Here is a 144,179-nt window from a genome sequence, read left to right as displayed (position 1 = left end):
TACTTTCTCAAAATTATCTTAGTGCTTATTTTGAAACCAAGGCTTATCATGTCTGCTAACTCATCGGCAATGTTGTGACTGGACATCTAATTTTTAGCTCCTCAACAAGCTGTTATGAAATGTAAAGACAAGTGCTTAAGATGTCTTTATAATAAATGATAAGACATATTCCAAAATTTCTTTGTTTCAAGATCGCTTACACTTGGGTCATTGTTCCTGCAAAAAGCTATCACCCACTCTTAATGGTTTCCCTACAAGCAAAAAAAAAAAAAAAGCTTGAACACAATCATATTTCGTTTTGAATCAAATTAAACTGGCTTTTGATCGAAAAGTAATTTTCAATGATTCATTAAGAAATCCTGAGCACATACTTGAATCCTACACACTGGCTTAAGATAGTCCAAAAAATGGTATGTATAATTCTTTAAACAAAACAAGTCCAGCAGCTGCTCCTCCATTAACCACCTCAGGCTCCACTACCAGTAGCTATAAAACGCTGCTAAACTCAAAGACACGTGCTTCTAAGATGCTTTTTTAGCTTGCATTGTAGCAATTTTTAAGGTTCGTCTGTGAATTTTTCCATCACTCATTTTAAAAGGATTTGCTTGTAGAATTATTTGTAGAGCAAATATACAAAGCATCTTTGTTATATTTGACTCAATGACACAATCCAAAGAGTAGTCATTTAAGGCAGAACAGCAACCAGACCTGTCCTGCCATGACTAAAGATGAAGAGCAGGCTACAAGTGCTTAAAGGACTGGGATAATAACATGGTTGAAAAACAGAAAAAGATCAAAATTGGGCAGTTAATAAGCACTAGCAATGCAACCAAATTGAGAAACTGAAAACAAGGTCAAAATCAAGCCATAGAATCTGTTACAGAAACGTATCAAGTTTTTTTTTTAAGCAGAATCCACACATCTTTGCAAAGAATACAATACCAACATTTGAACCATTGCATGTGTGCTATGCTTTCACACAGTTTCCACAGACAATATTACTACAAAAAAGGTGACAACATAGAAAAAAACAGAATTCGGTCCCACACAACACAATCCTTTAAGTTCAACAAAACTAACTTTATTGTAAACAAATTCTAAATAGGAGATATACATGTAGATAAACTCAGAGGTTCCAAAACCCCAATAATACTTTAAGAAGCCAAGGACAAAAATTTACTTCAGGTGAAACACTTCTTTACATTCCAACACATCATAACAAAACCTAAAGGACTGACGAATATGTGAGTGCAAGAAGATGCTGAAGATTAGAAAATGACTAACCCTAAAGGTTATTACCTTGCTCTTGTTGTCTGCTCCTATTGTTGACAAGTCTTGTCTTTATTTCAGACAAATTGCAGATATTAAACTGATTGTGGCTAGGCCTTAAATAGCCTAGTTTCTGCAATGTCACAACCCACAACCCACAGGTAGGGAGACTGACCTTGGGTAAAAATATTGCAGCAATAGCATTCCAAATGGCACCAGTAATCACTGGTGAAAGCCTATTCAAATAACAGAAATAAACAGAAATAAAAATAAATGATGAAAAATCACTTAAACCCCGAGAACATCCTGTTCAAGGCTGTTTTATGCTCAATGCCACTAGCATTCAGCTTGTCATAGCCTTGCAATTGAATAAGGGAAATGTTCTGTAAATACATATTTACATAGCATTTTTAGCTTTGGTTGGTTACTCGAATCAAGAGACTTTTAGGGAGGCAAGGGGATATGGAGATGTCAGTGTTTTAGCTACCATTCTCCTCTATGGAGAGTTATTAATCTATCAGATACCATTCTCCTCTATGGATAAATAATTGCAATAACTCTGATCTTTGAACACTTCTGGGAATGTATTCAAGTACATACACACTACAGCAAACAACTGTGTTTACTGTCATATTTTTACATCGGCACTTGCTTACATTAAATACTTTTTCTGGCAAACTTAATCTTCATTTTATGTATAGTGGATTTAGAAAGTATTCAGACCCTTTTACTTTCTGCACAATTTATTGTACTGTACATTTAATTTTATATAGAAAAAGTTTCCATTTTGCCTATCAGTCTATACTCATGAGTTTTGAAAATTTTTACCTAAGTATTTGCTTTGGCATTCCAAATTGTGGTAATTTGCATCATTTTGATTTATTATCCTTGAGATGTGTCTAGACGTGATGGAGTCCACTAAATTTATTGGAGAGCCCTGTATATAAGGTCACACAATTCACATTGTATGTCAGGAAAAGAACCTATCCACAATGTCCGACAAACTCTTTGTATACCTCCACGATTAAAAATGTGGTGAGGCATAGATCAGGGCAAGTGTGTAAAATCATTCCTAAATTATTCCTAAAATTTTCCAAAGAGTACAGTGGTCACAAATATTGCATAATGGAAGAAGTTTAGAACCACCAAAGCTCTTCCTAGAGTTGGCTGTGAGGCCAAACCACATAGCTGGGCAAGAAGGGCCTTGGTCAGGGATGTGCCCAACAACCTAATGGTCAGTCTAACAGAGATTCAATGAGGCATTTATGGTACAGTGGTTAGATGAAAGCCACTTTTAAGTAAAAGGCATATGACAGTTTAAAGGACTCTGAGAGCATGAGGAAAAAGATAACTGTGGTTTAATGAGACAAAAATTGAACTCTTTGGGTAGAATTCGAAGCTCAGTGTCTGGCAAAGGCCAGGTGCTGTTCATCACCTTCCTAATTCCATCCCTATGGTGAAGAATGGTAGTGGCAGCATCGTGTCTTCATGGTGCTTGTCAGCCGCAGAAACGGAGACTGATCAGAATTGAAGCAAGTATAATTGCAGCCAAATACAGAGATGTCCTTGAAGAAAACCTGCTCCAGAGAGCACATGACCTCATAATAGGCAATGGTTCACCTGTCAGCAAGACAATGACCCAAACCATAAAGTTAAGACAATGTTGGAGTGACTTTAGTACATGTCTCTAAATGTCCCCGAGTGGCCCAGCCAAAGCCCATATTTAAATCCCATATGTGGAGAGACCTGAAGATGGCAGTTTACAGATGCCTCTCATCCAATACAATGGACCTTGAGACAATCTACCAGGAAGAATAGAATAAACTGCCCAAACCCAGGTGCACAAAGATTGTAGAGATTTACCCAAGAAGACTCAATGCTGAAATTGCTGCCAGAGGGGCTGCTACCAAGTACTGAATTAAAGATCTGAATGTGTATATGAACTGGATATTCCAGTTTTTGATTTTCAATAAATTTGCATATCTTTCTGAAAACATAATTTCATTTTGCCATTATGGGTAATTTAGAGTGGATTGAAGGGCAAAAATGGTAAATGTATCCACTTAAAATTAAAACTACAAACAAATTATGCAGAAAGTGAAGAGGGCTGAATACTTTCTGAATCCACTGTACTGTAAGAAAGAAAGGGTAACCTTTAAAACAAGAACTTTTCAAGTGGCAGTAACTGCTGTGGCCATCAAACAACATGAAGAAACCAGCATTCATGACAACTAAAAAGTGTCAGGCAGGCCAAAGGTGATCTCAGAATCAGGTGATGATGATTTCAGTCAACATGTCACCACTTGGACTATGAGTACAGTGTTACTGTAGAGGCAAGAGAATAACAAGCTGACTCCCAAGCTTGCATGTACAAAGCACCTAGCAACTGAGAGCAAATTGAAAATGAGATTTTAGCAATGACATATGATTGTGAATGCTTTTCAGACTTCCCTGCAGGTGTGCCTTTCAAGTAATGACACAACATTTCATTTCTATGGATTAACCTGCTAACAAGAATTTGAATGAGTCATAACATTTGCATACATTATTTCATCTTTCCAACAAAAAAAGTACTTTCCAATGATGCAGTGAATGACAGCAAGCATTCAGAGGAGATCAATCATAGGCAGTATACCTAGATGTTTCTCAATAGATCTTCTGATTGAGGACCAATGTGGTGGTTCCCATGTCATATCAAAAAGCCACCCAAAAAATATATATATGTCCAACATAACAAATTATAGAGCAAAATCTACATGATGAATACTGCAAAATGCCTCAAGAAAACAAAGCAGTTAATATAGCAAGCAGGTATTAATATACAACTCTAGAAATTGAAAATTGTGATGTGCATGTGAGTGCTTCAAAGGGACACTGCTAACAAATGAGCTCCAGACTGACCATGGGGCCAAGCAGAACAATATATTAAAAATCAGGAGATATCATGCGTGCTTTGAACCTCATTCAGATTAATGGTGAGGCAGAATGTGCAAAGAGGACAATTAATAGACACCATTAAAAAGCTCAAGTTGTCTAACTTAGTATTTTAGGCTTACCAGGCAGTGAATTTGTCAGTTTGGTCATGGGGAGAAGGATATTAATGACTATTCCAGTGATCCCATTCAAGTTGTGTGGATGTTGTCTCCTTGAAAGAGAAACACAAATAGAAAATTAACAAAAGACAAGGAACACACACTTAAAAGGCACACAGGTAATCCTCTGAGGTAATTGAAGGACTTTGTGATTAGAATTCCATCATTTTCAAATGACTAAGAGATATAAAAAAGATACTATAGTGTTTGGGCATTCCTCTTATTGCTTGAATAGACTGTACTATAAACTCAGAAAAAGGAATGTAATGCTAGCTGATTACCTGGTGATAGCAGAAAACTGAACGGACAGCCATTAGCTAAATAAAGTAAACTGAGAGCGGCTATCATCAGTATAGGGCAATGTTTTAATATTTTCTTTTAATACAATTAATAATCTTAATAAATTAACTGTTGTGGACACCAGGGGGCATACAGCTCCGGAAACCCTGGACACAAGAGACGCACAGCCCACTAGTTCAGCACAGCACACATTTAATTCAGTGGGGAAGCACTTTTCACTCGCTCCCCACAGCACAGTACAGTACAAAGCACCACGCAGAATAAATACACAGTCCCTTCTGCTCTTCAATTTTCTTTTCCACCACCACTCCTCCCTCAGGCTTCATCCATTTCTTTTCTACTTTGGTTCTCTGAATGGAGTGAGGCGGCTTCTTTAATAGAGAACCCAGAAATGCCCCAGGTGTCCCATGATCTCCTTCCGGGCATACTTCCAGGTGTGATGGCAGTCCTGCTGAGGAAGGCTCAGCCGTTCCCCTTGCACCCCTTAGTGGTGGCCACGGGCCCAACACCATGGCACTGTATTAAGCCAGGGGGGCTGTCCTCTGTCGTCCTGGGGGAAGTATTGCCCGTGCAAGCTCCTTCCCTTGCTCCTTCCCTTAAAAAGGAGTTCTGGCTGTCTGTCACACTCTATATTCATAAAATCTCTCACATTATGTAATTGACTTATTAATTCACATATCATAGGTGAGCCCCTATGGGTAAAAAGGGCAGAACCAACTTGTTATAAGCCAGTGCAGAGCATCCTCACTATCATAATAAGTAGTAGACCAGACAACAAGTCACTGTACTGTGTGATGAACACGGTGCCCTCAAAGGACGACTTAACTCAAAAGTACCCAGATGGGGAATTAACTGTTATCAAGCAGAAGCACGACTCACTGACTTATTGCTTTGCTCTCACAAATTAAAAAAAGTATGGTATTTTTTAACATCTCCAAACAAGTAAAGAACTAGACAGAGAAATTTGTCAATGTCTGGAAATGAAAAATTGGCATCACAAGTCAAATTTGCATCAAACATATTTTGAGTGTTAAATATATTGGTATTACTTGCTCAGCTTTATCATACACAGCAGAGAATACATAATGGCTGTCTTCCAAAGCATCTTGTCCAGACAGGTGTTCAAGACAAATTTTCATGCAATATGTTGTGGGGTAGTGCGATAGTTAAGAAAGACAGATATCATAAGTTGCTAGAACAAAAGGCCTAATGTTAAGAGGCAGGACTTAATTAACTCCAAATTGGCCCAGTGTGGGCAGAGCTGTCAGTGAGAGTGTGCCTTGCACTGCAAAAATGAGTTGGACAATAAATTTATTAATGGAATGTGCTGAACCCACTGCTAACAGTGTGGACAGTACATCTTTCTCTGTGTTATTACTTCAAATATGATACTGTGCCTTTAAAAAATGAAGTATTCACCCCTTGGATGCTTTCACATTGATTTAGGATGTTGAATTTGTGATCAACAGAAAATATCTCTTTAATATTAAAATGAAAATAGATTTCTGCAAAGAGGTCTAAATTAATTACAAAATATAAAACACAAAATAACTGCATAAGTACTCAGCCCCTTTAATATGACACACCTAAATTATCGCTGGTGTAGCCAATTGGTTTTATGATTCACATAATTAGTTAATTGTAGATCACCTGTCTGTAGTCAAAGGGTTTCAATGGATTTGCACCTGATTTGGAAGGTCCAACTTCTGGTGAGTCAGTATCCAAGTCACTGAATATTCCCAAGAGTCCAGTTAAATCAATTAGACATGGAAATAGTATGGCATAGCTGTAAATCTGCCTAGAGCAGGCCGTGGTCATCGAAGGAGACCAGTGAGGGAGGTCACCAAGAGACCTGTGATAACCTGTGATAACTCTGAAGTAGTTACAAGCTACAGTTGCTTAGATTGGAGAGACTGAAAGCAGCACATATTTTCTGGGTACAGGAGCTAATCTACCATTGAGGCGTTAGAGGCTCATGGCAGTAGGGGCCCCACTTGATGAAAAGATTAAATGCCCACGAGTTAAAATGATCAAGGGGGACCAAGCGAGAGCCAATGTACAAAGGAATGGCTTTAAACAATAACGTAAATGTCTTGCAGTGGACAAGTCAGAGTTGAGATCTCAATCCAATTGAGAATTTGTGGCTGTATTTGAAAAAGGTTGTTCATTCACAATCCCCATGCATCCTAAAATGGATTGGAGCAGTTATGCAAAGAAGAATGGGCAAACTATAGTGTCTAGACATACAAAGTTTATAGTAAGCTACTTGTGCACAAAGACTCGAGGCTAGAACTGCTGCCAAAGGTGCATCTGCTAAAAATTACTTTGAAGTGGGTGAGGGTGTATACTTACGTGATTATTTTGCACAAATCTGTTTTTAATTTTACATTAAAGAATCTTTTCATGCAATCAGTGTCAAGGAAGCCAAAATAATTTCACTGTGATCAGGTTGTATAAAATGTAAAAACATCTGTTATATTTCAGCCAGTATTCCTCGCTCCAGGGTTTCAAATTCTTGCTTTATGTCTTTGTTGTACATTTTTGATTTATTTGTATATCTTACAGTTGCCTTTGTTTATGATTTACATTGCTGTTTTTGTTTTATGTATCTGTCATTTGTGGGTGGTTCCCCAAGAGGTGGGGCCACCTGCATATAAAGGCATGGGAAATCCACATCGCCTTAAGGTTTAATCAATTAGTCAATTTAATAAATTTTTGTGCTTATTGTGAATTTGCTGAACTTTTGACCTCTGTGTAATGTATTTTGATATTCTTTGGATTTGTAAATTGGACTTTTTTGCTTTGGGCTCCATCTGCTCTATCATGTAATTCATTTTGCTTTTTGTGCTCCATGGTGCTTGCTTTTGTTCAGAGCATTCTTGTAAGAATAAATCTTTTATTTTATAAAGATTCTGGGCCTCATGTATAACGCTATGTATAGAATTCAGACTAAATGATGGTGTATGGAATTAAAGATGGCTTATGGACAAAACTGGAAATGTGCGTATGTACAAAAAAATCCAAATGCATAAAACTGTGTGTACACCAAGTCCTACACACTTCCACTTAATAAATTTCAATGAATGTGAAATTTAACGTATGTGTACAAGACTACAGCTCCACCCCAAAAAGGAAAAAAAGAAATAAACAAAAAGTAACGAAATGCCATCTAAATGCCCGATTTTTGACCGTCTTTGCTGCTAACTATTTCACACATACATGTTTTTAGAATTTATCCATGGAGAGATACTGAACATCAGCAATGTGTCCACATTTAACCCGTTGGTAACTAGTCTTACCTGTAGTCATGAGAATTTTTAACTAATTGGGATGCAGACCGCCCTGAAGCATCACTGAAAACAATAGATAAAAAATGGATCACATGAGGGCGGCACTGTGGCGCAGTGGGTAGCGCTGCCGCCTCGAAGTTGGGAGACCTGGGGACCTGGGTTTGCTTCCCGGGTCCTCCCTGCGTGGAGTTTGCATGTTCTCCCCGTGTTTGCGTGGGTTTCCTCCGGGCACTCCAGTTTCCTCCCACAGTCCAAAGACATGCAGGTTAGGTGGATTGGCGATTCTAAATTGGCCCTAGTGTGTGCTTGGTGTGTGGGTGTGTTTGTGTGTGTCCTGCGGTGGGTTGGCACCCTGCCCAGGATTGGTTCCTGCCTTGTGCTCTGTGTTGGCTGGGATTGGCTCCAGCGGACCCCTGTGACCCTGTGTTCGGATTCAGCGGGTTGGAAAATGGATGGATGGATCACATGATAACCACAGTCACGTGCACTTCACAGTCACAGGACGTGTCAGCACAAAGAAAAGGTAAACAAAATCAGAAACTAACCAAAAAATACAAAAGCTTCATTTTACACACTTCATTTATAAATATGACTTTAAAATTATCCTTCACTTCTATATATTTTTGAATTTTTACTCATGTTCATATTCTTTTTTGGAAATATATATTATCATTCATCATCTTTACTGTTTATCTTAATTTTTGCTTGAATACAGTTGAGCAAAGAATATTTAGTTTTGCATAAATCAGAAACATTTTGCCATGATAAAGCAATGTAAATGTGCTTCCATGTTTAATAGTGAATCATCTTCCTACTTTAGCTTAGGCAAGCCCAAAAATTCAAACATATATATGCTACTAGATAGATAGATAGATAGATAGATAGATAGATAGATAGATAGATAGATAGATAGATAGATAGATAGATAGATACTTTTTCTATCTATTAATCCCAAGGGGAAATTCACATACTCCAGCAGCCGCATACTGATACAAAAAAAAAAAACAATATTAAAGATTAATAAAAATGTAGGTAAAAACAGACAATAACTTTGTATAATGTTAACGTTTACCCCCCGTGTGGAACTGAAGAGTCGCATAGTGTGGGGGAGGAATGATCTCCTCAGTCTGTCAGTGGAGCAGGACAGTGACAGCAGTCTGTCACTGAAGCTGCTCCTTTGTCTGGAGCAGACACTGTTTAGTGGATGCAGTGGATTCTCCATAATTGATAGGAGCCTGCTCAGCGCCTGTCGCTCTGCCACGGATGTCAAACTGTCCAGCTCCGTGCCTACAATAGAGCCTGCCTTCCTCACCAGTTTATCCAGGCGTGAAGCGTCCTTCTTCTTTATGCTGCCTCCCCAGCACTCCACTGCGTAGAAGAGGGAATTTGCCACAATCGTCTGATAGAACATCTGCAGCATCTTATTGCAGATGTTGAAGGATGCCAGTCTTCTAAGGAAGTATAGTCGGCTCTGTCCTCTCTTGCACAGAGAATCAGTATTGGCAGTCCAGTCCACTAGTCAACAATTTGAGTACACCTGCTAGAAATCAGGTGTTCCATGATTAACAGTACTTTACACTATATAAAAAATAGTCTATAAAGTTAAATAAATGTACTTCATTGAAAATGTTTTCACCTTCAATTAAATAAACATGTGAATTTCAGTCTGGAGCCCAGGTTAATTAAAAGTTAGAAATCTATACAATCTGGTGTTCAAATGCTGTAATATAAATATAGGGAGCATGGGAGAAAATCCTGAATGAACAAGTCAAAACCTGCTCAGTTGAGTAAGAAAAGAAGACAGTCTATAAATACAGTGGATTCAGAAAGTATTCAGTCTCTTCACTTTCTTCACACTTTGTCCAAAGAATTCAAATTTTGTCTTATCAGACCAATTCAGAGTTCACATGGACTATCATATGTCTGGCCACTTCACCATATACGCGTGATTAATAGAGTGCTGCTGAGATGTTTGTCTTTCTAACAGTGTCTCCCATCTGAGCAGAGGACTTCTGAGGTTCTGTTAGTGTGACCATTGGGTTTTTGGTCTCCTCCAATACCAAGGTCCATTTGCGTTATTACTCAGTTTGGCTGGGCAGCAAAGTTTAAGAAGAGTCCTGGTGGTTTCAAACTTTTTCCATTTCACAATTATTGAGGCCACTGTGCAAACTGGGAACACTCAAAAGCTTAGAAATGGTTTTATAACCTTGCCCTGATCTATGCCTTACCACAAGTTTGGACTTCAGAACTTCATGGGTTGGGTTTTATTTTGACATGCAGTATAAATTGTTGAGCCTTATGTACACAGGTGCCTGCCTTTATAAATGATGTCCAATCAATTAAATTTCCCACAGGAGACTCCAGTCAAGTTCTAGACACATCTCAGGAGGATAGGTTAGTCTCAAGGCCTCAATTCCAAAGATGGAATTGGACAGAAGAGCCAAAGAGAAACATCTGACAAGTGGCCCAAGTCTCTAGGATCTGTGTGCAGAAGAACTGGGAGGACTTGTGAAATGATTTTCAGGTGAAACTTTTTAAAAGAATTTCTTGTGTTATGGTTACTGTGTGCTGGTTATTTTGAGGAATCACACATTTAGATACAATCTTCCATTTTCTTTAATATTACTTTAACTAATACAGTACTCTATTTCATGTTTTGTGTATTACTGCATGTTGTTATTTACAAGTATTTACAGAAATATTTACATAGTAAAATATCAATTATTATTAATTAGCCCCAGTTTTCATCAGGTGTATTCAGATTTTAGATTGGTGGTATAAATGATAGTCTTTTTACATAATTAACATATTGCTTCAGTAAGACTAACAGCTGAAAGGTGAAAAATGCCCATCCTGAAGCAATAAAATATGTTAATTTATTTTAGATAGTGAAAATTCTGCAGATAGAAATACTGTACTGTTTTGTCAGCCCTAAAATCAAGGGAACTTAAAATTTGTTTTTTTCCAAATATAACAGGAATTTACTTGACTGTTTTTAACTTGAGACTTTAGTTCTCACCATATCTCTCATTCAAACATATGTTTTCAAGTTGTGAAATATTAAGTTCATGATCATTTTTGGAAATGATTCTCTTCTTCTCAATTTATGATTTTTGAATAGTTTAATTTACCCTTTTCTTTGTCAACAAATTAATAGTTAGAACTCAAAGGTTAGTTGGCATTCAAATGTTAGTACACAATCAAGAGATTCTATCAATCACAAACTTTTTAGGATGAATAACATTATTCTGTGTGATGAAGACTACAGTTACCTGGGCTGTAAACATTTTGCAGATTTTCCAGAAAATCTGAAGTATGCATCATTAACATTTACAGTATTTTAAGAGCTTATATTTTATCATGGCCTACTGCTGATAGAGCTACTGTGGTAGTTAGTGCCTTATGGTGCCCTAGTTTTTCTACAAAATCTGTAGGCCTATGTCTAGTCATTATAAGAGTTAAAATTTGTTTTCACTTTTGTTCTCGATTTTTTTAGTGATCCCTCAGGAAATGTCCAGCTGACTAATGTTTTCAAAACTAAACTGAAATATGGAGGGTGTTATCTTTGGTGATCTGTGGTGTATCTTGTTCCAGGCCTCTTTGATGCGCACTTCATGAGAAAATAAGTATTCTTGTCAATTGTTAAGCTAGCCTGGACAACAAACTCTGCTTCTAAGTTATCTTCCAACAACTTGCTTCTGAGTACTTCAAATGAATCATCCACAGTAAATTCAGTTTTTCATTAAGGCAAAGCATCATGCAGACCCTACAGAGTGTGTGAAGTCTTAAGAGTATATTGGTATGCAAATAATGTAGGCTTAAAGTAGAACCACATTTGCAGAGAGGATAAAATAAAGTATGAAATAAAAAAAAGCCTTTCTCTTGGCGACAGGGATTTTATTTGCGTTATATGACAGAGTGGCAGTCTCACAAAAATGATTTAATGCTTATTCACTGAAGGACCTATTTATGGGCTTAACACTTAATGTACCTTTGACAAAACTTTTCTAGTTTGTCAGTTACATTTATGTCGCCAATAAAAGAAAAAGAAAATGCAGGAAAAACATATACAATCAAAGTGGCAGCAAGTTGTGTTTGGGTGTTTTTTCTACCAAAAAAGCATAAATAATGCTTGTTAAAATCATTTTGGAACATTATTAGTTTGTTTTTTGTCTAATCCCCTCCAAACATACAGTAACAGCACCCGAAGTGGAATTATTCATACAGTCAGTGACTGCACTGCTATGTCACTCCCAACTTCTCATTATGAATTCAGTTGCCATCTTAAACAATATTCAACAAAGGTTGCACACGTCACTCCAAACTTCTCATTTATGAATTCAGTTGCCATCTTAAACAATATTCAACAAAGGTTGCATACATTAGCAGAACTGCAGTGTTCTGGATTGTCAACATCCTTAATACTTCTGTTCATGTGTCTGTGTCTTCACAGGAATAAAAGGTATTGTAGCTCTCTTTTGAGGTGAATTCAATTTACTATAGACTTTCACCCATAGTATTCCTCTATTTTATGTCCATGGTTTCATTAATTTAAATTTATATATTACATTGTGCTACTGGGTTACTTAATTTATCATTAGTGTTTCATGTCCAGTTTATAGGCCAGTAACATCAAACTCTGCATGGAAGATACTATAAGATAACCATCAGAATTACCACACATGCACACATCTTGCTGTCTTTAGGACTGCAGTTGGTGAAATTCCAAATCAGAGCACAATAGACCTGACTTTTCTTACAGTCTTAAAATTAAAGTTGATGGTTGCCTAACCTTTAATGACAAGGTTATTTTAATATTTATTCTATCTACATATCAGCTTTCATTATCACTTGTTTGAAATTCTGCGATTTTTGTTTCAATCAGCTTCTTTCAAAATATAGTTCCTAGACACTGGACTTACAGCAAACACTAAAACTCCATAACCCATTATCTATGATTTATAATTATCTGTAAACACTGCTAGAAACTTATAATGGTAGAACTTGTAAAAAGAACAGACGCCTGCATTTCTTCCTTCCGCAGTGAGAAACCTAACAGTTTCCATCATTAGTCCTCCTAAAGCATTACGAAACAGCCTTTGGTTAGAACTTGTTCAGCTCTGCTTATGCTCTTCACTAGAACATTGATCAAGCATAACATTCAAATTATGTTTTGCTTTGAAAATGTGGTATTTATGTAGTTAAAGTAACTGGTTTAGCAGTTTTAACCAACCCTCCCTATAACTTTCTTTGTGAGTACTGGTTATAGTGCCCCTCTGCTCTTGTTGGTAATATGCTAGGGTGTCAGGGACTTTACAAATTCCTTCCAGAGTCTGTCAGTATTCTCCCCTGATTTATCCTTTATTGTATTTTTAAGTCAGCTTACTGTACTCAGTAAAATGATGTTTTATTATTATTTTTACAAGCCATGGGAACCATGAATTGATTTCCTGATGACAGCCCTTTTACACTCAGTATGCAAGAGATGTCAGGAATTTGCAGCAAGTGAATGTTCCATTTTCAGTACAGAGGACTTGTGAATGTCATTAAAAGACCTCAGCTACATTTTCTCTATTAGGTGAATCCAACAACACCCCATAAACGACACTACCAAAAGAATATTAAACAAATAACATACCATACGATGATTAATAATGATCCAGTATAAAAAACATGTCTTGCAATTGACTGACACTCCATCCAGGTTTGGTAGCCGCCTTGTGCTTGCCAGGATAGGTACCAACTCACTGTCATCCTGGATTACACAGTTTCATTATAATGATGGATGGATTGATTTTTCATTCTCTGTGATCTGTTATCATGAACTTAAAATACAAAATTAGGTTGAATTTGGAGCAAAGAGAAAAAATGTTCAATATACACTAAAGATTTACACTGCAGAGAGCTGATTATATTATATTATATTATATTATATTATATTATATTATATTATATTATATTATATTATATTATATTATATTATATTATATCTTTCACTTTGGCAAACGGGATTTCTGCTCCACCTATGGGCTTTTCTGTACGCTCAGCTTTCTTCTGCCACAGCATGCTTGCTTGAATAGACCTGAGTTTAATATTTCAATATATTAAATATATCCATTTCAACATCTTCAGTTTTTTCTTTTCAATCAAGCAAGGTTTGCTTCGGTAGCTCATTTGCCTGTTGCACTATTTTTCTATTTCTTTCACACATATGAGTTTGTATTTTTCCACTTTATACATTCTGGTCACAAAGAAGGTCCTAAGGCAGCAAAGTAGGCTCAAATGGTTATACATAATACCTCTGGTACTTGACAGTTTTTGTAAAGACTTTGTTTAAAATTAATGTTTGATTTTTACCAGATGAAAAATATTGCATTACAACCAGAAACTACACCTTTGACATAACTCCTCAGTATGGATTTTGCTATCTTACACCATGCAGTATTTTTCTTTGTCAGCAAGGTCTTTTTAAAGACATCTTCTGTGGTACATTAAAAGGTAAACATTGGCCTAAATGTACAAATTTAAATAAAAAAATAAAGTCAATTTAATAATTACACAGTATCCTCAACAAATTGAAGCTGGCGCAATGCAGCACATTTGCAATGGCTTATGGGTAGTTCGAACATGCACAACGCAGTGCTCTGCCATTAGTCTACTGGAAGCCAAGGTCAAATGAACATGGATGGTCTGCTATGTGATTGCACTATTTCTGAACAGCATGCTGTCGTGAGATTTCTTTGAGCAGAGGGATTGAAATCTGCTGAAATTCACTGAATGATGAAAGGATTAAAAATATGACAAATATTATGTCAATTTTTAACTCAGATGGACTAAACATTAGTTATACTGAATCAGCACATAACTTAGGTATTACCTTTTGACACTGACATGTCTTAAAACTATCCAAAACTTGTTTTTTTCAGCTTAAAAATATTAAATTAAGATGGTTTCTAAATATGAGAGATACAGAGAAAATAATTCATGCATGCACTTCTAATAAGAATGTCACCATACCAGACTTTTTTTATTCAATACCAATACCAGTGAAATTTCACGATACAGGTAGTCCCCAGGTTACATATGAGATAGGGACTGTAGGTTTGTACTTAAGTTGAATTTGTATGTAATTCGGAACAGGTACATTATTTTAATAAATACTATTGTTGACCGACTGTAACCAAGTGCTCTGCCAATGAATGATGGAGTTTTACCTCTCTCTGACCTTTTTATTATTTCTACTTTACTTTCAATGGTGATGGTTTTTCTCTTATTTACTATATCACCAGCACTTGCATCAGATTTGTGTTTCAGAGACATTCTTGAAGGGTGAAGACAAAAGGTTAAGATGAGCTCTTCTGCACAGCACTGTACATGTTATCACAGCAGGAAGGCACCCATCAACACATCTGATGTACTGACAAGAGACAACTTCCTGCTATGTGCGTAACAGTACAAGCAGGCCTGCTATTGAGAATGAATGGGAGCGGCGAGGGACGGTTCATCACCAGCCCACCTCACAGTCACCTCCACTACAGTATGCTGTCTGCAGCATCCGACCACCGAGAACGAACACGGTGCGGCCAAAGGCGGGTAGTGAATCGCCCAACCTCAATTCAACAGGCAGCCATCTGAGGTAAACTACAATGCTACCCCCGCCGCCCCGGTCAGCCACAACTGGGTTACCGCTTGCAGCATGACCAGCCGTGTGTGCTGGGCGGGCAGTAAAACGCCTCCCTCCGCTCCATCCAGTCTGCATCCAGTCAGGAGCAGTAGCTGCGGTGGCATAGTGGGCGGGCAGCGAACCATTGTCCTGCACACGAGCAATAGCTGTGGCCCTGGTGACTATGGACCACGGGTCACCGCTTGCCGCCGGAGGGACACTACACTGTGCGAGCAGCGAAATCGCCCCCCTCCAGCCACTGCTTACAGCATCCCCAGGCCGAAGATGACGGAGCGGCAGTTACTGAGGCGCATGCGTCGCAGCTGCATCCTCGTTCGTAAGTCGTAGGTAAGATGTCCGTAACCTGGGGCCTCATGTATAAACGGTGCGTACGCACAGAAATGTTGCGTACGAACCTTTCCACGCTCAAATCGCGATGTATAAAACCTAAACTTGGTGTAAAGCCACGCACATTTCCACGGTAACTCATTCCTTGGCGTACGCAATTTCTCCGCTCGGTTTTGCAGACTGGCGGCACCCAGCGTCAAAGCAGTGCTACTGTTCCTGTGTGGTTACTCTTTCTTAGATCCACATCCACGGCGGCGGCTTTACCAAATACACTGAAATTAACCGCATATCGTTCATAAATTTAATGCATCTGATTGTAATTAACCTGTAACAATATAATGGTCCACAGAATGGTCAAACTACTGTTCCTGTGTGCTCATCCTTTCTTTCTTAGCTCCACATTCCTGACGCGGCTTTATAAATACACTGAAATTAATTGTTAAATTAATAAATAAACTGAAATTGTTTATTAGTGTAATGCATCTGATTGTAATTAACCTGTAGCAATATAATGGGCCAGGGAATAGCCATAGTATTCCAAATACCATAACTGCTTTAGCGTTGTTACGTTCATTGCATCTTGTTCTTCTTTTTGCTGTTCCCGTTAAGGGTTGCCACTGCGGATCATCTTTAGCCATATTACTCTCACTGCACCACTCGGAGTATTTATATCACTGTATCTGAGTGTGAATCACAGCAGCAGATGATCGGAAAGAGAATTATCGGTATACAGTTTCAAGCACACACTACCTCAACCACGGCAAAAAGCGTCAAAGCCTTTCCTGTACAGACCTCGCGTTTCAGAAACAGTTTCATCCCAATAACTATAAACGCACTCAATCAGTCCATCAAGTGCTCCTTGTAGAACTGTTTGTACTTATAAGTACAATCACCTCACTGTAAACTTACACTACAGTTATAATATTGCACAACCTGCGCTACTTTATAAAGCGCGTATGATGACAATATCATTTTTAAGATGAAATGCAGCAAAATATGTTGCTTATAGTATACAGATAAAACTTTAACTTCATTTAAATAATCTGTATTATTAATAATTAAACATGTGAGGACATGGTGCCGCAGCGTATAGCTAGTTCAAGGATAGCTCCTGCCTTGCGCTGTATTCTTGCTGGTGCTGACGCGACACTGGAAGGATAGACGAATAGAATAATTAAACATGTACTACGAAGATATTTCAATGTTCCTTAAAAGTTTTGAAGAATCAGCGTTCTAAGCTTACAAATGGCTTAACGTCTATTACAGAGCTGATTGTGTGGCAATTGGAGAAAGAAAAGTATGGACAGGAATTGGAGGTTAGTACGTTTGAAAGAGACAGTACTTCAGTAATAAATTATTTCATCGAAGGTCGCACATGGCACCGCAAGCCTCTTGCGTGAGATATGAACAATCACTGCGCCACCGTGTTCCCATGTTTAATAACATGCTTTCATTCCTATCATCATGAAAATGATATCACGTATACATCTCAGTATTTTAATTATTCAGAGAGCTGTAATATCTCGAATGTAATGCATTCTGTGTCCTGTCGGAGAAAGAGAAAGAATGGAAGCATGTAGTGATTCACACACATAGAACACATAGAAGATCAAATACAGAAAAAAGACTTTAACATGCCACTTGAGAAACTAGTAAAATAAACGATTTTAAGATGAAGTTTATGATGTTCTACTTTAATGGCAAAATAAACTACGTGATTAAAGTGGAAATTTCGAGATTAAAGTTGACATTTCGTGCTTTTTTCCCACTGTGTGCCTATGTTTTTTGTCTGTACCCTAATACGCTTTCATATGACACTCAGACGGTGGGCTACGACTCGCCTTTTCACAGCGACTTTGATAAGTGATTTCTTTTTTATTTCGGGCACTGTGCGACTTTGTGAATTTGATCTTTCGAGTTTTTCCGACACTCTGTCACTCGATCAACTTTCTTTTGTTGATTATACCACTGTTTACACCAACAAATAGTACGTTTTTCCTTTGCCTCCACTTGGTATTCACTGAAATTCTTATATTTTCCCCTGTGCTTTTCACATTGTCTTTTCACAGAAGGCTATTTATATTGATTTGCATATTCAAAGAGGCGTAATTCTGGGAGGAGTTGGGGCGGGACAGAAGGCGCGTGCACGTGCGTTACTTTTCACGCTAATCGGGATTTATGTAGTGGAAGAACGTGAAATTTTGCGTGCGCACAGATTCCTGCATCTGGATGTTTCTGTGCGTACGCACAATCCCGCTTTTGTGCTTACGCCATGTTATAGTGTGAGTTCTACGCACGGCGTTATACATGAGGCCCCTGGGGACTACCTGTACTCAATACCTCTTCGATGCAGAAATTCCATTTAACTTTTCTTTTCTATTAAAGTTCTTTCATTATTCCAGTTAACAATATTGTGTCTTTTTCTGTAATAGAATATAAAATATATACCTTGTAAAGACAGCTTTAAAATACTAGTATACCCATCAAGTAGTTACCCAACTTTAATTTAAGTAAACTAGCATTGGCATTCATAAATATCAAAATATAATTCACAGCTTGAAATTTAATGACTGATAAATAGGAGGATTGCCCCAAAGTAACAAGACGTGGGGGGGGGGATTTTATAATCTTAGAGGAGATTTCCACATAGGGTTTATAAAGAATTATATTATCTGAGTTAGTAAATTCCAAGATAATTTGAGATATTTTCTTTTGAAAAACTCTTTAAAGTTGTTTTTCTTGCCAGAAAATGACTCTGTTTGGTTTGCAATTGTAAGATTTCTACTTGCATTAGTTGATTAAGCTTACTAAAGAGTAAGATTTGACGGATAATTCAAATTAATCGAAATTTCTAATGTCACAATATTGCTGTCTTAAACTACACACAAATCTATTTCTGAACTAACTTCATTATGGAATAAAAGTGGAAATAACATAAGCCTTTGTTGGTGCGTGATTTATTTTTTCAAACACAAACACAGACATGAAATCAAAGCAGTTCTAGACATAACTTCAACTGTTATTCTTTTTGACATGTGTTGATGCAGTGCTGTATTATCACCACTGTGAGCCATTTTTCTATGTAGTTTTTTACTCACGGTTTTCTCACATATTATTGTCTGCTTGGTACTGCCAATACTGTAAATAAAGCTATTACCACTACTTTTACAGAAATTTGGTATCAACTTGGTACTGAAGTATCGGTTCTTAACTACTGCAACGCATTACTCACTGTTGTTTAAACCATTTTAATGTATATGCAGCTTTCAGTTAATTGAAAATGCTATTACAAGGATCAATACAAGAACTAGGAAGTATGACCACCTAACTCCTGTTCTTAAGTCCTTATACTGGATTCCAGTTAAGCTTAGGGTTGATTTCAAAATACTGTTTCTTACATAACAAGCCTTAAATGGCCAGGCCCTGCTTTCTTATTTGATGTTATCATAACTTACAAATCAGAGCATGTATTAGGAGCTCAAAGATGACATCTCACTAAAAAAAAAGTAATAATAATAATTAAAAAAAATAACAGTGGGAGGTTGATCTTTTAGGGCGGCACGGTGGCGCAGTGGGTAGCGCTACTGCCTCGCAGTTGGGGGACCTGGGGACCTGGGTTCGCTTCCCGGGTCCTCCCTGCGTGGAGTTTGCATGTTCTCCCCGTGTCTGCGTGGGTTTCCTCTGGGCGCTCAGGTTTCCTCCCACAGTCCAAAGACATGCTGGTTAGGTGGATTGGCGATTCTAAATTGGCCCTAGTGTGTGCTTGGTGTGTGGGTGTGTTTGTGTGTGTCCTGTGGTGGGTTGGCACCCTGCCTGGGATTGGTTCCTGCCTTGTGCGCTGGGATTGGCTCCAGCAGACCCCCGTGACCCTGTGTTCGGATTCAGCGGGTTGGAAAATGGATGGATGGATGGGTTGATCTTTTAGCTACAGAGCCCCAAAGTTGTGAAACTATCTGCCACCTTATATTAGAGAAGCTCCTTTGGTTTCAGCGTTTAAATCAAGTCTGAAGTCTCACCTCTTAAGCATAGATGATACTGAATGGAACTGCAGATTGGTTGCTAGTTATTTGTATAAAATATAGAGAATACAATAATTAAGAACCATTACTAACTTTGTTCTTGGTGTCCTGTTGTGGTACTTGGTGCCAATCCTCTACTTCCAAGCTGTTTTCCTACCCACATGAGGACACCTAAGGTAACCCTGGAATTAAAGAAAATATTAGACTGTCTAGCACAGACTCCACTCTAGGACGGGATGACAGGCCATTTGGCCTACGTCTTTAGGACTGTGTCTGAGTCTGATTTTACCTTTGACTTTGTCTGTTATAACTGGCTGTGGACACCCTAGAGGTTTCTCTGTGGATGCTGCTGAGTGGAATTCTTGTTTTCTTCTCCTGTATTGTCAACTGGCCATAGCTCAACAATAACGTTATAGGACAGATAGAGTATTATGAAGTTCCACACCATTCCTAAAGCCAGTTTAATCCTGAGCAGGGTCACGAGGAAGCTGGAGACTAACCCAGAATGCAGAGGCACAAGGCTGGAACAACTGCTGGACATAGTACCACCCACTGTGACCAGGGTGACCGCATACACACACAATGACCGATTTAGTGTCGCCAGTCCACCTAACCTGCATGTCTTTGGAATGTGGGAGGAAACTGGACCACCCAAAAGAAACCCATGCAGACATAGAGAGAACACACAATCTCCATGCTTGGAGGACCTGGAACATGGACCTTGGTCATCTTACTGTGAGGCAGCATCGCAACCACTGCACCACCCTTGTTGTGAGATTCAATTTGTGTTAATCAATTTGGAACTGATTTGTTTTACAAATCTGTATCTTTAAATTGTTACAGTGTTCTGAGCCTGCACTCAGAGAAGAACACTGTAAAAAATTAACTGGATGGAACTGAATAAACATATAGAACTCATCTAGCCAATGCTTAAAATTTTTAGACTGCTCAACAGATGAATGAGCCAGGAGCAAACCTGACTGTCAGTCTATTACAAATTACAGTCATACACAGACAGATGTGTCACATACACTGGGGGAAGTTAAGAACCTGCAATCAGCATAGTAACACGTATTTGCATGCATATCTAAGAGGAAAAGAGGATGAAGAAACTACAGGAAGGCCATGTAAATTCTACACAGAAAGTACTGAATACAACAAAAGGAATAGGGTCAGCCACAATGAGGTGGCATATGCAAGCAAGTATACAAAAATGTAATAGGACTCGTTGAAAAGTTTAGCTATAGTTACATATTCAGATCAGCCCAGCTCAGTGTGCTTTTTTTTGTTTATTTTTTACTAAATAAAAAAAGGAATTTAACTGAGAAAGATTTCTTCCTTTATACTTTATGTACTGTGTGTTTTATTTTGACATTACATTACTTTCTTTTACTTCTGGTACCTTTAATTAGTAAACACTTAACTGCTGTTATGAAAAGAAATGTTATATAAACTTTCAAAAAACAAAGTAATCAATTTTGAAGACGCTCAATACAGTTTACTATCCACTTGATAGTATTAAGAAATAGTGGCTAAGATTTGCACTGTACAACATCTTACAGCTATCAACTTCAGATTACTTCACGGAAAAGCAAATGTTCTTGTTGTTGTGTCAGCTAATCAGATACAAATTATTCAGTGCCCCTCAGTACAAGAATAACTGAGTAAGTGTCATTTCAGCATGCACTGGTATATCATATGGACATGTTTATAAGGTTATACTGCAAGTGAAAGGAACTTTAATTAAAGGAAGTACAAAAATCAAAATTACAATGTATCTATAATGTTACAACACACTACACTATGAACAACAGTATAATTAAAAGAGTTTAAATAAATTAGGAACATAGTTAAACAGGAACTTTTTATAAATGCCTGTTATCTTATTGAAATAACCTTTGTTGCCTAATATGCCTATAGGAACATCATTTCACATTGTTCCATCTACAGTGGTGTGAAAAACTATTTGCCCCCTTCCTGATTTCTTATTCTTTTGCATGTTTGTCACACAAAATGTTTCTGATCATCAAACACATTTAACCATTAGTCAAATATAACACAAGTAAACACAAAATGCAGTTTGTAAATGGTGGTTTTTATTATTTAGGGAGAAAAAAAAATCCAAACCTACATAGCCCTGTGTGAAAAAGTAATTGCCCCCTGAACCTAATAACTGGTTGGGCCACCCTTAGCAGCAATAACTGCAATCAAGCATTTGCGATAACTTGCAATGAGTCTTTTACAGCGCTCTGGAGGAATTTTGGCCCACTCATCTTTGCAAAATTGTTGTAATTCAGCTTTATTTGAGGGTTTTCTAGCATGAACCGCCTTTTTAAGGTCATGCCATAGCATCTCAATTGGATTCAGGTCAGGACTTTGACTAGGCCACTCCAATGTCTTCATTTTGTTTTTCTTCAGCCATTCAGAGGTGGATTTGCTGGTGTTTTGGGTCATTGTCCTGTTGCAGCACCCAAGATCGCTTCAGCTTGAGTTGACGAACAGATGGCCGGACATTCTCCTTCAGGATTTTTTGGTAGACAGTAGAATTCATGGTTCCATCTATCACAGCAAGCCTTCCAGGTCCTGAAGCAGCAAAACAACCTCAGACCATCACACTACCACCACCATATTTTACTGTTGGTATGATGTTCTTTTTCTGAAATGCTGTGTTCCTTTTACGCCAGATGTAACGGGACATTTACCTTCCAAAAAGTTCAACTTTTGTCTCATCAGTCCACAAGGTATTTTCCCAAAAGTCTTGGCAATCATTGAGATGTTTCTTATCAAAATTGAGACGAGCCCTAATGTTCTTTTTGCTTAACAGTGGTTTGCGTCTTGGACATCTGCCATGCAGGCCGTTTTTGCCCAGTCTCTTTCTTATGGTGGAGTCGTGAACACTGACCTTAATTGAGGCAAGTGAGGCCTGCAGTTCTTTAGACGTTGTCCTGGGGTCTTTTGTGACCTCTCGGATGAGTCGTCTCTGCGCTCTTGGGGTAATTTTGGTCGGCCGGCCACTCCTGGGAAGGTTCACCACTGTTCCATGTTTTTGCCATTTGTGGATAATGGCTCTCACTGTGGTTCGCTGGAGTCCCAAAGCTTTAGAAATGGCTTTATAACCTTTACCAGACTGATAGATCTCAATTACTTCTGTTCTCATTTGTTCCTGAATTTCTTTGGATCTTGGCATGATGTCTAGCTTTTGAGGTGCTTTTGGTCTACTTCTCTGTGTCAGGCAGCTCCTATTTAAGTGATTTCTTGATTGAAACAGGTGTGGCAGTAATCAGGCCTGGGGGTGGCTACGGAAATTGAACTCAGGTGTGATACACCACAGTTAGGTTATTTTTTAACAAGGGGGCAATTACTTTTTCACACAGGGCCATGTAGGTTTGGATTTTTTTTCTCCCTAAATAATAAAAACCATCATTTAAAAACTGCATTTTGTGTTTACTTGTGTTATATTTGACTAATGGTTGAATGTGTTTGATGATCAGAAACATTTTGTGTGACAAACATGCAAAAGAATAAGAAATCAGGAAGGGGGCAAATAGTTTTTCACACCACTGTATATTCTGAAGGGATTTATTTTCCAGTGTGGGAGTGACAAAATCTATCTTAGCAGAAAAGACAGAATTTTGGTTGAGGAAAACTCATGCAGACTCTCATACTCTCCCCCAATCTATTTAAAATTTTAGTACTTTTAATATACAGTGCATACGGAAAGTATTCACAGCGCATCACTTTTTCCACATTTTGTTATGTTACAGCCTTATTCCAAAATGGATTAAATTCATTTTTTTCCTCAGAATTCTACACACAACACCCCATAATGACACCGTGAAAAAAGTTTACTTGATGTTTTTGCAAATTTATTAAAAATAAAAAAACTGAGAAATCACATGTACATAAGTATTCACAGCCTTTGCTCAATACTTTGTCGATGCACCTTTGGCAGCAATTACAGCCTCAAGTCTTTTTGAATATGATGCCACAAGCTTGGCACACCTATCCTCGACCAGTTCCTCTTTGCAGCACCTCTCAAGCTCCAGCAGGGTGGATGGGAAGCGTCGGTGCACAGCCATTTTAAGATCTCTCCAGAGATGTTCAATCGGATTCAAGTCTGGGCTCTGGCTGGGCCACTCAAGGACATTCACAGAGTTGTCCTGAAGCCACTCCTTTGATATCTTGGCTGTGTGCTTAGGGTCGTTGTCCTGCTGAAAGATGAACCGTCGCCCCAGTCTGAGGTCAAGAGCGCTCTGGAGCAAGTTTTCATCCAGGATGTCTCTGTACATTGCTGCTGTCATCTTTCCCTTTATCCTGACTAGTCTCCCAGATCCTGCCGTTGAAAAACATCCCCACAGAATGATGCTGCCACCACCATGCTTCACTGTAGGGATGGTATTGGCCTGGTGATGATCGGTGCCTGGTTTCCTCCAAACGTGACACCTGGCATTCACACCAAAGAGTTCAATCTTTGTCTCATCAGACCAGAGAATTTTCTTTTTAATGGTCTGAGAGTCCTTCAGGTGCCTTTTGGCAAACTCCAGGTGGGCTGCCATGTGCCTTTTACTAAGGAGTGGCTTCCATCTGGTCACTCTACCATACAGGCCTGATTGGTGGATTGCTGCAGAGATGGTTGTCCTTCTGGAAGGTTCTCCTCTCTCCACAGAGGACCTCTGGAACTCTGACAGAGTGACCATCGGGTTCTTGGTCACCTCCCTGACTAAGGCCCTTCTCCCCCGATCGCTCAGTTTAGATGGCCGGCCAGCTCTAGGAAGAGTCCTGGTGGTTTCGAACTTCTTCCACTTACAGATGATGGAGGCCACTGTGCTTATTGGGACCTTCAAAGCAGCAGAAATTTTTCTGTAACCTTCCCCAGATTTGTGCCTCCAGACAATCCTGTCTCAGAGGTCTACAGACAATTCCTTTGACTTCATGCTTGGTTTGTGCTCTGACATGAACTGTCAACTGTGGGACCTTATATAGACAGGTGTGTGCCTTTCCAAATCATGTCCAATCAACTGAATTTACCACAGGTGGACTCCAATTAAGCTGCAGAAACATCTCAAGGATGATCAGAGGAAACAGGATGCACCTAAGCTCAATTTTGAGCTTCATGGCAAAGGCTGTGAATACTTATGTACATGTGCTTTCTCAATTTTTTTATTTTTAATAAATTTACAAAAATCTCAAGTAAACTTTTTTCACATTATCATTATGGGGTGTTGTGTGTAGAATTCTGAGGAAAAAATGAATTTAATCCATTTTGGAATAAGGCTGTAACATAAAATGTGGAAAAAGTGATGCGCTGTGAATACTTTCCGGATGCACTGTATGCAGGATCCATTCAATGATTTTCTAAATCCACTTATTCATTAGAGTCACAGAAACAAAGCTCCTATCTCAGTAGCACTGAAAACAAATTCTAAGATTTATTAATGAAAATAACATAAAATGTTAAACCACTATTAACAATATTTACTAATTAAAGCAATACATGGAAATGTATACAAATTAACACTGCAAACGTATTTATTATGTAGCTACCTTGCTGAAATTATTAGTATTTACTGTACTAAATGATCATTATGGATATATGTGTGTTTGTGGTGTGTCTCCATATAATTATATATATATATACTAGTGGGCTCCGCCTCCTGCTCGCTTCGCTCACCAACCCTCGGTTGGGAACTACGCGATAGCCATTTCGTGGCACTGCCGCTCACGTATGGGGAAGCGGATGTACAATTTAAACAGATTGTTATTTTCATTGTTACACATGCATAATAGACCTAACTATTTTACATTACAGTGAGTAATTAACCATGATAAAAAATAGTAAAATGTAATAAATCAGAAGAAAATTAGGTTTCATGTTGAGTTAGAGGTATTCATTGCATTATATGTTTTTATTCTGTTTGGCTTTGAAATTAACATGCAAATACTTTGTAAACTTACACTTTTACTGTAAAACTTCAGTAAAAACAGTATTTGCAATTAACTTTTCGTCAGTATCGCATTGAATTTTGATTCCGTGTTTGGAGTTGCATTCTGGCAATGCAACATACAACTGCCTGTGAGTGAATAAGTTTCTTTCTCTCTAATAAATAAATCGAATTTTTCGAATGTTTGTCCTTGTGATTTGTTAATTGTCATAGCAAAAGCGATTCTAATGGGAAACTGTAAATGTTTTAATACGACTGGCATATCAAGATCTCCTTTCGTGTCTAATGTTTTTTACGTGTCAGAATTGTTCGACCAATTTTGAATACAACTAATCTTGTCCTATTGCATAGTCCCATCACTCATACATAAATTACACAATAACATTATGATACACGCTTCTTTCAACAGTAATTTGGCCGGACGGTGTTAACGGTTGTAGATATTCTAGGGGATATTGTAAGTTGATGTTTTCATCTTATGCACCATCATTACCAGCTGTTTCAGTATAGTCTAGTGATACGCATTTAACCAATTTGCCGTGTAATAGGTCATCAATTTTCACGTTAATTCGTTTGACTTCATCGTTTCTTGGTGCTAGGATTGCCCATGTACTCATTTCTTCTGTTGATATCACTTCGGGATGAAATTCTTCAATAAGATTTGGGCATACAGTATCTCACAAAAGTGAGTACACCCCTCACATTTTTGTAAATATTTGATTATATCTTTTCATGGGACAACACTGAAGATATGACACTTTGATACAATGTAAAGTAGTCAGTGTACAGCTTGTATAACAGTGTAAATTTGCTGTCCCCTCAAAATAACTCAACACATGGCCATTAATGTCTAAAACGCTGGCAACAAAAGTGAGTACACCCCTAAGTGAAAAATGTCCAAATTGTGCCCAATTAGCCATTTTCCCTCCCCAGTGTCATGTGACTCATTAGTGTTACAAGGTCTCAGGTGTGAATGTGGAGCAGGTGTGTTAAATCTGGTGTTCTTGCTCTCACACTCTCTCATACTGGTCACTGGAAGTTCATCATGGCACCTCATGGCAAAGAACTCTCTGAGGATCTGATAATAAGAATTGTTGCTCTACATAAAGATGGCCTAGGCTATAAGAAGATTGCCAACACCCTGAAACTGAGCTGCAGCATGGTGGCCAAGACCATACAGCGGTTTAACAGGACAGGTTCCACTCAGAACAGGCCTCGCCATGGTCAACCAAAGAAGCTGAGTGCACGTGCTCTGCGTCATATCCAGAGGTTGACATTTGAAAATAGACGTATGAGTGCTGCTGGCATTGCTGCAGAGGTTGAAGGGGTGGGGGGTCAGCCTGTCAGTACTCAGACCATATGCTGCACACTGCATCAAATTGGTCTGCATGGCTGTCGTCCCAGAAGGAAGCCTCTTCTAAAGATGATACACAAGAAAGCCCGCAAACAGTTTGCTAAAGACAAGCAGACTAAGGACATGGATTACTGGAATCCATGTCCTTAGTCTCTTAGTATCTTAGTCTTAGTATCTTAGTATCTTAATCTGATGAGACCAAGATTAACTCATTTGGTTCAGACGGTGTCAAGCGTGTGTGGTGGCAACCAGGTGAGGAGTACAAAGACAAGTGTGTCTTGCCTACAGTCAAGCATGGTGGTGGGAGTGTCATGGTTTGGGGCTGCATGAGTGCTGCCAGCACTGGGGAGCTATAGTTAACATGTACTGTGACATACTGAAACAGAGCATGATCCCCTCCCTTCGGAAACTGGGCCGCAGGGCAGTATTCCAACATGATAACGACCCCAAACACACCTCCAAGACGAACACTGCCTTGCTAAAGAAACTGAGAGTAAAGGTGCGGGACTGGCCAAGCATGTCTCCAGACCTAAACCCTATTGAGCATCTGTGGGGCATCCTCAAACGGAAGGTGGAGGAGTGCAAGGTCTCTAACATCCACCAGCTCCGTGATGTCGTCAATGAGGAGTGGAAGAGGATTTCCACTGGCGACCTGTGAAGCTCTAGTGAACTCCATGCCCAAGAGAGTTAAGGCAGTGCTGGAAAATAACGGTGGCCACACAAAATATTGACACTTTGGGCACATTTTGGAAATTTTTCACTTAGAGATGTACTCACTTTTGTTGCCAGTGGTTTAGACATTAATGGCTGTGTGCTGAGTTATTTTGAGGAGATATCAAATTTATGTATTTGTTATACAAGCTGTACACTGACTACTTTACATTGTATCAAAGTGTCATATCTTCAGTGTTGTCCCATAAAAAGATACAGTATAATAAAATATTTACAAAAATGTGAAGGGTGTACTCACTTTTGTGAGATACTGTAATAAGTCTTCTTTTATTTTTTGGAAGGAGTGGAGAAGAGACAGTGCACAGAGCATTATCTCTGGTAGACCGACTATGGGTGTTGGTAGTTTTGTGGCTTAGCCCTGTTGGATTCTAGGGGGTGCCACCAGGGGGTGCTACAAGGATTGCAAAACCCTACTTCGTTGTGCATCAAGCCTCACCAGAAAGTACTTTGGGACCATGCTAACAGGCCACCGGAAGTACTCCCAGGTGCAACATAAGAGGAGCCTGCTGCCTTCATTCGGACAGCCAGACTCGGGAGGTGAAAGACAAAGCTTACCAGGAGGAGCAGAGCAGGAGAGGCAGAGAAGTGATCAGGACAGACAGGCAGAGAGAAGAAAAAAAAAAAACAAAAACAAAGAACTGCTGCTTTAGACTTATGCTTGTTCTGTGGGAAACGCTTCATGGGGAAGGGTTTAACACAATAAATCCTGTTGTTTATTTTATAAACTTGTGTGAGCCTATGTGTCGGGTGTTTGGGGAGCTGGAGTGCCCCCTACAGAACACATTCCACTGAGTGTGTGTGTGTGTATATATATATATATATATATATATATATATATATATATATACACACACACACACGCATACATACAGTATATACAAACTTCCTCCATCCCAAAATAAAGCTTTTTAGTCTTACTCATTTATAGTTTACTGTTTCATAAATGATTGAGAAAATAATTTATTCTCGCAACGCCATCACTTCTTAATTTAATGTAGTACAATACAAGACCAAAGCAAACTTTGGAAAACATGCGTTTTCACTGCGGGTGGCAAATACAGCTATTGGAGTTGGTGTTAGTGTGTGTGTGGTGATATCTTGAAAAAGATATAAGGTATTCATGATATACTTCATATGTTTTGGTGAGTAAAGTTTTCCCCGAGTATTATCCATCTGAGGCACTTGCTGATTTTGGTCATGAGGTCCTGCAGAGTTTGAGTCTGGCATAATTTTGGCCTCAAGACCAAGTAACAGTTGTGATTCAGGGTCATTTAGCCTCTCAACGGTAGTCGGGTCCTCCTGAACAAATAAAAGCACAAGGGCTGGGCCAATGTTTACTTCAATGGGATGAATAGATGAAATGGATATCCTCATTTTTACCCTCCGATTTCGTTTCCTCTACTAAATACGTTTTTCTCGACCTCTCCATAATCCATGCATTTCTATTACGATTATTCTGTTAAGATTTAAAGTATCACTTTACGTGAATGCTATAGATTAAATGGTTGAAGAGATGTTTTTGATTGTTTCACTATGTGCACTTTCCAACAAAGTGAGTCATGCCTTTTTAAAAAGGCCTCAGGGAAAACAGCGTTATGTCGCACGTCATACCAGAAAGCAGTAAGGATTCCAACACGTGACCAATTTACGAGAATTGCCACTGCAAAATGATTAACATCTCTTGGACCTTTTGATATTCAAGTTGGACCTTTTGATATTCAAGTTGAATAATTGAATTGCCTCACCATAATGCATATTGCAAAATGTATTGTACCGTTATGCTACAGTATACACAAGATTAACAGTGACAAAAAATATTTTACCAAAAGAGCACAGTGTAAATTTTGATAAAGTTTTGCCGCTACTTCCCACAAAAAAATCAGTTTCAAGTTTAATGTCATATGTACATACTACAATAAGATTGTTACTTGTTGACAATAATATAATATCCTACAATATCTAAAAAAGAGACACAACATGCAAAACGGCATACAATTATAATTAACATCAATATATATTTGCACGTATTTATATAGATGGTACAGTTTTCATTTTTCACACAGTCCCATTGTAAATAACATGCAAGATAAACAACTTACATGTCTGACATGATATAATAGCAGCTTGCGCTTCATCGTTCATCTACGATGAATACAACTTTGTTCAATCCCTGCGTAGATAATCGTAGGTAATGCAAATTTACAGCCACTGAAATTGCTTACTTTTATTTTCTTCTTTAATATGGCAGGCGGCGGTCATCAAGTGTACCACAAACTAGGCAAGAACAAGTACGCTTATAATGCGTTACTCAAAAGTATTAGAGAGTCAGTATAAAAGGTGGTATATAAAGATTGCGTTCTTGTATGGTCTAAATCCTGGTGTGCAATACCCTTGGTCTCGTCTGCGAATCCTGAGGAGGTTAACCCTGAAAATCTCGTTATTGTGAAACTGAAGAGACAGTTAAAACTGGATTTTCTTTACATCATTTTCCATGAAAATGCATACAATCGTACGGGCGAAAGCAAACTTAAGATTCACTGATTTATTTTAACCGTTTGCTCAAAAGTGTAATTTTGAGTTTTAGTAGCAGCCGCAGGTTTGTCACCTGTACAGAATAGGAATTCTCGGTAATTTAATTCTGTTTTGTAACAATACGTAGGCGATTGTATTTTCTAATATACTTATTGGTGTTTGCAGTCAAGACATAAGTTACTTTTTACTTTAAAATCCGGTAACCGAGCTTGTAATGTGTATGAATTCCTTACCCGGTCCCTTTCTGCGTGGAGTTTTCAAGTTCTCCCTCCATACATCGCTTTTAAATTGACACAGTGCGGCACGAGTGAGGCTTTGGATAGCCTGCACCCAGTCCAGGTTTGGTTTCTGCCTTACACACAATGTAGCTGGAATATGTTATGATCCGATGTGACCCTTATTTCCTGCGTCGAATTTGTGCTTCGGATCCCAACGTCATGCTGAACAGGTGAATTGGAGTTACTAAATGGACCGTAATATATGTGTATGTTTTTTGCTATTCACTTTGTGAAGGATCGGTGGCCTGTCCAGGGATTGTTCCTGCCTTGTGTCCGATTCCCGCTGAGAGACTCTTGCGTCCTTATAACCCTGCGCTTGGATAAACGGTTAAAAACAGGAATGGATGGATGTCCATTTATATTAAACTGGACTGTGCCGATTTTAATCGAACATGAGTAATATTAGTCGTTTTATTTAAAGAACGAGAGATATGTTTGTTTTATTACTTATTTAACTTGACCCGAGTATTTTTTTTTTTTAATTCTTACTTTATCGTCACTGAATTGCGACTGTAAATCTGTTTATGCACTGCGAGTCTCTCGTCTGTTGAGAAGAATTCCTATTAACGAGCTGAACTGAGAATTAACCAATTATGAATTTCATGGGAACGTTCATTTATGGAGATCTGTGCCAGAGCAAACAAGTTCTGCGTCTCCTCTTCTTACTATTTTAGGCGCTGCCTGTCTCCGCTGTGTAAACCATGTCTTACAGTCGAAGACCGTATAAAGCATTGTAACGTTCTTTACAAGAGATTACCGAATGCGTCCATTATAAAGCGCCTGCCTTAGATGTTTTACACACCTTGATCGATCAATGGTGGCATAGCAGGCTCAGGAGGGACTGTTACCATCTGTAACTGCATCTCTCTGTTACATTAAGTGTAACATCCCTGTACGAGTTTGCTTCAGTCGATTTCTTAACGATGCGTCTTTGAGTGCATGGAATTTTTATCCCTTTCAGTATTGTCAAGCAAGCAATTCAGTATTCAGCCTTTTAAATCTCCACACCACATGCAAGTATAGTAATGGGGTGATCCGACCATAGAAACGCGCCATAGTAATCGTGTTAATGGTCCACTTACGTATACACTATAGTCAGGGCCGGATTTATATGAAAATAGGCCCTAGGCTATTCCACTTATGAGGCCCTTTTACCTTCCATTTTTAAGTTTGTAAATTACATGAGAGTTAATAAAATTTTGCTAACAATTTGAATGTAGGCCCCTCTTGATCTTGAGGCCCTAGGCTGAAGCCTAGTTAGCCTATAGGAAAATCCGGCCCTGACTATAGTGAGTGAAGCAACGGTGTGCCATTTTACCATAAAAACGTGAAGTGCAAAAATAAATCAGGCGACCAGTACAGTAAAGTAAACCGATGCTTGAATAACCAAACAGTTAAATTGCTCGGGGTAGCAACGCACTCATAGCTTTATAAGAAAACAAATGGCGCAAAACAGGTACAAAATAACAACCGAATACACTTTTATTAAGATTTCTGAAAATTTAGTCTCTTGTGAAATATTTCATTTATCATCATAAATAACATTTAAAAGTAGTGGAAAATGCAGACGATTGCACCATGACATTAAAACCTGAAATGCGAATCATTCACTTAGATAGCTTCTGTACCTTTAATTTAGAGTACAGTTGTTGCTCCAGCAGGTTTCTTTAGTCTTCTGTCAAATGCCCTGTCTTTCAAAACATTTAATAACTCGCAAAAAAAAAAAAAAAAAAAAAAAAGTTTTTAACTATTTTAGTGCCGAAAAAATATAGAAACATGGGTTTTCTTAAGTGTTTGCGTGCAACTATCGCGTATGTTTGACCATTATTTTGGATAATCTTTTATGAAACATTCGTACATATTAAATTAATTATGTACACGGGATTACACCGTAATAAAGAGGAGTCGTTTTCAGACTCGTAAAATTTGCTGACACAATTATTCCTCGCATCAGGGTCGGTCGCGATGCGTTTATGACATCAATCGAATGAGCTGCTCTGGTATTCGAAAATTCTATCGCTCTTAAGCAATATGTGAAAACTACAGCAGTGATTGGAGATACTGCCTCAAACGAGTTCATATCTCGGTCAGGAAATTTCCCAGGCATAGTTTGCACCTTTTGTTCATGTTTGCATGGCCCTTTTTCCACGTCTCGAACACTTAGGTTGACTTTAAATAGTCTTAATGTATAAGGAACTGTCCATTTGTGCTCGCGAGTGATCTGAAATGGGCTGACGCCCAGTTCTAGATTGATTCCTGCCTACTGTTATAGATTATGCCCACCGGCGTTCATAAATTAGAATTATTATGAAAATGTATGTGTGAAAATTCGTCGTCGCCCTGTAAATTTAAACAGAAAAATGTAAAACTTTCAAGCAATCTCACCAAGTTTATCTCTATAGAACCACAAGGTAGATGACTATTTGGAGCTTCAGAATTTCTAATACGAAGCAGTGCTTTCATTAAAAAAAATCGTGGATTTCGTGTTTGAACTTTTCTTTTCTCCACACCGATGTAAAAGTATATTTGATTTAGTGTAATGTGTGAGTTTTCTCCAGCTACCCTGGTTTCAGGCCCTTCCGCAAAACAAGGCACCTTACCCTGAGACTCTAAACTGGACCGGTGTCTTTGAGGGATACCTGTGATGGACTGGCGCCCAGTCTAGGATCTGTTCTTTTAGCCTAAATGCTGCTGGATAGATTCTGGCGCCTCGAGGCGTGAAATTATATTACCCGGGTACGGAAAAATGAACAGATATTGATTTTAAAAGCAGACAGACAGACACATATATAAACATACACTGCAAGATACAATCTTGTCACTTCCTCCGCGTGAAACTGAACCGAATAAGCGAGTTTCAGAATGACTGACTGAACTGTCAGTCATATCACTCATTCAGAAAGGTGCGTATTTTGTTTTTGTCCATTAACAGAGATCACCGAGGTGCCTTACAAAATACATATAAATGTAGTTGTAACCAACTAGGATTAGGAGGAATTAACGTTAACGGAGTGACTTTACACCATTAAGGACAGTCAGGTACAATTTAGGTTAATATATGATATGTTGTGTGGAATCAGAACAGAAGCACTAACTGTTCTAATCATAATTGCTGTAATATAATCTGAAGATACCTTCGTTTTTCACTGACAAATGTTATCGGTGAATCCTGCATCCTGAATTTCGAGATCTACCAGTCCAGCACTCACCTATCTCTATAATACGTTTTGTGTCCAAACCTCTCAGTTATGCAAAGCCAAAATGTAATTTTAATAAAGGCTGTCATTGTGGCTAGCGTCGCTAATGTACAAGTCTGAGATCGAAACGCTTCTCAGAATTGAATTCGATGGAGTTTGCAGGGTTTATCCGTGATTCTTCAAAGGTGTGTGTTTCACTAACTGACGAGTCTAAGGTGCGTTGGAGTGGGTATGCCCTATAATGAACAGTTTGTGCCTGTGCCCTTCTGTGCCACACCCACAAACAAAATTTATATACAGTATATATAATGACAAAGCGGCGCTGGTTGCTTAAGGATGTCATATACAAATTCTCACCTATTAGTTACCATAAAAGCTTTAAAAAGCTAATAAACGCTAAGTTAAAACATGTTTACAGGTGTATCATTGGGTTGGCAGGTGACCTTTTCGGCACTTATACTCCCGGGCACTTTCTGGACATAGGCGGTCTAGGCAAACGTAGAGGGTGCCCTCTAGTGGTCAGGGCGCATTATTGTAGTCCCATGTAGAGAGTCCTATCAATTTTGTTTTTGAATAACTTGTTGGGATCGGACCGAATCACAAAGAAATGTTTTACGTTGTGCGCCTCAGCAGCGCCTGCACTGTCTGCACTATTCACAGCGCAATGTTGCACCTGGGCGACGCGACATTTTTTTAAACAATACTGACCTACGAACACTCGGACTCAAAGCGAATGTTTGATTATATTGTCTTATGCTATTTTTGCGTACTAGCAATGTTCTGTCTTCACGTCTGACGACCAACACTGTCCAATTGTGACACGAACAACAACAATGATTATGATGATGCCAATAATAATAATCCTCAAACTATAGCATAGTCAGTCAAGCGAAATAAAATAAAACGATCAAAACGGCAGAAGAACTTTACCCAAACTATGATCGTCCATTTTCTCCCAAATGGACAGTGTTAAAACTTAGCAAGTACTGTATTGTCTTCTGTTGCTCGCCACCGTTTGTGAGTTTCGCTCTGGGCAAACTAAAGCAGTTGTGCGTTGTTTTTTTTTTGGATAGGTAGACTGCATTATTTGCATACCCGAGCATACTGCCCGATTCCTACATATTTTCTGAAATGGCAACCGTCAAGGGTCTTTTTTTCTGAGACGGTCTTGTAAACAGACGTCCTAGATACTTCGCTGTCCCCGGTAAAGCCTCTCCGGTCTGGCAGTGATGATACCTCTCAAAGCAAAGGTCGTGGCAGGGCGGCATTTGACAACTTCGCCTAGGGGCTGCAAAAATGCTTGAACTGACTCCACTCTTGTTACACCAGGTACATTCAGAAGTGGCGTCATAGTATACAGTTTATGCAAAGTCGTCACCTTCATATGCTTCACTATCACTAGAACTCGAATTTATAATTCCCTCACTGGTCATTGCTGGAGTAACTGTCACAATGTACAACAATGTACAACTTCACTAACGCGATTTACTCTCCGACAGTCCGTATTCAGCTCTCCCTGTTGTAAATGATGACTATGAGCCGCCCTTCGACACTCCCAGCGGCATGAAAACTGCGATTGGATGGTGTGCGGACGACTAGTTGCGCCCTCGGGGATAACGCTAAAGGGGTTAAAGGGGGCTCGATCCGCCAGTCTAGCAGCAGTATTATTTTTTAAACAAATAATAATTTTTTTTTTTAAAGAAATTGTCATTACTGTCGGGGCCCATGTAACTCGCGTGTCCCTAAGCTGCCGCCCACGTTAGCCGTGCATAAGTCCGACTTGGATAACAACGCAGAACACAATATGACAAGTTTTCTCCAGCGCACGTTGCAAAATCCATAAATGCATCAAGGGAGCCCAATAACGTGTATGATTAAAACAATATGGATTACACCAAACACAAGTGTAGGGTTTTATAAAGCATTTGCACCATGGGTCAGTATACCCACCCCGACTCACTTGTGACTTAGAGAAAATTACGTAGCCTAATTTGCTTATGTCCCGGGTGTTACTTCAAAACATCCTCACGTTGCTAAATCGCAAAAAATTGAAACGTCTTTCAAGTATGTAACTGTTGCCTTTTAAGAGTTGACTTAAAGTATTCAACATTTTAAAGGGTACTTTTTGTATCCTTTTCGTGAAACTCATTCAAGTCCATTTACGACCATTCCAGTTCTTAGAGATACATTTGCAAACATATTAATATTAATTTCCATAAAAAGTCAAGATATCTGTCTCCACAGCCAAGTCATGGTAACAGTCTACGGATTTAACGGATTACCTGCGTCATAATGTCCATCGTGATTTTTACATTTGCGTCTGAGCGTCAGCTCTTTTCCACATAGTTGTAAAATAGAACACATTGCATTCTTAGGAAGTCGTCATCTAAAAGCTGTTGCTGTTGATGGACAGATAGAACGTTGCAGTAACTTGTATTCCCAAGCGTCATGTGCAGTACTTGCTTGACAGATATTAGCCAATTCTCAACGGTATAAATTTTTTGAAAACTAAAAAATGAACAGATATGTGTGCATTACAGAACGTTAGCAATTAAACGTTATGGTGAAGGTGACTTGAGGTCGGTGTCGCATTGTTACCAGATCCTAACTTTTGGTTCGAATGACTGGGTGAGGCTCCACAATCACCCTCTTTGATTTTGATTTCCTTCACTTTTACCTGAGTCAATCGATACTGTAAATGGGTATTAAGGGTGATCAAACAAGGTCACAGTGGTTGCATTTTTTTTTATTTTTGCTTTAAATAATTTCTTATTTATAAGGCACTTCTTCCTCTAAAACATTTTAGTTATATGACTTTGTTAAAGTTCTAATGCTGTCATTCCAGACAAATCTCATGTTGTATATTTTTCTTTTTATCTAAATATTTAGAGGAACAGGCCAATTTGATATTTCTGAGATCATCACTCTTTGTCTTTGTACAGTGTCAGGTGCTGCCTTTCATCTATTGCTACCTGGGTTGGCTCCAAGCCAATAAACTAAGCAAATTTAATAAAAATTGATGGGTGGATAGATAATTATATCACTAGATAATCTATGATGAACACAAATAACTCAGCATTTTTCCAGTTGTTATTTGCTTTGGCAGTTAGTTAAGAGAGAATAAGGAATTAAAGAAGCAGAATACTGTCAATTAAGAGTTAAAAATCAAATCAATCATAAGATTTCTAAACCTTAAACAGTGAGTTCCATCCATCCATTATATCCAAACTACAGGGTCACGGGGGTCTGCTGGAGCCAATCCCAGCCAACATAGGGCACAAGGCAGGAAACAAACCCTGGGCAGGGTGCCAGCCCACCGCAGGGCACACACACCAAGCATGCACTAGGGACAATTTAGAAACGCCAATGCACCTAATCTGCATGTCTTTGGACTGTGGGAGGAAACCGGAGTACCCGGAGGAAACCAACGCAGACATGGGGAGAACATGCAAACTCCATGCAGGGAGGACCCGGGAAGCGAACCCAGGTCTCCTAACTGCGAGGCAGCAGCGCTATCCACTGAGCCACCATGCCGCCCTTAAACAGTGAGTTAACCAAATAATTAAAAAGTATATTCTGTCAGCAGCAGTAATTTGCTTCTTATGAAGAATTTAAAATGTACAATATCTGTATCCACTGTAGCCCTCCAGGAACTAAAGTGAAACACCATGGCTTATGGTTAAGCTAGCTTGTTAGTCAAAGATCTATTTATATATGAGAACATTTTTCCATGAAACATCATTTCCTATGTTTTCATTAGCTGAATAATGCAAAAAATATTGTACCAGCACAATGTTTATAAAACATATACATATCTGGAATGTGTTTATTCACAAATGCACAATACCTATGTTTCTTCACATGATCGCCATAATTTAGTGAAAGATATACCAGTGGTTTGAATTATTAATGAATGTTAATTACATCAATGAAAAAGCCAGAGATGGATTTATAGCAGAATTCAAGCATTAATCTTTTTTTTTGTCTTTTTCTGCTCTTGATTTTTCTTTATATGTTTTTATATTTTTATTTTTCCTTTGCTTTCATTGTCTATGATTTTAAGTAGATGGTTGTATCTGGTATGCTATTATAATATGTTTGATCTGTTGAATGCCACTGTAATGTTTTGGTTTTGGAATATATATATATATACCTGCTCAAAAAAATTAAATGAACACTTTGAAAACACATTAGATCTCAATGGGAAAAAATCATGCTGGATATCTATACTGATATGGACTGGGTAATGTGTTAGGAACAAAAGGATGCCACATTGTTTGATGGAAATGAAAATTATCAACCTACAGAGGGCAGAATTCAAAGACACCCCAAAAATCAAATTGAAAAAATGATGCAGCAGGCTAGTCCATTTTGCTGAAATTTCATTGCAGCAACTCCAAATTGTACTCAGTAGTTTGTACGGCCCCCATGTGCTTGTATGCATGCCTAACAATGTTGGGGCATGCTCCTAATGAAGCGACAGATGGTGTCCTGGAGGATCTCCTCCCAGATCTGGACCAGGGCATCACTGAGCTCCTGGGCAGTCTGAGGTGCAACCTGGTGGCGTCAGATGGACCGAAACATAATGTCCCAGAGGTGTTCTATTGGATTTAGGTAGCCAAGTGTGGGGGCCAGTCAATGGTATCAATTCCTTCATCCTCCAGGAACTGCCTGCATACTCTCACCACATGAGGCCAGGTATTGTCGTGCTCAAGGAGAAACCCAGGACCCACTGCACCAGCATAGGGTCTGACAATGGGTCCAAGGATTTCATCCAGATACCTAATGGCAGTCAAGGTGCTGTTGTCTAGCCTGTAGAGGTCTGTGCATCCCTCCATGGATATGCCTACCCATTACTGACCCACCACCAAACCAGTCATGCTGAATGATGTTACTGGCAGCATAACGTTCTCCACAGCTTCGCCAGACCCTTTCACATCTGTCACATGTGCTCAGGGTGAACCTGCTGTCATCTGTGAAAAGCACAGGGTACCAGTTGTGGACCTGCCAATTCTGGTTTTCTCTGGCAAATGCCAATCGAGATCCACAGTTCCGGGCAGTGAGCAAATGGCCCACTAGAGGACGTCGGGCCCTCAGGCCACCCTCATGAAGTCTGTTTCAGATTGTTTGGTCAGAGACATTCACACCAGTGGCCTGCTGGAGGTCATTTTGTAGGGCTCAGGTAGTACTCTTCCTGTTCCTCCTTGTCCAAAGAAGCACATACCGGTCCTGCTGATGGGTTAAGGGCCTTCTACGGCCCTGTCCATCTCTCCTAGAGTAACTGCCTGTCTCCTGGAATCTCCTCCATTCCCTTGAGACTGTGCTGGGAGACACAGCAAACCTTCTGGCAATGGCACATATTGATGTGCCATCCTGGAGAAAGTGGACTACCTGTGCAACCTCTGTAGGGTCCAGGTATTGCCTCATGCTACCAGCAGTGACACTGACCATAGCCAAATGCAAACCTAGTGAAAAAAACGGTCAGAAAAGATGAGGAGGGAAAAATGTCAGTGGCCTCCACCTGTTAAACCATTCCTGTGTTGGGGGTCATCGCATTGTTGCCCCTCTAGTGCACCTGTTGTTAATTTCATTAACACCAAAGCAGCTGAAACTGATTAACAACCCCCTCTGCTACCTAACTGACCAGATTAATACCCCAGAATTTTCATTGACTTGATGCTATACTCTAATTAAAAAGTGTTCCTTTAATATATATATATATATATATATATATATATATATATATATATATATATATATAATGTGTTAAATATAGTACCAGCACAATGTTTATAAAACATATGACATAGTGGTCCTTACACGTAAAGGGAATTCATGCAGTCTTCTCCCAGAATGCTACAAAGTTGGTCTAGAGTAATTATGGGTGGGATTTAAAGTAGTGGTGTCATTGAGGGTGGCTACAGGGGCTTCAGCCCCTGATCTCTGGTGTTCAGTTCCTGATCATCCTGAGATACTTTTCCACACTGACTGAAATGTATAATTTGTGTGACACCCCAAGGAGCTGCCCTTCCCCAGCTCTTCAATTGTATATGAAAGTATGGCATTCTGAGGGGGGCGAATACCTGAAACCCACAAATCTTAACAAAGTGCTTGGTTTAAAAGGCTACCTCTACCAGTAATCCACCATATCTGCAGTTTAGGGATAATATACACATTAAGGTATAGAAATCAAAAGTGGGAAGAAAGGGGTTTGAGACACTCCAAAAGATGGAAAAATAGCATTCTTCTTACTTTGTGTTCTACCAATTTTCTACACTGGATGTAAAGAGTAGTACCAGAGAAAACCCCATATAGATACTAGGAGAACATACAGATGGCCAGTGATCGGGCTGGGACTCAAATGTAATCTGGAAGTGTGAAATAATGGTGTTCACTGTAGTATTAATAAAGAATTTGAAGACTGTGACAAGTGACAATTACACTTCTTCACTTAGGTCACACTAACAGAATACTTCTTTAGTTTTAGTATGTTAAAATGAAGAAAACTGAAAATGTGAAGATCAATTTTAGTACTGAAATGTAATATTCTACTGTACTGTTTTTAACTGCATTAAAAGAATAACTACTAATTACAAAGTGCAGAGCAGATTTAATTTTTACTTGAAAGGAGATTAAGATACAAATATTTAAATAATACTTGGCATATTAGTTGTTTTTCAGCATAATGGTTAATATTCAAAGGCTTTCTTTGCATTTGACACATATGTGCTGATCAATGCTATAAGCTCTCATTTTACATGATCAAAAATACAGTTTTATTTCAAAAGGTTCTGAAGGTTTTTTTGTTCATTTCTTAAAAAAAAACATTCATATGTATGATCATACTTATCACTGAAGGGTATAGACTGAAGTGACTGTTATATTGAACTTGTTTTACTTTGTATTATTTAATTATATTTCATTCTTATTGTGGAACAATGCACTGCACATTCTATAATTAGTAAAAAGAACAAGTGGATTACAGGGAGAATGGTATTTTTTCAGATTTGCAATAGGTCATCTAATGCTTATGAATATAAAACTTGACATATAGTCTTAGCTACTACATTTGGAAATGTTGAAAATGAAAATTTAAATAACAGCAAACTATATACTGTGGTTTATTTCTTAATTTTCATCACATTTTCTAAAATAAATCATTTTTATTATTTATAATCATATTTTACATTGATATCACTCTTACAAATAATGCTTCTGTAATGGCACTATATAGTCCTTTACTGGGTTGTGTGCTTTTTCGCAGAACCATTGCTTTACAAGCACCATTTTATTCTGGGAAGAGTTCTTTGCATATGAAGTTGGTTCTTTGTGCTCTGAAAACTTCATAATATGTAGAAAAAAACCTGAATTTGTTAATGTAATGTAGGTTACATAGCAGGATACTAACAAATTAAGAAAACCTGTTATTGCATGCAGCTAGAATCCATTTCAAATCATGAGCCATTGGTATTTCACATACCTGTTATCATCTATTCATGATTATTTATGAACCCTATTACAGATCTATTTTGTTTTTTCTCCGGAACCTTCACAGTGGATGGGTCTTTTGGGAACCTAAAATAGTTCCTCTATGGCACTGCTCTGAAGAACCACTCTGGCACATTTATTTCTAAAAGTATATATCAGATTAAGGCTATATACATTGACAACAGTGATGCTGTAGTTATGCGCTAAATTTATTAAACTGTGTGAAGTGTGTGACTTTTTCCAACTGTAATCCAGCTAGTGTCTTTTAGTGACATTGTTTTATTTAAAATCTTCACAGGAGACAAATACAATCCCTCCAAAACTGGACTAAATAGCTTTTAAAATCTTGTAAGATTTCACACTAGTTGAAAAATATAGTTCATGAGCATTTTTTTTGGACTCTTGCCCTTACATTCACATCACTTGGATGAGTATATGGGTAGAGTTTTTTTGTTTTCTTTTCCTCTGTTACCAACTTTATCCCAATTGTTATGTTAAATTGAATTGTGGATGGCTAGGATTATAGTCATCCTTTATTACAGATTTCTGTTTTACTGATTACCTTAACATGTGTGGTTATGCCTGCAAATGTGCATTTTTTTAATTTACAGTTGTAAAATTATATACTGTATGTATTCTTGTGTAAGCACTGTCAATGAAGAGCTCTATACAAGAATAAATTGAATTTGATTGCATTTATTTTTACAGTATTAAATGTAATTCACAAAAGTATAATTTATTTACACAATCTTTATTAAAGTTTTTAAAAAGTTACTTATCAACAGAGAATGTTCATCTAACAGAATAACAGTCTATTCATTTAAGTACTGTGCTTGAGCTTCATACAAAGAAATTAAAAGTAGCTTAGTATACGGATTGCCATAGTATGGTGTCAAAGTTTAATTGGTGCATGACATGCTGAACATACACATATTTTGTGTTTTCATATTTAATTGAACAAAATACAATATCCACGATGAGATTTGCATTTGTTTATTCTTCTGGCCTTTTAAGTTTTTACGCCATCATTCCTTCTCAAGGACCTCTGAAAATAATCACTGGATACTGGTGAGCAGGACGCACGCACTGCTTTACGCATTTGCCGGAGTATCAAATTTATGAATACTGTAAGAGCAAATTGCAGGAACCATTAAATGAGTAGATAGTATGCCATTGGTTGATCAGATGAATGCAGGGAGAAAACGCTGTGAAAGGCTAAATGGAGATTCCTAGGAATAGCAGCTAGGGTGGTCAGTAAATGGTGGAAATGGCCTGTTTAAAATCGGGTACGATTGGAAACGAGCAACCTTCATTTTTCTCCAAACTGGAATAAGAAACACTGGAAATAGGATCGAGGAAAGGGATACAGTGTACTTTTCTTCCTGAAAGTTCCCATTGCTGTACCTACCAATTCACGTGGTAGGTAACACAGATGAATGGGCCCCCTTTTCCACCTAAATACGTATTTTTCAAGGCTCCTGTTCGCTGCCTTTCAAACTCCCTCATTTCAGTCCAGTAACCGAAGTGTTCATTATTTAAAAAAAAAACAATTTTCTTGATGGCGAAGGCCACATTTCACATGAAGCTTTTTTTTTTTTTTTTTAATTATATCCTATTTAAAAAAACGCACTTTTTGTTAGATTCAGTTTATCTTTTATATGTCGTTCCTTGCATTTTTGTTCGTTCATTTAACCGACATGTATGCATAAGTCAAGAAGCATATAATGCGAAGTAACTTTACACACTTAAGATGAATTTTAACCTGCTTTAATTTTTCGATGTCAGTCCTGCCACGTCCTTTTTACTAGATTAAAGGTATAACTTGGTTTTTCTCGCACAGTTCATTTTAATTTTGACATTCTTAAATGTACTTAAAGTAGTTCCCCATAAATGGCATGCATCCCACTCATTTTATCGTACTCTGTATTTTTTAGTCATCTATTAAAGTTCACTGCATTCGTTTTTCACAATATGTTGTGATTACTGTAGCAGTTTCTGACAATTTATTGTTTTTATTCAATAAATTCAGATAAACCCTACTTACTTGTTACAAGCAAAAGCTTTACAGGCTGCCTTTAGCTTCGCATTGTCCAATGGAAGGTGTTCGGATAGAAGCTGACCACTTGGGCATTCCACAAAATGAGGATGGAATGCGCATCGCAAAAGCTTGGTTGAATGGTTTGAGCTGTAGCATAACTAAATGCCAAATGAATTTTTTTAAAATGCATTAATTATGATGTAATATAAATATGTTCAGTCTGGTGGGTTTTCAATAAAACAAAGCAGTAGACTTTCTTTAACTGGACAAGGATACACATACTTACTGTCCTAGAATCTAACTTATCTAACTTAATCTTTTCTCCTCAGATTCAGGTATGCTAAATATTTCCTTTATGGGTGTTTTGCAGCTTTCAGCCTTTAAAACATTTTTCCTTTAGTGCATGTAATTAAATACATCAGTTGGGCCAAATTATTTGTTATGCACATTTTAATTCACGTGGGGATGAAAGTCTGACTGAGAATAAATAATTGAGTGTTAGTCATGCTATTCAAAATTACTCATTTTTCTTGTCGTGTAACCATGATATTGTGGTGTTTTTTAATGATAGGAGAGGTTTTAGATTCACATTTAGATTTTATATATATATATACTGTATATATACATACATGGGTGAGCAAAATAGGTTTATACAGTTGTGAGTATGTGAAACACAGAGTTTATGCTTGCATTATTATTTATTAATTATTGTATTATTTATTTGTATTTGTCTTCTTCTTATTAGTAGTATTATTGTTATTGGCAAGTAGACTACAAGAATAACCTGCATGTCCTTCCATGCAAATAACTGTAAACCTACTTTTTCCCCACTCCTGCATATATATATATATATATATATATATATATATATATATATATATATATATCGCAGTAGCCATAAATTTTGGATACACTTTTCCATTGTTTGATGTTATAAATACAAGCAGGCAATGGCTTACAACTTAAAAAAAGTGTATATTGTAATTCTTATTCATATTGTCTTTTTTGCTGTCTCAGAGTAATTTTAATCAAATTTAATCATAATTTTGTCAGTAAAAAGACTTGAATGACTCTAGAGCTATGAACAGCTTCAATAGTATAAAATGAAAATTAAGCCTTTGTACTCCCTTAACCATGAAAAATATTAATATTTATGGAGTTTTCTGTGTACTGACATACAGTATATCAGTGAACAATTGCTATGTCTGTGAACACTTGTATTATTTACATGTTGAAATGTTTCTGTCTTGCAAAATGCCATCTAAAAATTTCATTTCAAATGCACAGAATCGGTTAAAATTACCCCACAAAATTAGAGAACATGTATCAACTCAACTTTATTATGAAAAACTGAGACTGCCTGTGTATTCACTTCAGCATCAAACAATTCAGTTGTACGAACTGAAACTTAAAAACACCTATAAATAAAATAAAACTGTAGACACTGATGCACAACTGAGTGTATTCATTTTTTTAAATTCACTTTGTTTGTAAAATATGCACTTGAAAAAACTGTATAGGTTTCTTTCATTTTTCCTTCTTAAGCATATTATGATTAAAACATAGTCCAAATCATTTTTGAGCAATGAAGTTCTCTTGTAAAAGAAGACGCCTCATTTTGCCATTCCTTATTCTTTCTCAAAGGAGATGGGTCTTCTCTGGATAACAGAAAGGGTCAACTGTAACAGTGCTCTTGCATGCAGTTTTACGATAATATGATGCTGGCTTAATATATACATATACACACTGTATATGTATATACTATATACTGTTTGTATATACAGGGATGGGTAAAAATAGGTTTACAGTTGTTCATATGGAAAAAGACATGCAGGTTATGATTATTACAGTAGCTAATAACACTACTACTAATAAGAAAAAGAAGACAAATAAGGACATGTAACACAAAGCGGGTTGGACAATGACTGACTGACTAATTAATAAATAAATAATACAAGAATAAACTCTTTTTGCGTATTCACAACTGTAAACCTACTTTTGCCCACCCCTGTATACTGTATATAGTATACATTTTTCAGATCAACTCGTCTGATTTCCGATTTGACAACTTAAGTCATTTTTTTTTACTTCTCTTTCAATGCTGAGTCACAGCCAGTGTGCTGTATGACAACAGGGTAGCAGACCAAAGTAAATACATTTAGTATATATAATAGATAGATAGAAAAAGGAACAGGCTAGAAGTTCTTGTTTCTGGCAATGATTTGCAGTCCTTCTGTTGCTTATGTAAAACCTTGGAATCCTCATTTGTGACACAGTAATGCTGTCATTTTATAACTTTGACATTACTAATTAAACATTCATTTTGTAATATTTGTCTCATACAAACCATATACTGTACTATATTATATTATGATAGTTGTTTTTACTGTTTTATCTGCAGCTCCATACGAGTACTTGATGTCTTTAAAAGATTCTACTAGATTAAACATACACATATGCATTTCTCCAAATCTGCAGTATATGTGACATTTAAATCATGAAGCATCAAAATGTGCAAAAGTGCTGTTCCTCAATACAAGGCTTATTGTTGCAAATTCTCAATGCCTTTATGTTTCTGATTAAGTAAATATCCACTTTTATGCTAAAATAATGTAATTATGTGGTACATATTATCTATAATAATAAGTAATATAATCTCTTAAAATGCAAGTGCAAAGAATTGTACATATCTGTTAGGTGTATAAAGTTATTTTATTTTTTCATGCCCCATAATATATATAATAACAATAAAGATCCTGGCAAAATATTTTAAGAGTCACTAATTCCATTTTAAATGTATCTAAATATATTGTAAATAATTTTTTGTATGTTATAAAAATAATAAATTGGTAATTGCATAAACATAATGCCAATATCAAAGTCAAATAAAAACAATAGTAAACTCTTACCTCTCTTCCTTACAAAAAGACTTGGTTACATACAAGCCATTCAAAACTTTTTTTTTTTTTTTTGTGCTTAATGGGACTACTCCATTATTTTTGTGGAGCTTAACTCAGTCCAATGGTATTTAATAAATTGTCGTCAAACCATTGGACTCTGAGCTGAAGGGCATTAGTTTTGTTAGAATATATGTACCTAAACATGGCAAAAGAAATTACTTCATAATATACACTTTAGTAGTTTTTATGTGCTGCACAGACTATATAGCAGATATTTGTCTTGGAAGTCCCCCTCATATCTTAGACATGGTACAAGCATGTCTACATCCATTGTCTTTAAGTCTCTCCCCCCATGCTCCTATTATATGGTACGCTCAAACCCCCTGTTTCCAGTTCTCTTTCATGGTTCAGGCTGGCTCCTGAGCATTTTCTGTCTTAGTGTGCAATAACTGGAATTGGACAACCATTTTGCAGTATGTCATTGTTGCATCGTTCAGGGTTACCTCATACATGAAACAATGCCAGGTTTATGTAGCATATTGAAAGGTCTCCATCATATTTTAAGTGCTAAAAAATCAGTGCAGGCTCTTTTTAGCATCTATTAGTATCTAAAATGTTTTTTCCAGTATGTTTTTTTAAATTTAAGAAAACTTATTAAACTGAAGTATACTTTGCTGATTAGTATAATCAAGAAAATTAAGTAAATATTTATGGATTTTTTTAATGACATAAAGCCATGGAGCCGAAAGGATGCCATGAATGAGTAACATGGAACGATCAATACTGTATTTTATTTATTTTTACACCCAACCAGAAGTAGCGTGCATTTCATTCTGGACCGTGTATCAAATAAAAAAAGCTCACAATTTACAAGAGGAAATGATTGTTTACACCTCATAAGCAGTACTGTTTGACATGTAGGTTTGTGCGGTGTAAACAATAATCCAGCTAGTCAGTCTGCATTCTCATTATGGATTATATTTTGGGAAGGTTAATGTTCCCTATTTTTGTGGCCTAATCTGAAGTGATTATTCTTATAGGTGCTGCAGTATATACTGTAGCATAGCTTGGATATCAGATGCATACCTTTAGCAAAGTAAAAACAGATTTTTCATCTAAATTCAGGCAAATGTGTTTTGTTTGGTGTAGAAGGCATTCTATTGAAGAGATATTTTTTTCTCTGATTACAAAAAATTTGCACAACAAAAACACTTTACCTGGACAAGTCCAAATATTAGCCCAACTTTATTATTTTACCATGCAATTGACAATGCTGTTGTTTATTTTGTTTCACACAAGATACTCATTTTCTTTTCATGTTTCATTGGTATTTTTATCTTATAAATATATTTACAAACCATGAAAATATTGTTTGAAAAATGTATGGTATGCTCATTTCACTCTATACCATTTATTTTAACGTACAAAGCAAAGACATTCATGTTATCTCAGAAGTCTCTTCTTACTTAAAACATCTAAGTTATGTGGGGCTTGGGTTCACTTATTGCTTTTCTGTTCAAGACTAAGTACTTTTAAGAATCAAACATATCTTCTATTCCAGGTTTTCTTTTATTTGCACGGGTTTTAGTTCTGTTCTTTCTATCTGTGTTATAGTGACCAGCATTGTACACAGTATTCCAAATGTGCTCTCACTGTCTCGTTCTAGTAAATGCTATTTTTGCTGGTTTCTGTTTTTTTTAATTGCGAGTATTTCCTGGAGGGTAAGAAAACCATCCATCCATCCATCCATCCATCCATTTTCTTAACCCACATTTTCAGGACATGGTTGCAGAGCAGCTGGAGCCTGTCCCAGCAAGCAGTAACCACAAGGCAGGAACAATACCAGGACAGGGCTCCAGTCCATCACAAGGTGAACACACACACATACAATGTAACATAAACCATCAAATCCATTTCAGACTTTTCCTCTTGTATATATCGTATAGTAATATCCAAATTGAATTTTTAACTCGTTTAATTTTTTTTCTAATTTTTTAGAAAATTACCTGGTCATTGTTCTTCCTGTTTTTGATGTATTTGTTTGTCTTCTGATTTTGGTGTTGAATGCAGATCTTACCAGTTTGCTCACTATATATGAGGATGGGTATTACATAGTCATTAGAAAGAAAACCAGTGCTAGCACAAAAAACAAAGGACTCACTTGTGACTTTAACACATGCGGATTATTCTCCTCTTAGTCGTGCTCTTCCTCTGCTGCCCATTAACTTGCTTGCAGTGTAGCTCTTTCATTGTTGAGTATGTCTATTGCTTCTAGCTTCTGAATCAGGCCTTTGCAATAAATTTTGAACCATATTAAAGAATTATTTTAAAGTCTTATTAAACTATGCTCTTATGCTTTGCATTTGTCTTTAACTGAGGTTGGCTATTCAAAATATAATACAGGTCTGTTTGACAGGATCTTACACTTCTAAACAGATGCTGGTTAGGTTTTGTTGTTTATATTATACTGTATAATTAGTGTTCTAGTTTACTGGTGAATAAAGCATTACTATAGTTTTTTAGTTTTTTGATGACTGTAGCATTATTTTTACATGGACTAGAAATAACACTACATAATCTTAAATGGTTACAATTTTTTGCTTCATTCTTAATCTTTTCGATACTGCTTGATTCCAAAATAAACAAAATAATCCACACAGACATGGGAAACCCAATGCAAGTCACAAGGAAAGGTAACAATTACTGCTGCCCCGCCACACCAAACAAATAGAAGGTGTTTGAATCCATATATTTGAATCTGATAGGGTGGCTCACACTTATGTTAAAGCACTCCAACTTCCTATCTCCTAGGTCTCTGTCATGAAACCCATTAACCCAGACCCTTTATCGACTTTAATTCAGTGAATCTTTGCTCCGTCTCTACTCCTAAGTAAAAGAAAAGAATTGGCTAGAATTCCCCCTAGAGGCCCCTAATGTCCCTCCACCTTTGAATCACCAGTAGCTCATAGCTGGTCATGTCTCTACACTGCAAGTCATCTTAAAGGTACAGTACAGTCCCTTCCATTCCTATTATTGACTGTGTACTCAAGCAGCCTAGAGGCTTTTGGACTGCTGCCAGTCCTTTATGGCTCCTGCCTTTTCTTTAAGGAAGCAATCTGGCCACTTTTTTGTGGAAAGACAATAGTTTTTAACACTCGCAGCAAGGAGCCCTTGCCATACTTCCATGGTTTTGTCCTCATGCACCTGCTATACCCTCTAGCACCATGACTGTACCTTTATTCCTTACTTCATGCAGCTGGAATATCACACAACTACTTCTTGCTTTCACTGATACTCCTTATGTTGAGGAAACAATATTTTATCAGTGTATATTTGATTCTTTCTTTTTGGTTACATTTTCTTCTTATGAGATTTGTATGCTTTCTTCTTATTACTCTATCAATTGTTCTGCAGTTCAAATACTGATATATAACTTGTATACTGTACATCTTTAAAAAAAATTCAATCCCAAAATGTCAGTCCCATTTTTTCGTACAAGCAATATGTTTAATTGACCCATTTTTTCGTACAAGCAATATGTTTAATTGATAAAAGAAGTATTTTTAAAAAGAATATTCTGTGTCTGATAAAATTTTCCTGTTGCCAGCATGCCCTTATTCACACATTGTGATTATATTGTTGATGGCAGAATGTCAGATAAAATAGGTGGTTTAGTTTTTGTCTTGTTTTAATGTCAATATTTTATTATTGGAATTTCTTTTGCATTTAAAAAGCATTCCTACAAGCAGTACAGTCGGGGCCAAAGGTTTTGAGAATGACACAAATATTGGTTTTCAAAAAGTTTGCTGCTTCATTGTTTTAGATCTTTTTGTCAGATGTTTCTATGGTATACTGAACTTTAATTACAAACACTTCATAAGTTTCAAAGGCTTTTATTGACAGTTACATTAACTTTATGCAAAGAGTCAATGTTTGCAGTGTTGGCCCTTCTTTATCAAGACCTCTGCAATTCACCCTGGCATGCTGTCAATCAACTTCTGGGCCAAATCCTGACTGATGGCAGCCCATTCTTGCATAATCAATGCTTGGGGTTTGTCAGAATTTCTGGGTTTTTGTTTGTCCACCTGCCTCTTGAGGATTGACCACAAGTTCTCAATGTAATTAAGGTCTGAGGAGTTTCCTGGCCATGGACCCAAAAGTTTGATGTTTTGTTCCGTGAGCCACTTAGTTATCACTTTTACCTTATGGTACGGTGCTCCATCATCCTGTAAAAAGGCATTGTTCATCACCAAACTGTTCTTGGATGGTTGGGAGAAGTTGATCTCGGAGGATGTTTTGGTACAATTTTATTTTTTCCAAGACCAAATACATTATGATTGGTGTGCAAGAGTGGAGCAGCAACATGCTGTGGAGTTAGATGCCAGTCATACTTGGAACTTTGGTCTTCAATGTGTATTTTATTAGTTCTGCCATACAGATACAGCTTTATGTTCTTGACCTGGACCGATGGAATATTCTAAAAATATTGGGGCTCTTATGTACAAGATGTTCTGTACTGAAAATGTACAGCACATCAGAAAATATAGAATTCATCCCTGCTAGTAATTTTAGTGTACTTGGATGCATTAGATATAAACGTATAAACAACGCCAAGAGCAGTCTTCTTCCTTCAGTTTTTGAACATAATGTGGGTCCTAACAGAAAATAATTTGACACCTTGCAGTTTTTAATAGCAGTTAGTGACTTTGTTGTATTTTAAAGGAAATATGCAACCAGTATATTTACAATTATTCAGGTATGTAAAGAGATAACATCATTTTATTGTTCTGATGTTTAATGAGTGTAGTTGAAGTAAGGGAGGTGCAGTTGCGTAAAAGTTAATGCTGCTACATCATAGTTCTAGGGGTCTGGACTTATTTCCAGCTTGGTCACAGTTTGTATAAACTTTATCCGCATGCCTCTATGGGTTTTCTCTGGTTACTCTGGGTTTCTCCAGACCATTTTTATGCTTGCTATCATTAGTAAATTTGACCAACATGAGTATAATAAGTGTGGATTTTGACCTGAGTGTGTCCTGCAATAACTGCCTTACCTTGTTAAGTTGGTTTCTGACTTGCACCAGAGATGGACATAGTAAAATCAGAAAATGTATGGTTGGGGCAGGTTTAATGAAGTGACATTTAACAATGTTTAAATTATCCTGAAGAGGCTCCAGAATACAACACCCACTAAAGTTGTAGTGATTTTAAAAAGCTCCAGACTTTTTAAATACACTGCTGATTCATGTTTCTGCATGTTATCCTGACATTAATAAGAGTATAAAAACAATAAAAGTTATAAGTTTATAGAGTAAACTAGGCATCATTTGCAATACAAGAGGAATTCTTCTCGATCATTGGAGTCCTTTTTGCTATGACAAGCCCTTGTTAACCCGTGGATGGAGTGAAGCATGCTGTAGTTTGGTTAGCACAGTGTATGGAGGGCCCTCAGATAATGTATTTAATGTTTGGTTTGCATAAACTGTAGATTCTTAATTAGCTTTGTAAAGGAAAGGTTTATATTAAAAGTGAAAAATATTTCCATCAAGAAATTATGTTGGATCTACTATGGAATGGAGGGCAGCACCATGCCAGCTTACTTGAACATCTAGTGAGCTTTGGATGGGACTACCACTGTTTTCTTTCATTGGATAGAATCTGCTGCATTTTACTTGTAATATATAGAAACAGTGCCAACTTCATAGTCTGTCCAAACAGAAAAAAGTTACTTTATACCTTAAATACTATACTTAAACACTTTCATTTTATGCTGCATTTTTTTTAACTTATAGGAACAGTGCTATAGAACACCATCATTGTATGATTACATACAATTAACACTGCAGTAGTAACTATAAAATAATTTCTTCTGTGTAACTCAGCAAATCAGCAATGTCACCTGTATTAGATAGACACCTGGGAACATTCTGTGTTTTCTCACCATTTCGTTGTGCTTTGCCACTTGAAGGCTTTCACCCTTGCCAATAATATGTTCCACTGTCACTGTGCCCTGTATGCTTTTTTTAGGCACATACCTTAAAATCAGGGGTATTTAACCTTTTTAGGAATTTAGCCCTTTTTTGGTTTTAAATATTCTCACAAACCATCTTCAAAAAAGTGGTGCTCCAAAAATGATCACTCTTGTTAATAATATAGTAAGTAAGGTAAAAAGGATCCTCTTGTTCTACTGTCAATTTCATAATAAATTTGGCTTCCTATTTCTTACAGCGAGACTCTCACGGCCGCCAACTACCACCAGCCACCATCAAGAAATCCTGACTAAAATGCTTGTTTGAAGTTTGGTGTCATTTTTTATGCTCCATTTAAATTCACATATCATAGTACTAGCAGCAGAAAGCCAGTCAGTCTTAGTATACCTTAAATGATGGACCTGTTTTTGTTTCCCGACTTCTGAACCAAATTTTTGGCATTGATCTACATTCATTTTTAATTCGCAGCCTGCCTCCCTCTTCAAAACTAAAAGAACAGGATTTTGTCAGATTTCTGTGCATAAAGACTATATTGCCAAAAGTATTGGGATGCCTACCTTTACACACACATGAACTTTAAAGAAATCCTATTCTTAATACATAGGCTTTAATATGGAATTGGACCCTCCTTTGCAGCTCTAACAGCTTCTGGGAAGGCTTTCCACAAGGTGTAGGAGTGTGTTTATGGGAATTTTTGACCATTCTTCCAGAAGAGCATTTATGAAGTCAGGCGCTGATGTTGGACGAGAAGGCCTGGCTCGCAGTCTCTGCTCTAATTTTTTCTAAAGGTGTTCTGTCGGATTGAGGTCAGGGCTTTGTTCAGGCCAGTCAAGTTCCTCCAAACCAAACTCGCTCATCCATTTCTTTATAGACCTTGCTTTGTGCACTGGTGCACAGTTACGTTGTAACAGGAAGGGGCCATCCCCAAACTGTTCCCACAAAGTTGGGATTATGACATTGTCCAAAATGGCTTTGTATGCTGAAGCATTAAGAGTTCCTTTCACTGGAACTAAGGGGCCAAGCCCGACTCCTGAAAAACAACCCCACACCATAATCTCCCGTCTACCAAACTTTACACTTGGCACAGTGCAGTCAGGCAAGTATCATTCTCCTGGCAACTGCCAAATCCAGACTCGTCCATCGGATTGCCAGACAGAGAAGCATGATTTGTCACTCCAGAGAACACGTCTCCACTGCTCTAGAGTCCAGTGGCGATGTGCTTTACACCACTGCATTTGACGATTTGCATTGCACTTGGTGATGTAAAGCTTGGATGCTGCTCCTCAGCCATGGAAACCTACAGTATTCCATGAAGCTCTATACACACTGTTTTTGAGCTTTTGGAGGTCTGTAGCTATTGACTCGGCAGAAAGTTGGCAACTTCTGCACACTGTGCACCTCAGCATGTGCTGTCCCCACTCTGATTTTATGTGGCCTACCACTTCGTGGCTGAATTGATGTTGTTTCCAATTGCTCCCACTTTTTTATAACACCACTAACAGTTGACTGTGGAATGGACTTATTGCACAGGTGGCATCCTATCACATTACCACACTTGAATTCACTGAGCTCCTGAGAGCGACCCATTCTTTCACAAATGTTTGTAGAAGCAGTCTGCATGTCTAGGTGCTTGATTTTATACACTTGTGGCCATGGAAGTGATTGGAACATCTGAATTCAGTGATTCGGAGGGATGTCCCAATACTTTTGTCAATACAGTGTATTTGCATTTCTGCTACCTGTTTATTCCAGATCCCAGCTGCTACGCTACACAAAACAGAACTTTTCACAGATTACATTATCAATGGCATTTTTAGGTGGGGTAATGTGGACATGGGAGGCCACATGGGGCCACATGGACCTATAATAGACCTGCTTCTTTGCTGAAAACTTCAGACTGCACATTCAGACCTGAGCAAAAATATGGCAGAACATTGTGAGGTACAAGAGCCTGCCCAAGTAACCCAGAAACAGGCGTGCAATACCATGCACAAAGAGAAATGTATATACTACAGTTATCCCTTGTGATTAATGGGTCTTAGGCACATAAATACAATTAGAAAAAAATCCACAAATGCATTTTAGGTCCATGATTACTATGTATAATGTAACTTTACTGTGCTAAATAAGAGGCAAAATGTTCCAAGAAACATGAGACAGAATAATCACACTGCAAGCAAATCATGTGTGTGTTTACAAAATATACAGTAACTTATTATATTAAAGACTACTGGGCTTTGCCCCCTGCTCGCTTTGTTTGCCAACCCCCCGGCCTGCGCTACATGCCAGCCACTTTACATCTCTGCCGCTCGCATATGTGGATTTCACTTTCACCAAACAACAAATCTTTTATTTCTCGCGGATACATCTCTTCATTGGGAAGAAGCACTACTTTTTCCTGATGGCAACACTAATTAGATGATCTACAAGTCTCAGACTTAAAGTTTAAATCCGAACAATATTTCGATCTCTTTTCGCTGTTCCGTTATTTCACCGAGTAATAATTTCCGTTTGTTTGCGCTAATGCAATCTTTACCTCTTTTTTTTGAGTGTTTTGAATTTTAGTACTTTCATTATCTCTAAACTGCTCTGCATGTGTATCGCACCAATGTTTTTGAATTCTTTACGATGTTCTACTTTGTCATCTACTCTTTGTCTTTTATTTCCGGCCCCGGGCGTGATTAAATCTCTTGGCACAAAGTCTTGTCTCACGGGAAGTGAAAGAATCTCTCTGAAAAAGTCACGCCTTGTCCCAGGCTAAAAAGTCTTGTCTCGTCCCAGGATTTTTTTATTATAATAGAGATATGTTTGTAATATTTATAGTAGTAAATGACAAAAATGAATAGTATTAAAAAATACAAAAGAAATCCAACAAAACATTAAGCACAAGATGATAAATGATAAACATTCATGACGCAGTCCAGTTTCATAGATGTTGATGATGGTGGTGTAGTTATGAAATGAAAACCCCTAAGAAAAGCCCCCGAAAGTTATGTAAACGTTATGTACCATGAAGACAGTGTAACCAAAGACTTGTAGAAGTTGGGAGAGCTTCCCAGACAAAGATGGTTTCCAACACAAATGAAATTACATGAACCAGTGAGCACAGGACAAGAACATAAATCCAGAGAAAATGTAATCCGATGGGTGTAATTGTAATCCAATTGTGCAGTGAAGGATTGAAACAAAAAGACAGTCCCGATTACAATTCTGTTGGAATCTTATGATTCACTTTTAAAGCTAGCGCTCTCATCTTCTTTCACAAAGCAGCCGTTGCAGCAACCGCCAAAGCTGCCCAGTGACCCATTCTGGGACCCAATTGCTGGGATTTGCAGTCCATTTACGTAGCATTTTTCTTATAAAAATCATTAATGGACAGGCACAGCAATCTGATAGAATGAAGGTGGCCCCCCTTGAGGCCCGATAAGACAGGCAACATACAAGAGAGAGTTTTTTCGGGCTGGGTGTACTTCATTATAATATTTGTCAATTATTAACATTTATATTAGCTGTGGACTTCAAAAACAATTGAGGAAAAAATAACTTTTTATTGAGATTCATTTTACTAACCTAATACATCTGTTTGGGGACCAGACCGTATGCAATTAGTAATTTGTAAAGTCTGTACCTGCATATACAGTACCTGTGTCCTTATCACAGCACACTGCACCTGCATTTAGTGAAGAGCGCCATACAAAAATACATATAATTCAATTGAACTTATTTTAAGAGAATATGACCAATAGTTGCTGTAATTTTTAAAACCCCAAGCCAGGATTCTGTCCTAACACAGAGGACTGGAAATTGTCATCTGAATAGATCTGATTGTAGCCATGGGAAGTTAAAAGAGGATACTGGCAGTTTGATGATTTGCCAGAGAGAAGACTTTACAATACAGTACAGTCCTAAAACATTTTTAAGAAACTAATTTAAATATTTAATGTTTGTGGGCAAAATAACTGCATTGCAATATTCTCCCTGCATATTAAACTACAGCAGGGAATACTATAAAATGCAATATGTCCATATAATATATGGAGAGATTATGCATACTTCACCAAGATAATGCTTGGGCCAGAATTTGAAACTAGCCCTTTGGTCCTGTCAGGCAGCAGTGCTACCACTGTGCATCCTGTCAACAGATCCAGTAAACACAAGGCTTCTTTACAGGGCTAGCTAAATGCTATGATATCAGTTAATTAGAAATAATCTCAATTTTTAAAAATGTTTTGATAGCAAAGCATAGCAGTAAAATGTAAAGTCTTTTATAGAACTCTTGAAGAGAATATTTACTAAATTGCCATTGAATATAAAACTCTTGCATAAAATATTTACTAAATGCCATATAAAACAAAGTGTAAGCTCTAAGTTAATTGAGAATCTTAATTTCGAGCTCAGAAACTGAAAAGAAGATAATTAAACATTCAGTTCCAGAAGACAAATAGCCTTTCATTAATAGACTGGCTACAATTAAAACGACTGGCTACAATTAAAACTTTGTCTCTACTTTGCATAGACTGAGATGAGTAGCTAAGTAATTTATCAGGGTGCACCAATATGTTAGAGAAATGAACCCTCCAGAGCTTAATGTCCTTCTTAACACTAACAATAACATCAACCCTAACACCAGCCTGACCTCAGCACATCTCTGTGCATCTCCAGTAACTTATTCTGTTATCCCCAGCATTTTATGCTGTAATTGTTTAAGTGCACTAACATGCACAGTAATTAAAACAAAGTAACTGAAATACTCCATCAGCTTTCAAACTGAATTCTTAGTAAAGCACATGTAAAACATGCTTGAGAAGAGCCAAATGCAAACAATCTTTAAATATGGTTTAAGACTTAAAAAGAAAGATGCTCAATTATACCGACAGCAATTTGCCATTTTTATAAATCACAGAATGAACGTTGACACGGTCTCTCGGCAACAGCTTGACAACAGATGTAAAATACTCCCTCTGAGAGAAGGGAAATTGCCATTTGTCTCCAGCGCAGGTATTTAACATTCCAAGCCACTCAACATAAATTAATTTACTGTAAAATCTATTGTGGATTTTACACACACGTCTCCCATTTGTAGCAGAACTCTTCTCTGAATTCAGTAACTTCAGCATGTCTGCCAGGCCTGACCAAATAAATTTATTACAAGTTGACACAGTGTGTATACTCTTCGCTTAATTGTATTAATTCCCATAGCTGCTTTTGTTCATTATAATGCCGGTGAAAGTACAGCAGAATGTTAATTGTGTGGTAGCGCCTTTAATGTTAAAGCGTGTGGCCTTAAGCTTTGCTAATTTTCAGTGTGTAACACTGTTCATATTCATTATATTACTTATCTGCCTCTGTGGCACAATATAGATTCTGTGGTGCATTTTCTTGAGTCTACTTATGTATAGTTAACAATATTTGCTACATTTATTTTTATTATACTGGTACATTTCTGCAGATGAGAGTGGCATATCAGCATGATGATTAGCACTATTGGTCATCGGCTTCACATGCTTGACGTTTATTCCCATATGGGTCTTTGTGTGGGTGGAGTTTGCATTCCCTAAATGTGTTTTGCAGTGGTAACTCATCTTTAGTCTGTATTGTAAAAGTGTTCTTTCTAGGTGGAAACTCTAAAATAACACAATGAAAGTCAGTCTGGGAGTGATACCTGCAATGGAATAATTTGCCATCCTGCCTTCTATTTATATTAGACAGCAACTCTCCACTAAACTGTAGAGGATAGAAAAAACTCCTGTAGAAAATGAATACCTGGCCCGAATATTTGTGCATGGATCAAACTACTGTATACCAATCCAGAAGCTTCAGTTTGCATTAATAACATTTGCTCAGACTACTTTAAACTAGAACGTGGTACCAGACAAGGATGTCCCTTGTCGCCACTGTTGTTTGCAATCGCTATTGAACCACTGGCGGTTCACTGCCGAAATTCTTATCAGATAAAGGGGATTGTCAGAGAAGGACTGGAACAGAAAATTTCTCTATATGCAGATGATATGGTCTTATATATATTCAACCCAGAAAACACTGTCCCCGCTGTTTTAACAGCACTAACAGAATTTCAAAAGATATCTGGTCTTAGAATTAATCTGAATAAAAGTATACTCTTTCCAGTGAATTCACAAGCATATAATACAGTGATCCCTCGCTATATCGCGCTTCGCCTTTCGCGGCTTCACTCCATCGCGGATTTTATATGTAAGCATATTTAAATATATATCGCGGATTTTTGGTGGTTCGCGGATTTCCGCGGACAATGGGTCTTTTAATTTCTGGTACATGCTTCCTCAGTTGGTTTGCCCAGTTGATTTCATACAAGGGACGCTATTGGCAGATGGCTGAGAAGCTACCCAACTTACTTTTCTCTCTCTCTTGCGCTGACTATCTGTGATCCTGACGTAGGGGGTGTGAGCAGGGGGGCTGTTCGCACACCTAGACGATACGGACGCTTGTCTAAAAATGCTGAAAGATTATCTTCACGTTGCTATCTTTTGTGCAGCTGCTTCCTGAAACGACATGCTGCAAGGTGCTTCGCATACTTAAAAGCTCGAAGGGCACGTATTGATTTTTGATTGAAAAACAAACTCTGTCTCTCTCTCTCTTTGTCTGCTTCTGACGGAGGGGGTGTGAGCTGCCGCCTTCAACAGCTTTGTGTCGCGGTGCTTCACATACTTAAAAGCAAACAGCCCTATTGATTTGTTTGCTTTTCTCTATCTATGTGACATTCTGTGCTCCTGACAAGCACTCCTTTGAAGAGGAAGATATGTTTGCATTCTTTTAATTGTGAGATGGAACTGCCATCTCTGTCTTGTCATGGAGCACAGTTTAAACTTTTGAAAAAGAGACAAATGTTTGTTTGCAGTGTTTGAATAACGTTCCTGTCTCTCTACAACCTCCTGTGTTTCTGCGCAAATCTGTGACCCAAGCATGACAATATAAAAATAACCATATAAACATATGGTTTCTACTTCGCAGATTTTCATATTTCGCGGGTGGCTCTGGAACGCAACCCCCGCGATGGAGGAGGGATTACTGTATTAGATTAGACACCCTACCTTTTACCATAGCAGATCAGTTTAAATACCTAGGGGTAAATATCACAAGTAAACATAAAGCTCTTTATCAACAAAATTTTGGCGTCTGTATGGAAAAAATTAAGCAAGACTTACATAGATGGTCAACCCTTCATCTCACTGTAGCCGGAAGAATTAACATTGTTAAGATGAATATCCTTCCTAAACTTCTCTTTTTATTTCAAAACATTCCAATATATATCAATAAATCGTTTTTTAAACAGTTAGATTCAACAATAACCTCATTCATTTGGAACTCAAAACACCCACGTATCCGAAGAGCGACCCTACAAAGACCTCAGGCAGAAGGTGGCATGGCTTTACCTAATTTTCAGTTTTATTACTGGGCAGCAAACATACAAGCCATAAAAACCTGGACACAAATAAATGAACATACACAGGCTTGGTCCGCAATAGAAGTAAAATCCTGTAGTACTTCTTTATATTCCCTGCTCTGCTCTCCAATAAATGAAAGTTATCGCAAATATACTAGTAACCCAATTGTGCTTTACTCACTCAGAATATGGAACCAAATTAGAAAGCATTTTAAGATGGAAAATCTTTTATCAGTGGCACCTCTGCAAGAGAACCACCTCTTTCAACCTTCGCAAGTATATCCAGTTTTTAATACCTGGAAAAGTTTTGGGATTAAAATGCTCAGAGATCTTTATATAGACAACATATTTACATCTTTTGAACAATTACGTTCAAAATTCAACCTCCCAGCTACACATTTCTTTTACTATCTTCAAATTAGAAATTTTGTAAAACAGAAATTGCTCGATTTCCCCCACCTTGCACCCTCCACAATGCTGGAAAAAATACTGCTCAATTTCGAGGGAATAAACACTATTTCCGCAATATATAAAATCTTATTAGAGTCCCTACCTTTCAAAGATCCAAGAGGACATTGGGAAGAAGATCTCTTAATCAATATATCAGAAAAGGAGTGGAAGGTAGCAAAGCAGAGAATTCACTCGAGTTCTATATGCGCAAAGCATAGAATTATTCAACTAAAAATTATATATCGAGCCCATCTGTCTCGCTTAAAACTGTCCAAAATGTTTCCAGGGCAGGATCCAACCTGCGAACGCTGCAACCAAGCTCCTGCCTCACTGGGTCACATGTTCTGGGCCTGCACCAAACTAACATCATTTTGGACAAAAATTTTTAAGTGCCTCTCAGACAGCCTTGGTATCACAATCCCTCCTAACCCATTAACAGCTGTGTTCGGTGTTCTTCCAGATGGACTTGAATTGGAGAAGGACAAGCAAACGGTGATTGCATTCACTACACTTTTGGCACGCAGACTTATTTTGTTAAATTGGAAGAATCCTAATTCTCCTCTTATAAGTCAGTGGGAAACCGATGTTTTATATTATTTGAAATTGGAAAAAATCTAATTCTCAGTTAGAGGATCTGTACAAAATTTTTTCAAAACATGGCAGGATTTAATCAATATTATTTTAGAATAAGAGAAATAACTATTACTGCATTTAACTCCCTTCTCCATCTCTTATTTACATAGATATTTACTTCTCCCTTTCTTTTGTTTAATGTTGCCTTATTAAAAAGCCTAAAGCAATTTTCCTTTAGCTAAGCTCTCCTCCTCAGGGGTGGGGTTTAATTAGTCTTCAAATTTGTTGGGTTATAAATTGATCTGTTTGTATGGAATGATTACAATGAAAATTAATAAAATAAAAATATAAAAAAAAAAAAGAAAATGAATACCTGGATGAATGGATTTAGTGTTTGAGTTCACTATTTGTATCTGTGTGTATAAAGAATACAGACATATGGGTATAGTTAGCATGTGTAGCTGCAGGTTTAAGTTCCACTGATAGCTCACTACATAAGTACTTTTCGGTATTTTACTTTGTGACCTTTTTTTGATTTCACTCACATGCTACCGGACAAACCTGTCTCATAACAATACAAAGAGATGTCATACTGTTTCTAAATGTTTGGTAGAACAATAGACAATTTTACATCAGATAAAATATAAGAACATTATCTACTTCAGTATTTCTGAATTGTGTTCCTGGGAGATCAAACTGAGTTTTTTTGGGTTAAATGCTGTGTATTTGTGCTGAAGTTCCTTTTTGTTTTTTCACCAGTTTACATAGCTTACTTGATAGCACCACCAGAGCTTAGACCTCCTTTCTTTGGTAGTAATGACAGGGTTTGCAAGTCAGGTGATTGTCACTAAAAAAAATTTTATTGGTAATCGGTAAATGTGCTGATCATAAATAACAATTTGTTTATAATTTCCTTTTCTATGTTTTACAGTAACTTAGTTGTAGTGCTCCTTTGTGCACGGTTTTATGGTAGTTGAGCTAGCACATATTTTTTTTTTTTGCTGCAGTAAGGTAGACTTTACCAGAGAGAGAGTGAGCGAGAAACTTTGAATATTAGCCTCCTTTGCATTAACCTTGAGCATTACTGTTAAACCTGAATTAGAATTGAGGTGACAAGTAATGATACACTTTATAATGTTAGTCTGAATAACTCTCAGGACAGTATTCTACAGTCATCTAGTCAATGAAAAAACATAATGTTGCACAAAAAAAAAATCTGTGCTTTTTGACACTTTATGATAACTCTATGGTAATTCATCAATACTTATGAATAAGAGAGAGACACATTGGCAAACAAAAGGCAGTTTTACAACATACTGAAATTACTGTAAACCATTGCATTGAATCAAACAATAGTAATAGCAGTGTGAATTGGTCATCAGACATTGAAACGGAAAGTGAAACTAATGCAAGATATGGCATTGTGCGAATGAGCCACTGTAATGTGCCTGGTGAATTCAGTCACATGAAGCTTCAGTGTGGCGTGACAGTAGCTGCATAACAAAATGGGAAACTGATTGCAATCAAGTGCAAGGAAAAGCAAGATGTAAGCCCCCTAAGTATTGTTCGCAGTGCAGCAACTAACAGTGTTTGTGTCAGGAGAAATGTGGAAGTCAATAAGCCTTGCGCTGTGGTAGCCTACAAAAACACAAGAGGTGCACTAATCATGCAGGTTAAGAAGTTACATTCTGCCCTGTCATGTGCAAGCGAGGGAAAAAAACAGAATAAGTGCACAAAGAAATCTGATTCTCCTTTCCCAATTGCGACGTTAGTTTGTGCATTGGTGATTGTCTCAAAACATACTGTATCACATGAAGGATGTGTACTAAATCTGTGTCAATACAGCAGTAGACATTATACATGAATTTTCCATTTTATTTATGTTAATGTTTTGATATTGACATACTTTTGTTACATTTAATCAACATTTTTGGTTAATTTTTTTTGGAGTAAACGTAACGCTACGAAGGCTACAGAAGACAATTAGACAAATGGCAAAAAAAGCTCATTTAATGAATAAAATGAACACTGCTTGTCAGAGTTTGGATGGAGGTTGAGTTTTGTGTTAAGAACAACAGCTAGCAATTTCATTTAGAAAAAGAAGAAAAAAATTTGAAATTGAAACTGCAAAATATGTCTATTTTATTTGTAAACATGTTAAGCATGTATCTGCTTGATTAACATCTTATGAACATTTTCTAGAGTTAATGACTTTTTTGAAGATATGTACTGTGTTTAATATTCATGTGATATAGTATAAGTTTTGATTAGAGTTAAGTACTGCATAATTAAACTAATAATCAATCATATCTCAAGATTTTGTAATGTCCAGTTGGTACACTCTTTAAAAAAAAGCCCTTTATAAATATAGTAAATGTAGTAAATATAGTAAAATAGCAAAATACCCGTGCTTCGCAGAGGAGAAGTAGTGTGTTAAAGAAGTTATGAAAAGGAAGCATTTTAAAAATAAAGTAACATGATTGTCATTGTAATTGTCTTAGGCTTATTTTAGTATTGAGAGTGAATTTGATGATTGTAAAGAGTTTAATTTATAATTGTAAATGTTGTGTATGAGAAATGCACATTTTTAGGATGTAAGGATCCCTTTGTAAATGACGCTTGCAGTTCTGCCCTCGGGCTGTAAAATGACCAAGTTGTCTGCTGAGCTTACTCTTGAGCATGCAACGTACAGTTGGCCATGTAAGAAGCAATCTTGTGTCAAGTCAATGCCGACCTTTTTTAGAGTTTGGCCCTGTGACTTATTTTTTGTCATAGTGAAGCACACCCTTACTAGAAATTGGAGGCAGGATTGCAAGGAATAAATACAGTCTCCCCTGAGCCAGTTCCAGTGAAGACAGTCACCTCAATGAAGTTCTTGTGCAGAGATTTGATCTGAAGCCTGGTACCGTTACAAAGTTTTGGTGGTTGTAATTTTTGTAGTAACATAATTGGTGCGGCAATTTCAAAAGTAGAGTATGCGGAGGCAAGCCCGGAGGATTAAGAGTGTGAAGAAACTAAATGAAAAGGCAGGAGTCACCAGCAGGAAGATGTGAAGTAAGTTGAACAATAACAGACTTGAAGTGGTGGAGTAAAGAAGAAGGGAGCAGTGAGCACAACGAATAGCTGAGGAAAGTAAGGAAGCAAGTGATTAGGCACATGAGCGTGGGATGTCTTTAATGTATATAGGCAGGGAGCCAACCGTGTGGTAGGTGTGTGGACAGTGGCCGTGCGGAAAAAGGAAGGGGGACCGGGGGCGGCCCTTGTGCGTCTCTGCTGTGAAATAAATCCTCTGCTAATAGAAATAAGGAATTAAACCGCCAAAAGGAATGGTCAGTTCCGAAAGTTCCTTACGGCATAATGGTGAGAACCGCCAAAACGAAGACGTTTTTTTCAAAAGTTTGTTACGGGGCATGGCGCGAAATGAAACATACTTAACGTTTGTAAGTACAGTGTAATAGATGAGCATGGGAAATTTGGGCTTCCTACATATATAGGAAGTTGCAGAAATAGTGAGGCGGGGTTTCCCATATCTATATGTACAGTTTAGGGTGTACACCTGTTTCCCTCCCTTAGGTGTTACAATAGGACATAAAACATACCTAACTTTTGTAAGTACACTGCAAGGAATGAGCATGTGAAATTTCAGCTTCCCCCCTATATGAAAAGTGGGAGAATTAGTGATGAGTCATTGAGGGCTTTGCCTTTAATATGTATCTCTCTATATATAAAAGGAAATCCTGGAATGGAAAGCAAATGCAAGGCTACGATACGTGATAATGTCGAAAGACATTTAAAAGACCCGCGAGACCAAGGAGACTTGCCATGGTGCGTCTCGCGGAGACCATAAACATGAGACTTGGTGCCAAGAGATTGTCCCAGGGTCGTAGCAAAAAGGACAGCAGCTGTACAGGCTTTAAAGAGATCGAAGGGCAGCGCGACATCAGCTATAACCCCCCCCCCCCCCCCCCCCCCCATCTCCCCCTTCCGAACGCGAGTAGCGTTATACATCCTGCAAGAAAGAATTCAAACACGCCCGTGGCCAGAAATAAAAGACAGGTATTGCTTTAACAACGTCACGCGAGACCAGGCAGTGAGCCATCATTTAAAACAAGTCAACAGACCTCTAAGCTAGCAGTTGTTGGATTGCTTTTGGCAGGCAAGAATCATGTGTTCCCAGCTCTTAAAACAACGACATGCGACAGGCAGAAGAGGCAGCTAGCAATCAGCAAAAAGACAGCAAATGATCCAAAGGCATATCCTTAGCGTACATTCAGCCGCGACACCCTTCACAACATGAGTAGTATTATACGTCTGGGAAGAAAGAGATGTAACCAGGCACGTGGCCGAAAATAAAGGACAAGTATTGTTTTTACAAAAGTTTTTAAAGTAAAAGTGAAAATAATGCATATGTAACAATTCACAAGAAAATAACAATCTCTTTAAATTGTAGATTGCCTGCCTAAGGTAAAGTCATCCCTGATGAATGGGGACGTGGGAATGAGGGGTCCTTTCATCGGATTAGTGCTATTTCAGATGTAGAATGGCAAAAATTTGGGATACAGCTTGATGAATGAGGTCTCCAGGACTTAAAACAAATCCAAATCATATTATGTGATATCTAATATGAAATTCTACTCCGTACTTTTAGAATTTTTATTTTTATATTGCATTGAGGATTTATTCTGTTCTATGTATTGTGCTGTACGGCTCAGAATTAAAAGACAATGAGTAAAATGACAAAGTAGAACTTCATAAAGACGTTTACAAATGTTGACGCTAAACACATGCAGAGCAGGTTAGAGACTATGAAACCAGTGGAATTAGAAAGGCTCAAAAAAACCCAAAAAAACGGCACTATACACATGTGGAGAAAGTTAATGGATATGAAAGTTGGAAAATTAGAAAATATAAAAAAAGAAAGTAAAGATCGCAGTAGCGCAAACAAACATACTGCCTCATTTAACTATGCACCAGTCTAACTTTGGTTTTGCACAATAATTACTACACTATTGCACCTTAACACTTAATTCTACTTTATTCACATAATTATACTTATTTATTATGTTCTACTATACTGTTATCTTTCAATCTATGACTTTTTGTTAATCTAACTGATATTCTTCTAACTTTGCACAGTTTTTGATAAGCAGATCAGGATGCATTTCACTGCATGTTGTCCTGTATAACTATGCATGTGACAAATGAAGAATCTTGAGAATTTCAAAAATGGAGTTTACCGCACATGCATTTATTGGTTACTTTGTTAATGTATATATATTTATCTGTCTGCTTATTTAAAAAGCTACATTTACCCCAGGAGTCAAAAACATTCTGTCTAGCCCTTGTACAAAAACCTAGACAAAAGCTGGGGTATCACCTTGGTAACCCCATGTACCTTTGGAACTGTGAGAGGAAAATAGCACGACTTTACAGACAGGAGTCCAATGCAGAACTCTACTTACTTTTTTACTTTGTAAAAAAAAACTATTCACTGCTGATGATATAGATCGTTTTGTCTGTGCTGAAATTCCAAACAGAGAAACCTGTCCTGACCTCATTAAAAAGATTCAGCATATTGGGACTTGCAAGATTACAAATATTGTTTTTACAGAAGTTCTGAAATAAAAGTGAAACTAATGAAATAGCAACAATTCAAAGAAAAAAAAATCTTAAAAGTGTGTATCCGGAAAACCAAACACAGGGGTTGGCAAGCGAAGCGAGCAGGGGGCGAATCCCCCTTGTAGATGTATATTTTAATAGTAAAAAAGATCTGCAGTGCAATTAGTAATGAAAGAAGTGTTTAACTGCCAATACTGTATTATTATGAATCATTGTGTATGAATATGTATACTGATATATATTGTGGTGGACGCCCCTTTGACACTGGGACTGGGGATCTGCCATGGGATGCACACTACGTCCCCCAGAATGCATGGTGGCAGCCCTCCTTGGTTACATTGGGGCCACAGGCATGTGACTTCAGGGCTGGGGATCTGCCATGGGATGCACACTACGTCCCCCAGAATGCATGGTGGCAGCCCTCCTTGGTTACATCGGGGCCACAGGCATGTGACTTCAGGGCTCAGACCTGTTGGGCTCCATGGCCACCACCCGGAGGAGCTGCACAGCTTAACAAGCCTGTGTAGGCTAGAATGCAGCCACACCCGGAAGTGAAGCCTAATTAGACCAATTACCACCTGGAGCACTTCTAGGAGGGCTATAAAAGGAGCCTGCAGCCACTACTCAGGGTGCCAGAATCGGAAGGAGGAGGAGGATGACAACGACGATGACAACAACAACAAAGCTGCTTGGGAGGAGTGGAGGAGAAAGAAGAGTGTGTTTTTGGGTGTTTTTCTTTTGCCGTTTTTGGGACTGTGTAGGGCCTGTGGGACACGGCTGAAGACAAAATAAAATCTTTTCATTTATTTTTACATGTGCCTCCGTTGTCAGTCTGTGTCGAGTCGACGCCTATATAGCACCTTTTTCACAATATGTATAATGTTAAACAAATGGTGAAAACTACTTTTTAAAGTACATTACAGAAGAGATTAAACAATCTGATAGTATTTTCTCTACATATTTTATCAGTTAAAAAACTAGTTTTATTTATTTTATAATTTTTATGGTCACTGAACAATAGACCTATAGAATTTTGTTAATAAAAAATGAATAGGGAACACCTGTGGTCTATACTTTAATTATAAAAACACCAAAATTAACACTTAAATATAGAACATAAGGCTTCTACATGTCTGGTTATGTAGGAGCTCAGTGTAAACATGTTTAAAAAGATATAGACCAAAAACTTGGTATCAGTATCAGCCGTTCCAGTAGCATGATATCTTTGATTGGTACTGGCCCTAAAAAAAACCTGACTGGGGCATCCCAACAAAATAGTTTATAGAATGCTGCGTTTAATTAGTCTTATTAAGGTAGAGGGGTTGTTCAGAGTCTTCCCATTTGTCTAAATGTGTGTTTTAATTTATAAATAAGCACTAGAAAGAAATATCTGAGTGTTTGAGCACTGAAATAGAATACTTCTAATATTCATTTATTTGTGTTTGTTTACTTTAAATATTTTCAAACAAAGACTATGGACCTTCACAGTAGCCCTAATAAGTGTTAACATTAACACATAAGTTATAAGATCTGGATAATTAAGAGAATTACAATAGAGATAACACCTTAATCAGAAACATGGGTTAACTTTTGCATTAAATTTGAAGTAAATTCATGATATGGGTGTTAGGGTAGTGCAGTGGATAGCAATGTTGCTTCATGTATTCAGCGTCCTGGGTTGGAATTCCACACCCAGACGTTGTCCATTTTGAGCCTGCCTGCTCCCTTGCTGTGTCTTGCATGGATTTTGCTTTCATATCTCCCAAACCATGCAGGTTAAGTTAAATGGCAATTCCAGATTTTCTTCATCTTCTGAAGCTCTTAGTCCTTTTCATGAAAGCATCAAGTTATGAATTTTTCTGTTCTCTGTGTATTTCATGGCATTCTGCTGTCTTAGTGAGATCTTTATCATACCAGTCTGCCACCTATACCCTGATATCAAAGCACAATGGGTTGTACAGTCGGTAGCATTGCCTGGACACCAGTTTGGCTCAAATCAGTTCTCTCTGTTTAATGATTGAAAAGCAAATGTGTTGCATTTTGTATCCTGTTAAGCACATATCTTGTGCCCTGGTCAATTTGCTAACGTCTGCTTAATGCTGTCAGAATAAGCTGTACTATTATGTTACCCAGAATTGCACTGTATGATTCATACACTAATAACTGGATCTAGCTAAAATAAGGGTGAACAAAGTTAAACCCTGTAAGTATCATATTGCAGTCTTCACTTCATTTCTGCAATAGCCTATTTTGTTTGGTATCATGATTAGTATAATAGGAAATAGAACATGTGGACAATTAACTGTAAGCAAGCTTTATCAACTGTCGTTATTTGTTTGGTTAGCATATTGTGTGTTAAGATTTTTTTCCTTAATTCACAGTAAATTTCTTTATTCTCTTTAGATATTTGCCTACTGTTTTTCAAAGTTGCATACAAATACAATTTTAAATATGATTCCCCATTACTCCTTGTTGCTGAGTGTAATGTTGAATCCTGCCTGTTGTAATAGCTACATGTTGATTTGCATCTGTTCCTGCTCTTTAAATTTACTCTGATTTGATTCCTGTCTTATGTTGACATTCTCTGACCCTGATCTATAGTACCTGAGTACAGTTGTGTCAGGTTTTGAGTATTACATGCTGATGTCTAAAGAAATAATATTAACAGAAAATGTTGCTGAAGGAGAGTAGTTTTGCTTAGTTGTTAAATAAAAGGTTATTTTGTAAGTTGTTTTCAGCTGCACAAAATAAGTGGAGGTCATGTAAAATGATGAGTGACACAGCATCTTCTGCTGTTATTGTTTTTTTTATTAATTCAAAAAACAAAACATTACAATAGCACACAGCTCAATAAAATGAATAAGAATAACATAAAAGATATAACAATATACTTCAAATGAATCTAAAGAAAACAAAAGTATATTATTATTACATTAAAATGTTATAATTTACAATTATATTGATTAATTCTTCTCACATATTGGAAAAAGTTTGACCAGATCTTCTTAACAAAAATTGGATTTTTTTTTAATTTATGAATGCATTGAGTTATAAAATATGGATTGTGATTTTACCAGGTGAGCAAAATACAGGATGTCTGTTTTAGTATAGCCAGAGTTGCTGCTCTGCCTTGTTGTTTCTTTTTTGTTTATTCATTGTATTATTTTAATTTAATATTTCTTATTATGTGAATTCTATTTTTGGTTCTGTTTTGTTGTTATATTTAGGTAATATAATTTTTATTAATTTTGTTATATTTTTATATCTATGTACGAATGTTCTGTGATGTTCCTTTGTACTTTGTGAATGGAACCCCAAGAGGCAGCACCACCCTTTTATCACCCTTAGCCTTCAAATTCAGGTTGGGAATGAATGACTCAAAATCAGAAAAACCTCACATGTTAGTGGTGTGGTAAAGAATATTAGTATTATGTACTGTAATACCATTGGGTTGTACACCAAATACTGCATTATTACTGATTTTTAAATTCAAAGCTGTCTAAATAATGTGCAAAGGTTTTTCCCCATAATGATGTTAGTGTAGGATCTTTCCAAAACATATGACCTAGAGATGCTGGAACTACATGACAGTGATCATTAAGTTGCATCTAGTAACCATCTGTAAACAGAATATGTGTATGATATGTGCTCAATTAAAGAATTACAGTTGAATTATGACATGTTTGATGCATATTTGTGTTGAATTTCCCCTTGGGATTAATAAAGTTTCTATCTATCTATCTATCTATCTATCTATCTATCTATCTATCTATCTATCTATCTATCTATCTATCTATCTATCTATCTATCTATCTATCTATCTATCTATCTATCTATCTATCTATCTTGAACTAGACTTTATTCTATGTATGGCTCAATTCCATTCCTTTCCTAAGACTTAAAAAGACTTAAAATGGAAGAACCCTTTCCCATCGATCTATGTTTGTTAAAGAATAAATTCCTTAACGTATTTTATATACTGCAGAGATGCTATATAAATTTTCATGCAGGCATGCCAGTCTTGCCTCAGAGATCGATTTGGGTAGGTGGAACCAGAACAGAAAATTGCTTAGGTTGCTTTTAATAAAATTTCTAATTTATATATAGGAGAAAAAAATTACATTTTGAGTACAGTTGTCACAGAGATGCAAATAGATTATCATGTAATGATCTCTAAGTTTCTCAGTCCCTAGAGTTTTCCCTAGGTTGAATAGTGAGAAGGTTACAGAGAATTGCAAAAGATGATTGTCATGTACAGGAGCAACAAGGTAAAAAATAATATTGTGTAGGTCTCGCTTGTGCCTCCAAAACAGCTTTGACCTAGTGCTGGGCGGTATGACCAAAATTCTATATCACGGTATTTTTCAAAATTATGCCGGTTTCACGGTATTGGACGGTATTTCTTTCCCATGCATGAGTGGATGTTAACCACATTTTCCACTGTAATTACTGGCTAAGAATAACCTATTCCACTGTCATGAGAATTGTACATTGTACAAAAAAACATTTTAATGTGCTGTCACACACGTGCGCATGGGAGGCAGCTAAAGGGCTTGAATGACGGCAGTTCTGAGATATGCCGGGAGGTGGCAGAGTGCACTGACTCTTTTTCTCTCTTGCCTGCAGACCATTCCCAGGAGATTCCACCTGGCACTCATGACATCATTTCCAGGACCGAGCCAATGGAAGGATACCTTACTGGCTCCGGCCCCTCTGACGTCACATCCGGGCCCGAACCAATGGAGAACAAACACGTCCCTGATCCTTATGACCTCACTTCCTGTCTTCCCCTTTAAAACCCTGCCCTTTGTCCTAATTCCTCAGTCTTGTCTTAGACTCAATTATATGCACATCAGTGCTGTTTATTTGCATAAAAACGACTTTTGCAGCCAGGATACCAGATTATATGGGTGGCTGCCCCAAACCTTTATCTGAGTATGTCTCGTGATTGTGACAGTGCACAAAAGTATTAATTCAGGTTTGCATGGCCCCATAAAGTGATAGTTTTCAAGGGGGTGGCACTAATGAAGAGGAGGAATCACATTGCATGACAATAGTAAGTATTTTTTGTAAACGTAAGTAAAAATGAGAACTGATCTCGGTACAACAGGCTGGTGTAATAGATGCGGGTGAGATAAAGTCCAAACGACCTTAGACACGATCAGATGTCTGGTCACGGGAGGTGTCGCTATTAACTCCACGGTGGTACAACTTTGTTTGTAAACTCCCCTTTCCAATATCGAGGTAAAGATTAATTGCAAGCACAATCTGAAGTCTGAAAGTACTTTAATTCCTGTGGCTGTGGTCTGTAAACAAATTAAATACATACACTAAGTTACAACGTTACGTACAAATACACATTTTAACACTCTGAACGTGTAAGTTTAACAAACATTTGAACCTCTTTATATCAAATTATCTATGATAAACTTACTTTTCCGCAAGGACGCACGGCATGGCTCAAGTGATAAGAGAAAAGGACAAACTATTCCCACAACGTGCAGCAAGCAAACAAAGGGACGAAAGACGTGCGAAGCCTGAACTTTCACCCGGAAATATGTAGGAAAAGCGCCACAAGTGATTTTTAATATTCTGCCATTAGAGGTCGCAATTCAACCTGACAAAGGACTTTCTGACAGTAAGTATTACGTAAATAGTAAGTATTTTTTGTAAAAGTATTTTGCTAATGTTAACAATCTCTGTCCACTGACACGTTAAAATTACTTTTTAAACAACTTTACCATCATTAAACTGCATAATATTTAAAATAATAAATAATAACAATAAAATAAATAATAGTGCAATTTCCAGTAATAATACTATTACTTCCAAGACTTCAAGCCCAGGTGAATTATGCATTATTCACCAATTTATGATAAAATAAAATAAAACAAGTGCAACTTGGTGATGACATCTTTACCAACTGAACCATCATTAAGGCAAACTGCATTAATATGGACCTTGCTTCAAGCTAAGCTATATACATAAATAATAAAACTGCAACTTGCATTTATAATGCTATTTGTGGTATAGCCCTACGGAAGCATATTAGGGCCACGGTGAAGAAGAAAAAATACGGACACAGTGAAGAAAAAAAATCTATATGTCGAGAATATAGTCGACATTTCCACTTTATTCTCATAGTTTATTTTGTCATTAAAGTAGAATGTCGTAAACTAAACTTCATCCTAAAATCAATGTTTAATTTACTAGATTTTATCAAACCCCGTCATAAGTTAATGTAGATGCTTTGTGTTAAATGCTTTGTGTTAAGTGTTCCCCGACCCAGTTGTTAATCACTACGCGCTTCTTATACTGACTTCCTCTTACACTAAGAGGAGGCGCAGGCAGCAATCACCACACAGAATACATTCACTTCATGATATTCCTGCTCTCTGAAAATGTAGAATGCTAAGATACATTTTCATGATGAAATGCATTAAAGCAGGTATTAAACATGCACGGTAGTGCTGCTCCCTTGCAGTAAGGGGTCCCCAGGTGTACGTTCAGTGTAGAGAACTTTATGGCAGGTGTGACAAGGCTCAAAAAAACTGGATGTATGAATGGGTATCGCACAGATTTAACTTAAATATTGTTTAAATATTGGGTTCATGATCTGGTAGTCGGAGACACGAACACAGAATTCAATGGATGTTTTTCTGAGCGGGCTTTCTTTATTGCATGCATGCTGTCTCTGTCTGACATACCAAACCCCCAGTTCCTATCTTTCCTTTTTCTTTCTCCACATAACCAATCACCACACGATAAACGTCTTTGTGAAATTAAAATTAGTTATAAACTCAGACCACGGAGTATTCAGAACTTTAAAAAAATCTTTGTTATACATGTTTAAGTATTCCATTCATTAAGGGTTGCACCCATCCCAGCAAGCATTGTGTGCGAGGCAGGAGCAAATCCTGAACAGGGCGCCAGCACATCGCAGGGTGAATACGAGCAATACATACATTAGCAGGGTCAATATAGCATAACAAAACCCCACATCCTACATGACTTTCAAAAAAACTGAAGCACGCCGAGTAAACCCAACAGAAAAACATGCAAATTCAAGGCAGGGAACACCCAGGACCTCCTTGCTGCGAGGCAGCAGTGCACCCTCCACGCCACCGTGCCCCCACATGATTAATACATGCTTTAATGCATTTCATCATGAAAATGATATCAAGTATTTATCTTAGCATTCCAAATGTTCAGGAATATCATGAAATTAATGTATTCTGTGTGGTGATCGCTGCCTGCGCCTCCTCTTAGTGCAAGACGAAGTCAGTTTAAGAAGCACATAGCGATTAACATGGCTCGGGGAACACTTAACACAAACCATTTAATGTGCTACATAGCTTATGATGGGGTTTGAGAAAATCTAGTAAATTGAATATTCATTTTAAGATGAAGTTCAGTTTACGATGTTCTACTTTAATGACAAATTACAAGAATAAAGTCAACATGTCGACTTTAATCTTGACATAAATGGTGAGAATAAAGTAGAAATATCGAGAATAAAGTCAACATGTCAACTTTATTCTCGTCATAAGCGTCGAGATTAAAGTGGAAATGTCGAGAATAAATTCAACATGTCGTCACACCATTACACAGTACCCAGGTACATTACACAGTATTGAAAAAATAAATAAAACAAGTACAACTTGGCTAGCAGTATTATCCAGTAGTATAGAAACAGTATTCACACATTTGAACATAATGGTCCACATCCATCCTTTTAAAACCAAAGTATCTCCAGATAACAGACATGGCTCCTTTTTTTGGCAGAAGTTCTTCTGTGTCATCATGTTCAACTTTATCGTCTGCTACAGCTTCAGTTTCAGAATGTTCTCTGTCCATTTTCACTGTTCAATACCTCCAGTAAGGCATGTACTCCATTACATGCATGTTTAGCGGTGCATCAGTGAAAAAGGTCCCCCCTTAAACAGTTTCCTGCTGCACCACGTTCCGAACGTTGTTTAGGCTATTTAAACCCGTGTTGCTGTATAAGAAAAATCCATATAACAAAAATAAAAAACGGTTTTTGGTATGAACCGGTATACCGCCCAGCACTACTTTGACCCATCAAGCATGGACTCCGCAAGACCTCTGAAGGTGCCCTGTGGTATCTGGCACCAAGATGTTAGCACCCGATCCTTTAAGTTGCCTCTAATTTGAGAGGTGGGGTCTCCATGGATTGGACTTGTTTGTCCAGCACATCCCACTGTATGCTTAATCAGATTGAGTTCTGGGGAATTTGGACTTCAACACCTTGAACTATTTGTTGTATCCCTCAAACCATTCTTGTACATTTTTTTGCAGAGTGGCTGGGCACATTGTCCCACTGAAAGAGGTAACTGCCTTTAGGGAATACTGTGGCCATGAAAGGGTGTAAATGGTCTACAGCAATCTTTAGATAGGTGATACTTATCAAAGTAACATTCATATAAATGCCAGGACCCAAGGTTACCCAACAGAATATTGCCTAGAGCATCACACTACCTCTGCTGGCTTGCCTTCTTTCAATAGTGCATTCAGCCGCCATCTGTTCTCTGGGTAAATGATGCACATGCACCCAAACCATCCACATGATCTCAAAGAAAATTTAATTCATCAGACCAGGCCACTTTTTCCATTGTTCCATGCAGGGCTGTGGAGTCGGTAGATAAATTCTTCGACTCTGACTCTGACTCCTTAGTTTCCGGTACTTCCAACTCCAACTCCTCTGTATTTAATATGTATTTAATGTATTTTCCATGTTGATTGAAGGAAGGCAACATACACATCATTTAACCACAGAACTACTGGCTAGGAAGCTGACTGTCTACCGTATTGGCCAGTTAAACAAAAGACAAAAAAGTAAAAACAATAAGGTTTTATTTATTGTTTTTATCAAGTGACTATAAAGTAACAGCATGCATAAAAATCAGGAACAGGAACTTTACCAGCTCAGAAAATATAAACCACATTCTTCGGTAGTTTTAAAACAAAAACAAAGCTTAACTACATGAACAAAAAACAAAAACAAAAGCTGGAAAACCTAAAACAGTTTATATATTAAACTTGGAATACAGTTGTACAGTAGAATACCTGTTAAATGCAATCCAAAATTACACTGCAAAAAGTGAAATCTTAACAAGCCAGACAATCTTGAAAAGAAATAATAGATCGTTTTTTTATTTTAAGAATAACTGATTTGAGTAGATTTGTATGTGTAAGATATATAATCTCATTTTTAGAAAATTTAACAAGTTAAACTTTCTCACTATATTGGCAGATAATTTTGCTTGATTCTAATACCTTTTTCTTGTTTTTTATTTATTTATTCTCATTTTTTCACACTGATTTTTTGCAGTGTAACTCAATGCAGTGTTCTAAGAAACAGAATTGCTTCTGCCAGATCCTCTTTCATAACAGCTCTTAAATCTGACTTGATTATTTTTAGAGCAGAACATAGTCTTTCAACACTGACTTGGGTGGGTGGCATTACTGTTACAGTTCTAGCCACGTCACCAATAATCTCTGGATCAACAAGGATGGCTTCTTCTACAGTCAATTTTGATGAGTGATCATACTTTTCAACTTCTTTTAATTCTTTTAAAACTCCTGCGGGTTACTCAAGAATTGATTTTTTTTCTTTATAGATAATAATTTCTTGCCTACGATTAAATCTTGCAAGTACAACGCTATTGTTATTTCCGACCATGCCCCTCTGATCTTGAAGATAAAATCATTATGCCTCACACACTCATCTCGCAGATGGTGTCTTAACCCACTTCTATTAGCAGATGAGAACTGTACAGAATTTATATCAAAACAAATCAGTTTCTTCCTAGAGACAAATACATTCCCAGAGGTCTCTGCAGGAATACTCTGGGAAACTCTAAAGGCCTTCTTAAGAGGACAGATTATTTCATATCTTTCCCACAGAAATAAATTAGGAACCAAGAAGGTATCAGAGCTAACCAGCGAAATTACTAGAATAGATCAAGAACATGCCAGGTGTCCAAGTGAGTCTCTTCATAGGAAAAGGCAGTCTCTGCATTCAGAGCTCAACCTCTTAACAACCAAAGAAACTGAACAACTCATTTTTAAATCAAGACATCATTACTATGAACATGAAGAGAAAGCTAATAAGCTCTTAGCTCAACAAATCCACAAGCAAGAAGTTCGCAATGCAATCCCAGCAATCACCAACACGAACGGAGATAAAAATCATTGACCATAAAGACACATTTTAGAGACTACTATAAATCCTTATATTCTAGTTATATTCTGAGTTTAAAGAAGACAACACACAATCTAATGCATTTCTGGATACATTACAGATACCACAAATAGATGCTTTTAGTGCAGAGGAACTGGATAAACCTCTGGTGCTATCAGAATTACTAGATGCTATTTAGTCACTTCAAAGCGGGAAAGCAGCAGGCCCTGATGTCTACCTTGTAGAACTTTATAAGAAATTCTCCACTCAGCTAGCTCCCTCTTATTAGCAACATTTACAGAAGCTAGAGACAATCAAATTCTACTACAAACTTTTTGCCAAGCATTAATCACTATCTTTCCTAAACAAAATAAGTTATTACAACTTATTACAATGTGCATCATACAGACCAATTTCACTTCTGAATAATGATGTTAAGATACTCTCCAAAGTCCTAGCTAGAAAGATGGAGAAAGTGCTGCCTTCAGTAATATCACAAGATCAAACTGGATTTATTAAAGGCCGACACTTATCTTCCAATCTTCGACGCCTGTTTAATGTAATATATTCACCTGCAAAGTCAAACACCCCAGAGATATTATTATCATTGGATGCAGAAAAAGCATTTGATATGATTGAATGGAACTACCTTTTCACTACATTAGAGGAATTTGGGTTTGGCCTGAACATTTGTGCATGGATCAAACTACTATATACCAATCCAGAAGCTTCAGTTTGTATTAATAACATTTGTTCAGGCTACTTTAAACTAGAACATGGTACCAGATAAGGATGCCCCTTGTCACCACTGCTATTTGCAATTGCCATTGTACCACTGGCAGTTCACTGTCAAAATGCTTATCAGATAAAAGGGGATTATCAGAGTAGGACTTGAACAGAAAATTTCTCTATATGCAGATGTTATGGTACTGTATATATCAGACCCACAAAATACTCAGCCTGCAGTCATAACAGCACTTACAGAATTTCAAAAGAGCTCTGGTCTTAATTTGAATAAAAGTGTGCTCTTTCCAGTGAATTCTCACGCATACAATATTATCCCTTTTATTATTGCAGATCAGTTTTAATACCTAGGGGTAAATATCACAAGTAAACATAAAGCTCTTTATCAACAAAAGTTCGCCATCTGTATGGAAAAAATTAAGCAAGACTTGCATAGATGGTCAACCCTTCATTTCACTCTAGCTGGAAGACTTAACGTTGTTAAGATGAATATTCTTCCTAAGCTTCTCTTTTTATTTCAAAACATTCCAATATATATCAATAAATCATTTTTTAAGCAATTAGATTCAACCATAACCTAATTTATTTGGAACTTAAAACATCCACGTATCCAAAGAGCGACCCTATGAGGACCTAAAGCAGAAGGTGGCATGGCTCTACCTAACTTTCAGTTTTATTACTGGGCAGCAAACATACAAGCTATAAAAACCTGGACACAAACAGATGAACATACACAGGCTTAGTCAGCAATAGAAATAAAATCCTGCAGTACTTATTCATATTCCCTGATTTGTGCCCCAATAAATTCAAGTTATTGCCAATATACTAATAACCCAATTGTGCTTCACTCACTCAGAATATGGAACCAATGTAGAAAGCATTTTAAGATGGAGAATCTTTTATCTGTGGCACCTCTTCATGAGAACCAGCTTTTTGAACCCTCACAAACGTGCAGTTTTTAATATCTGGAAAACATTTGAGATTAAATTGCTTAGAGATCTTTATATAGACAACATCTTTGCAACCTATGATCAATTACATTCCAAATTTAACTTTCCAGCAACACATTTCTTTCACTATCTTCAAATTAGAAACTTTGTTAAACAGAACCCGCCCGATTTTCCTCATCTTGCACTTTCCACTATGATGGAAAAAATATTGCTCAGTTTCGAGGACTCAGACAGCATTTCTGCAATATATAAAATTATTTTACAGTCTCTCCCTTTCAAAGATCCAAGAGGACAATGGGAAAAGGATCTCTCACTCAACATATCAGAAAAGGAATGGAAGGCAGCAATGCAGAGAATTCACTCGAGCTCCATATGCGCAGAGCATACAATTATTCAACTCAAAATTATATATCAAGCACATCTGTCTCATATAAAACTGTCCAAAATGTTTCCAGTGCAAGATCCAACATGCGAACGCTGCAATCAAGTTCCAGCCTCACTGGGTCACATGTTTTGGGCCTGCACCAAATTAACATCATTCTGGACAAAAGTTTTTAAGTGCCTTTCAGACAGCCTTGGTGTCACAATCCCTCCTAACCCATTAACAGCTGTGTTTGGTGTTCTTCCAGATGGGCTTAAAGTGGAGAAGGACAAACTGTGATTGCCTTTACCACACTATTGGCATGCAGACTTATTTAGCTAAACTGGAAGAATCCTAACTCTCCTCTTTTGAATCAGTGGGTAACTGATGTTTTATACTATTTGAAATTGGAAAAAATCAAATTCTCAGTTAGATGATCTGTGCAGAACTTTTTCAAAACCTGGCAGGGTCTAATTAATAATATTTTAGAATAAGCTCTTAAAGCACTGTGGGAGTAGATTCTCTTTCTATTTCTTTTTCTTCTCCATTTATCTTTATCCGCCTATTAAACTCATCAATTTATTTATTTTTACAAGCTTTAAGATTTACTCCGTTGGCCTTGCTCTCTTTCTCAGGGGTGGGGATTGATTTGTTTTCAATCCTATTTTTTGTAAAAATTGATCTTTTTGTATGGAATGATTACAATAAAATAAAAAAAAACTCCTGCTGGAATCTCTTTATTTGGACATTTACTGGTCATTTATCTTTCACGCATAGGTGACGTCACTTTGCTTTTGAAACTTCCATTTTGTCCAAGTAGGAATCAAGGTCTAATTCTTCATTTGAAGAGGATGATCCTAAGTTACCAGTGCTTATAGCTTCATCCAGTGGTGGTGTTTCAGGTAGTAATCCCTTCATGCAAACTGCTACATCATAGAGTGCCGTTTTTCCATTAGCAATCTGGTCACTGGTCCACAAAATTCAGCTCATATGATCAACATAAATAGCAGCTAACAGGATTTGATTATCCAGTAAGAGACTCTCTCTTTTCTTCATTGAAGATACGATGCCATCAGCTATTAACCCTCCACTTTTGTTCAGGCAATATATCAAGCTCTTCCATTCCAAGAAAAATTTACCGGGTGTTAAATCTTCATATTGCAACCTCTTGGTGACAGTAAAGGGTTAAGAAAGTAGACTTTCCAGTTATTTTACTTGTTCCCATCTAGCTTTCTGTTAATAAAACATTATCGTTGTCCAGTTCTTCAAGAAAGTCTTTTAGTTCAAGCAAACGCTTTACCATCAAGCTGCAACAGTTACTTGCCTCAATTTGCCAATTAGAGTAGCTGCATGATGATCTTTTAATCCATCTCTTATTGCAAGTTGCAGAGTACGAACAGCATAATACGTATGTTGAATAGTAGTAAGCTTAGATGCTTCTTCAGCAATGTCATTTAAAATTTCACTATTCTCTTCGGTTTCACTTTCTCCAATGCTTGCAGAAGTGTCTTCCTCTAATATCTGTTTGTCACTTTCTTCATCTACTTTATTCATTTTCTCAATTGTGCTTAACATATTAGAAGCATTACCTGTCACAATACATAGAGGTGTGTGGGAGCATATGTGGAGAGTGCAGACAGAACCCCTTAACACACATCAGGCCAAAGCACACACCTCCACCTACATTATTTCACTTGTTTACACTCAAATGAACTTGTGAAACACATTATATCTGAAATAAAATGAAAACACTTTTTGTAATGTACCATAATCCAGATTACAATATGTGAGTATCAGGTTGTATAATAGTTCACCTGAACTTCACACTAGTAATAACACAACTATGCACTGGGCTTTATTCTTACATCAGAGAAGTACTTAATTATGGCTATTGTTTGTGAAATGGAACATTTGAACTTGTTGTATTTTTTTTTCATTACAATTTAAATTTATTAGGAGTCGGTACATTTTTGCCGAATCCGACCCCGACTCCAGGTACCCAAAATTGTCTCTGACTCCTCAACTCCGACTCCACAGCCCTGGTTTCATGGACCAGTTCTGATATTCACATGTCCAGTTGAGGTGCTTTTGGCAGTGGACTGAGGCCAGCATGGGTACTCTGACTGGTCTGCAGCTACATAGCCCATTACACAGCAAGCTGTGATGTACTGTGTGTTGTGACACCTTAGTCACATGGCCAGAATTAAGTTTTTATTTGTGCTACAGTAGCTCTTCTATGGGATCAGACCAGATGGGCTAGCTTTCACTTCCCACATGCATCAATGAGCCTTGGCTGTCCATGACCTTGCTACCTTTTTGGAGATTTTCTGACCCAGTTGTCCAGCCATGACAATTTGGCCCTTGGCAAAGTCATTCAGATACTTGCACTTACCCATTTTTCCTGCATCCGTATCACCTCCAAGAGCTGACTGTTCACTTGGTGCCTAATATATCCCACCCCTTGACAGATGCCATTGAAACTAGATAATCAGTTCTGTTTACTTCACCTGTTAGTGACTTTAATGCTGTTGCTGATCAGTGTATGTCCTACATTGGATCCATATTTTAGTAATTGGTGGAAAACTGGGTTGCCAGTAAATAGACAATAATTAGTGTCGGCTGGAGCACAGAAAAGAACATACAATGAAGATTTAGAACAACATTTCTTTTCCATCACAAGCAATGTTGGTGTAGATTTATGGATTTCTGACAATTTCCAAAATGTTATTATACTAATATTTGCAGCCCAGTAGTAAAACTGAAAGTTAAGTAGTATCATGCCACTTTTAACTTTAGATCGCGAGAGGTTCTCCTTTTTGATGTAGGACCATTTTAAATTCCAGATAAAGTTATAATTGAGTCTAACTTCTTAAAGACAGACTTGTAAATATATACAGGGACACTATGCAATAGAGCTTTGAGAGAGTATATTCTTTTTGACAGTATTAATTCTCTTGGCTAAAGTAAGATGAAGGGTAGATCACTTATTAACATCTTATTTGTTTTTTCTATTCTGCTTCCAAAATTGTGCTTTAAAAGAGCTTCATATTTACAGGTCATGGTTATCCTTAGATATTTAAACTGTTCTGATACTATGAATTCAGTTTTATGAAGCCAGGTCTGACACGCTAAAGAATTCACTGTAAAAAACATAATTTTATTTAAATTCATTTTGAATCCAGAGACCTTGGTAAATTCTCTGAGCAAATGTAAAACCTATGATAGAGGTGATTGTGGGTGTGGCTATATCCTCAGTATAAAAGCATATTTTCTGTTTGACTCCTCCTCTAATAACCCCGTTTATCTCTGAATGCTAAAAGTTTAATGACAATCACAAAAAAAAAAAGGTTTTAGAGGATAACCTTGTGCAGTTCCATATTTGGACGTAATCCAAGTTCGTATTAATATGGACTGAGGTGCCTGGACTGGCATAGATTAATTTAATCCATGCAGTATATTGAGGTCAAACCCAGAATTGTTCAGTACAGTAAAAGATAATCCCAGTCTACTCTATTAAAGGCTGCTTATACATTTCAAGGATAATAATACATTTGAAGAGTTTAATTTTGTATGTGAGTATATTACATTAAACACGTGCCAAAGATTGGAGACAAAGAGTCTGTCTATAACAAATCTGAATGTGTCTTGTAATATTACTGAGTGAAGAGCTTTCTCTTTTCTTCTAGCTAATACTTTTGCTAGTATTTTACCATCATTATTCAGTAGTGAAACTGGTCAATATGATGCACATTGTTGGATGTCCTTATTTTTTTTAGGAAATATAACAGTTGATGATTGATGTAATGTTTTGGGTAGAATTTTATTCTTGCTCCAGTAACAATAACAAGATCTCAATGTAATTCCACTGGATAGCAACCTGGGCATGCAATTTTTCCACTATGCATTCAGTTTATGACATCTAGTAATTCTGAAAGTCTCAATGGTTTATCAAGTTCTTCTGTACTAGGAGTGTTGTGTGTGTATTTTATCAAAAATTCCTAAGCTTGGACCTTACTTTCTTTACACTGAGAGGAATAAAATGACTTACTGTATTCATTGAATTTAGATCTGCCAGGCTGCAGGAGAGTTTTTACCCCCAAGCTGTTAGACTCCTTAACACCATGCTGCCCCCTGGGATCTTCCACACTGCCTCAACCACCTCTAAAAACAGAACTTTCATACATGCGAGTCACTTTCCTGCAAAGACGAGTGTACATGTAGAAAAGAACTGAAAGTCTCATACTGACCTTTAAGTATTTTGACACTCTTGATATCCTTCTGCTGTGAAACATTCTGACCAGTCATTGTTTACACATGTCTTAAACAACTATTATCATACACTGATAATTTCTGTATTATCTATATCTATTATTTATTATGTATTTATTATATTACATATCTTACACATCAATATTGCTCCTACTTCTTTGTCCTGTCTTTGCACAATGTCTTGCCTTGTTTGTGTTTTAATTTTTAAATTTAAATTTTAATTCTATTTTTAATTTACTATTTGCACGTCATGTTGTTACACTTTGGATACTGAGCTTTGCAATTTCGTCTATCTGTATACTTGTATATGGTTGAGATGACAATAAAGTTCACTTTGACTTTAGTTATTTCTTAGTGCATCATACTTTTTTTCCAGTTGCATTGTTAATCTCCCCAATAAACTTCCGGTTTAGTAATTTGTAGAGCTAAATTCTTATTGCTTTGTCTCCATGCTCATTATAATGGTGACATGATAGAAAAAACTTTTTTTTTCTTGCATTGTCAAAAGATTTAATCCTGATTGTATAGCCAACCTTTTCCTATAGAGTGGCTCTTGAGTTGATCAAAGGAGACTTATGTAATTATGTAATGTAGGATTTACCTAGTTCTATTTAGCAAGCAGGTTTCAGTGAGTAACAATCAATGATATTAATGAAGAATAATAAAAATAATACATTTTATTTATATAGCGCCTTAACCAACACTGTTCACCTAAAGGTTTAGAGGAAAATGTGGTCTTTCCTCAAGATATTCTGATTTTTTTTAATAAAGAACTGTTTTGGTTCTGATGGAAAAAAGCAGTAATCACAAAGTTAATCTCTTGTTTAACTATCCATGCTATGATTGCGATGACTGCTTGGAGCTCACAATAAATGTTGTGAATACCTGTTCATCTACCCTTTAGGATGAATTCTGTAGTAGAATGTAATGCAATTAAAAAATGTTACTTTGGATATATTTTCCTCAATTAATTTAAATTTATGAAATTGGGATATTACACTGTTGTAGTTCTCAAAACTTTCAATAGGTTTTAAAGAGATAATTAAGCATCGATGTAAGTATTTTGCAGTGGCAACTCTGAATAAAAAAGATGATCTAGCTTTCTGGAATATGAGCAATAGGCATTAAGGTTTTAATTTAAAAACAAATTTACGAAATAATCAAAAGGAAAAATACAGGGCTCTTCAAAATGAAAGAGCAGATTTCAAAACTGTATTTCAAACAAACTGTATAAGACAGAAACACATTCTGCACATCACTGGATAGAGAAAAGTTCAAAATTTGGTTCTATGGTCCTTGAGGTTGCATGCACTCAACATGAGCACAATGTGACAATCCAATGGACTCACACTTCGCAAATTACAGCCCGCAAAATAATTTCTCTTGTGGTGTTGTCGCCATTTTACTTTAAATGAGAAGCAGTGCTTGGTGGCATTCAATGGTACATTAGGTGGGCTTTTAAACTTTGAACTTTCCTCTATCTAGTGATGTGCGGAATGTGTTTCTGTCTTATACAGTTTGTTTGAAATAAAATTTTGAAATCTGCTGTTTCATTTTGAATAGCCCTAAATTATAAGCACTGTTAAATTACAAGTCTGCACTGGAGAATATCCATTAAGACACCAGTATAATCCAGTACAGGTTTGGATAGAAAATTTATTAATCAAAAATAAAATACCTGAGAGGGACAAATATAAGGAAAATGTATTCTTCAAAAGTAAGATACGCACAGGAAGAAAAAAGTAGAAGATACAACACAACAGTAAAGAAGACAAATTAACAAGGACTATGCCCTTTTTTGGCCTGGCTACATACAGTCGTGCTAACTAAAGAACTGTCACAAGTAATATGCTTGTTCCTACTCCCCATCCTTCCACCTCTTCAATATACTGGTCAACTCTTCCTCCTTGCAAAGTGAGTTCTTACATCTGCTCCTCTCATAACTCCAGGCTCATGTGTCCCTAATAAGGCTTCCTTCTAGTTTTGTTGCCGTTGAAATCCCTAACCCCCCCTCAGATTTTTGGGTAGGCCCTCTTTCCACAGAGGCTCATGCAAAAACTACACCTCCCAAGAGCCTCCCTAAGTGGGAGTCTGAGACATCATACTGAAGTATTACAGCTGCCACTTAGCAGCCTAGGAGAATTCTTATTTATTTTTATCATGAATCCCTGTGGCCTAAAAAGTGGCAATGAGACAACACATCAGGAAGTAATGACCATCCGGGTTGTGTCCTCATGTAGATTAGACTGTTATCTTGTGTTTCATTATATCACCAAAGAAAAAGCATTTGTTAACAAAACATCCTTGAAGGACATTATTTGGATTGCTAATTAATTTTATGTGAAGGAAAGAGACGGGGTTTGTTCTTATTGGGGAAGTGACGGATATTATAAAGTTTAGTTGTCCTCTGTAACAGCAAAAATAGCAATCTAATTAAAATATTTTCTAAGTATTAAAATACACTTAGCAATCAACCAAATCAAGCCACAGCAAATTTTGAACCAATCGTACCAACTGATTTTATTAATTTAAAGGTACTAACCTTTATTTATTATTAAGCTTCAGTAATCAAAATTTTAATTCCTAAAAGCTAAATTTGGCTAATACAGTTTAGTTTTAAAGGGATAAGGAAATTAATGCTAGTAAAATTGACAGTTCACAGGGGTTTATTTACTGAAAGGATATTTTTTTTTCTTTGATCGAATCAGCTAAACTTCCTACTTCTCAGATTTTCTTGTCTCAATGAACATAATCAATCTCCTGAATTTCAAAGTGGAATTGTTTGGAATATTTCATTTTTAAATATACTTACAAGCATGTTTTACTTGCTAAACGTATCCAGTCATGAAAGCTTACTTTCTTGTTTTTCTGTTTAGGAGATTCATTATGGTGATTAGAAGGTTTTGCCACCAAATTCTGAATAGTGTTGTCAAGTTTAACAATTCTGAAAATTTCATTGCTTATTTTCTTTATTTCCTTTAAACAAAAACCTTGGAAAAACATACCTGAACAATGGCTTTGTTAGAGTTTCTTCTTCTTTCAGTTAAGTGTTTTTTCTCTTTGTCGAGAAGAAAGATGTCTCTCTTGAAGTCTTTTATTCAGAAGTGACTTTTTTTCCAAAAACTGCTTGACTACCTTTTTATTTTTGTTTTCTTTTGTGTCTTGGCATTTGACATACCTATGATAGTGTAAGGCAGTGCCGGATTAACCAATAGGCACATGTAGCATATGCTATGGGCCCCGCAATTTCGGGGGCCCCCAAATGGTGGACCCAATATTTAATGAAAAAGTGTAGCATTGAAAAACTGGTCTTTAAAAATATTATCTTTACGTTTTTAAACTGTAAATTTCTTACACAACAAAATTTTAGGGGCCCAACACATAAAATTCACATAAATATTATAAGATTCTTATTATAATCGATAGTAAAATAATTATTTAGTCCGGTTTGAACTGTTCAGAATCTAAACTTCAGATGATGCAGGCCAAAAGGGCCCCCAAATTTGAAATGTGCTATGGGCCCCCAAAGCTCTTAATCCGGCCCTGGTGTAAGGCAATGGTCCTTTGGTGACACTGCTGTCCTTTTTTGCATGGAAGCGACCTACAGTAATAATTTAATTTCACTTTTCTTGTTTTTTGGCGTTTTCCTTCTGGCTGTTTTAACAATGACATTCTGCTCAGAAAATCAAGACCACGTATATATACTGTTTTGTTAATGAAATTAACTACAGGTGCACTAGAGGGGCAACAATGAGATGACCCCCAAAACAGGAATGGTTTAACAGGTGGAAGCCACTGACATGTTTCCCTCCTCATCCTTTCTGACTGTTTTTTCACTAGTTTTGCATTTGGCTATGGTCACTGTCACTGCTGGTAGCATGAGGCGATACCTGGACCCTACAGAGGTTGTACAGGTAGTCCAACTTCTCTAGGATGGCGCATCAATACGTGCCATTGCCAGAAAGTTTGCTGTGTCTCCTAGCACAGTCTCAAGGGCATGGAGGAGATCCCAGGAGACAGGCAGTTACTCTAGGAGAGATGGACAGGGCCATAGAAGGTCCTTAACCCATCAGCAGGATGGGTATCTGCTCCTTTGGGCAAGGAGGAACAGGATGAGCACTGCCAGAGCCCTACAAAATGACCTCCAGCATGCCACTGGTGTGAATGTCTCTGACCAAACAATCAGAAACAGACTTCCTGAGGGTGGCCTTAGGGCCCGACATCCGCTAGTGGGCCCTGTGCTCACTGCCCAGCACTGCGGATCTTGATTTTGCATTTGCCATAGAATACCAGCATTGACAGGTCCACTACTGGTGCCCTGTACTTTTCACAGATGACAGCAGGTTCACCCTGAGCACATGTGACATACGTATGTGAAAGAGTCTGGAGAAGCCGTGGAGAACATTATGCTGCCTGTAACATCATTCAGCATGACCGGTTTGGTGGTGGGTCAATGATGGGTAGGCATATCCATGGAGGGACGCACAGACCTCTGCAGGCTAGACAACGGCACCTTGACTGCCATTAGGTATCAGGATGAAATCCTTGGACCCATTGGACCCTGTGCTGGTGCAGTGGGTCCTGGGTTCCTCCTGGTGCACAATAATGCCCGGCCTCATGTGGCGAGAGTATGCAGGCAGTTTGTGGAGGATGAAGGAGTTGATACCATTGACTGGCCCCCATGTTCGCCTAACTTAAATCCAATAGAACATCTCTGGGACATTATATTTCGGTCCATCCGACGCTGCCAGGTTGCACCTCAGACTGTCTAGGAGCTCTGTGATGCCCTGGTCCAGATCTGGGTGGAGTTCCCCCAGGACACCATCCGTTGTCTCATTAGGAGCATGCTCCAACATGCAGGCATGCTTACAAGCATGTGGGGGCCATACAAACTACTGAGTATGATTTTGAGTTGGTGCAATGAAATGTCGGCAAAATAGACTAGCCTGCTGCATCATTTTTTCAATTTGATTTTCAGGGTGTCTTTGAATTCAGCCCTCTGTAGGTTGATAATTTTCATTTCCATCAAGCGATGTGGCATCCTTTTGTTCCTAACACATTACCCAGTCCATATCAGTATAGATATCCAGCTGGATTTTTTTTCCCTTTGGGATCTGATGTGTTTTCAAAGTGTTCCTTTAATTTTTTTGAGCAGTTTGTATATTTTTTTAATTAAGGTGTACAAGTACTTGTTTCTTCATTCCAAGGAACAAATAAAAAGAAGTGGCTTATCTGTTTGACAGAAGTTACTACAAGGTGATTGTCTTTACCGTTTTTTTCTCTGGCACCAAATGCAACTCAACTCCAGAAATGCGAGCTAGTGTGCAGATTTTGTGCTTGAGAATAATTTAGGATGAATATACTGTAGTGGTTCGCTATTTAGGTCAAGATATCACTTTTGTTGGTGCTCTAAGAAGGTACAGTGGGTAGTGCTGTCAGAACCGGATTGAATGCCGTGCTTGGTTGTTGTCCATGTGGAGTTTACACTTTCTCTGCATGTCTATATGATTGTCCCTTTGGGTGGTCCGGTTTCCTTCCACATGCAATTTAAGTTTATTAATGATTCCAAATTAGCCTTTTTGTGTGAGTGTGTGTGCATGAGTAGGCCTTGTGATGGACTTTGTGCCCTGTCCAGGGCTATTTCCTCTCTACCAGAATAGACTTGAGCCCACCATGACTGTCAAAATAAGCAAGCGTGAGAAAGTGATGAGATGTCACTTTCAGAATAAAGTTTCAACCATTTTAGAACTACTTTACTGTAAGCATCATCAAAATGATAATTTTCTGAGATTTGTCATCTACATTGCTTTCTTCCAAGTAAGTACAATGTATATTATTGTATAAACTGCAATAAACCTCATTTGAGACAATTACAAATGTTTACCTTTAAAAGTGTTTTTAGGACATAATCTTACACAGTTTGAATATGAATAGAGCAGTAAATACATTCATATTCTTTGTGTTACACAGCACACTTGCAGCCAACAATCACAATGAACATCAAGGGAAAATGTGACCTGTTTTTGTGCACAATATGCTGAATCAATGGGCAGGGCACCAGTCAACTACAGGATATACCTGTATTTCATAAATTAAATCACATTAGCAACTTATTATATGCTTACATAAAGAAACAGCACATTATCTGTAAGTCTCCTCCAGTTGTAAGTGGGTGAAAAGCAGTTACACACACCTTTGATTGTAAGAAGCACATTTTCACTTTTAAAATATTAAAAAATTATGCAGAAGAATAAAGCGTGTAGGTATTTTTGAATATCACATTAAGACATTGGAAAACAAATACACAGTTCTCCAAAGGTGGACCACCGGACTGATGATTGCCATTCAACAAGGAATGGGTCTTGAATATGCTAAAAAGGGTGAGATTTAGTTGCAACAAAAACAATTTAAGAAACCTGGCATAATGTTTCTGTCAAAGTTGAATTGGTTATTAACTGCTGAAGGCCTGTGCGTTGGAGCTGGGGAGTTCTCTACAGCGCATCTTCAACCTGAGCCTGGAACAGGGGAGAGTCCCGAGGCTTTGGAAAACATCTTGTATCACCCCAGTCCCAAAGGTATCTCGTCCTAGTGAGCTGAACGACTTCCGGCCTGTCACTCTGACGTCACATGTGATGAAGACCATGGAGCGGCTGCTGCTTCACCACCTGAGGCCACAGGTACACCGCGCCCTCGACCCTCTGCAGTTCGAAAACCAGGAGAGCGGAGGATGCCATCATCTATATGTTACACCGATCACTCTCCCACTTGGACAGAGGCAGTGGTGCTGTAAGAATTATGTTTCTAGACTTCTCTAGTGCCTTCAACACCATCCAACCTCTGCTCCTTAGGGACAAGCTGACAGAGATGGGAGTAGATTCATACATAGTGGCATGGATCGTGGACTATCTTACAGACAGACCTCAGTATGTGCGTCTCGGGAACTGCAAGTCTGACATTGTGGTCAGCAACACAGGAGCACCGCAGGGGACTGTACTTTCTCCGGTCCTGTTCAGCCTATATACATTGGACTTCCAATATAACTCGGAGTCCTGCCACGTGCAAAAGTTCGCTGACGACACTGCTATCGTGGGCTGCATCAGGAGTGGGCAGGAGGAGGAGTATAGGAACCTCATCAAGGACTTTGTTAAATGGTGCGACTCAAACCACTTACACCTGAACACCAGCAAAACCAAGGAGCTGGTGGTGGATTTTAGGAGGCCCAGGCCCCTCCTGGACCCCGTGATCATCAAAGGTGACTGTGTGCAGAGGGTACAGACCTATAAATACCTGGGAGTGCAGCTGGATGATAAATTGGACTGGACTGCCAATACTGATTCTCTGTGCAAGAGAGGACAGAGCCGGCTATACTTCCTTAGAAGACTGGCGTCCTTCAACATCTGCAATAAGATGCTGCAGATGTTCTATCAGACGGTTGTGGCGAGCGCCCTGTTCTACGCAGTGGTGTGCTGGGGAGGCAGCATTAAGAAGAAGGACGCCTCATGCCTGGATAAACAGGTGAGGAAGGCAGGTTGTGTTGTAGGCATGGAGCTGGACAGTTTGACATCCGTGGCAGAGTGACAGGCGCTCAGCAGGCTCCTATCAATTATGGAGAATCCACTGCATCCACTAAACAGTGTCATCTCCAGACAAAGGAGTAGCTTCAGCGACAGACTGCTGTCACTGTCCTGCTCCACAGACAGACTGAGGAGATCGTTCCTCCCCCAAACTATGCGACTCTTCAATTCCACCCGGGGGGTTAAACGTTAACATTATTCAAAGTTATTGTCTGTTTTTACCTACATTTTTATTACTCTTTAATTTAATATTGTTTTTTTGTTATCAGTATGCTGCTGCTGGAGTATGTGAATTCCCCCTTGGGATTAATAAAGTATCTATCTATCTATCTATCTATCTATCTATCTATCTATCTATCTATCTATCTATCTATCTATCTATCTATCTATCTATCTATCTATCTATCTATCTATCTATCTATCTATCTATCTATCTATCTATCTATCTATCTATCTATCTATCTATCTATCTAACTTTCCTAAGTCATGCTGTGGACTATGTTTAGTCATTCCTGGTGATCCACAGTTCTTTATCTATACATTTAAGGAAAGTGTGCCATGCTGAGATGATGCTTCGGTTTTTCTCTTCATTTCATGGATTTTCCCTTTGTGTGTTTTAATTTTTCATATTTTTGGACCATGGTTTGTATTTCACTTTTCCTGTTTGCTTATGTCTACCTCTCTACTTGCATTTTATGACTTTGCATTATTTATCGTTTGCCTGCATTACAATTGTAAATCCAAGAAGTAACAGTTGTCATTGCAATATCAACTCAAGCTGAGAGCAATTTTGTGTTAGTGTAACATTCATGTGTTTAAATGAGATGAATACCAGTCCACAATAGCCTTAAACAAGTTCAGCATTTTCTAATTGCTATAGGGGGTTCATTACTTTTCATTAGTATTATTTCACCATAACAATCATAAAATCTTCATAATCATTGTTCATAATGTCATCCTTAAAGACAAAAATATTCACATTTTGGGAACTTTGCATTCTTCCCACTACCTGACCCAGCCTTTGTTTTACAGCTGAAATTCTATTTATGTGTGAGTTATTATTTCAGGAAGGACATAAATGCAGAGTTCATCTTCGTGCATATTTCTTTTAAACTTTTTCCTTTTGAAAGGAATTAAGATGTCAGCTGTCAGGAACTCTTAGCTATTAAATTTGCCCTTGAAGAATGGAGGCATTAGCTAAAAGATGACTTTCACCCTTTTAAAGCTTTTTCTTTCTTGATCATAAAATCTCTCTTACTGACAGGTTGCTAAAAGACTACTTGCACATCAAGCTCTTTCAGATCAGTTTGATTTCAGTCCTTCAGAAAATTTTCTTGAATCTGTAATACTTGATAATGCAATGGAATTTTAACTTCAGTTTCTAATTAAAGACCTAAAGACAGATGTAATCCAATGCGCCCCAACTCCCACCATTATTCACATATTACTGCATGTTTTGGGATAAAATTTGCTCAGGAGTTTAATCTGCATTTCATTGTGGTCTTCCATTGAAAACCATAAGATGAGTGCTCACTTTGTGAGGTGTACTGCCTTTTTAATGAATTGCTATCCTTTTTAACCTATAGCCTGAATTTATCTGGGCACAAACGTGTTGTTCTGAATTTCATGGTGGTAAATCTATACTCTTTAAGCAGAAAGCCATCGTGGCATCTTTCTATATCTGGAATAAATTCCAGAAGTGCAAAATATACTGTATCCAAATATGTGCGTTTATTACATTTTAATAATGAATACAAATAAAGAAAACACACAACAAACCACTAAGTACTAAAACAAAAAATCCAAAACAAGAGCCTAACTTCCACATTAACCTTTCCTGTACAGGCCTTAACTTCTGTCTTTCAGCTCATGCACTCACCCTTCTCTTTGATTCTAGCTGTTAGAATTGCCTCTTTGAGACAACTCAGCTGAACTATGGACAGTTAACCACAAAGAGACAATTCCCACCTGTACCCTTCCCAATAAACACCTAGTAGATTTATAATTAATTGAATCATTATTTTATTAATAGAAATAATTAGAAAATATAAATACCAGATTAAGGAAATAGACACAAATAATAATAATTATTAAACCATAAAACAGATGCTCGACAGAAAAGAATAAACACCAAAACTAAATTCCTAAAGGTTCTATAATTCTGAAACTACAACAATATTCAGAATTATAAATTTGGAGACACTAACCATACAACAAGACAAGGAAACAAATCCAAAAAACAAAGGAACAAACCTGTGTTGTGACTGATTTCATTATTTAATGTTCTAGCACCTTCTTTAAATGTTTGGGCCAACCATTATACTGCAACACCATTTTCTTTTTCATGTGGGCGTCATCTTTTTTTGACAACAGCCGTGCTGGCTGCCATGACAATGAGCCCCAGAATTCTCTGGGGTTGTGCTACTTGGATTAAATTTGTTACAATATTTGTGATGATTTCTTTAGTGCCTTTTTTGGTTAAAGAATTATTTTTATGAATTCTCGACTATGATTCTTCGAAAAATTGGGTTGATTCCTGGTTTTCAATCTTTACATGTCTCTGATTTATGACTTTTTCCTAGTCCTTTACAAAATAAAATCCCTTAACTGTCTTTTAGGCAGACCAACCTGAAGGTAAGAAAAGCAAAGCAAAACCAGTCTAAAGTTAAGTCCTCTGGCAAGGTGAAACTCTGATTCAGTTCTGCAGAAGAAAGCTGAGGCTACGACTGGGTTTGGGGGTGAGGCCTTGTGGTCTCTGGTGTCCCATTTTTTCTCTTTGTGTCTAGGTACAGGGTTAGTCCATTTAGGCATTCTCATGTCCTAGCTGAGAACTGCTAACTCCTTTCTAATACATGTCAGTCTAACAGGGCTTGTTGTGAGGCAGTAGCCCTTACCTTTCCATAATGACATGCAACTTTATGACAAATTCTTTTTTGCATGTCTCCTGTAGGATAGTCTCCTGCCTTTGACAAGTCTTACCAGCCAGGTGCTACATCATAAATTTAAATAGCATTTTTCCATTACAAGTACTCAACAAGATTGAGATCTGGTGACTTTGGAAAGCATGCCATTACAACATGATTGATTGCTACAAGATAATGAAATATTGTTACTAAACACTGCTCTACTTATATCAAGACACCCAAAAACATGGCAACCAAATGAATTGTTATAACCTAGGATGAATTATTGAGACTTAGATCATTTTCATGTTTCCTGGCCTCCCACTTGTATAAACAGTCAAAGTACTGTGTTTTTTCTTATCCAAATGTAACACACCTTGTGGTTTTTCATTTATAATAGTCTTTTGTCTTAGGGTCTTTGGCAGCCATATTCCATTAGTGACAAGGTACAACAAGTTATGTTTTTTGATATTTCATATTTGGCACGACTTGTGCACTTTGTGGTTAGTCACTATAGACTATATCCTGTTTGTTAATGTGCTTCTTTTGGATGGATATTTTTGGTTGGTGATCTGTGCTCTACACTACACTGTCACTATAAGGGTTGCTGTTTCTGACATCTCCACTTTCATAAATACCTTAGACATTATGAATGGGTATCAGTTTTTTCAGTCCCCTGCTGCTAACAGAAGATACCTTCATAGTCAAAAGCGAAATTGTGGGGAGATCTCCTTAAACACGACTGACTTTGACAGATGAATAATTTGACAAAAGACATGCCTTTTTAATAAAAATGTATTACACCAAATCCAAGTCATGAACTTGCTGGTTTGATTTAGAATGATCCACAGGGACATCTTCCTTTTTATAGGAGCTCTTTGAATAAATAAATACATAAATAGATAAATAAGTTAGTAAATAAATAAATAAATATACACACACACTTTGGTCTGAACACACACTGGAAGAACTATAATGGAAAAAAATTCAAAAGACAGAAAAGTTCTGACTTGGCCAGTGAGGGATTATACAGACGTATTGCTATTGTATAAAGGAGTCCCATTTGCGTTTCTTGGCACACTTCTGCCGAATAATTCATTGGCTGAAAATGCTCAGTGTTAGTGTGTCAGGGAGAGGATGTGCAGCATTGTTCCTAATGGCACTCAGTTTTGTTTTAATTCTTTCATTCACTACCATCTCCTGGGGGTTCAGAGCGTGTCCTATAACTGAGTTTGCCCTTTTAATTAGCTTGTTCATCGGGCTTCTCTTCAATCGATGTTACCAGCTCATCATACCACAATGCAGAAGATCACGCTGGCCATCACAGAGTTATAGAAGATAAAAAGGAACACAGTCTCCTAAGGAGAAGGTCTTTTTTTAATTTTTGAGTCTTTAAAGGCTTAAAGGTGTAGAAGTCTAGGGGAAAAGATGTACTGTAAAGAAGACAAGGCTATGCAGCTGTCACGACAGATCTGACAGGATTTTCATAGTAAGAATGACTCAGTGGCTTAAAAACTTCATTATACAAAGGCATGGTGTCATTAGTTATATTCTTCTAATGCTGTTATTCAGTTCTTCCTGTGAAAACATCAAACATTTTTGAATGTATACTGGAATAGGAAAAATACATTTTATTTCTGTGTGAACACTGGACAGAAAATATTTTATTAAATAAGTCCAGTTTTAAATGTATTTTGCCACTTTTAAACCCATAATTTTAAACTGTCCCATTACCTGGCTGACTGACCCACAAAAGGAGCTATAGGCGTTCATTGAGAAGCGTTGTATGTGTAGATTTTGGGTGGCACACATAATCCTTGGCTGACTACAGAGTAAGTACGGGTGCATTCCATTTCAGTGCAATGCATATAAATAGCTGTTTACTTTAGCCGTGGCTTATCATTCTTTTTCATTGTCAGCCCTTGATAGAATACTCTGCACTTGGTAAAATGAAATTACAAAGACTACAGTCCTTAGGTATATAAAAAAAATCTATTAAAGTCACTCTTTGTGTGTTGTAAATATAGCATGCCACTGCTATAGCACATTTATTTGACAAATTTTCAGGGCTGCAATACATAATACTGCAGTCTTTTTAATACTGAAAATGCAAAGCGATTTAATGCTTCCTGGTTTACTCAGTTGTAAAGTGATTTGGAACCAACATCCCATAGTCAGATTAAGGAAATCAATTAAAACTGTGTCATAAATAAGTTGATAACCATGACATTTATTATAGATGTGCTTAACAATGAGCCTAAATGGATTAATAGTCTAAACAGTCATATTGTGTCTTCTGCAATTGTGACCCTGCAAAAAATGCAGATGGCATTTTTCCATCCATATACTGTAACTAAAACTTGTTTCCTAAGTAAAGCTGCACTTGAATAGTCGTCTTATTTTACTCAACTGAGCTTTATAGGAGAACAGAAAGGATAAGGACAGTAGTAATGATTTGGGATAGGGATACATGTTTTTTATTTCCAAAGCTTGAGTAAAAGTGGCACACACATGATGCATTAAGCTCATAATACCAGTGATGCTGAAGGCTTTTTTAGTACACAATTACGCTTTTCATTCTATTCTCTTTTTTTCTTCAGTCATTCTTCTGACACTGAATGGCATTGTTTTTAAGGATATAGTAGTTGCATTTTATGTAACAGTTACCAAAAGAGGTGAGGGTTATTTGAACAAAGTAAGAAGAATAAGCTGCAAATATTTCCTCTACCACTGCCTAAAATAAAAGATCTTCAACTTAAAATTCCTAATCATGTGTATTCCTGGGAGAAATTTCCAAGGACAAGGTATAATTTTGAATGTAACGAATTCCATTTTGGAAAATGAATATAGAAACTACTGAGAATATGTTAATATTCTAGTTCATTTTGGAACTCCATTGAGGGATTGGCTTAATAACAAAAATATTACATTTAATTCTTTCTGAATTGTTAGCATCTGTCGGTTCTTTCCATCATTCTCCACTGGCACTAGGTAATTTAAAATACCCAAGTCAATCCCAATGAATTTAAATGTTTTAGAGTACGTCTGTTCAGTAATCCTAATAAAATCATTTTTAAATTTTTTTTTCAGAATGCATTAAGAATTTCTTAATTATTTAGTGAATGATGGGAATCAAATTCCATTTTAATAACTTTCCTTGTGTGTGTGTACTGTATTTGTATTAAATATAGCAATCCAAATTGTTTACAGATATATCATCATTTACTAATTACAATTATCATGTATGCTAATGATTTACTTTGTCTGCATAACAACTTGCTTGAAAGTGTCTGATCTTAAACATTTAAAATTTGACAGTTTTTTTTTTATTTAACCTGCTCTGGTATTAAAAAGGCTTTGAGGAAGACAACACATTTACATTTTGGTTTGGCAAGTGAACCTGATATGCTTCAATGGAGCTCTTGTTCGTGGGTGCTCTCAGTCTTGTTATCTTACTGCTTGGCCACCTTGCCTCCCGGTCTATGAATTGAGGCTTTTCCATTTTTTCCTTATTGCCTGTTTATCTGTTTGAGACAAGAAGAGCTTCGCCGGGTCCAGGAGGCAAGTTGGATTCTTTCAAAAAATGCAGAACTTATGATAATGTTAGTTGGAAATGGTCAGTCTAAAATATTTATATTTTCTTATTTTTTGGCATCCATTGATGTTTCGGACTTATTTCAAATAGTTTGGTGCTTTTCCAGATCAGAATGGCCTTAACCTTATCTAGGTCCATACTCAAACCATTTGTAGAAATTCGATATCCTAGAAATAACACTAATGTATAATGAAAGTGATATTTATAAGATAATACATTTTCACTGACTAACTTTTCACAACTAATATCTTTCACATGTTAAACATGTTGCACATAATTGTATGAAAAACTTAAAATATTGTTGGTGTAAACTTGTACGTAAATGTCTAAAGCATCTCTGAAGTATTATTAAGAAAAGACTGAAATACCTCAGGGCCATTTGGCAATCCACGTGGTATCACTGAATACTCATAAAGTCCATATTAGAACAGTTTTTTTCACTCATATTCTTTATTAATCCTTTAGGAGCTTGTAAGCACTACAAAGGTTTGATTTTGGACATACTGTTTATAGTTGCTACGCCTCTTGTCGTAGCACTGTGCCTATTCAACATGGTCATACCCCACAGAATGGAATGAAAATAAAAGAGCTCATGACAAAATATTAGTATGAGTTAAGACAGTTATCCAAATTAATGTTAGGACTCTATGCTATGCTTTGCTTGCTATGTTTTGTTTGACTATGATTTTGCTTTAGCCTTTTTGCTTTAATGATTGACACTGATGGTGTTAGCTTTTGCTAGCAGAGCATGTCTGTTTATTCCATTGAGCATCTTCAATCTTCTGGTTTATCTATTGCTCTAAATAAAAAAAAAGAACACTCGTCACATGATTGTCCCCAGCTGATCATTACACAATATTGTGTTGCAAACTATGTTATTGGTCTTGACAAGCAGAAAAAAATTCATTGACAGCTTAAGGTTGATTACAGCTGCCCAACACAGTCTACGATAGTTAACCACAAAATACCCTATTTGTCCTGTTTGCATGGGTCTTGGGATCTGATTAGATGTTTCACAAACCTCTGGCAAAATTGATCTAGGTCTTCTCATTTCTAACAGTTGTGCATTGCAATTACTGTACATTTGTCAGTGTTAGAAGTAAACTGTTTACTTCCTGTAGGATGTTCCATAAATGGTGACCTGCAAGTCCTTTTTTTTCTGCAAATGACCAGTTCCTAAACACTGACACTAATATTGGTTCTCAATCAGTGTCTATTAAAAGTATTCCAATTAATAAAATAATAATGAAAGATATTTTTGCTTTATCACTTAAATAAATGTTAAGCTGAAGGTTAAAGTTAACCTGCACTGAATCAAGAAGCCTTTACAGCAATTTGGGTCATCTGCCAAATACTGTATTCATTCATTGGAGGTTTATAAGTTGTTGAATTATAGAAGCTGAAGGCTTACGTTGCACATCGTCCTGATCAATGACAGGGTGCTAGAGGGGAAATGTCAGATTTTTAACCAGTATTTGTATTGCCTCCTGCTCCTTTTGTAGTTTGTTTGATTTCATAATAAACCTTGTTCATTTCAGGAGTTATGAAGTCCAAATCTGCTTGAAAAGAAAAGGCTGGCCACTATGGCTTTAAAATTAAATTAATAATGGATCAGACAGTGAATGGTGTTCTTTGAGGGGAATTCAAAAGCAGTGTCAGAAAAAAAGTGCCAAATCAAAATCAAAAATAATGCAGGAAAGAGAGTGTCAAATCACAAAACGGAAAGGAAACAATCCTCACAGGTCAAAGGAGAATGCTGAATGTAGTTTAGAAATACTTTTTCAAAATCATTAGAATATGTTGATGTTTATTTATTGTTTAACCCCAACTTTTGGACATGTGGTAATAATGCTTAGTGGTGTCTACCAGTCATGCAACTGGAAATGGGTGGGGGCTTTTTAGCAACAGGGATATGGCTGATTCCATACCAAAACATAAGAAAATAGCAGTAAAGTATACTATAAGAAATTAAATAGTGAAATGTAAAATAATTCATAAAACATTAAACAATAGAACAATCCAAAAATACACAATAATTAACATTTCATTGTAAAGACAGTAACATGTAATTGTTGACTTTGGATTTCTGAAGACTGCACATGGAAGAACTCCAGGAGACATTAGAGAAAGTTTTGTTCTACTGTTCCTGTAACCTAGTGAACTCTAAAATGATTTGGGACTTGGCCCAAAAATGAGCCCTAAGTGAACACTTTCTTGTGTGAGATGAAAGAGTGAGTTATCAAGTCAATGCAAGTGGGTAAGCCACCCAACATGTCAGACAGGTGACTGAAAACAATGCAGAGCACCCCATAGTGTGGTATTGTTTTAGCTTGTGTCTTGCTTTGTGCTTTATTGCAAACTAACTGTGCTACCCATATAAGTAATCAACGTAGACCTCAAGTTTTTCATTTGATACAAGGGTTGTCCATTTGGTCTGGTATAATAATATGCAGAATTTTCCTCTTCAGATAGAGTTGCCTGTTTTCGTCGCTTTCTCTAAGCATTACTTATCGAACTGACCACTCTTACAGCCAAAGTGTTTTTTTGGGAAAATGCGGTGAAGGGCGCTAATGCATTGGCCTGGTTTAGCAGCTCTAGTCTAGTCATATTGGGTCTTTGATTACCTAATGTTTGCGTTGATTTTTCATTATTTTCACCTTTATTTTTATCAGTCATTAGCTCACGGCTATAAACCTCATTCACACAGCCCTAGTAGGTGCAAGAAAGTTGCTACCATGCTGCTGTTGCTGCAGCTTTCTATTTTTGGACCCTTACTTGCTATTTTTATTATTTTTGATTTTTTTACCCTTCTTCTACATGTTTTGCCAATTTTTAAATTTTGCTTCCTAACCATAGCAACCAGACAGAAATGCAGACATCCACTGATACTTGTCTTTTCATTAAGGTGGATAGACCCCATCAGTTTTGATCAATCTTCTCTCCATGTGGACAGCTGCAATGAGGCTGCTACCAATTAAATTTTCTAAAATGTTTTCTTTTTCCACAGTTAAAATTATGATAATTCATAAACTAGCATGAAACTGAGATGTTAAATAGATATTTAGTGGGAGAAATTTTGGAGAGTAACCATAGGTTCAGATTCCTCCATTCTTTGTTTTGTCATTTGAGACAATGCAGCTTTTACATCCCAGATAAGTTGGACACAGTCGTCATGTAATTACACAGTTTATTCTATACATTCTGTGTTAGGTGCAACAGAATTCATCAATACATCTACTGATGACCCAATATAAATAAATTAAATTTGTGTTGCAATGTAACTGTAAAATAGGTCATGCGACAAAACAGGAAAGAGGAGTGAAAGCAATAATAGTATGAAGGGTGAAGAGTTTTATGATTTAATATCTAATATTCTGTTGAAAAGCCCCAAATATAAATATTGTATGAGCTGAATCTGATGTACAGGGCTGACAGTCTACATAGAATTCTCTACTCTCTTTTTAGCTCCATTTCATTTATATTTTCATCTATATTCATGTATTTTCAATGCTTACTCCCTCACCCAACCCTGACTTTCAAGGACTGTCTCCAAAAAAAGATTTAGAGCTTTTAACTATCTTCTTCAGATTCCGGAGCACCCCAGCTGTGCTGCTAAAACAGTTTGCTTCTTGCATTTTCCATACCAGAAGATGCACATAATTCAGTTAACCATTTCTGTTTCAAGGCAAGATATTTGCATACCCAAGAGCATGCTTACATAAAAAGGATTTATTACAACTTTGCATACAGTACAGTACCTAAAGAAGTAAGATTTTCAGCAGAAAAGGCTTTGATTGAAAAGAAATGCAGCAAGTAGCTATACTCAAAGGAGAGGGTTGGAAACATTAATAAATCCAAACATTTATATTGAGCCCTCCAATAATGAAAGCTGTGTACTGTGGACTGCTTCATTGCTTTTCTCTTTGCTTACAATCATTTTTTGCTGATTTCCCTTGTGCAGTAAGTACATAGTTTTACATTATTTTATGTTCCTGTAGTTTTTTCTTTAAACGGTACAAATGCTTGAACCACATATTGAACATGTTGACTATTTTCTGGTAGCTGGAGGCAATAGAGAGGAGGGTGATATTTTAATTGTGGCAACATGAATCTGACTGGAGTCAAGGAATGTGATAATACAGTGCCATTTTGTTTGACCAAAAATAATCAGATATGAAATGTTATAATTAAACAGTTAATAAGCTCAGCTTCAGCAATGTAATTAGTCTGTTTAATTCAGTGACTTAATTTGATGATGCTTTATAAGTGCCAGTAATTGAACAGCAATTTCATTTTAACTAATAGTTTCCCCATTAAATTCACATTTCATTTATATTGCACAAGCATTTGTTTCCTCATGAATGGCAAATAACATGATTATGTCAGCATTAAAAATAATTTTTTGCAGATTTTGTGGAAAATCAGATTTTGCATAGCATGGTATTTTTAACCTACTGTTTAGTAGTGTTAAATCTGAAATATTTATTTTTGTAATATGCCTTTGAGGATTCTACAGCAATTAGTACTACTGCCTCACAACTCAAAAGATTGAGGTTTGACAGCTGGCCCAGTTAATAACCTGTTTGGAGTTTGCATTTTCCAGGTTTCTGATTTGATCCTATGTTCATGGATGTGTATATTAAGTTAACGGGAATCCCTCAATTCCCACAATGTAGGTGTACACATTCATGTTCTTTGTGATGAACTGGTGTTCTTTCCTGGGCTGGTTAGTTGTTCCATACAACTTAGATTGGACAGATCTGCAAAATTCATGTTATTTGCATTCATGAACACAAAAAAAACATATATTTTGCCACACACGTGCGCTTGGGAGACAGTTTACGGGCTCAAATAGATTCAGTTACCCGCCGAACCAGGGGTTGGCGCTGCCCTCAAACTCTTCTTTCCTTTCTCCTGGCAGAATTGAAGAAATCACCCAATAACATCACTTCCGGTTCCAACCCTCAAGATCACGCCTCTTCCTACACATCACTTTCTGCAGACCCACCTATACTGTATATACTACCCTCATTGCCTTTTGTGACAGTTTTTTTTTTTAACTCTGTCTGTAAAGACATCATTTTTTTGTGGGCGACAGTATATGGGGAATTCCCCCAAACCTTTGTGTTTATTTTACTATATATATATATATATATATATATATATATATATATATATATATATATATATATATATATATATATACACACACACACAAAGTTTCCACAGTTTTTTTAAACTTTATTTATTAAGAATTTCTAAAACAAATTACATCACTTTTTTACATAGTCACCTTCATTTGCAATACAATTTTCCTAGCGTCATACCAACTTTTTAATACCCAATTACTACTCCTCCCGCCTTCACCATTTCCAATGAAAATATAAAAGTGAGGAAACTTTTTGAAATCCCTTGTGTGTATATATATATTCTATATATATATATAGAATGTTTCCATTGCATTACATTTATGTACAAAATTGAAAATAAATTTAATTACAATTTAACAGATTACATATTTATTCATGTATGCAACATTATTCTAAATCAGTTTACTTGTCAAGTTCAATTAAAATATTTAGTCAGTGTAACATTTTTAAACATATATGTAAATAAAACAACACTCCATATTCATTGACTTACATGTAACTTCTCTAGTTTTTGTCATGTCTTAGTTTTTTTAATCCTAGATTTCGTTTGGTGGCCTGTTGTTTGTATGCCTTTTCTGATGTGTTCTTATGAACCATCCAGCTGTAGTCTGCCATCATACTGTCATCCCAATGTCCCTATTACCTTCTTTCCATGTCGTTGATATACTGATAGACTGTTTCACCCTACTCTTTATTCACTGTTACGAGATTTTCATGGAAATATTCCAAATGCTTTAAATACTTAAAATTAACTAATTCTTTTTTTCACAATTTTTGTATAATTGGAGTCTTTATTGTTACCAAAAAAACTTTCTCTCTTTTCAACTAGTTTCATCCCACCATCAAATTCTGCATCAGAAATCAGTTTTCTAATATTAGGTCTGGCAAAAATGCCCAATTAGCCTCAGACAAACCTCTAAATGTTTGGCAGAAATACATAAAATAATCTCCATTTTTGACAAGGCTTTTACATTAAACCAAGCTTAATATAAAGCAGTGGTAGCAGCACATAATCTGGACCCATAAGGCTAAGTCTGATGATGTTTTGGCACCAAGCTGTAGCTTTCTTCTAGCTGACCATTCCTTCTGAACCCATTGTAAAATTTTGGCTCTGCTGTCCCACTCGCATGAAACACCTTGAAATTGTGCACACTCTGACTGTTGCTATGACTAATCACCATGTTCAATTCCAGCTATGTTCTGACCTGTACTGTGTTTAGGTGGTGAATTGTCTGTGAAGTGCATGCTCAAAGATGTGATGATGATACCATAACATTCTCAGACCAATTTTTTTCTAATTGAGGGTCACACTGTGCCAGTGCTCATCCTAGCAGTACTGGGTCCAAAGCTGGTACTAACTCCACTGTGGAGCATCAGCGCACTACAGGCCTGGTTGTGGCCAGACCCACTCTCAAAGATGACACATTAGTTTAGCCAAGATTAGTAACTACTGTATTTCTCAATAAATATAGAAAGTTAAAGCATAAGATTTCATATTTTAATCTATTTTTAATGAATCTCTAGCAAACCCTAGAAATATTTTAAAACTTAAAATATTCATATGTCATATATTCATATGCAATATTATATTAGCCTTTTCACATCTGAATTTGTCAAGTCATAACATATACATTTGAAAAATAGAGAGCACTACAATCTTAACGTGTATTAAACAATGTGCAGGTGGCTTTGCCTATTTTTTTTTTTACTTATTCTTTATTTAACAGATACCTTTCAAAATTTGCAGTTTACTCACTAGAGTGCTACAGAATATAATACAAATATGTTTAGTTAATGAAAAGTATTTTTATTTATAAAATATACATATAAAAATTAGGAAGAAAATCCATTTAAAATCAGACAATTTTGGCATAAAATGTAAATTGTGCAAGAAACAATTTCTTTGCCATTTTTAATACAGAGAACTAAAATATAGTATCAATAAGATGTCTTGTGGACCAAACAGTCCACAGAAAAATTTTAAAATGCATTGGAAAAAATTGTTTTACACAGTTTGTGTAGCACAAGTAAAGGCATGTCTTTGCTGTACTGTATTTTTAACTCTTTTACTTTGCCATATCTTAATTTTTTAAAATCTGATTACGATTTTCATATTTTGAATTCACTGGAAATCAGGGTGCAGCCCCTTCAACATATCCAGGCTACCCCAGGAATTTATCTGTATAAGCTATCATCCTGTAAAAGTCAGCTTGAAAACCTTTAACATGAAAATGATAATTGAAATCTAGGATCTTCTGCCTTGGTTTTTGTGTGAAAGAAAACTGTAAAATTACCTGGGGCCTCATGTATAAACGGTGCGTACACACAAAAATGTTGCGTAAGCCTGTTTCCACGCTCACATCGTGATGTATAAAACCTAAACTTGGCGTAAAGCCATGCACATTTTCACACCAGCTAAATGCTTGGCATACACAAGTTCTCCGCTCGGTTTTGCAAACTTCTCTGCTCGGTTTTGCAAACTGGCAGCACCCAGCGTCAAAGCAGTGCTTTTGTTTCAGTGTGGTTTCCCTTTCTTTTTTAGATCCACATCCCTGATGCGGCTTTATCAAATACACTGAAATTAACCGCAAATTGTTTATTAGCTTGTGACATATGATTATAATTAACCTGTAACAATATAATGGTGCATGGAATGGCCAAACTCTTCCAAATACCCTTGCTGCTTTAGCGTTGTTTCTCTCAAAGCACCACTCAGAGTATTTATATCACTGTATCTGAGTGTGGAATCACAGCTCTACAGCAAGCTGATTGGAAAGAGAATTATCGGGATACAGCATCAAGAACACACTGCCTCAGCTATGCGCACAGACTATTGAACTGCTCTGAAACGGCAAATGCTTCAGAGCCTTTCCTGTACGGACCTCGTGGTTCAGGAACAGTTTTATCCCAAAGAACTAGAATTAGTCCATCAAGTGCTCTTTGTAGAACTGTTTCTGCTTATTAGTACAATCACCTCACTGTAAACTTGCGATAGTTATAATATTGCACAACCTGAGCCACTTTATAAAGAACGTATTTACATATGATGACAATATTATTTTTAAGACGAAATGCAACAATATATGTTTATTACATTATACAGATAAAATGTTAACATCATTTAAATAATCTATATTGTTAATAATAGGACACGGTGGCACAAAACTAGCCACAATCTGGTGCCCCATTCAGAGATTGTTCCTGCCTCACGCTGTATGCTTGCTGGGATTGGCGTGATCCTGGATGGATAGATGGATGGAATAATTAAACAGCCATCCATCCATTATCCAACCCGCTATATCCTAACTACAGGGTCACGGGGGTCTGCTGGAGCCAATCCCAGCCAACACAGGGCGCAAGGCATGTACTACGAAAATATTTCAATGTTCCTTAAAAGTTTTGAAGAATCAGTGTTCAAAGCTTACAGATGGCTTAACATGTATTACAGAGCTGATTGTGTGGTGATTGGTTACTTGGAGAAAGAAAAGGAAGGACAGGAATTGGGGGTTAGTATGTTTGAAAGAGACAGTACCGCTGCAATAAATTATTTCATCGAAGGTCACGCACATCACAGCAAGCATCTTGCAGGAGGCAGGAACAATCTCTGGACAGGGTGCCAGCTTGTCACTATCACTGCGCCACCATGTTCCCATGTTTAATAACATGCATTAACTCCTATCATCATGAAAATTATATCAAGTATACATCTCAGTATTTTAATTATTCAGAGAACTGTAATATCACGAATGTAATGGATTCCGTGTCCTGTCGGAGGAAGAGCAAGCCCGTTTAAGAAGCACGTAGTGATTCACACACATAGAGCACATAGTAGAACATATACAAAACAAAGCATTTAACGTGCTACTTTAGTTACGGTGGTATTTGAGAAACTAGAAAATTAAACGATTTAAAGATGAAGTTTATGATGTTCTACTTTAATGACAAAATAAATTACATGATTGAAGTGGAAATTTCGAGATTAAAGTTGTCATTTCAAGCTTTTTCCCCCACTGTGTGCCTATTTTCTTTTCTCTGTACCCTTTTCATGGCGACTTTGATATCTGACAACTTCTTTTTTATTTCGGGCACTGTGCAACTTTGTGAAATTGAGCTTTCGAGTTTCTCCGACACTCTATGTCACTTGATCAACTTCCTTTTGTTGTTTATACCACTGTTTAAACCAACAAATAGTACGTTTTTCATTGCCTCCACTTGCTATTCGCTAAAATTCTTCTATTTTCCCCCATGCTTTTGCCATTGCCTTTTCACAGAATGCTGAGCTTAAGGGCTATTTATATTGATTTTCATATTCAAAGAGGCGTAATTCTAGGAGGAGTTTGGGAGTTGGCAAATGCACAGATTTATGCATCTGGATTTTTTTGTGCAAACGCACATTTCCACTTTTGTCCATACGCCATGTTTTAGTGTGAATTCTATGCATGGCATTATATACGAGGCCCCTGGTCTGAATAGAACTCACAACACTCTTTAACAGCCTTACCTAAAATTAGTTAAGGTTAACAAAAATAAGCCAGGAATATGATACTCAAGGGCTGTTCCACAGAACATACTAGAAGTCTACAAGTAGCATAAGGATTTTCACAATCTCATCAATCTCAAAGTGGAATTTAGTCATTTTTGACACTATTTGAATGAATGTTGAAGTGAGCTATTCACACTTTGAGGGAAAGAAACTGATAGTAAACTTTATAGAAGAGTAAAATGTGTGGTACAACATAACCAAATTATTAAAGTCTTGAATGACTCTACTATTTTGATGCAAAGGGGTCAGGTTATTAATAAAGCAAACACTTGAAAGTTTCCAATATTTTCTTAAATACAACTTATACACCTTTTATTAAACAACTGCAAGAGTTTGTTTTATGTATTCACAGATTCTTATTTGTTATACTTAATCAGGCAGTGTTTTTAAATCATCACGCGACTTCCACCTGATAGTGTGTCAAAAATTTTACAAAGGATAAACATGACAGTTTACACTGCAAAAGATGCATAGTATGTCCAGCACACTAGACCAGGTTCAATGCTGGGAAATGCACTGTGAAATGGTTTTTCCACTTACTGGGCCACGTCAAAGCCACAATGGTGAAAAAATAACCGCAACAACCACAGCATTTCTGAAAAATTATAATACAAATAATAATTTTATATTTAGAGTTTTTTATATATTATTTAAAACTTGGACATTAAATGGAGCATCTTAGGGAACGCAACTCTTTATGACTGGTCCTTCTACTTCTGTATATACAATATTTATTTCCTAGTATTATAAGAAGACACAGGAAACATCAAAAAGAGTTGGGGCACAGTAGTGATCCACAGATATTATAATGGAAAAAGCAGAAACAGAAAATGATTCAAGCCAGAAGGGGGTGGGCTTAGGAAGGCATAATCTGGAAGTGATGTCAGAGATGGAGGAGCTGTCAATCACTCTTTCTGCAGAGGGGGAAAGAGAAAGAGCATTAGACAACAGCTGAGGTTGTCTCCCATGTGTACAGTAACTGTTCAGTGATGTGTAGACAGAAGTTGTCTTAATTATTATTAAAATACAAAAATCACAGTGGTGCACAGATTATTGATCTTCACTGCTGCTTACAATTATAAACCAAACACAAAATAGCTACACCTATAAAAGAAGCATAAATGATAGGTTTTCAGAGTTCTGTTTACACTTTCAAATCTTATTAATGTAGCTCTTAAAATGTGTCATAAAACTCCTGTTTGCAATAACCTAGGGAAGTGCTGTGCCTTTCTTCCTTGTTAGAACCATAAAATATTCTGGGTTGAACCATTGCAGTCAAGTTAAACTTCTAACAATCTGCCATTAATTATTATAGGCTGGAGCACACTGGTCATTTCTTTAAAACTGCAATATGCTTGTCATCCTTTATATTGACTCTTAGGGCCATGAAATTAAGTTCTGTTGGAAATGTTCTCTGTTGCAGCTGTGGTCGTCTCAGAGTAAAACTTTGGAATCAGCGCTAATTTAGTGATGGCTTCAGTGAAACAATTTCTTCAATTTTGATAAGCGTACTCCTGTTTGTTGGTTGCTGGTTGACTCATATCACCAAATATCCAATCACTAAGATGACTCAACCTTACAGAAAAAGAACCATTTAATGTGAATTAACTTTTCACCCACAATTTAAACAAAAGCAGAATGGATTACATACAAAATCTTTCCTTCAAACAGTAGATTACACTTTGTACAAAATATATTTTTAGTTAATCAAATTGCCATAATGTTTTAATATAAGAGTAATAATCTAATGTTAATTCATGTTAGACTTGGTCATTTATAAATGATAAGAACAAATTGGGCTTCCGATATCCTATTCAAACATTATTAATATAACTGTTAATCATATCTCTGACACTAATTATCTGTCTACCTAAATTATTTTTGCTGCGCTTTACAGCTACGTATAACAAAATGAGTTAATCTGCCAGGTTTTGGTTTTAGTTTTTTTCACTGTTAGTGCCATTCTAGAAAGCAGATTTAGCTGTTTTTGTTCTGATGAGAATGTGACATTAGAGACTCTCATGTTCTTATTCTGATGTTAGAAATATTTCAATTAAGTTTTTATATTGTTAAGTGCAACTTTGAAAACTTGTATGAATAGATGTACATTATTACAAAGCTTTAGAAACCAATTCACTGTATATAACATCTTGAGGTAGTTTAACTATTTTCAGAATCTCTATTTTCATACAATTGAATACCATATCTTCTCAAAAGGTGAAAAAATAACATTATTTTATTCACAATGGTGATCATCAATCCATCAAATCAGTATTTTGAAGAACTTCTCCCTGTACACATCTCCTTGACATATCCAAAATAAATGAATGTCCTTTTGCTTCAATATACTTCACTTACACACATTGCAGGAATTCATGAGGTGCTGGGTGTCCACTGACAAATAAAAAATCTAGGGAGACGAGACTTTTTATCCTGCAGCAAAACGTGATCTTTTGAAGAGAGACACTTTCACGTACCGCGAGACAAGACTTTGTGCCAAGAGATTTAACCATGCCCAGGGCCGGAAATGAAAGATAAAGAGTGGATGACAAAGTAGAACGTCATAAGGAATTCAAAAACGTTGACATGATACACATGCAGAGTAGGTTAGAGATAGTGGAAGTATGAAAATTCGAAAGTCTCAAAATTCCCTTAAAACGAAGACTTTTGAAAACACTTTCTAGGGTTCTGTATACTTCTGAAAATGTCTGCTCAGCATTGCAATTGAAATGGATAAAAATGGAGAGGTTTGAAAATGCAGTCTTGAATCGCACTCTGATTTCTTTGAACCTATTACTTGTCCCTTTCCTGACTGGATCCTATTCATTACAATGTCTCTTATCCTGCATAGAAGAAAATCTTATTCCAACATAGTGGACATAGAGGAGTAGCTTTCATTAGTTTTGTTGTGTTACGTACCTGCGTGCATTTAAATTGTGTTTTGTAAAGTTTGAATGCTGCATATACTGTATGTGCAAAACGCAAGTAATTATACTAATTGATAAATTTTATGATTAATTCCGGCAGCATTATCATCCCTTCAAGGACTTTTCTGCTGATGGGCACGTGCCTAATGTAGGCCAACATCTACATCATATTCATATTTAATCTTTGTGGATGGGGATACTTTTGCAAACAATGTTAAAATGGATTGTTGGGGAATTGTTATTTTTCATGTTTTCTCATTTACAGTAAGGTATTTATCTACTGAGCAACTTCTCTATGTCTTGGAGTTACAAATAATACAAATGAAGTTTTGAATGAAGTCTTCATTTTGAGAATTTGTCATTTAGAAATAGTTTCTGAGTTTAGAGTTTTCCTTAGTGATGATTAGTTAAAAGCTATCTTTAATTTCAATGGCTTAAACCTTTAGCATTTTTCTTTTAAGTTACTGGATGTTGTTTAGAGAACCTTTATGGTAGCAGTTCATTATGAGTCTATGAGGAAAAATATTTTTTCCTTAGCATGCTATCACTTGTTAATAAATGCTATTAGTTTATGTTGGTGTTAATTTAGTCCCAGTTGTGCAATCAAAAAATTTCTGTTTTGTGTTAAATGTACAACTGGTAAGTGAAGTAAAAACCAGTTATTAGTTTTGAGGATCTAGCCAGCTCTGCATTTTTGTCAAACATTAATTATAATAATAATTAATAATAACATCAAAATTTCACGACTGTCACATTTCTTATTAATATAGTGCAATGATTTCATAAAACTGCAGATGAAAGAGTAAAACATCAGATCCCTGTGAGAGGTGAAGCAAGAGAACTAATTCTGGTACTTTGAAATATATAATACTGAAGCCCCTAGCATGCATAAAGCGTGCTGATTCTAGTGTCATAGATTTCAGAAGCATAAGCTAATTCCAAAGATTTAATGAAGATATTAGTTTGTGAAAACTATAACTTCTTCCAGAATTTTTGTTACACATTCTGCAAGCAAATCTTACACACTGTCATTCTGACCAGCATTATACAGAACATTCACTTTTCATGAGACATATGCATGTCAGTGTGGGACTGAACAAAAACACCCACAACTCTCACTGTAGCAATGCCTATGTCAACTATAACAGCCGTGGAACTTTTGCTTAGAATTTTATGTTGAACATGTGGATCAAAGTAATCGAGTACCATGAACCACTTTGCTACAGCAATACCCTGACGCGTAGCAGTGCTGCAACTCTAGGTAGTTGAGAAAAGAAGGGAGAAGCATGCTATTCAGAGAGTCAAGCGGGCTAAAATAAAAAGAAACCCTCAAACCCTCTGAATTCAGATGTGAGGGCTGTATGATTTCTAATGCAATAACATGTCATTAAAATTTACTTACACGGTCCTCCCTCAATTTTGATTTTAAAGCATTCAGGGTCTCCAAAGCATGAATTAGGGTATCCTAGATTCCTCAGGTTTTCCTGTTATTTCACAATGTAGGTGAGTGAAAAAAAAAATATTATCCAGCATAATAAATATTTTTTTTAATTGTCTCCGTACTTTGATTGTTTAATTCAGTCCAATCATCACACAAAATTTGTGAATGCAGGTGCCCTTAGCTGAAATTCCAAAGCAAGAAATGACTGATCAACTAGCCTTTTGGAATACAGCTGGGCTGAGATGAAAAGACAATCTTGTCAGGGATCAAATGGAACAGAGTTATACTGAAACAGAACTGGAATGAAAGAGATTGGATTATTTGATTGGTCCAGGAGGTACATCAAGGAAGCTGGACGAACATAAAGACAGGGTAACAAAGGATGTCTTTCTCTTTCTCTCGGTGGCCATATTCAAATAGGCCATGCTACCTGACATTTTATTCAAGGACCTTGCCAGACATTAGAACAAAGAACAAGCCAGACCAGCGACTAATAAGACAGACAGCCACCTAGTAGCCTATTATCAGGTTTGATTTAGGAACATTTATGTTAGGTAGAATGCCCAGTGAGGGATGAGCAGACTTTTGGCCTTGGAACCCCCGCACATTTTTTTTCTCCAGCCTAACTAGAGCTTTTTTTTCTGTCCTCCCGGCCATCTGATCTTACCTTGTTTTGTTGTTATTTATTATTTAATATACTAGGGGGCTTCGCTTGCCAACCCCCGTGTTTGGTTTTCCGGATACACACTTTTAAGATTTTTTTTTCTTTGAATTGTTGCTATTTCATTAGTTTCACTTTTAGTTCAGAACTTCTGTAAAAACAATATTTGTAATCTTGCCAGTCCCAATATGCTGAATCTTTTTAATGAGGTCAGGACAGGTTTCTCTGTTTGGAATTTCAGCACAGACAAAACAATCTATCATCAGCAGTGAATAATTTTTTTTTACAAAGTAAAAAAGTAAGTAGAGTTCTGCATTGGACTCCTGTCTGTAAAGTCGTGCTATTTTCCTCTCACAGTTCCAAAGGTACATGGGGTTACCAAGGTGATACCCCAGCTTTTGTCTAGGTTTTTGTACAAGGGCTAGGCAGAACGTTTTTGACTTCTGGGGTAAATGTAGCTTTTTAAATAAGCAGACAGATAAATATATATACACTAACAAAGTAACCAATAAATGCATGTGCGGTAAACTCCGTTTTTGAAATTCTCAAGATTCTTTATTTATCACATGCATAGTTATACAGGACAACATGCAGTGAAATGCATCCTGATCCACTTATCCAAAACTGTGCAAAGTTAGAAGAATATCAGTTAAGTTAACAAAAAGTTGTAGATTGAAAGATAACAGTATAGTAGAACATAATAAATAAGTATAATTATGTGAATAAAGTAGAATTAAGTGTTAAGGTGCAATAGTGTAGTAATTATTGTGCAAAACCAAAGTTAGACTGGTGCATAGTTAAATGAGGCTGTTTGTTTGTTTGCGCTACTGCGATCTTTACTTTCTTTTTTTATATTTTCTACTTTTCCTACTTTCATATCCTTTAACTTTCTCCACATGTGTATAGCACCATTTTTTTTGTTTGTTTTTTTTTGAGCCTTTCTAATTTCACTGGTTTCATAGTCTCTAACCTGCTCTGCATGTGTTTAGCATCAACGTTTGTAAACTTCTTTATGAAGTTCTAGTTTGTCATTTTACTCATTGTCTTTTAATTCTGAACCGTACAGTACAATACATAGAACAGAATAAATCCTCAATACAATATAATAATAAAAATTCTAGAAGTACGGAGTAGAATTTCACAGTAGATGATATCACATAATATGATTTGGATTTGTTTTAAGTCCTGGAGACCTCATTCATCAAGCTGCCTCCCCCATTTTGCCATTCAACATCTGAAATAGCGCTAATACGATGAAAGAACCCCTCATTCCCACGTCCCCATTCATCAGGGATGACTTTACCTTAGGCAGGCAATCTACAATTTAAAGAGCTTGTTATTTTCTTGTGAATTGTTACATATGCATTATTTTCACTTTTACTTTAAAACCTTTTGTAAAAACAATACTTGTTTCTTTATTTCCTGCCCCGCGCGTGTTTACATCTCTTTCTTCCCAGACGTATAATACTGCTCGTGTTGTGAAGGGTGTTGCGGCTGAACGTACGCTAAGGATATGCCTTTGGATCATTTGCTGTCTTTTTGCTGCTTGCTAGCTGCCTGTCGCATGTCGTTGTTTAAAGAGCTCCGAGGACATGATGCTTGCCTGCCAAAAGCAATCCAACAACTGCTAGATTAGAGGTCTGTTGACTTGTTTTAAATGATGGCTCACTGCCTAGTCTCGCGTGACTTTGTAAAAGCAATACCTATCTTTTATTTCTGGCCCCGGGCGTGTTTGAATTCTTTCTTGCAGGATGTATAACGCTACTCGCGTTCGTTTGGGGTAGCTGCCATCACGCTACCCTCCGATCTTTTTAAAGTCTGTACAGCCGCTGTCCTTTTTGCTACGGCCCTGGGACAAACTCTTGGCACCAAGTCTTATGTTTACGGTCCCCGCGAGACGCACCGTGGCAAGTCTCCTTGGTCTCGCGGGTCTTTTAAATGTCTTTCGAGATTATCACGTATCGTAGCCTTGCATTTGCTTTCCATTCCAGGATTTCCTTTTATATAGAGAGACATATTGCTTAATCTGGTGAAACACTTTGAGCTATATTGTTGTATGATAATGTGCTATATAAATAAATGTTGTTTTTGTTTTGCCATTTTAACCAACACTCATATTTGTATTTTGCTTATATTTCGGGCATATTATCTTTAATACTTATTGAATAAATGCATAAGCTGACTGTATCATACTGTTCTGGTACTCAATTTTGTTGCCTTATGTCATTTAATAGGCAGTGTAACATATGAAGGCTATAGTAGTGATGTGTAGGCATTCTGTTAAGGTCTGCATAAAGTATAAAGGGGAGAATACAGTCACCCTAGGAGCCGACAAAACACACATACATTGCAAAAAAAAAAAAGAGTAAATGATTGGACCTGAAGTCACAAGGTGTTTGGTAGGGTTAGCCTGCTGAAAGCATTTGTCAAATAATCTCTGTACGTGTTTGTTATCAACAGACTTGCGACCGGTTTACTTGCAGGCAGGAAATCACAACCACTCCCCTGTTCCCCTGTTGCTTGGCAACTCTCCCACCCTGTCTTCACAAAATCTCAGCTCCCTTAGCACTTAACAAATACACAACAGTGCTGATTATTATTATCAGTCCTCAGAAGGCGTGTGAGTACTAGCCACAGTACCCTTGAATATGTCAGTAACAGGTTGGGGCTCTTAGCCTTGTCGGTCAATACTTGTTAGATAGCAGTCAAATGATAGATGAGCTGAGGAGACGAGGATACTGGAATGCTCAAGCCTATGCATTTCTTCTTTGCTATAGCTACTGTCCTCTATTCCTCTTCTTCTAGTGGTCTAGTTTTTTCTGTTTGACCTTTGTATTTAGGATTTCAAGGTTTGTGTAGTGATTTTTGCCTATTTTGGATTTTTGTGTTTGGCCTTTTGCCCATTTTTTATTCTGCCTTTTGTTTTGAGGCTTTGGATTTTGTCTTTGCTACTGCTCCTTATGACCTTCTGCTTGAATTCCAGACTGTATTTTTGGCTTGCAGACTTTTAGTATATAAATCGTTTACTTTAATATGTCTGCTTCTTCACAAGCCTTCTCAGATCTGCATTGTTATTCTTGTGCATGCAATCAGTTGCCCTCTGCCAAACAGTGCATTTTGTCCGCTCTCACTTCAATATATGTATGGCGAGCCAGTGCATGCCTGGCAGTACTAAATTCTGCATGTGCCAGAAATGAAATGAGTTGCCCCAAAATTGGGCTCAAAAACATTACTCTTGGACAGTTGTCTTCCTTTTATACCAGCAATTATATAAACCATAATTTACAAGTCAGAAATACATTCCCTTGATAACAGAGAAGCTAGGTCATGTCACCTGTGGACAGAATGTAAATGTAGCTCTTGATGGCGCTTCAAATATTACACCTAATGTACCACATTTTCCCCTCTTGTGGCAGTGTTGCTATTTTTGTCCCTGATTGCTTCTTAATCCTAGAGTCCTCCTGCAGAGTGCAACGTGGTGCTGCTTCTAGGAGCATCGGAGAGCATCAGGCTTTCATTCATCCTTCAGAAATTGTTCAAGTAAATTCACATATAAAAACTTCAAAGGTAAACCAACAAAAAGCTCATTTTCCCTTCAGAAATAGTCTGGATGCCTAACTGATGCTTACTCTGTAATATCTCTCTTACTCACAAACAAGGTGTTCAGCAATTGTAGCATCTCTTGAGATGATATGAGGAAGGACCCAGTTTCCCTATCTTTGACTGATACTGATATGATACTGATTCAACCTTCAGAAATGATGGTTGAATTTTTAAAGCTAATGAACAGGAGATGGTAGTCTTCTTTAAAGAAGAAACGAGTCAGTCATTAGACAGAGGTTTCTAGGAAACTCAGTAAATGCAAAACACTAAAGTTTCAAAGGAGAGACAAAAATCAATCAAAGGTCCTGAAGAGTAACTGAAAATTCTTTTCCCTAAATATTTGTTTTCCTGAAACTTTTTTTTTTAATCTCAAAATCCCAATGGACAGGATACAGACAGCTGTGTAGTGCTGTTATGAATTCATGTTTTGGACTTCCCTGGTTGATTTCTGTCAGTTTTCTCCATGTTTAATTAATTTTGTTTATTTGTGTTATCATTATTCTGGTGACACTTTGTTTCCAAGTTAGGGTTTTTGATTTGATTTTGACAATTGGTGCTCACTGTTCTCTGGTTTTGACTCTGGCTAGTTGTATGACCTCGACTCCCTTCTAATGATGAGCCAGCAATCTGAGTAAAATTGGATTAGTAGTGAAACAATAACCTCTCAACTCCCAAAATGTTTGGCTTTGATAAAGGAAGAAATGTGTTTAGTTTTATATATAACTCCCTCCCCCCATATTTTCATCTCAATTTTACCCCTATATTTTTATCTTTCTTGTAATCAATCTTTTGTAATCAACCTTGTAAAGATTTTGTAATCAATCTTTTGTGCAGGCATGGGCCACCATGAATTATATTTCCCTATTCCTTACCCCACTGCCATTAATATTCCCCAAAACGTGAAAATGCCTAATAACAACATCACAACTTTTTTTTTTTATGTCATTTCACCTTTCCAAAAATTATGACCCATTTTTTATTTTCATTTGGACCCTTGTTTTGAGAAATGTACAGGCCCAAAAGGAGTGCATGGTGCTGCTAAATCCTTAGGAAGGAATATAGTCTCCTGGGGCCAGATGTAATGTTTGAATGAAAAAGCACATCTGGGGATGATCAAAAATTATGTAGTGAGCAGTTTTCAATTCAAGTGCCCAGTAAATAATTATTTAAATATTTTCATATAATATTGACTAATAAATCATTACATTGCATAATAACAGCAAATAGAGAAGCATAGTGATATATATATATATATATATATATATATATATATATATATATATATACAGTATATACAGTATATGAATAGTACAAAATGAGACCAACAATGATGGAGTAGGAGCATCACCTTGGTGACCCCATCTAATTGAATGAAAGAAAACAAAAGGCATGAATGCAACAAATTGTGGAGACATTCACTTAGACACAAGTTCATTACTAAACTAAAACAAGATGGCCGGTTCCAAAGTTAAGTGGTCATGTAGCAGGATGGCGCGTCCAAGTGGACAGACAACAAAAGTAACATCAGCGATGGAGTGGCTCTTAGTCTTCCATGCTGGCTGTTTTATTGGAGTCCCAGGAGTACTTCGGATGCCAAGGCTTTGCCTGTCGGAAGCACATTTGGATCATACGGAAATCCCTAAGAAGTGGGAGTGTAAATCCTGCAGTACCCTCCTATTGGCACCCATGGACCCCAGCAGGGCTGCATCTCCAGACTACAATTCCCAGCATTCCATGCGGGCGTCTGAATGAATACTATAGCCCAGGGATGCTGCCACCTAACGTATGGGGGAAGACAATACACTGCCTTCCCCTGTTTGGCTTTTCCAGTTAAACGATAATGTTGACTTACTCTAGTTATTCATTTAGATGTACAGTGAGACTGTCACATTCCAGCCAGGGATCCACTGGCTGGGGTTCACTTACTTGTTTTGTGTCCTTTTTCTTCATTTTTGTGCCATTTATGTATGTTATTGTTAGTTTTGTTAATAATCTGATTTGTTCTATCTGCCTGTGTCATGTTCCATGTGTTTTACCGGTACAAGGGACTGGCCTTAGCCCTATAAAAGTGGGGTAACTCACAGTTCCTTGCAGTTCATTCTGAATTGAAAGGAAGTGGTTTTTGTGATTTTGCTCTGCCTTGTGCTCATTGGATTTTCGATCATTTTGCTCTGTTTTTTTGACTTCATCATTGGATTTCTATATTGGGACTTGGTTATTTTTTGGATTGCTTTATGCAGGCATTCAATCCCTTTTGTGCTCTTCACAGTATAACAGAGAAATAAATCTTTTGTTTTATAAAGATCCTGTGCTTGCCCTTATGTATAGCTGGGGTTTGATGGTAAATCCCCCTAGTGGGCATTTTTGGAAGTATTTTTGTTAAGTGCTTTTATCCAGAGATCTTGACAATACATTGTTCTTTTCTCTCTTGTTAAATTAACCCTAGCCTGAATGAATCTATTAATTTTTTACATTTAAAATCTCTCATTTAAAATTTTTACCAATGTTGTTTCTTGTCCTAGAGTGTGTATATAAACATAGGAAACTCCAGTTTCTGTATTACATCTTGCCTGAAGAAGGGGCCTGAGTTGCCTCGAAAGCTTGCATATTGTAATCTTTTTAGTTAGCCAATAAAAGGTGTCATTTTGCTGGGCTTTTCTCTACATTCATAACAGAGATATTGAGTGCTGTGTAGCCTCATCCATTGTTCTCCTGGAGTCATGTCAGTGTCAGTCGGCATATTTAATGTTTAAGGTGTTTTGAGGACAGAAAAGTACATCTCCAATGGCTCTTTTTATCAACTTGCTTAACATCAGTTTTTTTCACCTCCTTTAAACTGGGAGTCACAGCATCATTTAGCTAATCCATGATCTGAATCTGTTTATCCCGGGCAGGGTCGCAGGCCAAGTGGAGCCTATACCAACAATCTTGGGGTGCAAGGCAGGAACAGGGCACCAGTCGCACCGTTTTTACAGTTCATCTTTTTACAGACATGACTGCCATTTTGTCACATTGACTACAGCAGTAGTGTCATAACTGAGAGCGACAGACACCAAATACAGTACATCTGGCTGCAGTACATCTTTTACCACTAGCACTCTGATGTCTTTGAATACCAAAGTGTAATCTTGTGTTTTACAAAAGGTTTTTTCCTTTGCAATAGATTGTGTTTATTGTAACACATGTGAAGTGTTCTTTACACATAACACACACTTTTATGTTAAAAAGAAGTCTTTTTAGAAGACTTTTCAGCCAAGGATTATCCATTGTGATCAAAAGGCTTGCTATCCGTCAGACCAGACTCACAAGTTTGCTGTTGCTTTTTGCTGTTTAAGTTACCACTTCTTCTGTAAGCTTTGCCTTCATGAAGCATTGGATTGGTTTAGCAATGTGACACTCAGTGAACCATCTAATTGTTCCTATCCACTTTTAAGCCAAGTTCACTCATGATTGTGTCCAGATGTATGTTTTATACAACTAGGCTCTGTGAGACTAGGAAGAATATGCTTTGCTTTCCACTCAAACAGACTGTTGAAATCCTCCATGGTTTTGCTTGCTGAAAATAAAGAAAAAACGTTCCTGTGTACCTGCTTCTCTCCAGATGCCATCTTAAACAGTCATGAAGTGATGATGTCACAGATCATGATCAGCAAGGGGTGTCATTGCCATCAGCAGTACAGCAGCCATTAAAAGAACAAATGACTAAATGGTGGCAACATTTAATCATTTATTATGATAATCGTAAAATGAAAAATTTCCCATACAAAATTTACAACAATACATGCAAAATTAATTTCATAAAAATACAAGAGATAATCATCACCGTAAGACACCAAGTGGTGTCTGTAATAGCATCCTGGATAAGTACAGTAAGAAAATGGATTGGTAGGAACTGAGTTTTTCAACAGTGTCAGAGTCTGGATAACTGAACAAAATTACTATATTGTTTAAGTACCAAACGAATGAATAAACTGGGAGCAATATAGTTTGTCTACACTAACGTGGCACACTATAGTCCCAATACTCAGGAACAAGATTTTTTTTTTTTTTCTTATAGATTTAGATAGACACGAGAGCCACTAGACTGTGCATAAAAATGCTTTCTCTTCAAGACAATATCTGCAGACATAATCCTGATTGTTTGAAGAAGGTCCTTCTCATGTGTTCATTCTTATAAGAATGAAATCGCAACATATTACAATTGAACAGGAGACAATACATAATTAGTGTTCAATCTGACATTACAGGAAGAAGAGCAGCAGTATTATAAATACGAGCTAAGTCTGGCTCCCACACTAGTCTGTGATTGCGATATAATGGTATTTTGCAATATATGCAAAATTAGTGAAAAGACCCATTTCCGTACAGAATCATCCTTGAGTGCAAACATTTTCAAATTAAAGATAAAAATGAAGATGAATTTAGTTACAACAACAATAACGGAGCCAATTATATTTTATGCAGGAAACATCATCATCATTGATTCTGTGAACAACTATCGGTTAAAATAGCTCCATTTGCTTGGCACATTTAACACTCTGTCACAGGCACTTCTTCAGGGGCCAAGGTAATTACTTTAGGGCCTAATGGGGTGTGCTGGAGATAAGTGAGGAATTAATGTAACTTCTTCAAGGTTCCAAATAAAACCCTGAGTTTCTTTTTTAAATCCTTTTGAATTATAGACTCGTTTCAAAATGTGTTGCTGAGTACCACATGAGGGAGGGAGTTTTCAGCATAACGTGCTAATTTCACACCCTCTCATGCTTTCTTCCTATTTTTAGTATCGTTAGAGGTCTTTGCCTTCATCAGGCTTTTACAGGCTCCCTGTGAAAACAGCTTTGCCTGTCTTTTAAATACACTTCTGCTGCTACATTAGCAAATGTAGAAACATAACCATGAGCTCTCATAGGAAGGCACACAGGAATTAAGCTACAACCAAGTGCTCTTTGACAGAGCAGCGTGGACTTATTTATTTACTTCCATTTTAGATGTGTATTTGACAATGTCCTAATTCATTGTAAGTGCTGTGTTTTACATTCATGATGCTGTGTTTATGCTGTTGCAGCTAATATATAATCTTAGAATGTTCATTGCTTTTGTCTCTAGGGCACCCTTGCATATGAGAAATGGTACATCAGTAAGGTTTAACTCCTGTTAAGATCATTTCAAAGGAATAAATCAAATTATCTTAAGCAGAGGAAAGTGCACTCCATGGGAGTTGTGTGTTGTAATATGAAATAAATGCAACCCACAGAAATGATATAGGTGAAAGAGCAAACAATATTAATAAATAGAATAAAAAAACAGATTAATGTCTGAAATAGATTTAAAAGGTATTGAGGAATTTCTTTTATTCATTGTTTATCAGTGTGTACTAAGTGAAATTTAGATTTTAATAGCAGGCCGTCTATCCTTTTCTTTTTTGTCGCTGTGACCGGATATATGTTTTTCAGTATTCTTCCCCTTAATGTAATCTTCTTTGAAATGGCCCAGTTCATCACGGGGTTTTTTAAATTTTGATAATAGCAAAGGACTGCCATCAAACAAAACCATTTTAGGTTTTTTGAGAGTCAACAGTTGTATAAAGTGTGCACAGTATCTGTCATGAGATCCATGCCACAGTCCAGCCGGGTGAATAAAAATGAAACTTAAACTTATTTTTTTTTGCCCTTAAACCAACTTGCCTATTGATGTCTTGTGTGATTGGCAGAGATCATATACAGTGTTCTACAAAACAGTGGTTATTAAAATTGCAGGGGTCATAATCAAGAACTCCTTTACAAACTTAAAGATGATTTCAAAGGTTATCAGCCAGAGCTCAGGGTTAGGAAAAGCACATTCAAAACAGAAATCAAAACATATTAACAAGGAGAGAACACCAAATCTAAATGAATAGACATGGGGGCTAATATGAGCAGTACTAACATGACTGACAGATGGGGAGAAAAACATCAAGTGATCTTTCCAGCTGTAGAGGCAAACATACATTGAGTGGCCTGCTGGGGGTGCACAGCTCTCCAAACCCAACACAGCCAGACAGAGGACACAAGTTCAGCACACAACTTTTTTTTTTCATGGGAAACTCTTTCACTCATTTCCCACCTGGTCAGCACCTCTCTCTCTTTCTCTCCTTCTGCCTTCATTCCTCCTGACAAGCTTCATCTCAACTTCCTCTTGAGTCTGGCTCCCAGAATGCACCTGGCAGTGCTCCCAATTGTTGCTGAAGTCCAACACAGTAGGGCTCTGCAGCCTCCGCAGCACCCCCTGGTGGCACCCACTGAACCCACCAGGGCTGTAACAGAGTCCAACTCCCACCACGCCCTTCAGGGATCCATGGTGCCACAGCAACCCAGGTGTGCTGCCCCTCTAGCACCTCAGCAGAGTTAATGCCCTCACCACACCCTCTCCCCAGGTCTTTCCACAATATTGGTGTCCCGGCCGGGCAATGCCCCTGGCCATCTGCGACAATGGCAATACCAGTTTGTGGAAGTAAGTTTTCTATGCAGAAAGAATAGAACAAGCACATCCCTGATCTTAGAAAATAAACAAAACATGAAGTCTTTTGCAATGGAACAAAAACACAAATCTTTCTTTTTGTTTATATCACAACAACAAAACATCAGGGAGAGTGCTGTGCTTACTACTCCATTTTACTTGTTATTGAGCATACATACATATAACAGTGATATCCTCAGTGCATGCACGCTGATGTTGCTGCCATCTCCAAAACATAACAAAACTAACATTTTTTTTTTTTAAGTTCGTGGCCAATTTATTCCTGTAGTCTAATCTCATGTTATAAAATGATAGGCATGTTGAAAGTGCCCATCATGTACATTTCAATTTTCATGTACCTTTCAATCTGTACTGCAGAATTATGAGGTTGCTGAATGTTTTAAATGACAAATCTTTGGTTTGTGTACATTTTTTAAAATGATCCAGTTTGTTAAAAATAGTAAGAAAAGAAATGGTTTGCATTGTAAGAGTTTCTTTGCAACACATGATGTATTATTCAGATCAGTAGATTGCATCTTTCAAAAATTAGAAAAACTGAGAAGAATTACCAACCCAGGTGTTAAAAATCAAAACTTGCAAATCAAGCTTAATATCCGAAAACTAAACAAATGTACACTATATACGTTACTAATTTCTTTACTTACATAAACTTTTTTGTTTGCAGTTTGTGGTGGATGGCCAGCGCTATTACCCAGCTGGGACACCAACTGGGTTGAAGGACTGAGGGAGAGACCATGTTTGGGACATTATCTCCCTCAGGACGCTAGATGGCAGTCTCCCTGGCTTGCTACAGCACCACGGATTCCTGCAGGGTCTGCTGGGACTTGTAGTTTGAATCAGCCCCGTTAGGCTCTGTGGGTGCCACCAGGGGGTACTGCAGGTGCATCTGGATCCTCGGAGGAACCGCTTCTGCCACACCCAGAAGTGCAGCCGGAAGAATGTCAAGAAACACCTGGAGCACTTATAAAAGGAGTTGCTTCACCACTAATCTGGGAGCTAGAGTCAGGTGGTGGAGACAAAGCTGTAAGGAGAAGTGGTGGCAGAAGAGAAAAAGGGGAAAGAAAAGAGAGAAAGGAAAGGGGTTTTGTGCACTGTGTGGTAAAGAAAAGGAAGATAATAACCGTGTTGTGTTTTTGAGACTTGTGTTTCACTGAGCCTGTCTGTATATAGGTTAGGGGGATGTTAGACCACCACATCTTCCACAAGTTCTAAGGGACAAGACACATGGTACTGTGTGCCACATGTCACAATGCCAACGACTGCAAAATTCAACAGCAATAACAACCACAAATGGCATGGCTGCACACATGTCAAATCAAATTAAAAAATGAAGTCCTAAAATGCTTTGTATAATATTAAACTAAAAATCATCATTTACAAAATAAGTAATACCCTAAAATTTCATTTTCTCGAGCACATTGTTAACAAAGAGCTGCACCTTTGCTCAAAATAAATACCATTCTTGCCCACCCCTACTTTTTGCTGGTATTTTTTAAATACAGTTATAAGTGATGAACAGCGACTATGATCATTTTAACTTATCTGCAGCGGAATTATCAATGAATGATGCAGAAGAAAGTAATTTTTATTAATGCTTATTTGTTACCAGTATTAGAATACATTTAAAATTGTTTAATATCTCTTGCTCTACCTGTACCTTCAGCACTTTTCCTCTGTATCCTCATGTGTCTGAACTTCTCTTGCTCTATGCTCCCTCTGTCAAGCACATTGCAATAAATCAGTCATTTTGCTCGCTTCCTATCCACTTTTATACTACCAATCTTTGAAGGTGACTCTCAGCATGGCTCCTACGTCTTTACTCCTCCTCATATTTTTAATGTTCTCACTTCCTCTTTCATTTGCATTGCTAATGCAAAACTGACCAATCACACCGAAACCAAACTGGCAAATCACGTTACTCAGAAAAATTGGACAAACACATACCTTAACATTTTATTATATAATAGAAGATTGATGTTGCTTTATATGCAACATAATTAAATTGCTTTAGTAGCAGTAATGTTTAATGGCAGTTTACGATGAGCAAAAATCTGCACTGAAATAACTACCTGAACATTGCGTCAGGAAAACTTGTAACAATTTTAAAGTTTATGATTGTCTCCTACAAGTATATTAAAATAGGTTAATTGGGCTTTTACTTATCCTTTGAGGCATGATGCTATCATGTCTGCTTCTATACTTATTCAAGTTTTAATAGCTATATACTGAAAGCATTGTGTACTGAAAAGAAAGTGACCTAATTTCTATAAATACATACCCTAAGTGTTAACATGCGAAGTAGGTATTCTTTTTTCGGCCTCAGCCTCTATCACCTTCCTAGTATTCCCTGAAAGATAGAGTCCATCTTGTCTGACCAGGACTTCTTCTTTCTTACAATAACATTAACATCAGTAAGAAATGTGTAGACAGGCCTGAAAAGAACATTTGTAGCAGCCATTCATTTGTGCCCTTCACAATAACCATCACAAAACAGGTTTATACAACACAATTCATATGATTACACTTAACTAAATGTGTGATATTCTAGATGGGCCTTTTTTAGACCTTAACGTAACTCATCTTTGCTTGACACAGCAAGACATAGTAAATGGTATTTACTGATTAAGATAGCCAGCCAACAGCAAATAGAAATCTCAATGTCTTCAAGATCAAGGTAAAGCCAATGTCACATTACATGACTTCTAGTCATTTGGTATGCCAGATTTGCAGACTGCATTTGCTGATCTCATCACTTAACCACATAAGTTTACATGACTGAAAATCACTGGGCATGTCACATTTAGTGATTGTGTGCCAACCTTCCAGCTCACTTGTGCTCTCCTCTTCTTAGAACAGCCACTTCTTGACGGTGCCAGAGCTGTATGAAGGATTAACAGGTGCGGCGAGTTCAGCCACAGTCTTGGCTCTTGTTTTTTTTCTTGATTCCATTTTGTTGTGGTACTTCAATATAAGACATCAGACAGACAAACCTATTTCTTGTACATGAGGTCCAAAAAACAAACAAGTTCCTTATTCTTCATCACTGCATTAGATGCATTGTACTTGCGATTGAGCAGTCATTGGTTGTTAGTCTTCATATACACAGAGCCCAGCCCTACGACTAAAGACAAAATCAAATTTGAATTGATCGGAGTGAGTGACAAACTTGGAGTGAGTCACTGGACGTATCTCATGTTGCGATGGGCTTCACTGGAGTGTGCTGCTGACTGCCTTTGACTCACTGAGATTATGTAAATGAAGGCTACAACTGAAATTGTCTGTAAAATTCGCATAAGGTGACATGGCTTTAATTTAACAAATAAAAAAGTATTTTGATGGTGGCACTTACTGATATGGCCGATCTTATAAACAGTTAATTCCAGTGCTTTCAGTTAAGATTACTTATTCAGCAATGAAAACTAAAATTTTAACAAGAATCACAAAAAAAGACTTGGTGTGTTGGAAATAAAATATCAGTGGATTTATTTTAACAATTTTTGTTCTGTCCATTTTATTCTGTGTCATCATTAATGAATTACAATTGCAATGTATTTTAGTTAAATTTTATTAAGATTTCATAATATAAGGTTATGCTATTATGTTTAACATAAATATTACATTTAAAACTACCAAAAATAATTAATTTCAAATACCTTTTTTGGGAGGAATTATTAGATGTTGTTGTTCAAACAACAGTTCATGTATTCTGTCATTCATTAATTTGTTTTCAGATCTGCTTATTCCAATATAATGTGACACAGCAAATGGCAGGAACCAACTGTGGATAGCATGCCAGCCTTTGGCAGCTGCATTCACACAGACGAACACACACACACATTCACTCATAAGCTCTACGACAAATTTATAGTCACCATTCAAGTTAGCCTGAGGATGGGGGGAGGAAACCAAAGAGCCCAGAGGAAAAATCCCCACAGTTAGAAGAATGTGCCACCTCCACAGGCCGTTATTTGTGCTACAGACTTACAACAGCAAGACAGCAGCACTAATTGCTTTTCTACTCTGTCAGTTATAGTTTATACAATAAAGCAAAATTTAATAACTGTTATTTCATAGTAAAAAATACTATAAAGCTGTTACGTCCATCCATTGCCTGAACCCTCTTTATTCATTTCAGTGTCAGAACATAACCTGGTACCACTAAACTCAAGACAGAAATGCGAAGCCAGCCTGTGTAAGTTAAGTGCACTCACACCCACTCTCCCTCAAAACATATGCTGTTTTGAGTCTCCATTAAATTTCAGTGTTATGTGTAACCAGTGAGAGTATTCGGAGAAAACCAACAAATACAGAAAGAAAATGTTTAGACTCCATAGAAGTGACACAGAGAAGTGTAACTGTGATTTGAGGGACTGTGAGGCAACAGGGTTCACTGTGGTGTCTATGAGAAAACAAAGCAAAAGTAAATTATACTATTAACAAAAAAAATTGTTTGCTTATATTGGTATGAAAAAGTTACTAAAGTTAAAACCATGTAGGATGTTTATTATATAGATAATAAATATACAATGTAGTTATGGATTATTTATTAATTTATCCTTAAAGGTTAGACTCTTGCACCCTTAAGAAATAAAAGCCATGCCTAGCCTACTGGAAGTTATTACAGAATTATAAAAAAAAACAGTATTATGCTAATTTGAAAATGTTATTTTATGTTATATTTTTATTTTCTTTTGTCTTAGAGCAACTAATTTTACACCCTGCAGTGAGTTTCTAACTCTAAAAAGTGAGAGCCAAAATAAAGCATTACATTAGACAAGGAGATCAATTAAAGGTACAAGCTGGGCATCTGATTGGTTGATTAAAAATAAGCAGGCCACATGTATCTGTCAGGGTGCAGATTGAGCCCCACACTCTGTACATTCATATGGCTGTATTTCTGGTGATTCTGGCAGCATTTTACTACCCTTTACTTATTTTCATCTTCATCTTATATTATGCACCGGGTTCATTCTGGTCTTATATGGCCTCTCCCTGCTGGACAATGAACTGAGCATAATAGACATTTTCTTGTAGCTGGGTTTTCACATTATACATACTGAAAACCTTTCCCAAATGATTATGTTTAAGCACATTACCAATTAATTAAGTGACTGAGGGGTAGTGAATTGAATCAGTGCCAAACTTTCTAATGGAATTTGAACTTTGGCCTTAGAATATTTAATAAAGAAATTGTTTAAAGTATAAAAGAGGCAGAGTACTTTTTATTGCTATAGCTTTATGATATTTGACATTAATTTTTCATCATCTTTCGACATTTATATTCTGCAGTGGTACTGACAATGCAGAAGCATCTGACAGTATAATGGATGACACCCTTCTAAGAAGTAAAAAGTCAGTGTCGCCACATGCAGCATTTCAAATTGGGATCCCTTTTCAATAAGTGTAATTACTGTAACATTAAATTAGAATATGTATGCCGTCAGTTCCAATGATGCTTATCCTTCATTGTTATACCTGGTTTTGTCTGTGGTTATTTTATGTTATAATAATCTTTATCATCAATTGTTGTCTTCATTATTCATTCCAAAACACATCCTAAGTATTATTTTTGGATTTAAAAATAATAAACTTGTATTTAGCATTTGTAGCATCACACATGATGTCACCTTTCCCCCAGACCTCATACTGTATTATAACCTAAGGATTATTCAACATTTTATGCAAAAGGTTAATAAAGGCAAAGTAGGTTGATTCAGAATATAACAATATATATCACAGCGGCACTGTGCAAATTGTAATGAAATAATATATCAGAATGAGAATCAGAATTCACTTTATTGGCCATGTACCCTAATATGTACCAGCAATTTGCCTTGGTAGTATTGATTCAACATATAAGGACAATATAAAAAAATAAAATGTGATGCAGCATACAAGGGCAACACAATATAGAAAGAGATAAAATATGAAGAAGAAAAAAGTGCAGGTAGTACAGTGTGCAAGTATACATAGATACTGAATAGAAATTCAGACATGGTAAGCCAGAATTAACTTCACATGGAAAGAACTGTTTAGCTGATTTATCATTTTAGCTTTCCCTGCACAAAGGTATTCGCCAGAACGAAGCCTTTGGAAAAGGTGGTGCCCTGGATGAGTTAAATCAGCAATAATCTTTGCGGCATTCTTCCTTACCCTAGATATGTATGGGACTTAAAAAGGTGGTAAATTGCAGCCTGTGATCTTTTTTCACAGGCTGGGATGATGCGCTGCCAATTGGCCTTAGTCTGAGCTCAGACAGAACTAAATCAGTTACAGATGAAGTCAGAAGGTACTCAATGAGGGCTGTGTAGAACTGGGCCACATTGCTTGGGGGAGATTAACTTTCTCTGATGGACTTTTTTGATAATGCATGTGATAATACGTGTGTTGTCTTGTGACAGAGCAGTGTCCATAAATGTAAATGAACTCTGCTGTCTCAATAAATACACAAATATGTTTAAATGAAAAATCCAGTGTTGTGTGCCATTAATATATTCTGTGCAGGCTTTTCTCTGGGTATTGCTGTTTTCCTTCAACATCCCAAAGCCCTGCAGGTTAGGTAATTTTGCTCTGTAGTGAGAGAGCGGTACAGCAGGCCAGCATTCCATGGTTGACTCCTGCCTTGTGCCCATTTTTTTTTGTTGTTGTTGTTTATTTCACCTTATACAATTTCTTGTATTAGGAATTTGTTAGTTTTCGCATACCCCTTGGGTTCACAGCGCAGGGTCAGCCATTGTACAGCACCCCTGGAGCAATTACAGGTTAAGGGTCTTGCTCAAGGGTCCAGCAGAGTAGGATCTCTTTTGGCAGTGACAGGGATTCCAACTGGCAACCTTCTGGATACCAGCACAGATCCTTAGCCTCAGAGCCACCACTCCTCCCCATTGCTGCCAGGTTAGGCTTTAAACCTGCAACACTGAATTGGATTAAGCAGGTTTGAGATTATTTCATTTTTACCTGTATGCTTTAAAGTTTTCCAATTTTTTTTTCTGAGTAAAGGTAAACTGCTGACCTCTTTTGAGGTATATGACTGATTGCTTGCCTGTGCTCGTGTCTGCCATGGCATCTCTCCCAAATGGAGCTGAAACCAGAATGTCCAAAGATGAAAATCAACACTTGACTCACTATGTAAACATGAACATGTCATTAAAGTATCCAAATACTCTGAAAAGTGAGTGCATGCTATTTATTTGACAACAGAGTTATGCAATACATGTAAAGTATATAAAAGAAACAACATAAAAATGCAATTTCAGGGATTTACACCTTTTCACTTGTTATCATACTCTAGAAGAGAAGTAATTACCGATCATGCATGATAGTATGCTAATGCACATAATTTTACTATAAAATGGATAAATAGATGTGTTTTTAATGTTTTTGTGCATATTTTAAATATACAGTATCCTATTTTTTAATTTGCTTATTTGTTCTCAGGTTTACAGCACCAATCTGTCCTTGGTCCCAAACATCACATTTCAGAGTATAGACTCTTATCACTTTTTTCACAAAAACATGTAAGAACAGGGCTTTTTATTTGCTTAATATCAGTAATTTGAACAGTTACAAGGGAAAAGGGCAGTCATGAGTTTAGAAAAGGGCTTTTACAGTATAACACATGACAAACATTTGGAAATTCGTGAAATAAGTAGACCATAGAAACAGTGCAATGTTTTTGTTTTACTGAATTCAACTTTAAGTTTTTCACAACATGATCCATTGTGGTTGGTGTTACAAAAATTAGCAAAGAAATGACATGCATAAGTCAGCAGACGTCTCTCTCAACTTGTAAGCTTTTGAATTGCAACAAATTCAGGGGTGAAGTGCTTTACCATAAACTTACAATCACCCGTTTCTTTAAGCTGGGTCATGTCCTGTTATTCAAGGCTTTGAGGTGGCCAAAAAGCTGGATGGAATTTGTAAAACTGTTAAATTTCATTTTGTATATGGCCCCATTACACCTGACATTGCATGTGAACTGATAGACCAAAGCATAAGCACGTTTATACCGGCAGACCTTTCCTGAATGGAACTATAAAATGGATAGATGGGTTAAACAACCTTCCAGGGACTGTATGCTATCCCAATACACTTGGGGCCTAGTGCAGTTGCATTGGGCAGCCCAGTTTGGTTCCGTGAGTACCAACACAGGGAACTGCACCTAATGGCTATCCATACTTTGAAATGCTTCCGGTTGACTAAATAATGCTTCCTTCATGCAGCCTTGAGGCACCAGAAATGCTCCCGGATCTAGACTTAAACAGAACATCTCATTCAAGAGGACAGAGTCCAGAGGAGGAGGACAACTTTTGGTGGAGGAGGTTTGGGAGAAGGAGGAAGGAAGCATTTGTGACTTGTGTATTAGAACAATCTAGACGAGAACAGGCCATTCAGCCCAACGAAGCTCGCCAGTCCTATCCACTTATTTCTTCCAAAAAAACATCAAGTCCAGTTTTGAAAGTCCCTAAAGTCTTATTGTCTACAACACAACTTGGTAGCTTATTCCAAGTCTATGGTTCTTTTTGTAAAGAAAACTTTGTAATGTTTGTGCAAAATTTACCCTTAATACGTTTCCAACTGTGTCCATGTGTTCTTGATGAACTCATTTTAAAATAACAGTCTCGATCCACTTTACTAATTCCCTTCATAATTTTAAACACTTCAATCATGTCACCTCTTAATCTTCTTTTGCTTAAACTATATAGGCTCAACTCTGTTAATCTTTCCTCATAATTCAACCCCAGTAGCCCTAGAAGCAGCCTTGTCGCTCTTCTCTGGACCTTTTTTTAGTGCTGTTACAGTATATCCTTTTTGTAGCCTGGAGACCAAAACTGCACACAATACTCGAGATAAGGCCTCATCAGTGCATTATAAAAGTTGAGCATAACCTCCTTGGACTTGTACTCCACACATTGTGCTGTATAACCTAACATTCTGTTAGCCTTCTTAATGGCTATTAAAGGTATACGCTTCAAATACAAGGTTATTTGAACCCTAATTGACATTTGTGTAGTTGTGTTGAGGGTTTGGGATCCTGAGATGCTGCCTCTTGGCCCAAGAGAGGTGAAGCTATTCGATTATGACCAGATCATATCACCAAAAATATGTTAGTGCCAGGTGTAAAGGGGCATATATATGAGAACTTGCAAGACCAGTGGGAAATCATGAGAGGAAAAGACACAGCAACCTGCCTCATGTCCACAAGCAATTTAAAAATTAAAAAATTTCTAATATATAAAAAAAATTTCTCCTATATAATCATCTACTAAACATTTAAATTCTCCCCATGTTTCCTTGTGAATTAAACCACATCACACTGCAGTTAATAAAAAATATGTTAATTAATGTATATTAGAAGTATAAAGAGTAGGCTTAATTCACAAAACCCCAGAAAGAAACAGACTGCTTTAAAGCAAAATAACAAAGCCATTGCATTTATATTCATGATACTATAACCTCTACAAAGAGTTTTCTACCTGGCAGAAGGATGCCATTGGTGAACTGAACATAATAGCCAAGTGGCATGGGACAGGTGTGTCCCAACAGAGAGTATGGCAGCTCATCTTGCATTTAACCAGCCGAGACAGGCACATGTCACTCCTCTCTTCAGGTCGCTATATGGGCTCCCTGTAGCAACACACATTAAGTTCAAATCCCTGATGTTTGCCTACAGACTAGTCAATGGGTCAGAACCTGAGAGAGTATATGGAGACACTGGTGAGGTACTGTGCTTCTTCTCACCCACTCAGATCTGTCAGGGAACAGCATCTAATGATGCCACCTCTGCATGGTATCATGTCTCAATTCAGACTCTTTTCCTGTGTAGTTCCTAGTTGGTGGAACAAGCTTCCCACCTCCATCCGAACTGCTGACCCACTCACTGTATTTAAGAAGCAATTGAAAGCCCATGTGTTCCATGAATATCCATCAAATTGATTGAATAAAAAAACTTTGCTCTGTGATTTTTCATATTGTTGGTTGATTTTTTGTTACATTAAGTTTAATTGCTTTATTGATTGTTAATGTATGTTTGTAAATTCATTAGTTAATACATCTTTTCAGTTGTGGCAATCAACTTTTGTTACCTGTGCTACTACTCTTGCAGGCCCTAGCCTAATGTTATTTGATTATTTTTTTCCTCTTTTGTAAGTTGCTTTGGATAAAAGCATCTGCCAAACAAATAAATGTAAATGTAAGTGAACCCATGGAGGCCACTGTTTCTCCTTAGGTGCCAGTATGTCATCACTGTGTGGAATGATATGGCCCTTTAAAGGATACTCTAAGTTTAGGGTACAGCTACAGCAGGGGTCCTAACGTTAAACATGTAACCTGGTAGCCCTGTTGTCAGCTGAATTCTTGACTTTGAAGTCAGTATGAATTTTACTGCATAAAAAGTTTCAAAGAAATATACTCGAGTATTGTTTCTTTAGCATGCAGATTATTTGAACATTTGTTTAGTAGATGGAAAGTTCTTATGTCTTGTCTAACCACTGTCACACACGTACGAGTAGGAGACAGCTAAAGGGCCTGAGTAAATGTAATACTACACCAGACCAGGGGGTGGCAGAGTGTCCTGACTGTCTCTCAGTTTCTTGCAGACCATTCTAGGGAAATCTCGGCACCTCTGATGACGTCACTTCTGGCTCCGGCACCTCTGATGACGGCACGTCCGGTTCTGGCACCTCTGATGATGTCACTTCCGGTTCCGGCATAAATGACATAATTTCCTTCCCCAGCCCTTAAAACTGCCATCTTACCTCCAAGTATTCAGTTCTGTTTTGGACTTGTCTTGTGAATATCTCTTTTCAATTATTTCAAACTTTTGCAGCTGGAATATAATATACGGGTGGCTGCCCCAAACCTTTATAATATCTGGAGACTCATTCATCTCACAGTGGCGTAGTTGGCAAGATATTGGTTCCCTGAAGAAAATGGGACAGGACCAAAGAAATAACCAGGTGAGAAAGTACTGGGGCCGAGTTTCCGGGTGGGGAGCGTGTCCTGGGGTCAGAAGTAACTTGGTGCAGACTCTGCTTCCTAAATATGAAACCGGGCTAATATTTTCTCAATGGTAGAATATGGATGAGACTTATGGAGGAAATGAAAGGGCTCACTATGTTCTCTTGGAGGTGAGAGCTGAGCCGCCCATTGGGGTTACGATTCCAGATAAATATGGGCTTTCCCCAGGCCAGCAGGTAGAAACCTTAAAAAACTGGGAGTTAGATCCTGAGAGATCTATTCGGGAGCAGGCAGAAGCTCTCTGGGAACAGCTAGCTCATTTACTAAGACCGTTTGAGCTGTCCTCCTTCCAGATAGTGCAGCAGGTAGCCTGCCTATTTCTATTAAGAGGACTCCCCAAAACATTTGCCCAGCCGGTCTGGGGAGAATTCCACAAAATGGAGGAGCTTATAAAGCTCCTAGAAACATCTAAGCCAGCCTCGCAATCCGAGGGAGCAGAACGGTCCTCTAGTGGATTCCTTGGGGATTATGTCACACAAACTATGCCTCTTTCATGTAAACCAGAGCCTGTTACAAAGTTCCCGGGCCATGGGGCATGCAACCTGCCTGGGGACGAGGAGGGATGCAGGTGGACGGGAAGAGGTGGTTTATGTGCACTTGTCAACCCCCACATACAGGAATAGTAATAGTTAATGGATATAAAGTCAAACCACTCCTCGACACCAGAAGCAACATATCCATTGTGGCTTGCTGATATGTATTACTGCGACAGTAGATAAAAATAAAGACCAGTATTAGCTGTGTACATGGTGAAACCCGTAAATATAAAACCACCCGATGTTTAATCAGCTATGGAGGATCACTGAAAAAAATCCCCGTGGCGGTCCTACCGAGTCCGTCTTTTGCGGTGATTCTGGGGCGAGACTGGTCAAACATTAAAAGCGGTATACTAATTACTACTCCCAGAAAAAACTTAGGCCTAGCTATAGACGGAGATGACTCGACTTCAGCTGTCTCTATGCCGTGTAATCAGCCGGCGGAAAGAGATACAGAAGTCCAAGAGGTAGACGGGGAGGTTCCTGGGCCATCACAGGCAGACACGTCATCACCCCGCACCTCGACGAGCTGGGAGGAATCCCCACCCCTTGATGTCAGACCAGACCCTCTCGCTGAAATGCACTTTCAGTTCAGAGAAACGTCGACTTCTTTCATAAGGGAGCAGTGGAATGATGACTGTCTGAAACATGCAAAAAATGCAGCAGTACTTGTCAATGGCCAACACACTCATCAGCCCATGCCACAGGGTCATCACTTTGTGATAGAAAATGACCTATTATATCAAATAGCTGAGCATGAGGGGGAGGTGAGAAAGCTGTTGTTAATCCCATGAATTTACCGGTGACAAGTCTGTGAATAGGCACACACCCACCTCCTAGGAGGTCATTTGGGCACCGAAAAAACATTAGAGTGGATTAAGCTCTGATTTTTTTGGCTGGGAATTAATGAGGAGGTTCACCGTTTTTGTGTCTCTTGTCCAGACTGTCAATTATGGCAAATTCCTAGAAGGGACCGAGCTCCTCTCTTTCCCCTTCCCCTGATGGATGTTCCCCTTGAGAGAATTGGGGTCGACATTGTTAGGACCCTTAGAGCCCTCAGCCCAAGGACAAAAATATATATTAGTTCTTGTTGATTATGCTACTTGATATTCTGAGGCTGCGGTAGGTTGGCGCCCTGCCCGGGATTGGTTCCTGCCTTGCGCCCTGTGTTGGTTGGGATTGGCTCCAGCAGACCCCCCATGACCCTGTAGTTAGGATTCAGCGGGTTGGAAAATTGATGGATATCTTGAGGCTTTTCCTCTACGCTCAGCCGCGTTGAAAGTAATCGCACAGGAACTTGTAGAGGTCTTTGTGCATGTCCAGCATCCCTGAAGAAGTCCATGTGGATCAAGGGATGCCATTCACCCCAGAGACGTTCAGGGAAGTTGTCAAATTACTTAAAATAAAGCACTTAAAGACCACGGTGTATCATCCTCAAACCAACGATCTAGTGGAGAGATTTAATCAGACTCTCAAACAAATGCTTCGCAAGGTGGTCAGCGAGGACGGGAGGAACTGGGATCAGCTCCTCCACCTCCTACTCTTTGCCTATTGGGAAGTCCCACAAGCCTCTACGGGGTTTTCACCTTTTGAATTACACTGGTCTACAAAAAATATTTTTTGTTTGCTTCTGGGAACTTCAGAGCATCTCTTTATTAAGTTTTTTACACTGATTTCATATATGAAATCGGAATTAAGCTAGCACATCAGGTTTTTGAAATACACATCATTCACGTTTTGACACTTTTGAATATCAATATAATATATCAACACGATATCTGGAGTTTGGTCCATGTCCCACCAAAATTGTTTTGATGTGTTTACTCTGAAAATAAACCAGAAGACGATACCAGAGACATGTTAAAGCATATTTATGTCAATTTACCTCAGTATAAAAGTGAGGTCAGTGTGCCCAAAAATGTTGGAGGCACTCGCTTTTGTGCTTGTACTGCACATCCGTCTCTCTTTGCAAGAACCAACAGTAGTCACCCATCATGCTCAGAGTGAATTTTTCCCGATATCAGTTTTCCATCACCTTTATATCTTGATGAGTACAGATGAAAGAATCCCAGTAGCAAAATGCTTGTTGACCAGTGTTATTATATGGATGACAACCTCAGGGATTATTGGATATTTTGAAAGAAGGATGGGAAGGAGAGGCCCTTCCCTCTACCAATATATCGGAGTATATCGCACAGTTACGTGATTGATTTGTAAAAATTCGACAGTTATAAAAAGTCACTTAAAAAAATCACAAGCAGCACAGGCCCGTTATTATGATCATGGTACAACCCTCCGAGAATTCCACCCGGGAGATTGTGTCATGCTCTTGGTTCCCACCTACCATTCTAAATTACTTGCCCATTGGCAAGGACTTTATGAAATTAAGGAGAGGAAAGGACTCGTCGATTATTTGGTGAAACAACCCAATCATCGACCGAGTGAGCGGATCTATCATGTGAACTCACTGAAGCCATGGAAGAAGAGGGATCCTGATCCCACCTCTGCTCAGCCTAGCTCATTCTTTGTGCTCACAGTCAGCCCTAATTTTGGTACCGAGTTAAGCTCCAAACAGAGACAGTAGCTTGAAATGGCTATCCTGTCCATACTGGAAGTCGTGAGTGAAAAACCCGGAAGGACCTCTCTGATTGCGCATGATTAAGTGACAGCGCCCGGAGTTATCGTTACAGAGCGGCCCTATCGACTTCCAGAGGCAAAGAAAATAGAAGTGGAGCTTGAAATCAAGCATATGCTGGAACTAGAAGTAACAGAGGAAAGTTATAGTCCCTAGTCCAGCCCGATCATCTTGGTTAATAAGCCTGATGGGAGTTGGAGGTTTTGCAGTGACTTCCATCGGCTTAATCAAATAACCCAATTTGATGCTTATCCGATGCCCCGAGTAGATGACCTCCTTGAAAGGCTTGGCCAAGCTAAGTTTTTGACCACACTTGACATGACGAAGGGGTACTGGCAAATTCCTTTAACGGACTCCAGGAAGGTTAAGACCGCGTTTAGTACCCCTAGTGGACACTGGCAGTATTGTGTCCTTCCATTCGGGTTACACAGGGCACCTGCAACTTTTCAGTGTCTGGTGGATAGAGTGTTCCGCCCCCATAATGCGTACAGTGCTGCTTATCTGGATGACATCTTCATCTATTCCAGCACATGGAAGGAACATGTACAGCAGGTCACTGCTGTGTTATGGACACTAGGAAAAGCTGGGTTTTGAATTAATCCAAAGAAATGTTTCTTCGGATTGAAAGAAGCTAAATATTTGGGCTACTGGGTGGGTTGGGGTACCGTAAAACCACAGTTTTCAAACATAGAAGCCATAATACGATGGCCCCGTCCGCGAACCAAGAGTCAGATCCAAGCCTTTGTTGGACTAGCTGGGTACTACCACCGGTTTGTACCCTGGTTTTCAGAGAGAGTGGCACCCTTAACTGACCTAACAATGAAGAGGGCTCCTAACAATGTGGTATGGGATGATACGACAGAGGCTGCATTTAGTGACTTGAAACAGGCCCTTAAGTCTACACCAATTTTGAAAGCTCCTGATTTCTCTCTTCCTTTCATTCTCCAGACCGACGCTTCAGACACAGGTCTCGGTGCCGTGTTGAGCCAAAACGTTGATCATGTAGAACACCCCGTCATGTACCTCAGCCGGAAACTGTTGGATCGGGAGTCTAGGTATGCGGCAGTGGAATGGGAGGCACTTGCGATTAAATGGACGATTACCCAGTTGATGTAATAATAATAATAATAATAATAATACATTTTATTTATATAGTGCCTTTCCCATGCTCAAGGCACTTACAGAATATAATAAAGAACGGCAGGGAATACAGTATGTAGCATTGTACAAACCAGATAAATAAATAAAGAAGATTAAGACAGTGAATTCTGAAAAAAAACAGACAACATAATTGATGGTCTAGTACACACACACAGGTTATATTAGCATCTTGACAGAGAAGTAAACTGAGAGAAGGGTAATAAAGTCAAGTAGAGCTAAAAGCCTTGCTGAACAGATGAGTTTTGAGTTGTTTTTTAAAAAAATTCATGGAGTCAGCTGACCTGATTAATTTCGGTAGGTCATTCCAGAGTCTGGGCGCCAAACAGCTGAAGGCCCTGTCACCCATGGAGTGTAGATTAGTGTGGGGTACAACAAGATTGCCAGAATCAGAGGACCTTAGTGGGCGGGCAGGCACATAGTGATGGAGAAGGTCACTGATGTAGTTTGGCGCGAGGTTATTTAAGGCTTTGTAGGTTATTAGTAGGATTTTATATTTGATTCTGTAAGACACAGGGAGCCAGTGAAGACGGAGCAGGATGGGTGTGATGTGCTCGCTGCTGCTGGTTTGAGTAAGGACTCTTGCAGCCGAGTTTTGAATCAACTGGAGCTGTGATATAACATTAGAAGGGGCACCTGCCAGTAGGGAATTACAATAATCGATGCGGGATGTGATAAAAGCATGGACAAGTTTCTCAGCATTAGAGAAGGAGAGGAAGGAGCGAACATGGGATATGTTACGGAGGTGAAACTAAGAAAGTTTCTTAATGTGATTTATGTGGGCGGAATAAGAGAGGGAGGAATCAAAAATGACACCAAGATTTTTTACAGTAGAGGCAGGTCTGATGAGATCACCGCCAAGATAGACTAGGAAGGAGCTCATTTTATTAAGTTGCATTTTAGTCCCAATTTGCAGGAGTTCAGTTTTATTGCAATTTAATTTTAAAGAGTTCTGCTCCATCCAGGTTTTAATTTCACTAAGGCAGGTTGTGAGCTGAGAAAGCTCTGATGAAGTTCCACTTTTAACACTGAAGTAGAGTTGAGTATCATCTGCATAAAAATGATAACCCAGTCCATAGCTATGGATACTATGGCCAAGGGGAAGCATGTAAATACAGAAAAGTAGAGGACCGAGGACAGAGCCTTGAGGGACTCCTTGTGTGACTGGTGCTGAGCTGGATCTTCTGTTGCCAAGACTAACACTCTTGCCTATCAGTCAGATAGGACTTGAACCACTGGAGGGCAGTGCCAGAGATACCCAGCATGTTCTCCATTCTGGACAGTAGAATATCATGTCTGACAGTGTCAAATGCTGCACTGAGGTCTAACAGAATTAATATGCTGGTTTGTCCAGAGTCTGCTGCCATAAGCAAATCATTGGTTACCCATAGCAGAGCAGTTTCACAGCTGTGCCTTGCCCTGAAACCAGACTGAAAGGGTTCCATCAAATTATTAGATGTACTACCTCTTGGGTCGGAAGTTCACTCTTGTGACGGATCATGCACCCTTACTTTGGATGGCCTTACACAAAGAATCAAATCCTCGGGTCACCAGGTGGTTTCTTGACATTCAACCATATAAGTGTTCGCTTATTCATCGTAAGGGCTCTCTTCATTCCAATGCCGATGCCCTTTCTCATGTTCACGACCTCTCGGTGCAGGTCACCCGACCCGACGGGTCTGGGCTAAGGGGGGAGCCTTGTCACACACGTGCGAATAGGAGACAGCTAAAGGGCCTGAGTAAATGTAATACTACACCAGACCAGGGGGTGGTGGAGTGTGCTGACTGTCTCAGTTTCTTGCAGATCGTTCCCGGGAAATCTCGCTAGGTCCCAGCACCTCTGATGATGTCACTTCCGGCTCCGGCACCTCTGATGAAGTCACCTCCGGCTTCAGCACCTCTGATGACGTCACTTCCGGTTCCGGCATAGATGGCATCATTTCCTTCCCCTGCCCTTAAAACTGCCATCTTACCTCCAAGAATTCAGTTCTGTTTTGGACTCAGTCTTTTGAACACCTCTGTTCAATTATTTCAAACTTTTGCAGCTGGGATATAATATATGGGTAGCTGCCCCAAACCTTTATAATGTCTGGAGACTCATTCTTCTCACACCACTTTAGCTCACAGCCCACCCTTTTATAACGTTCTAATAAAGTACTAGAGAACACAAAGCTGATATTGTTCAATACATAATATTGGCATACATATCAAAATTTAAACTTACATTGTAATAAATTTTCCTATAAATGTTAGTCATATACTAATATGTATAGTTGTAGTTAATCTGAAATTCTACTAAATATTTGTTAAGGCATCATTTTGACAAGTTAAATAAAGTACAAATAGCTTTATTCAGTCATCTGTTTATATGATGAGGTTGAAACCATAAGCTCTAGCTTTGTTTACATTTTTTTGTGCAGTTTAGCATCTTACTGTCAAATAACACTTTCTACATTAAATGTCTTTAGACGTGATTCATTCACTAAAGTATTTTTTATATTTAATGCCAGTATTATTCTAAATAATAATAATAATAGTTTTTTTCATTTATATAGTGTTTTTTCTCACTACTCAAAGTGCTGTCCACACAGGGAGGACCTGGGAAGCAAACCCACAGTCTCTCTTTTTGAATTTAATAAAATAAAGATAAAGCATAACCCAGAATGAATAGCTGCAATTTAAAGGCTTCCAGCTGAAAATACAATAAGCAACAATTATGATACAACTATAAAAAAAAACAAAATGTGAAGGTAACAGCAAGTCATTCATTGCCAAAAATTTGAAATTTAGTGTAAATTTTTACTTCTACATTTATAGTGATATTTTAGCTGATGCACATACAAGAGAAATAAAATGTACAACATGGGCAATCTACAGTATTAAACAGTAATGTGTTGTCTGTCTCAGGAACTGTATTCGTTTCAAAATTTATCGGTTGTCTACCCATTTTATCAATCAAATGACATTTATTACTTTAGCAAGTCCATATCAGAAAAAAGAACAAATGTCTAAAGTAATTAAGAGCTGTGAACTCACAGGCTGAAGGTGAAGTGAAAGATCTTAGTTTGTTGTCTCACTGCATGATATGGAGCCAGTCACTTAACTTGCCTGTGATATAAATGCAAGACTATGTATCTCTTATACCAATCAATCTTTATTCCATATATAATTCCATAAAAAAATGAATATACTGTATATATATTACAGTATATGCATATGCAGTATGAATTATGTTTAAAATGTATGTTGTATTTGCTTGTGAAGTGTTTAGACAACTCCTTGGGTCATCAGAACATATACAACATATCTTCACAATCTTCAAAGATGAGGCAGGGCATTGCAATTTATATGTGTAATCTAAAGTATGGAGTTGTAGAATTTACCTTTAAAGTTAATAAAAATTAACCAACAAGTTGAACATGTAAACAAAGCCTGTACTACTATTAAAATAAGTTTAATATTGTTGTAAATCATTTGTAAAACAATATCATTGACTAGAATTGCTACATTAATTTAAGATTACTATATTGAAAAATATTGAAAATGAGTTTCTTTTATAATTTCTATTGTAATTTATTTCTGTTTGTATATGATATATGCTTATAAAACTATTGTGGATTCTAGCTCTGGTTCCCATCTAAGCCAGGTTTAAATCTAAGTAATCAGCATAGATCTTAGCATTAACATTTGCAGTGCAACATCTAATGAAATATATTTTGTAAAGCATGTATTAATAAATTGAATTGCATTTGTCATTCCAACAGATGGTGCTCCTTTTATGTTCATGTTGATATGGAGTTCGTAAAAGCAGTGCTAATGTTTGTGATGTGTCATCTGTTGGATAACAGAGACAGCAAACAGGTGGACACACAGATACACAGACACTTACCCTTTTGTTAAGGCAGGTTATGCCACTAAATGCAAAATCATGAATTCTTTCTTTCTTTCTTTCTTTCTTTCTTTCTTTCTTTCTTTCTTTCTTTCTTTCTTTCTTTCTTTCTTTCTTTCTTTCTTTCTTTCTTTCTTTCTTTCTTTCGATGGTGAAGCTTTCATGAACATGATGAGAAGAAGCCTATGTGTTCAGACTGCTCTCTTCTGTATTGTTTTTTATTCTTTCTAATTCAGTCTGTGTCATCTTCCCATAATTCACACACAGATCAAAAACACTTTCCATTCATCTCAGAAACTTATAGGTTGAAGGCAGGAGGGTCTGATTCCAAGGCAGGCCATTTGCCATCTCCAGGAGGTTGGCTTCCACAGTATCTTTCTGTAATAACTTTAGACCATTGCTTGCAGCGTCAGGAATTATAAACACATCTCTGTGCAGTCTTGACAGTTGCGGCAGGAAATATTGCTCCAATTTATTCTGGTTTATTTTTTTATTTTTATTTACAGTATATTAGTTGACTTTCCATTGGACACTTGTTACTGACTATTCATGCCAAAATAATAAACAAACACTGTAAATATGAAATAAATTCTTAACCTGGTAAATACATATTTTAAATAATAAATCTGATGCATTTGCTAATAATATTTATGTACAGTATATTTTTTTTCTTACTGTGTGTTTTTTGCTGTAACTGGTTATTATTTTATTGTGTATTTCTGCAAGACAGAAAATGCCAACTTAATTTCTGACTAATCTGTTTCTGCCTGCAGTGCAATGCAGAATCAAAGTTACTACTGACAGAGCACACTGTTTGTCAGGGACTTTTCAAAAACTCTGTTTGGAAAGGATCTGACTGCTCACTGAATCAAATAAGCACACCAATTCATATGACTCTTATTGTCTTAATTACAAATAAAGTGTCTGTTGTACATACATGAGTATATATGTGAAAGTAACGGGAAAAAGGAAAAAAATCTTTTTAGCCCATTCAACCTTGTTCAGTACGGTGTCATATTGCTTAGCTACTTTAATTAGAATGAAATGACACGGAGAAAGGAATTTAAAGAATAAAGAGTGAGTTTTTTTAATTGCTTCTGTAACCCCATTGTTAAAAAAGTCTGGTCTTGATGCTGATGGACAACATGCTGGGTATCTCTGGCACTACCCTCCAGTGGTTGAAGTCCTATCTGACTGACAGGCAAGAGTTTGTTAGTCTTGGCAATAGCAGATCCAGCTCAGCGCCGGTCACACAAGGGGGTCCTCAGAGCTCTGCCCTCTGCTCTTCTGTATCTATATGCTTCCCCTTGGCCCTTCCCCTGGGTTATCATTTTTGTGCAGATGACACTCAACTCTGTTTCAATGTTAAAAATGAAACTTCATCAGAGTTTTCTCAGCTCACAACTTACCTTAGTGAAATTAAAACCTGGATGGAGCAGAACTCTTTAAAATTAAATTGCAACAAAACTGAACTTCTGCAAATTGACACTAAAGTGCTAAACTCTTGATCTCATCAGACCTTCTTCTACTGTAAGGAATCTTGGTGTCATTTTTGATTCCTCCCTTTCTTATTCTGCCCGCACAAACCACAATAAGAAACTTTCTTACTTTCACTTCTGTAACATACTGTATCCCATGTTCGCTCATTCCTCTCTTTTTCTAATGCTGAGAAACCTGTTTCACGCTTTTATCACATCCCGCATCGATTATTGTAACTCTCTATTGGCAGGTGCCACTTCTATTTTTAAATTGCTGAGTTGATTGAAAACTTTGCTGCAAGAGTCCTAATATGAACCAGCAACAGTGAGCACATAACACTTATCCTGCTTCGCCTCCACTGGCTCCCTGTGTCTTACAGGATTGAATATAAAATTCTATTATTAACCTACAAAGCTTTAAATGGCCTTGCACCGGCCTACATCAGCGACCTTCTCCATCACTATGTTCCTGTTTGTACAGTAAACTAAGGTCCTCTGATTCTGGCAATCTTGTTGTGCCCCGCACTAACCTGCACTCTATGAGTGACTGGGCCTTTAGCTGTATAGCGCCCAGACTTTGGAATGACCCTAAATTAATTAGATTAGCTGACTCCATTCACTCTTTTAAAAAACAACATAAAACTCATCTGTTCAGGAAGGTTTTCAACTTAACCTGACATTCTGCCTTCTCTTTCAGTCTTCCTCTCGGTCCAGATGCTCAGTATAATTTGTATGTGTGTGTTATATCACAAATGATGTTATTTGCTAGGCTTTCTTTTACGATTGAATTTAGTATTTTACTCTGGTTTATTCTCTTTTATTCTGTTTAATGCCTTTGTATATACTGTATCTGGTTTAACGTTCTATTCAGGAAACATCTGTGTCCAATGTTATATATACCTGCTGTTTCTTTATGAGACTCTGTGAAGCTCCTTGAGCATGGGAAAGGCACTATATAAATTAAATGTATTATTATTTATTTATTTATTTTATTAAAATTAAATAGCATTCCATACAAATAAGTCTATTATTATTATTATTATTATTATTATTATTATTATTATTATTATTATGAGTTTTCTTGGGGAGGATTGCATCCGCGCCCACTTTGTGTGCATATATAGTATCTAATAAAAACCAACATATGGCAAATAAGTTGACCTCCTCATCTGATCAGGGCACTTTTATTTAAGATATGGTCACTTACTGCATTTTATGGTTCTGGATGACGTCAAGGATCTTAATCACATCCTTTCCAAAAAGTTGCTCTAAACATACCTTTGTAAGTCTTGGTAGACTTACACACCAAATATCATACAATAGGAAATGGTGGAATGTCTAATACAGATAATTCAACACCTTATTTTAATCTTAGATTTGTTATCTATCTATCTATCTATCTATCTATCTATCTATCTATCTATCTATCTATCTATCTATCTATCTATCTATCTATCTATCTATCTATCTATCTATCTATCTATCTATCTATCTATCTATCTATCTATCTATCTATCTATCTATCTATCT

This window comes from Erpetoichthys calabaricus, chromosome 2, assembly GCF_900747795.2.
Source record: "Erpetoichthys calabaricus chromosome 2, fErpCal1.3, whole genome shotgun sequence".
NCBI classification, from domain to species: domain Eukaryota; kingdom Metazoa; phylum Chordata; class Cladistia; order Polypteriformes; family Polypteridae; genus Erpetoichthys; species Erpetoichthys calabaricus.
Note: the sequence above shows the minus strand (reverse complement) of the source record.